This window comes from Hippopotamus amphibius, chromosome 8, assembly GCF_030028045.1.
Source record: "Hippopotamus amphibius kiboko isolate mHipAmp2 chromosome 8, mHipAmp2.hap2, whole genome shotgun sequence".
NCBI classification, from domain to species: Eukaryota; Metazoa; Chordata; class Mammalia; order Artiodactyla; family Hippopotamidae; genus Hippopotamus; species Hippopotamus amphibius.
The window spans coordinates 47,925,339-48,069,517 of record NC_080193.1 but is presented as its reverse complement, the minus strand read 5'-3'; the positions used below and the strand labels follow the sequence as shown (position 1 = coordinate 48,069,517).

The 144,179-nt window shown below is 37.4% G+C and overlaps 1 non-coding gene across 1 annotated transcript; it reads left to right on the top strand.

Moving 5' to 3' along the window:
- The first annotated feature begins 106,731 nt into the window (after window positions 1-106,731).
- LOC130859726 (small nucleolar RNA SNORA42/SNORA80 family) lies at window positions 106,732-106,863 on the top strand. The gene has a single exon (XR_009055282.1). It is a non-coding gene; the product is annotated as a small nucleolar RNA SNORA42/SNORA80 family (small nucleolar RNA).
- The last annotated feature ends 37,316 nt before the right edge of the window (window positions 106,864-144,179 follow it).

Below are 144,179 nucleotides of genomic sequence, written 5' to 3'. Positions count from 1 at the left end.
CAAGAGACCCACTTCAGACCTAGGGACACATACAGACGGAAAGTGAGGGGATGGAAAAAGATATTCCATGCAAATGGAAATCAAAAGAAAGCTGGAGTAGCAATAGTCATATCAGATAAAATAGACTTTAAAATCAAAAATGTTACAAGAGACAAGAAAGGACATTATATAAAGATCAAGGGATCCATCCAAGAAGAGGAGATAACAATTATAAATATATATGCACCCAATATAGGAGCACCTCAATACATAAGGCAAATGCTAACAACTATGAAAGAGGAAATCGACAGTAACACAATCATAGTGGGGGACTTTAACACCCCACTTACACCGATGGACAGATCGTCCACACAGAAAATTAATAAGGAAACACAAGCTTTAAATGACACCATAAATCAGCTTGATTTAATAGATATCTATAGGACATTACATCCAAAAACAGCAGATTACACGCTCTTCTCAAGTGCATATGGAACATTCTCCAGGATAGATCACATTTTGGGTCATAAATCAAGCCTTGGTAAATTCAAGAAAATTGAAATTGTATCAAACATCTTTTCAGACCACAATGCTATGAGATTGGAAATCAATTACTGGACAAAAAACTGTAAAAAATGCAAACACATGGAGGCTAAACAATATGCTACTAAATAACCAAGAGATCACTGGAAAAATCAAAGAGGAAATCAAAAAATACCTAGAGACAAATGACAATGAAAACGCAGTGATCCAAAACCTATGGGATGCAGCAAAGGCAGTTCTAAGAGGGAAATTTATAGCAATACAATCCTACATCAAGAAACAAGAAAAATCCCAAATAAACAATCTAAACTTACACCTAAAGAAATCAGAGAAAGACCAAACAAAACCCAAAGTTAGTAGATAAACTGGGACATTTGTAGAGACATGGATGGACCTAGAGACTGTCATACAGAGTGAAATGAGCCAGAAAGAGAAAAATAAATGTTGTATATTAGCACAAATATGTGGACTATAGAAAAATGGTACAAATCAACTGGTTTGCAAGGCAGAAATAGAGACACAGATGTAGAGAACAAACATATGGACACCAAGTGGGGAAAGAGGGGAGGGTTGGGGGGGAATGAATTGGGAGATTGTGATACCAAATTGTACACTGTAAATATATGCTGTTTATTTTCTGTTAACTGCATCTCAATAAAATTTCTTAAAAATCAAAATAAATAAATAAATAAATAAATAAAAGTGAATGACAAAATACTACACAATGTAAACCTTGGGATACAGCTGAAGAAGTGTTTAAAGAAAAATTTAGTGTTAAATTAACTTATGAAACAAATAATATTAAAAATTATACTTTCACACAAGAATATTAAAACTAATATTTTCACACAAGAAAGATGAAAAAGAAAGAGCCAAATGAGTACAAAGTAAAAGAAAAACATGATGAAATATTTAAAAACAAAATAAATATTTAAAAACTACCAAAAAAAAAACTGCTGACATAACTAAAAGCTGGTTACCTGAAAGACCTACTTAATAAAAAGATAATTATAATTTCAAAAATTTTATTTCTGCTGAATAATAAAATAATGAAATAACAACAAATTAAAAAATGAAGAGAAGTCATGTTTCTGGATATGTAACAGATCAAATAATTAAAAGAGAACACTATGTACAAATTAACACCCTTCATTTGAAAACAAACTAAATGTATGTGTCCCTGGTGAAATGTCAATTAACATTATTGGCTCAAGAAAATAGAAAACAAAGAAAAACAAAATTGAATATAGTCAAATACCCTTGTGTTAGGCAAAATAATGGCGTCCCAACGATGTTTACCTCCTAATCCCTGGGAGCCTGTGAATATGTTGTATTATACAAGGCAAAGATAAATGAAGATACCAGATGAAAATAAGGTTTCTATTTAAGTGACTTTTAAAATAGAAAGATTATCCTGGGTTACATAGGTAGGTGCAAAGTAATCACAAGTCCTAAATGTGAAAGAGGAAGGCAGAAAAGTCCATGTTAGAGTGACAGTGCATGAGAAAATAAAGCCAAACATTATTGGCTTTGAAAATAGAAGGGGGCCATGAGCCAAGAGGTGCAGTTATCCTTGAGAAGTTGGGAAACGCAAAGAATCAGATGTTCCCATAAAGCCTCCAGAAGAAACACACCCTTGATTTTAGAAACGTATTTTTTAAACCATCAAGTTTATAGTAATTTGTTATAGCAGCAATAGGAAATTAATGTAACCCATAAAAATAGCACCAGGTTCCTCAGGTTAGGTTGTAAATCCTAACATACTCAGGGGATAGCTAAATAACATGTTATATAATTTATACCAAAGCCTGACAAAGGCTGGTTAGTACCCGGTATTATTCTAAAAGGGCACTTTCCAGAGTGATTGTGATATTAAAACCTGACAAAATTGATATAATAAGAGATGAAGACAAAGGGAAGAGAAGGGGAAGGAGAAGCAAAAGTGGAGAAGAATAAAGGAAAAATAATGGCCAAACCCATTAATAAACATAGTTGAAAAATTAACACATCAAACATGGTCTATAAAAAAAGTGGGAGGAAACTTTGACATTAAGACTTTATTAAATTCATGGCACGAAGAAATTAAAGGAATAATATATTTTCAAATCTACATAAAAATACTCACTACGATATGCATTTCTGAGATTGGATTTAAAAAAAGAATTAGACTCACAAGAGAATATCTACAGCAAGAAACGCATGGAAATGAAAGGAAACTAAAAGGACCATTAATTATATTGATGATATAATGGAAATTTTCCACTGATGTCTGGAACTGGAGAAAGTCAACTTCTATCATTGCAGGAATGAATTATTTTACTGGAAATTCTTGTAAATGAAATGGTACAAATTAGTAGACCTTATAAATTTGGAAGAAAGGCAGAAAACATTAATTATTTGAAAATCATATGGCTACTTACATAAAAAATACCAAAGAAAAATTCTATATTAAAAGTAATGTGGTGTGGTTTCTGAACTAACCTATTTATAAATATATACAAACATAAGTGTTTCAAACAATATAACTGAAAAACAAACCAAAAATCTGAACTGGAAACATATAATAAAAATAAACAACCAATGAGCATCTGAAAAGATTTTTTGATTTTCTAGTATATAGAGAATGTAATTAAAATGGGTTCTGGTGGTCAAAAGGTAAAAAGAAAAAAATATTATAAGTGGATAATTGTTACAAATGCTGTTGCTATCCACTGGGAGAAAATAAATTCTGAGTTTATTTGACATTGAAGTAATTAATGACAAAAGACTTCCAGAATAATTTCACTAATGATTTGCTATTTCAATATGTCTTTTGTATACAAAGTAACTATCAATGGTGATTAAACAATAAATGGCATTTGTGTGCAGTATTTGTCTACCATGATATGTTTTCAAAACAGATAATTTATAAATTTTAGCACAATAGAACCACAAATATAACATTGTTCTAAAAAATGACAAAACGAGACACATTCCATTTTGTAAACATTGAAAACTTGATAGACTCACTCGTTTATAAGGAAGTGATATAATGCATACCAATTTTTGATGGGAATTTGTGTCCTAAGCATCTATTTGTAAGATAACGCATCCATTGTGGTACACTCATAAGTCACAATTTAGTCACTTACAAAATTAAGGCAGATTTATAAGGACTTGATAGAGAGACTTTTTTTAAGTAAATAAAAACAAGTTATATGTGTGTAAATATATGTATGAATCTATAGAAATGACATATATAGAAGTACATAGAAAACTATAAATGACTCTAAATATATAGAAAACTGACGTCAAGAATACACAAAAGTGTAAATAGTCCCTGTTAATAAGGAAAGAAATTGTAGAGAGAGAATGAGTAAAGGGGATTATATTTTTTTGCTTAATGTAACTCTCTACTGTTTGCATTTTCTGCAAAAAGGTTAATTTCATATATTGTGGTAAAAAGGCAATCACATTTTAAATTTTAAATATAGTTAACACTGTACTGGGGTTCACTGTTCAACTAAGAAAGCACGAAGAGAATTTAATACAGAGATTTGGTTACACAGTTGATGGAAAAGCCTGGGAGCCAGTTAGATACCTTGAAGTGACTCAGAGATTTGCAACCATAGAAGGCCACGGGTCATTAGAATCCCCAGAGAAAAAGAGTTGCATTACTGGATGCCAGGGGATGGAGTCACTGCAAAAGCCGGAGTTACTGCGGATGGTTTTCATAGCGTAGAGAAGATACCACACCGCCATAGGTACTGCCTGAAGCAGAGCGATTAGAAGATACATGCCCCAGCTTTGCCCTCCTCTGTGTCCGTCTCTGAAAACACCTGCCATTGGCAGAAACAGGTGACAGCAGCTGATGAAGTAACCTGAGAAACAGCTACCAGGGGTCATCCCACCTGGCACACCTAGCAAACCACGGGAAGAATAAGGAACAGGTCTCAGGGTAAATAAGCCCTGGACAGACTCAAAGACTTATGATGCCCCTAATTACTTTGATGACAAAAATGTCTTTTATAATCTCACAAAGCAGTGTTTATATTCAGCATCTAGTAGTAGATGTGCAGAATTTCCAATTGGAAGAAATCTAGTGCTTAGGTTATCTGAGACCATAGTCTTCATTGAGGCCTCTAACATACCATAAAACTAAACTATAGATTCATATGTGTGCCTACTGTTATGATATTTGCTTTTCTGTTTTTCTAATATGGTGTGAGGCTTGGAAGTCTACATCACAAAGGAGCTTTTGAATATTTAACACCAACTCAAGTTAGGAAATCTAATTGTATAAGAGCTAGCAATGATTGCAGTCAAGTAGATAGTTTATGTATTCTCACTTGATTCACACTACTGAAATTCCTAATTTCCCTCATTCCTGGGTTACGTTACAATGTATATTTTTCTGTGAGGAAACCTCACACAAAGCCCATCAAGTGGTTGGAGAGGAAACAGCAGGCTCCTGAAAACCCAGGAAAAGCTAATTGAATCTAAGGAGTGCTCTCTTGACTAAGATCTTTTACTAGACTGTGAAGAAGTTGTAAGGACTGTAGCTTCATTCATTCAAAATGAATAGAGAAAAGAAAGGCAAAAGCCATTTTAAAGATACAACTATAATAATTTGCCATTAATTCTCAAGAAAAGATAATCAGGGCACTGAATGTTTTAGGTTAATAACAGACTGCTTGCACCATGCTTTGTGGTGTGATAAGTAAAATCTTTACATAAGATGGTCCAATCAAAGGATGCCTTGGGCAATTTTTATGACCATAACCAGGAGATATTGTCAAGAGTGGTCCTCATTAATCTCTGCTTCCAGCCTCACCTTGTAAAATTCAACCTCCATGGGGCTGTAGAACTAATTTTAAAAGATCATTATTTTCATAATTATATTTCCTTATGGAAGGATCAGCATGAAAGTCATCAGCCTTGTGTTCAAGATCCATTATGGCCTGAAGAACTCTATTTATTGCCACTCACCCATAAGTCATAGTAGAAAAACAACAACAACAACAACAAAACAAACAAAAAACATCATTCCCTGGATATATGAGAACATATTCTTAGACTTTGTTCAGCTTATTTCCCCATTTTTCACCCATTTAAAAATTTATTGTTGAACATTCCAAGTGGAAGATACTGTGCTAGACATAAATCAGTCCACTTATATCCTAAACTTTGTTCAGAACCCATCTACATAGACCTCAAAAAAAGTTCCAGATTCATCCTGACTTAGATGAACATCCTTGATTTTATTCCCACATAACTTAGGTGTACCTAAGTATGTTCTGAACTAGTCCAAGATGTTCTAGAACGTGTTTCCTTAAAGCTGTACTCAAACTATTTAAATTTACGTTAACGGCCTGAAATAAAGTTTCTCCCATAAGAGCAAGAAACTATTTCTCTTTGTCTTTCCCATTTTTCGTAATAGAGTGTAGTATAATACTACAGTACTTGGCAATGTATTCCATATTTGAATACATCCTTTTCTATAAATATGCTCTAGAAACCAAATTTTATTTTGTGTTCTCCTCTATTGGTTTATGTTACAATTATGGCATCTATCTTCATACTGATCATTCAACTTCGATTGGCAGTACTGCCCACTCTAATTCCTTTCTCTCTCTTACTTAACTGTTTGCAGCCACAAAGGCTGTTAGTTAACTCAGGTAGTTACTTTAAACAGTGCTGGAAGGCACTAGGGAAGCTGGCTACCTTAGAAACTCTGCAAAGACTGCATCAGTATTGCTTATTTACTTAAAAATGTAATTATCAGCAGAAATTCCTAATGTTTCCAAACCACCCGTGTTCCAGACATATCCAAATTATCTTTACCACCTGTCACTTGACACCCGGTTTTTTGTTGTTGTTTTTTTTAATTTTATTTTTGGATGTGTCAGGTCCTAGTTGCTTCACATGGGCTTCTGTGGTTGTGGTGCACGGGCTCCTAAGTGCATGGTCTCTGTAGTTGCGGCATGCAGGCTCTCTAGTTGTGGCTCGCATGTTTAGTAGTTGCTGCACACGGGCTTAGTTGCCCAGTGGCATGTGGGATCTTAGTTCCCTGACCAGGGATCGAAACCACATCCCCTGCATTGGAAGGCAGATTCTTAGGCACTGGACCACCAAGGAAGTCCAGATACCCCGGATTTTCATAACCTAGTAATTTCCATAGTTTCATGGGTTATTCTCTTTCAGTATGGGTATGTTGTGCTCTCTCACTCTGTCTCCCCATCTGTCTCCCTTTCCATCATTGTTCTGCAGCTGATGGATACTTAGGAAACCTCCTAGAAGCCAAAACAGTATGACATTATGTATTACACAACTGGATGATGAGAAAGTCCCCTTTCTAGCATAGAAACCAGATGGAAAAGAAGATAGAACAGTCAGCTCCTTTATATACCAGGAGTAAGAGGAATTATACAGTTGCATAAAATGAGCAGTTAGATTTAAAAATATAAAGTGTATTCTATTGTGCCACTTCATATGAATTCTGTCACATCAAATCATAACAACCCTTTGAAGGCATAATATTCATAGCAGCAGCCAGCATTTATCTAATTGGAAAATAACTGAATAATTACTCTATGACCTTAGGACACACTTCTGTAGGAAGCTTTCTATATGTTAATTTACTACCTACAGAAAATGTGATTGGTAAATCAACTTTTTGTTTGTTTAAATGAGGCTTAGGGCTTCCCTAGTTAAGAATTTGCCTGCTAATGCAGGGAACACGGGTTCCATCCCTGGTCTGGGAGAATCCCACATGCCGGGGAGCAACTAAGCCTGTGTGCCTAGAGCCTGTGCTCTGCAACAAGGGAGGCCACCGCAATGAGAAGCCCGAGCACCGCAGTGTAAGAGTAGTCCCTGCTCTCTGCAACTACAGAAAACCCGTGAACAGCAATGAAAACCCAATGCAGCCATAAATAAAAAATAAAATAAATAAATAAATTTATAAAAAATAAATAAATAAGGCTTGGAGAAGCAAGAAAGTTCCCCAAGTTATTCAGCTAGAGTGACATTTTATGGATTAAAATTCAAGTTCTTATCATCCCAAACCTAGGCCTTTTCACCAATATTTGTGAAATAGGAGAAATTGTTTTAACTCTTCCCTCTTAAACCCTCTCTGTCCATCTGGACTTTCATAGTTTTCAATAATATCATTGGTTCTTAAGACACCTACATCTCTCCTCTCTCTTATAACCTCCTCAAAAGCCATGTTTTTAATAATAAAATATTTAAAAGATCTAATTCACACTGTAATGAGAATATTAAGAATAGCTTAATGTGCTACTTTTTTCAGATATGTTACTTTTTTTTCCAAATGATCTTCTTTTTTGATGCTTATACTCATAAAATTTGATTTTTCACATTTTGTTTATCCTCACCTTAAAAATGTAAATTCAATTGCAACAGGGCCATTGCCTGTCGTATTTAATACATCATCACCAGTGTAATGGTACAGAGTGAGCATGTGATAAATACTAACTAATGAATTGTTTGACGTTGGTTATTTGTTAGAATGAATCCAATATTTTTATTTCATTTCTAATTATACTTTTCAGTTTATATTTCCATGGTCCTTCCATTATTTGCTTTTATCTAATCACTAATCCTAGATTGAGAGACTGTATCAAACTTCTGAGAGCAGTGAGTAAAAAATCACCTGTGTCCATATTACTGCGGTGACAAATTCACCTGAAACTCATAACACAAGTGATTTATCTCCACAGCCTAGTATTCTTTCTTCCCAATTTCCCCCATTTTATTTCTTATGTTCAACTCTTATATACATCTAAAATTACTTTTATGTGCAATGTAAGATAAAGATCTGTGTTTTTTAATATTAGCTCATAATTTTTGTAAAATAATTTACTGAGGAAAATGTTGGAGTTTGAAAAGACTAGTCTAGGCTGGATATAAAGATTTGAGAGTTATGAGCATAGCAATTTATTTTTTAAAGCTGACAGGTTGGATGTGATCTACAAGAAAAGTGTTCTGAGTATGAAAGCATATACCCTTTAAATATTTTCTACTCAAATTTCTCCTTAAACTTGGGTGTATTTCAATAGCTTTTTCTGGATTTTCTATTTTATTCCATTTATTTGTGTATTTATTCTTATGCATACATATAGTGTACAAGATTATAGATTATGTAGTGTTTCAATTTCCAAATTATTTATTCATCCTTATAAACTCAAAAATCAAGTGTTTATATATCTACTTTGCCCCACAAAATTTCTTAGTAGCTCCTACATATGAGCCTGTTCTTCATACTAAGCCAGGGTTTATAATGAAGAATCAATGAATTTGAACTGTATTACTTCTTAAGAGAGCAAACATATGAGAAATGTGGAGAGAGTTCTATAGACAGGATTGAGTGTTCTCTATTCCTGGTGCAGCCACTGAACTGATTGTTCCATACAAAGAAGTCATACTGGACAGAGAGAAACCTCTGAAAGCATTTGCTTTAAAATCAGTTGAACCATGAATTTGAAGATAAATCTGTGATGTAGTTCCTATGGACCCCGTATTAGTTTGCTAAAACTGCTATAAGAAAGTACCATAGACAGGTTGGTTTAAATAACAGAAATTTATTTTCTCACAGTTTTGGAAGCTGGAAGTTCAAGATCAAGGTACCAGTAGGATTGATTTCTATTGAAGCTTCTCCCTTGGCTTATAGACAGCCACCTTCTTGCTGTGTCCTCACATGGCCTTTTCTCTGTGCCCATATATCCCTGGTGTCTTTTCATCTTTTTATAAGAATACACGTCTTATCAGATTAGGGTCCCACTCATATGACCTCATTTAATGTTAATAACCCCTTAAAGGCCCCATCTAGAAACATTGGGGGTGAAGGCTTCAACATATGGACTTCAAGGGGATACAGTTCAGTCAATAACAGATCCTATTGACTTCCCGTGCTTTCTTTACCTCTCTGGATTTGGGGGTTTTGGTGGGATTATGCAATAAGTATTTCTATATTAACACAAAATGTTGTTTGCTTCCTCTGGAGCAAAATAAATTTTTTATGTCATTTTCAGTCGGTCCCTTTAAGCACTAAATTTTATATTTTAAATAAATTACTGGTTGTTGTTTATTCCCCAAATAGTGACAACCTTCTATATTTTTGTAATGTTTTTGTAAGAATATTTTTTGCTTTAAAAAACCCATCAACAGTATTCAGATATTACAACCACATATGCAAAAATCAATCATTTAACTCAATCTTTGTAGTTTATGAAGCATTTTCATATGCATATTTTCACTTGTTCTTCCAAACCCACAGGTAAGTTGAGTGTGGGTGAATATAAGCTATCCAGAGCAGATTTGACTATAAGCTATCCAGAGGTAACTACTGAAGAATTAATCTGAGGATGAGCCTTTGACAAAAGACATCATTGTTAGTTCCTTTTCCTCTCTACTAGGAAAAAGAAAAAAGAAAAAGAAATAAAAAGCAATACTAGCAATCTCTAATCTTCTTGATGCTTAGAAGGATTAATTTCCAAGAGAAAACTAAAATGAAAGAAGAATTTAAGCCAAGTATTTTATAAGAAGGGGCCACTTCCTAACTGGTAGGAAGAAAATGGCTACAAAGCCCAAAGAAATTCCCAGACATACAGAGAAAAGAGTGTACTCTGTTTATTCAGAGCACTAAAACAAGGTTAGAAAGAGAGACATGTGGTAACCTCCTTGAGTAATACACTGCTACAAAGGGTAGAAAAGAAGTATATGTTCTATGTAAAAGAAAAAGCAAGTAAAATCTCTTTTTACCTGAAGAATGTACTGCCCCATAACTTCTCATCTCTTCTTAACCTTGGCTTTCAGCTGAGAAATGAAATACAATATACTAAATTTTACCTCCTTTTGTATGAAAGCAAACATAAAAATCACTTTTTCTCTGTGATGACTTCTTATACAACCCAGAAATATGTTTCTTATTTCTAAGTCTCTCTTCACAGATCTACTTCTTTTGCCAAATTCTCTATAAGAATATCTGCATTAGTGTATGCTCAGATGTATAGTTTAAAAATAAGATAGCAATATTCTGAATATTTCTGAGATGAAGGGTTTTCTTTATTAATTTTAGGTTTCTGGAGTCTGTGATCCAAGTAGAAAACAAGAAATGCCAAGAAGTCAAGGAAAATGAGGGAGCTACTCCGTATGAGCACAAAACTGCTAAAGAACAAAGCTTTCTCCAGGTGCAGGAAGCTTAGCCCTATGATCAAACAGGCCCTCAGTAGTGCATGTATATGTAGCAATCAACATGAAGTAAGCATAAAGGCAACATCTTTAAACTCTGTTTGTTTTTGTTTTTTTTTTTATTTTGGCTGGTTGGGTCTTCATTGCTGTGCTTGGGCTTTCTTCATTTGCGGAGAGTGGGAGCTACTCTTCACTGTGGTGTGCAGGCTTCTTATTGTGGTGGCTTCTCTTGTTGCGGAACATGGGCTCTAAGTGTGTGGGCTCAGCAGTTGTGGCTCATGGGCTCTAGATCACAGGTTCAGTAGTTGTGGTGCATGGGCTTAGTTGCTCCATAGCATGTAGGATCTTCCCCGACCAGGAATCGAACCCATGTCCTCTGCATTGGCAGGTGGATTTTTAACCACCGTGCCACCAAGGAAGTCCAAAGGCAACATTTTAAAATGGTGGTGATGTAATGCTTAGGCTAGAAGATATTTCTTCTTCATTTTCTTAAAAAGATAGCCTAGTTCCAGAAAAAGAAGATATTCAAATATTTGATCCCACTGGAAGGGAAGCAAATAGGAAAGCCCTAACTTGTTATTCAGTAAAATATTTATTAATCCATTAGGCACATATTAAGTGGAGCACTATTCTAGGCATCAGAGGTATAGAAATGAGCAGATTTGTGCAATAGAGTTTTGGATACAAATAAAAATACACAGACATGAAAACAGAAACAAAAATAGAAATAAATGATTCCATGCATATAAGGTATAATGCCTATAGTAAAAGGAGTAAACTTGAATTAATTGCCTAACTGTAGATTAAGAAATTGACAGTAACATTACCTGAAGTAATTAAGAGGACTCAGAAAAGTATGAACCTGGTTTCCTCCAGACTTCACTTATCTTTTTGCTAATTTTGCTTTCTATCCTTTTGCTGTAATAAATCATAGTCATGAATAAGACTATACTGATTCCTGTGAGTCCTCTCCTGACATAGTTGGTGTCAGAAGTGGGATGTGCTAGCATGAACTTGATCCATTAAATATGGCAAAAACATTTGGGAAAAGGAAGGATAAAAGAGCAGAGAAGGATAAACCACCACTTGCTGGGTGTCTGTACGTTAGCCATGGTATGAAAGAGCAGCAGAACTGCTGTCTATTGTGAAAGTTAAAAGTTACTTATGGAATTTAAAAATTCTTTATCTACTGGAGAATCAGCTTGTTGGATTCTCTGGCTATTTTTGGTAATCCAACTAAAGTGAGGAGAAAAGAATGAAGTCTGGGTAATGTCTTTGGTTGTTTTGTCTCTCCTCCCAGTGGAAGGAGAAACAAAGAGACCAAATATTTCCAAATGTGAGCTTTAGATAGCCAGAAATGTTAAAAGTTTGTATTTTCTCTCCTCCAAGTGGGAGAAAAAGGTTAAATCAGCTACTATAATTGGAGCAAAGCTTTTGATAAACCAGAGTGGGAATAAAAGGAAAATTACTCTTGCCATTTCTTCATCCTAACTGCTTCTACTACCGCAGCAGACCTCCTGCCCCCACTGTGCATTCCAGCTGGATCTCCCCCAGCAACTGTAAACTTAAACCTGTAAATGTAGAATTTACTGGTGGAAGTTAGAATAAATTTACAATAGCATAAAAAGAGGTCTTTAATTGGCTTTGTACTCTGTGATTATTGCATCTGCATATATAATAAATTTTTTTGCAAATGTTTGCAATTTCTGAAGTTCTAAAGGGAGCATCACAATCAGGGAAAGCTGCACAGAAATGTGCTCGTCGGATACAGATTTCTTGCTTTTTATCATGGGTGGGTTGGTTGAAATTGAAATTCTTGAAGTATTTTAAAATATTCTTTGTAATTGATGTTTCTGATTCTGATTTTTGCCTATTATTAGAGCCTCTAAATAACAGGCGATACATGAACAGAGAGTCAGTCTCCAGATGGAGATATAATTTTGATGCTGTAAAAACAGTTTTTAATTGCTAATGAGCTCTTACAAAATCAGATATCTGACCCTTAGAGGCAGATACTTTTCTAGTCTAATGTGCATATTTTCGAGTGGATCAGTTTAGACCCTCAGACAAAAAAAGCTCAGGAAATCTTTGCTTGTCACTTGGAGTTGGGATACAGCCTTCTGGTTCTTTTTAATCTTGGCTGTGCTGCTGCTAAGGAAAAGCCACTGACATTTTTAGAATCTGAATTCAGATACTCATTGCCTGGATCTAACTCCAGGCTAAAACCTAATATTGTCTGTTATAGGCTGTTTTGGCCTCAGCATGTGCTATACTAAAATGAGGCAGGCATAGACTTAATAAACAGAACTCAGATTCCAAGAGTGCTGCAGGTTTAGGATCTCCCTCTCTGGGGTCATAAACTATGAAAATATCCTTGATGCTCACTGGACCATCTGTGTCACATACAAATGCCCACAGAAAAGGGCTTATTCCCTGATGGAACTATCTGAGCTCCAGACCAATTTTATATTTCTGAGACTGATTGCATTCCTAACTTTGATCCCTGACAAAGACTGAAAGTTAGGAAGAGGATGCATCATGGGGACAGTGAACCCTTCACCCATGTTTGACAGATGAGACTTGACCCACTGGGGAATGTTCACAGCTGTTGACTTTTTTTGGCTTTCCTGATTAGTTATAGCTTGCAGTCATAAACTGATAGTTTGAGTCTACTTTCCTCAACTTTCCCCTGGTACCGCAACTCAGTAAGGCAATTTTATTATTAAACACAGCTATTTCCAGAAAGAGCAATTGTGTTTGGTAGGTTGCTCACTAGGTAAATGATCAGAATGAAAGGGATGGTGGGTATATAAACTTTTTTCAAAAATTTTTGAAAATTCAGGATTTTGTTCTAATTTCTAAATGTGAAGTGTCTCTGATTAAGTTGAATACAAGACTTGCTTTTTTTGTTTGTTTTTGTTTTATTTTGTCTTTTTTAACTTCAGAAAATGCTTGGACCTTCTTGTATGCATCTTCTAGATGAACGATTTAGGTGGAGAGTAGGGATAATCGAAAAAGTATAAAGTTATGATCGCTGAATGAGACAGACTTACTTGTTAATAATAGAGTAAAAACAAAACCCTGGCACCTGGGCAGGCATGGGGAATGCAGAGGGGATTAATGATCTTTATTTTTCAAAACTGTTCCTGGAAGATTTTTCCTCCTACCAAAGAAAAGAGAAAAATCCGCAGTGTTGACTTTCCAAGCTGCTGTGAGCATTTTGAATCAATCTTACTGCTGGACCTATGATCACACCTGTCTCTGAGACAACAGGGGGTCGCCTCAGCACTTTCTACACAGAACAGCTCCAAATGCCATTCACATTTGCAATGAGGATGAACTGGTGTCAGGGACAAGCAAAATTATTTGGAACTGACTGCCTCAGGCTGTTCCTCTGAAACCAAGAACTGAACTGAGTTAAGTGGACTGGACTGAGGATCCTAGGGCAATAGGCCCCAGGGTGGGAACCCACATCAGGGGCGATATTAACTTATACTGCCTAATTAATATAGGTTCTGCTGGGGGAGCCCTAACAATGATAAATTCTTTATTGTATTATAATGTATGGCATGTGTCTGGGATTATACTTTTGTGTGTCAAGACACTGCCTTACCCCTGGAAGGCATTCAGGTCAACTTAAACTTACTGACCAAAATTCAGCTATGCCTAAGTTGATGCCATGGGCCAGGTGAAACAGGGCAAGCTGGAAGGCACTTGTTTTTTAAGATAGACTTTTATGGTAAATGGGATTTGTTTTCACTGAATAAATTCATGACCTCTAAAAGTTATCACTGATATAACACTGCAGTTTAATGGGTTCTCCTGATAATAATTTTGTTGTAAATATGCCTTGACCAGAGGGAAAGACATGGATGGTGCAGAAAAAAAGTTGAAATAACAGGGTTGAAACTGCTATCCTTAGTAAAGCCTGTTTGCAAGGCTGGCCCTGGGCTGAGGTCTATTAACTTTGGATTCAGGGGGGTTCCAGTCATCCCCACAATGGATAAGATTGGCTCACTGTGGATAAATTGTTTGTACAAACAATATGTTTTATGCTGAACACCTGCTTTCCTTCTTGGAGTCTGGAATTTTGATATGTGATAGCCAGAGGGTGACTACATGACCAACTCCCAATAAAACCTTTGGCTGCTGAGTCTCTAATGAGACTAGTGACAGTATTTTACACATGTTGTCATCAGTAAGTGCTAAAGAAATTATTTGTCTACTGGGAGAGGACTTTTGGAAGCTTATACCTAATTTCCTTGATATTTTACTACGTGGCTTTTCCCTTTGCTGATTTTCTTGTTTATCTGTATTTGTTTACCAGAGCTGTATAACAAAATACCAGACAGGGTGGCTTAACAACAGAAATTTATTTTCTCAAAGTTCTGGATTCTAGAAGTTCAGGATTGACATACTGAAAGGCTGGGCTCCTTCTGGGGCCTCTCTCCCTGGGAGGCAGATGACTGCCCATTTCCTGCCTCTTCATGTGGTTAGTTCTCATGTGCCCCTGGTGTCTCCCAGTGTGCCCAAATCTCCACTTTTTATAAAAACACCAGTCATTGGATTAAGACTTATTCTAATGGCCTCATTTCAACTTAATCAACTTTTAAAGGCCCTGTCTCCTCACATACTGAGGTTCTGGGGGTTAGGTCTTAAATATATGAATTTGGGAAAGGATTGGGGGGCATGATTAAGCCCATAACAGTATCCATTGCTGTAATAAATCATAACCATGGGTACAACCATGTGCTGAGTTCCGTGAGTCCTCCTTGTAAATTATCAAACCTGGAGGTGGTGTTGGGGGCTTCCACAAAGTCAATATATAGTCATTTTTTGTAAAGGTTCTGTGTGTGCTTGGTATGAAAAAAGATTATTCACCAATTTTGGGGTATGTCATTTTATATGTGTAAATTTTGTCAACTTTGTTAATCATGTTGTCTTCGTGGTAAATTTTTTTTTTCTGGAATGTTTTTTGGTGACTTTGTTATTTTTTTTAATTCTATTTTAGTCTATTTTATTTTATTTTATTTTATTTTTCAGCTTGTTTTCTTTCATATTTTCTTTCCTCTCTGTGTACCTTGATACTTTTGCATTGTGTATCAGGCATTTAGTCGAACAACTATTTGTAGCAATTCTTTTGTAGAAAAGAGGATTTACTTCTCCTCTTGCAAGGTGCCTGGAGAAAATGACAATCTAAATCAATTCATTCAACTTAAGGTTTTGAAATTATTTGAAATTGCTTCACAGCCACTAAGCCTGAACTACTTCCAATTAATCTTTAATTCAGGGATGTAGCTTTTAAGAACCCAATGTACATTTTTTCATCCAAGCCCTACAAGTCTGTCGATAGCTCTGATATACTTCTCAGGCATTTACTTTCCTTTACTCAATTAAAAACTCCCCTAGAGAAAATGCTTCTCAGTTTTATTTCTCTGAATTTCCATTTTCTCTTGGATCTTGTTCTAAGAATGTTTCACAATCTTATAAGCTCTCTGGATATTTTTTACATTTTATCAAGCACTTCTGATCATCCTCAGTAGGTAGATAATTCCAAACTAACTAGTATAAAAGTAGAGGTCCTCTTAGCCTTCATTTCTCATTTAGCAAATATTATATCTGTACTTACTTTGAAGATTTATAATGATGGTCAAATTAGATGCTTGAGACAGCCCTTTCAGAAGTTTCTTGACTACGATCTACATATTTCAAACTCCTCCTTTTCTTCATTTGATCTAGCCAGATCAAAGAAGTAAATCTTCTGGAATAAGCCCTTTTTTTAAGGCTTTTTTGGAGTAAATGATACATTTATGTATCACATGAACATTGTGCTGTTAGAAAAGCCATTTTATGTTTATTTACTAAAAAAAGAAACTTCTCATTTGATCTGAGATCTATGGTTTTTTAGAAGATTAATTCAAGCTCTTTGTCTTTCTGGAAGATGACTATAATCTACTTTTCTCTTAAAAAATATCACTCTAAACCTTCTAATATATTTTATATTAAATATTGCCTGTAATTGTACTACAATCATCTAATGAGAAACCATAGCATTTATAGATAGAAAACTATTGAAGCTGCTATGGGAATAGATATAATAGATATATTCATACAGTGAACTTTTTTTTTTTTTTGGCCTCACCACAGGGCATGTGGGATCTTAGTTCCCCAACCAGGGATTGAACCTGAGCCCCCTGCACTGGAAACCTGGAGTCTTGACCACTGGACCAACAGGGTAGTACCCATACAGTTAACTTTTGTATCCAATTATTTCAAAATATCCTCAGTTGTCTTATAAGTAAAAAAAAAAAAATTACAAAGTATACACAGCAGTGCTAGAAAAGTATTTTGAAGGAAATGTAGAGGAAACAGGCTATACAATTTTGAAAAAAATGCATTTCCAAAGGAACTTCTATTACCAGTAGTAAACATTAGGGAGAAGAGAGCTCTAGACCTCTCCTTAGTGAGGATTAAGTTTCTTTTATGCTTTATCAACTTTTCTAGAATAGCAGAGACTCACTGGCAACTTAAATTTCCACTGAAATGTATTTTAAAAAGTAACGTAATACTACTGAAAATAAAAGAGATGCTGGGCTTCCCTGGTGGTGCAGTGGTTAAGAATCCACCTGCCAGTGCAGGGGACACGGGTTCAAACCCTGGTCTGGGAAGATCCCACATGCTGGAGCAACAAAGCCCATGCGACACGACTACTGAGCCAGTGCTCTAGAGCCTACGAGCCACAACTACTGAGCCCACAAGCCTCAACTACAGAAAGTCTGCGCCCGCCCAGCAGTGAAGACCCAATGCAGCCAACAAATAAAATAATTTTTAAAAATTTTAAAAAAAGAGATGCTGAAAGTTCCAAGAACAGTAGAGTTATACATTGTTTTCTACAGAACTAATGGACAACTACAGCATGTTTATGAAGTTATATTTATTAATAGAATTATATTTGTAATGCAATTCAGTGGATTTTTCATTAAAGGAATTGTGCAATAAAGCCTTTGTTAATGAATATAGTTGTTGTCTGATGATATTTAAGTTTGAACTTTTATATACTGGATATTTTTAAAACAGTATTGATCCTAGTAATATGGGGATGAATATAAGGAACTGGAATTTTGATTTGATATCTATTGCTTTTGACTATTCATTATCTATCTCCTCTTCATGGGTAATGGAATGGTGGGTTCCCTTTGGAAAACTACACTTTGTCACGCTCTCTTGATTATACCCTCTCCCTGTTAAGAATTTGAATCTTGAGCAGCATGAGGAAAATAACAAAATGTTTGAAGCTCATTTATCCCAATAATAGTGGTCTGAAAAGTCAGATCAGTTCTGCTACCTTAGTCCCAGAAGATGCCTTGGGTCCTGTCCTCTGTATTGCCTAATTACACCACTTTCCTTTATTCGTGCCAAACCAAATACTTCCAGTGACCTTGCGATCTTTTTTAAGTTAATCAGAATTGTTTTCTGCACAGAAGTGCCTAACCCACTGGTGATTTTTATACAGAAAGCACATGGAATAATAGGTAAATCTCTAGTTCATAGTGTGTCTGCTTGTGCTAAACTTATGTACTGCAGTGTTTCCAAAAACCCGCTTCAAATGAGAATCCCTGACCTTTAAAACCATGTTAATTACCAATTAATTCAGACTCTTGGTCATGAAATCCAGGCAAAAGTGTATTTTGTTTGTTTTACTGTTGTTGTTGTCCGTGCTTTTCATTTTAGCTTGTCTTTTTTAAATATAGTTTTCTTCTCTTATTTCAAAGAATACATCTTTTGAGTTCTAAAACAATATTCCATATTTTCCTCCCTTTTCCTAGAGTTATACAGTCTTAAAGTGTGGTTTATCTCAATTTTTACAAAATCCTTTATCTTGGGCCGGTAATATTTTTATTCGTTTTATTTTTATAGAAATATTTGTAAACAGTGTAAAATACCAAATAATTTATAAAGATTTATACTGAAAAATGTAGTCCCCTAACTCATTAATTTCCTATTCCTATTTTCACTTCTCTGTCTTTGAATTATCTTAGCTTTTCCTTCTGGTATTTATTTCATATTACTAAATAAGCTATTAGTAACTTTTTTCTTAATGTTTTAATTTTACATTGTAAGTATTGTAATTTATATCAGCATTCTTCAGAGAACCAGTACCAATGAGATATATATCATTATTTATATTAGTATTGTATAAGTATTGTATATTATTATGTTTTATATTATCTTGCTATATATGTACATTTATTTATTATATATTTATTATTTATTTGTATATATATATTATAAGAAATTGGATCAGGTGATTATGGAGGCTGAGAAGTCCCAAGATCTGCAGCTGGCAAGCTGGAGACTCAGAAGAGCTGATGGTGCAGGTTCTAGTCCAAGTTTGAAGACATAAGACCAATACATTATCTCAGAATCAGTCAGACAGAGAAAGCAAATTCTTCCTTACTCAGCCTTTTTATTCTAGTCAGGCTTTCAATGCTTTGGACGAGGCCCACCTACGTTGAGGAAGGCAATTTGTTTTACTTAGTCTACTGATTTGAATGTTAATCACATCTACTTATGCTAAGAAGAGAACAAATAATGTGTGATCTATCATCTATCTGTCTATCATCTATCATCTATCTATCTATGTCTATCTATCTATCATTTATCTATCTATCATCTGTCTATCTATCATCTATCTATCATCTATCTATCATCTACCATCTTTGGAGCTGGAGCCCCAACCCTCATTCAATGTTGTCACTAATATTCAGTTCATGTCACTCTAATTCAGTTATATTATCCTAATGTTTCCCCTGTCTCCTTCACAGAGGCAAAGTTCAGTGAGCAAATGTTCATCTTTCTTTTGGTTATGATTAATGATTCTTGGCTTTGAAGTATATTTACCCAGTAAACAATGCAAAGCCAGATAAAGAAGAATTTCAGTCTTAAAATCAGTGTCATGGAAAATATTAGTGATTAATAAAATTCCATCTGACAACAAGCTAGATTTGCAATATGTTAACTTGGAAATAATGATGAAAATAAATAAAAAGGAATATCTTTTCTCATGTTCTCAGTGAAAGAAATCTGATAAAAATTCAGCAAACTTCCTTAACACCAGTACACATTTCCTGATTATTTTGGTTTTTGATGTGTTCTCTGATAAAAAAAACAAAATAGCTATGCCCCTTGGAACATGATTGATTCTATGTTTTGGGGAAGAAAAAATTTAATTTGGACTTCGAATATATTATTATTGCTAGAAAGGATTCTTCCAAGGATGCCCAGTGGGGGACAGCTAATATTAAAAGGACGAAAGGAATCATATTAAAGAGGTTTATAATGGCTGATTGTGATGATTTTAAATTAATGATGACAGGAAAAAACTCTCAGAATTAATGGAAACAAACTCAATTCTTAAAAGGCCATGATTTCACAGTAATGTATGAAAGTGAGAAATTAACAGAGTGTATTAATTGCAATATAAAGTAGGAGAGTATTATTGTATATGCATTAACTGTTTTTTCTATTAAGTACATGTTTTTTATGAACTGCAAAGATGTGGATGTCCTTATTTCTCTCAAAGTAATAGAGAAGAATAAATTCTGAGGTGGGGGGGAGGAGTGTTAATTATGCAAATAATTCTAGAGAGGTTAGTGGCTTTACCATGAATGAGGAAAAAAAATCAGTCCCAATACCATGTAACATAGACAAGTAGAAGAGGGTCCTGTAATGTGTTTCAGTTTGGTGAATTGGTTGAATGTTCCATAGAGGAGAACTTAACGTATAGACTTGATCCTTCATCTAGCATGAAAGAAATCTTTTGAAGGACCTACTAAATGGAATTAGATACAGGTAAAATATCCTTTGCTTGTTTGTTTCTGTTTTTCCATAATACTTTTATTGTAGTAAAATACACATGACATAAAATTTACTACTGTAACCATTTTTAAGTGTACAGTTCAGTGACATTAAAATACATTCATAATGATGTCCTACCATCACCACCATCCATCTCCACAACTTTTCATCTTGTGTAACTAAAACTCTATACACAGTAAACAAGAACTCCTCATTCCCCCATTTTCCCCCAGCCTCTGGCAACCACTATTACTTTTTGTCTCTATGATTTTGACTACTCTAAATACCTTATTTAAGTGGAATCATACTGCATGTGTCGTTTTGAGACTGACATATCATTTAGCATAATGTCCTCAAGGTTCATCCATGTCATAGCATATGTCAGGATTTTCTCACATTTTAAGGCTGGATAATATTCCATTATATGTATATACCACACTTTCCTTATCCATTCATCCATCAATGGCTGTTTCCACATATTAGCTATTGTGAATAGTGCTGCTGTGAACATGGGTGTATAGATATTTGTATATTTTTAATAATTATCTAAGAACAGATAAGACATTAGCTTATATAATACTCACCAAAAATAAGAGTGTGCATAATTTTTCTCAAAAACTAGGTTAAAAAATTCTTACAGGCATACTTCAGAGGTATTGTGGGTTTGGCTCCAGGCCACCACAATAAGGCAAATTTCACAATAAAGCAAGTCATACCAATTTTTTGTTTTCCCAGTAGATATAAAAGCTGTGTTTACACTATACTGTGATCTATTAAGTGTTCAGTAGTAGTATTGTCTAAAAAAATAAGGTACATATTTTAATTAAAAATTCTTTATTGCTAAAAAATGAAAACCATCATCTGAGCCTTCAGCAAGTCATAATCTTTTTGCAAGTGGTGGGTCTTGCCTCGATGTAGATGACTGCTAACTGAAAAGGGTGGTGGTTGCTGAAGGCTGGGGATGCTGTGGCAATTTCTTAAGACAAGAATGAAATTTGTCACACTGACTGCCTCTACCTTTCACAAATGGTTTCTCTGTAGCATGCAATGCTGGGTGATGGCATTTTACCCACAGTAGAACTTCTTTCAAAATTGAAGTTAGTCTTCTCAAACCTGGCTGCTACTTTATGAACTAAGTTTATATAATATTCTAAATCTTTTGTTGTCATTTGAACGATTTTCGCAGTATTTTCACCAGGAGTAGATTCCATCTCAAGAAATCACTTTCTTTGCTCCTCCATAAGAAGCAAGTCAACATCTATTAAAGTTTTATTATGGGGTTGCAGCAACTCAGTCTCATCTTCAGGCTCCACTTCTAATTCTAGTTTTCTTGCTATTTCCACCACATCTGTAGTTACTTCCTCCACTGGAATCTTGAAGCCTTCAAAGTTATCCACCAGGGTTTGAATCAACTTCTTCCAAACTCCTGTTAATATTGATATTTTGACCTCTTCCTATGAATCACAAATACTTTTGGTGGCATCTAGAATGGCAAATCTTTTCCAGAAGATTTTTAATTGACTTTGTCCAGATCCATCACAGGAATTACTATCTATGAAAGCTATTGCCTTAGGGAATGTACTTATTAAATAATAAGATTTGAAAGTCAAACTTACTCCTTGATCTATGGGCTACTGAATGGATGTTGTCTTACCAGGCCTGGAAACAACACTAATCTCATTGTACATCTCCAACAGGGCTCTTGGATGACCAGGTACATTACATTGTCAATAAGCAGTAATATTTTGAAAGAAATATGTTTTTTTCCCTGAATAGTAGGTCTCAACAGTGGGCTTAAAATAGTCAGTAAAGCATGTTGTAAACAGATAAGCTGTCATCCAGGCTTTGTTGTTTCATTTATAGAGCACAGGCAGGTAATACTGCTGCTTGGATTTTAAACAATCTTTACATCTTTATATTGTCTCCTTACTTTTGTCTTTCAATGTATGTGCTCAATTATCCACTGAAAACTGAAGCCCTCCTATTTTAGTCAAAACTATCCAAAAACTTTAGGAATTATCAAGTCACTAACAACAAAATATCAGGAAGAAAAATTAAGGAAACAGTCCCCTTTACCATCACATGAAAGACATTGAAGACGACACAAATAGATGGAAAGATATACCATGTTCTTGAATTGGAAGAATCAGTATTGTCAAAATGACTACACAAGAGACTTCCCTGGTGGCAAGTGGTTAAGAATCCATTTGCCAATGCAGATGATACGGGTTTGAGCCCTGGTCTGAGAAGATCCCACATGCCGTGGAGCAGCTAAGCCTGTGCACCACGACTACTGAGCCTGTGCTCTGGAGCCTGTGAGCCACAACTACTGAGCCCACATGCTGCAACTACTGAAGCCTGCGTGCCTAGAGCCCATGCTCTGCAACAAGAGAAGCCACTGCACTGAGAAACCCATGCACCGCAGAGAAGAGTAGCCCCTGCTCACTGCAACTAGAGAAAACCTGTGTGCAGCAATGAAGACCCAACACAGCCAATAAATAAATAAATAAATAAATAAATAAATAAATAAATAAATGTATTAAAAAAAAAAAAAGACCATACTACTCAAGGCAATCTGCAGATTCAATGCAATCCCTATCAAATTACTATGGTATTTTTCACAGAACTAGAAAAAAAAATAAAAATTTGTATGGAAACATAAAAACTCTGAATAACCAAAATCTTAAGAAAGAAGAATGCAGCTAAAGTAATCAGGGTCCCTGACTTCAGACTATATTGCAGAGCTACAGTAATCAAAACAGTATGGTACTAGCACAAAAACAGACATTGAATTATGTACATTGTTTTTTAGACATAATACTATTGCACACTTAATAGATTGTAGTATAGTGTAAACATAACTTTTATATGCTCTGGCAAACCAAAAAAATTGTGATTCACTTTATTGCAGTATTCACTTTACTGCAATGGTCTAGAACCAAACCCACAATATCTCCCAGGTATGCTTGTAAGTTGATGAAGAAATTAGGTTAGGACCAGTGAGGAAGTGATTTACTGAGACTTGCCAGAGCTGGAAGTCATAGTCACATTTTACAGATTTCACACTGAGAGCTTCTGATAACACTTTGTAATTTTGTCTTTTTGTTTGCTTAGCCTATGGTACATGCTTGAGTCTTGCAACTATCTGTTGCCCAAATATGTGTCCTCCTGTCTGTCTTACTGTCACATATGCATTGATGACAGATATCTCAACAGCTTCAATGAAAGGGACTCATTTATTGAAATAGCACAGTTCGGAAAAATTTGTTTTGCTGTGGAGATTTTAGGGTTCCCTATTATTCTCTCAGTTCTTTCTTTAACTGAGACACTCAGATTTAATAGTAAAGATAATACTTTTAAACACCCAGGAATGGTGGCTACAGATGTTAAAAATCTAAATGTCTAACATTTTCTTCATGTCACTACTGCAGGATGTCTTGTAGGCCATTTAAATTTCATTATTTGATTTTTCAGGAGGTTGAAGAGGGAAATGTCACTTTTAAAAATGGTTACTATTTGCCTCCACACAAAACAGCCATTTTTTTTTTTTTTTTTAAATGTTTCAGTTTTCTCTTTAGGAGAATCCTCTGTGGTGAGTATTTCACCTAAGTGAAATGTTGGAGTTATGGAAGAAGCAGGTCATCCACAAACCACCACTGGAAGTAAAGATCACTCCTCCCTGCCCTGTTCCCACTCTGTTCCAGGTGCTTATTCTGAGAATCCCTTGTTTTATAGTTTAATTTCCAAGCCTGTGTCTCTACCTTAGTTGTGTGCTCCCTGAAACCCCCTCCACTAAGTAGCTGGAGTAACCTACCTCAAATATTCTATAAATACCCCAATTCTCTGCTGAAAACTCTGCACAAATATTATATCATCTATGGAGAAAAAATTACATTTCTTGACTCATAAGATGAGTTCCTCTTTTAACTGTTCCGGTGTCATCAGTAGCTTCACTTGCATAGCATTGTATGCTGCACACTTAACATTTTACCAAATACTGAGCTGTTTTAATTTCTCACACATAATACAGAGAGAAATTGTATCTGTTTCTCAGGATTGTTTCAAAATGATGTATCTAAAGAACTTAACATTTGCCTCAAGGAAAGCCCTCAGTAAAGTTACCTTTTGAAAATTAATATTAGTGTTAATTTCATATATAACTTCCCTCATTCTGTTTCCTCCCTGTGGGACCCAATCAACTACCTTGTCCCCTTCCCCTTTCCTGATCTTGTTAACTCTGACTTCCTTCCCTCCCCACCCCCAACACACCTCACAGCTCATCTCCTTCGAGAATAGATACATACCCTCGTTTTGCTGCCCCAGGCTCCTTTCTATCATTGAGATATAAAGATATCCTTCTGAAATTTTATCTTTCCCACTGCTCTGGATTTGTTTTGAGAACTATAATGAAGAATTACTCATTTTTGCATTCTCAACATTTAGGATAATAAATGGCATCCAATAAGAACTCAATATTTTTAACATAAGATTAATAAAGAAGTGATACCTGAAACACTCAAAGTACACAAGAAAAACTAAAAATTATTGCAAAAATATTAACTTATTTCATACATGTTGATCATTGCTGAGTTTTGGCAGTCACTCTTTGTTTTAACAATTGTCTACTCTGAAGCAGCGCACAACTAAATATGACATGCAAATATTGTAGTAGTTCTTACATGGGCATACTTCAGGTTTGGGTCTTTTGACCTATTTCTTTCTGTTAATTAAATCAGAATATCAGGAAGAAATAAATTCAAAATCCCACAGAAAACTTTTTGCTGCTTGAAACTGGAAATTAAGAAAGTCAAAGAAATACAGACTAAATTTAAAAAAAGCCACACATAAAAATAATACAGAAAGGAATGAAAATTTTTTTTGTTTTTAATTTCGAGTAATAGGAAGACTCTGGTTTAATCTCTGAAATATATTTGAAACCCATAAGTAGAAAACTATTGAGTATTTCTGACCCAGTCTCATCTGATTGCCTGACTTGCTACTCTAGTAAATTGGATATTGGTTAATTGCATAGTTTATCAATCTGCAAGCTGAACTGAAGTCCAGATGCTCTTTAAAATGTAATCATTCTAGATAAATACTGTTGTGGTTTTCATTTCAATTTTTGATCACATCACTGTAATACAATATTTTCTTATTACATTTCACTATAGATCATGTCCTGACATTTTTTTTTTCTAAACTTGCTTACCAAATGTTTCTTTTTGCAGTATTCCTTGCAAAATGTACATTTTATTAAAGTGGGAATGCTGAGTGCTTTAGAGTAGGTGGCATCCTTCCTAATCAGAAGCTATTGTTAGTCATCAAAATTAACCTAACTCAATGGAAGAAAAAAAATGCAGAAAAATATTCCATGAAGTTGACCTTTGAAATGTTTTCATTTGCATAAGCAAATTTAGTAACCAAGGTGTTTAAATACCCACTATTATTTTTTCCTCCTTTAAGGATAATACAGATGACTTTTTTCAGCCACACAAGAAAATAGGGTGTATCTTGGAAAATATGGGGTGCCATCTTGTAAATATAGGTAACCATATGAAAAATGTTAATTCCATTGTGTTTAAAGAAATAGCAGTGTGATGAGTAATATATACATAAGCTTGAAATGCTGTTTCAACTAAATTCCAACTTTTTATTCATTATAAAAAACTGAATAATACTCATATTAAGAAAAATATATATTTTTAAGAAGTAAAAAAAAAAGTAATTCATCAAGACTAACTTTCATTCATTTCTTCTTGTGTACATATATATTTTTACATACCAAGTTTTTCTTTTTATTAATCATAAGCCACTAGTAAACATTATGCAGCAAATCATAACAATCCCTTTAATTCTTGGTAATATCAAAAATAAATTATAAATAATTTACAGAAAATTAACAGCTTCAAGAAATATGTGTTTTCTTTCTGAAGAAAACATAAATCAGAAATTACAAAGGATAAAGGTGATAAGTTAAAAACTGATATAAAAACTTCAGATATCGTGAAGGCAAAGGCAATGACAAACTATGTATCTCTAGTCAAAAGATGTAAATACTTTCTATTCACTTGCCTTCCACTCCCTCACTCTCACTTTTCCATGATAGTTTTTTCAAGGATATGTCCCTTCCCTACACAGCTCATTTGCTTTAAGGGAATTTGATCTTAACTGTCAGTCTAAGAGTACATCCTGATTAGTTAGTCCACTCAATACTTCTAATTATTAAGCCACCACAGTTAGGAGTGACAGAAGCCAGTCCAAATTAAAGTCACATCTTTTGTTTAGAACCCTGGGACAAAGATGTTCTCCCTTTCTCTGTGAGGGATGGAGTTTGACGGAATGCCTAGAACTCCTGAAACCATTTCATTACCATGAGATAAGCCAGGCAGAGCACAAAGTTGATCCATAAAGGAGAGGACACCTGAGAGAATTAAGGCAGAGATCTGATAAAACCGTAGCTAAAATCTGGACTTGCCGTTTGAACCAGTAAACTTCCAATATTTGCTTGCTAGGGATGCTGTAACAAAGGACCACAAACTGGGGGTTTAAATGACACACATTTAATGTCTCACAGTTCTGGACACTAGATGTCTGAATCAAATAAGCTCACAATCTGAGTATCCAGACCTTTTGAATTTTGGGGGGATAATATCAAGCCAGTACATTCTACCCTCTGACCAATTAAAAAATTCACATCCTTCCCATGTGCAGAATACATTCACCCCAACATCCCCAAAAGTTTTAACCCAATCCAGCATCAATCCTAAATCAAAAATCTCATCTAAGTATCATTGACTCATAAAGTCCTAATCTTATCATCTAAATCATCTAAATCAGGTTTGGGTGAGACTCTGCACATATGCCATCTGGGTCAAAATTTCTCTCCATCTACGGACCTGTCAAACCAGAAAACATGCTATCAGCTTGCAAAATACGATGGCGAGACAGGCATAGGATAGTCATTCCTATCAGGAGAAATTAGAAGGAGGCCAGAGGTCCCTAGTTAGTCTAAAACTCAGCCGAAAAAATCCCATTAGGAGAATACCTGAAAAAAATCTTCTGTGGCTTGTGTTTTGTTCTCTGGGTCCATAGTGTCAATAAACCTGCCCCCCTGTGCCCTCTGCCTCTGCCACTATTTTCTCAGAGTCATTTTTCCCTTTTCTTGAAGTTAGCACATATTCGTGGCCTAGGAGCTCCATTAGCTTATTTCCTGCCTGTGGAATCCCAGAGGTCTGACAGCATCCCTACATTTCAGTCTTTTGGCGCCTTTCATTCCTATCTGGAAGTTTTTCTGCTGGTATAATATTCTCAAAACCCATACTTGTCTTCTATGCATGTCAAAGACATCCACATCATTAAAAAGATGATTCTCCACAGCTCTTTGCTGGATAACCCCATTTCTACTCTGAGCTGCTGCTGAGAGAGTTGACAGGAATCATGAACCCCAGCCTAATCTTCTTAGCAGAAAGTCGTTCAGTCATACTCTTGTCTTCCCCTCTAGAATATGCTTTCTCAATAGTAAATTTCTTAATTTTAGCATCCTTCACAACATGGATAGGATGAGTATATCCCAATCATCAGGTGCTGGTTTTTTTTTACTAAAGAGATCCTTCCTCAATTTATCTCTTTCCTTTTGCATTTTACCATAAGCAGTAAAGGAAGCCAGGATGACTTTCAATACTTCGCTTAGAAACATCCTCAGCTAAATACCCAAGTTTATCACATACAAGTTCTACTTCCCACCAAACTTCCAGCTAAATTTTCTGCCATTTCTATAACAAGAATTGCATTTTCTCCAGTGTCCAATAACGTGTTCCTCATTTTCTTCTAAGGCCTCACCAGAGTCATCTTCGATGTTCTTATTTCTACCAACATTCTGTTTATGTTGAGATATATATATATATATATATATATAAAATCCAAGATGATAGAAGCTTCCTCGACAATGTTCCTCACTTCTTTCTGAATCCTCATTGTAATCACCTTTAACTTCCAGATTTCCAAAATTCTTCTCTTGAAAGAAGTCTAAGCTTTTTCTATCATGAACCTAAAAATTCTTCCAGCTTCTATCTATTGCTCAGTTACAAAGCCACTTCCACATTTTTAGATGTTGTTATAGCAGCACTCTACTTCCCAGTACCAAAATCTGTGTTAATTTCTTAGGGCTGCTGTAACAAATTGCCACAAATTTGGTGACTTAAAATAACAGAAATGTATGGTATCAGAGTTCCAAATGACAGAAGTCTGAAATCAGGTGTTAGCAGGGTCATAGTATTTTGAAGGTTCTAGAGGAGAATCCTTCCATGCCTCTCCCTCATTTCTGGTGGCTCCTTGTAATCTTGGTGCTTCCTGGCTTGTAAGTGCATCACTCCAGTCTCTGCCTTCATCATCATGTGGCTTCCTTCTCTATATCCTTCTGTGTCTTCTATTTTATTAGAGACACCAGTGATTGGATTTCCGGCCTGCTCTAAATCCACGGTGATACAATTTAAAGATCCTTAACTAATTACATCTGCAAAAACCCAGTTTCCAAATAAGATCACACTGTGAGATGCCAGGAGGATATGAATTTGGGGGAAGGGGACACTGTTCAACATATTACAGTTTGCTTGTTATAAATGTTTTGCTTTCATTTTATTTTACAGGACACGCAACATTGTTTTCTTGCATCTTTTTCTTTGCCACAATCTCCGAAGGATGACTGTTTCTATTCACTCTTTTCTCTCCCCAGATGCTTTTTTTTTTAAACTGTCTTTTTAAGTTGTGAACACATTTTAGATTTGCCCTGCTTCTTGTGTTAGAAAATATCAAAGCACATTTTCAGTATTTTTTTTAATATATAGAGAAAACTTTTTCCTTCTGGGAATGATTTTACATATTTCTTAACTTTTCCAGAAGTTGTTTTCATCTCTGCTTGGCTCTCTGACTTATTTGTGTTGATGGAGTTTGAGGAATTTTTCTACCAAAGATTTATCATTATTTTTCTACTTACAGTAATTTGATGTTTAATAAACTGCCATTTCCTCAACTACTTTCTCCAAAGTCTGAATTTTAATAAAAAGTATTAACCATAGACTATAGTTTATTATAAAGGTATATTTGAAAGCTTTCTGAAGTGGACAACTAGAAATAACATTATTATTTTAGATTAGATAATTTGTTAAATTATGTCCTGGTGAAATAATATAATTGACAAATACTAGTTCTTGTACGATTAAAGAACATATGCATAGGAGAGGTGACAAACAGGTGTTTATGGAGTTAGAAATATAAAACAACAAATTCTTGAGGTAAAAGTTGTTAGAAAGATATACAGGGACTTCTAAAATAAGAAGATTTCTCTATTAGCTAAATCATAGATTTCTGACTGCAGTTTACTGTGTTCATTAGTACTTTTTTATTACAATTTACAATATTCTAAGGTAGTTTAAGCAAATGATAGCAATTATATGAAAAATAATAAACTATTAGCTCACTTAATTGAAAGAAAAATTAGAGTTAAACATAACTCAAACATATCTGAATCTAGGTGGCCAACTGGTGATGTTAGATTTTCCTTCCTTGCCTTAAATTCAGGATTCTCTCAGTATATGGTCACACCAGAGGAAGAAGGTATCTCTTCAACCAATGGACTTGGAAAGATATATACAAATGATCCAGATTGGCTTCTCTGGGTTCATCTGGCCATTTTCCATCAACATCTGAGTGCGGAAAGGGAAAGAGTACCATGACTGACCAAGCCTAGGTAATGCCCCTACTCCCTCAGCCAGATAGATAATATTGTCTCCACCGAAACACACTGACTCAGCAAGATTACCATGGGACTGTGGAGACAGCAGTTCTCAAAGAAAGAAATGTCAAGCTATGCTACCTCCCTCAACCCTTTAACTCCAGAATAAAATATGAACATTGATTTCCCATTTGAAATTGTCACAAAAGAGCAGGCATTCTTTTGGAATAATAATAACAAAAATGTTATCACCATTTTGAAAATGTTGTTTGTTGGATTAAATTAAAAATTATAACTTAGTGATCATATTCTTATTTCCTCCTTGATCACATTCCAAAGCTGTTCACTGGAATAATGTACTTCAAAATTACTTTGTTCTCATCCTCTCAGTTTCTGGGAGTGTGGCTCAGAGAAAGACTGGTCTCTATTAGTCACTTGGCACATGGGCTGATATATCCAGTCTGAAGAACTCAAAATAGAATCTCTTCACGAAGACATTTATATAACCCCACTGATTTTGGCTCTGTCATTCTCACCTTGTTTGTTAATACAGGTGCTACTGTCTTCTCTGTATATGCAGACAACTGGGGAGAAAGTACTGAAATCCTTTGTTTGATTACATCTCTGTGCAGCCTCAGAAATTGAAAACTCCATTATTTTCCCTTTGGATAATCACAGATGGTTTCAGAAGCAAATAAGCTCGAAGAGTTAGAAGGAAGGAAATTGCAATCTCAAATTTCCAAATTTCAATTGACTGAGATATAAAGGCAAGAGGAAACAGAAGCTAATTATGAGTATAATTGCTGGGAGAAAATATCACGGTATGGAATATAGTTATCAAATATCCGCCTTTTCCTTCATATTTATTTCTGGGAGTGAAGCAAACTAATTTTTCTCATGCAGAGGCTGTATTTAGGAGAGCAAAATGAGTAAGATATGTATACAATTACAAACACTTAAAACAATGACAGGGTTATTGATTCATTACTTAACCATTGTAATTGAGGTAATGCACCTCAATTTTTATTCTACTTTTTTCATTTATAACTTTACCTTGAGCATTTTCCAATGTTATTAATGCCTTGTCAAAATATTTTTAATTGCTGCATACTATTTCTTTAAAAATATTTACCATTATTTAATTAACCAGCTTATTTTGTGAATGTTTCCAATTGTCACAAACTGAAAAAGAACCAAATCCTTTTCTGTGCTTTGAAATACTTTCAAAAGTTTTATTTCAAGAATTGTAAGGTTTTAATATTTTTAATTTCTTGATACATAATCCCAAATTGCTTAAAAAAAGATACCAGATTATACTATGCTAAATATAAAATTGTCTACTAACACAATTAATCATAATTATTTGACTTTTTTAGCTTTTGATTTGCATTCTCTCAACTTAATAGTGTTCTTTATATAATTTTTTAAAGTTCTTCCTTGAACATAAAATAGTAAGGCTTATTATGTACGTATACAGGGTAATTACTAAAACATAAAACAAAGAAAACACTAAAAACCTCAAAAATTAATCTTCTCTCAGAATAAAAAGAAAGCATAATATGACATCTTAAAAGGTTTATTACCTACAACAGCTGCTAGAAGTCCTCTTTCATATCAACAAGTATTTATTTGAAATATATGTCATTGTTTTATTTTTACTTTTATTTTCCGTAAAATTTTGAGTGTCCTATGGAGGATACTAATTTTTCTAATATGTTTTAACATGAAAATAACCACTAATATCCATTGGAAATTAAATGATTTAAAAGAATAAAGATCCTGCAACACTGTAATTCCAAACTTATAGTTAACAAGATATATGTGAATAAAGGAGGAGAAGGAAGAGGAGAGGAAAATAAGAATCATTCCTGCTACAACCTTGGGGGAAAAATATAGTTTGAGATTGTAAAATGGCTCAAAAACACAAAGCCTTATATCAGCATAGGATAAAGAAGTCCAGGTTTAGGGTATTAGAAAATATCACATGAGTAGTCATCGTGTCCTTACCAAAATGAAAGAAGGAGAGAAAGAAGAAAAGGAAAAGAAGACATTAATTAAAACAAAACATGAATTGAATAAAGATTTATTTTCAGTAATTTCAATAAATCATCTGGTATTTTACAGTAACTGACTTTTACCAAAAAAAAAAAAAATTACACTTCTCTTGATTGTAGGTAGCAAAACTAAGCTGCTTTTTTTTTTTAAATTTTATTTATTTATTATTTTTGGGGGGGTACACCAAGTTCAATCATCTGTTTTTATACACATATGCCCGTATTCCCTCCCTCCCTTGAGTCCCCCCCACCCTCCCTCGAGTCCCCCCCACCCTCCCATCCCAATCTTCTAAGGCATCTTCCATCCTCGAGTTGAACTCCCTTTGTTATACAACAACTTCCCACTGGCTATCTATTTTACAGTTGGTAGTATATATATGTCTGTGCTACTCTCTCGCTTTGTCTCAAAACTAAGTTTTGAAACATACTATAGTCCTGAAATTGTTTTCTTTTTTTACTGTGACTCAATTCATCCATAGTCCTGAAATTTAAAAAAAAAAAAAAATAGAAAAAGAAACAAAGTAAAGAAAAAAAATTATCCTTGGTGAAAACATCAAGCTTCAAGAATCGACTCATATTCACTTAAATATCTGTTTTACTACTCTACTATCAGTATAAGCTCTTACACTATTCTAGGCCAGATGTTTACAAGGCAGCAAAAGTGTTAACATTGTATCTCATTTGGAAAGTAGAATAAAATTGTCAGCCCCAAAGGTGGAAATTAACACTTAGTTTCCATAAGATTTAAGGACTAATAAGCAGTTTCACTTTTCTAACCCATGAAAATGCAGGTTGAACAAGAAGACTAGCGAATTTATGAAGACTAGCGAATTTATTACGACTAGAGGAAATTAACATCACTTAAAGATTGTATGCTATATTGGTTTGCGAGGGCTGCCATAACAAATTACCACAGATCCTTTCCTTAAACTACAGAAATGAATTTTCTTAAGTTTTGGAGGCTTGAAGTCCAAGACCAAAATGTCAGCAGTTTAGTTTCCTTATTGAAAGCATAAATTTTAAACATAAAAACTCAAGTTGCCCTTGCTTATTATTTAACTTTTGAAAATATGATAAATTATAAATAAAGCACTCATGTAATCCAAAATTCTATGGCCCAGAAATGTGTCATAAAAATGTTGCTACTTTCCTTTCAGAAATTTTATGTACTATATCCAACTGCACTTTTGAAAACCAAAACTAGGGCCATACTAAATGTAGTGCTTTATTTTTTTTTTAAATCCTGCTTTTTCTGTGTAACATTACATTGGGTACAATTTCCAGGAAAGAAAATATACTTTAAAAACATAACTTATAAATATATATATTCTACTTATATTTCATAATTTATTTTATCTTTTCTCCCTTTTATTAAAGACAGGAATTTTTAGTTTCTCATACTATCAGTAACACTGTGCTGAACAAATTCCTATACAAAATTCTTATGTATCTTTGATAATTTCTAGGTTATACATTCCCAGGAGTGGAACAGCTGCCTAGAATGTGAATTACACTACCAGGTTTAAAAAAATCTAAGTAACACTCCTTGTCAAAATAATCCTTGTCAGGTAATTCCAAAATCTGATTCATCTCAATGTTGGCATTAGTTCATTGTCTTTTCTTATTCAAGTTGTGATTTTCCCTGCTCTTGGGTATGGAGACTGATTTTTTTATAGCATCCTGGGCATTTTCGCTATTATGTTGGAAAACTGTGAGTCCTATTTAAACCTTTTATTTTAGCCGACAGTCACCTGAAAAGGTAGAAGCAGCTTAGTGAGGCTAGGTTGGTGGGTGCTTCTAGACAGTGGAAAGGAGTCTCCATCCTGCAGGCCTTGTGACAAGGTCCTACCTGCTGTGTTGCCCAGGTATGTGGAGTCTCTAAGTAGGGCTGGCAGGGACAGAAAGCACTTCCTGGACAGTGCAATTCCTCTTACCAGTGCTGCCAGGCCACTCAGAGTCTCAGGGCCTAAGGGAAGGAGAGAGCTTCCCTGGGTTTCCAATTGACCCTCCTCTTCGGGGCCACCAGCAGGATTCCATTGGATCAGGAGGAGGAATAATCCTCCCTGGGTTACCTTCTGTTGCTAGGTTGGTAGAAAACTGTGGGCTAGGGTTACTTTTTCTCTGAGTATAAGTCATTCTGCTACCTATGCTGTTACCCCACTCCTGGGTCACTATCCAGACTGATTTTCACTGTCCATCTTTAAGGGTTCTTGGTTGCCTCATGAATTTTTTCTAGGGTTTATAGTCATATTTAGTGAGAAAAAACAGGGGAAATGAGTCTACATCACCTTGTAACAGACCAGAAGTCTCTCCAGGATATCTTTTAATTAATTATTCCTGAGTTTATATGTATGCTATATTTTTTCTTGTGTCCATATTAAATACTAGCACATTATCACACACAGACATGACAATATATGTCATATCAACAGTGGCTTCTTTTAAAGATGCAGTCAACTTCACAAGCACAAAATCATGTTTCTCTGAAATTACGTTTAAGAAAAAAAGGGACAAATTATCTTTAAGAAATATAGACATAAATAAAGGCTTTTGCTCCAGGACACAGTGTAATACTATGATGATTTAAGTAATCTGACTTAGCAGTACTTCGATGCTGTTCTTCAGAGAAGACTTTTTCTATTAAAAGGCATAAATGGAATAAAATCCTTTCTGCTTTTTTCAGTTTATCTTGCCTCCTGTGGCTACTGCAGCTCTCTCAAATTTCAAATTTGACATATGTCTGCAGCATGAGTAAAAGAATACAACATTCTGAACTTGGTTCTTCCATGTTCCTTCTCTGGCTTTCTGCTGAAGCCTCCAGCAAACTCCAGTCCTTCTCTGAATTTTCCTTGACCAGAGTCAGTGAGTGACCAGCTGTGCATATTATGAAGATTCTGGAAACAGCATTTATGATGCTCTATGCCCAAAGTTGGAGGTGTCCAGCACATTCTTTTTAGAGGAAGAATGGTATAATGGAAAAAAACATGAATTTTTCAGGTAAAGAAAACTTGGTTGTCTAAACTCTACTTCTTACTAGCTGCGTGACATTTTGCAAGAATCTTGAGGCTCAGTTTCCCCTTCTGCAAAATGAGGAATAACCCCCTCATGTTTTGGAGGAAGATTAGGATTAATGTAAGAAAAAGATTATATAAACAGTACAGATTTAATAAACACAGGTATTAGGGTCATGTACAAAACCTCAAAAAAGATATACACTCAGAACAGCCTCCTAGAGTTGCAAGTACACCTTTCTCACTCCCTTCTGCCTAGAACTGCTTCTCAGCACATTAAAGCATGGACAAGAATGCTGCCCTTATCCAGCTGATGGTCCATGAACTAGTACTTGTTTACTCATGCCAACCATATTTTTTTCTCCTCCTTGGTATGCTGTCATGTGAAATTCCCAGGGAGAACTATAGAACTGACATTTCCTGCTCTGTATTTCTAAAACATACATATGTCTCATTATTCTTCTTCCCACCCAACTTATTCACACAGTCCCCTTTATGTGTAGTTTTTGTGTCTTAGTTGACTTTGAAGTTGGAAGGACATATTCTTCTTTGTAGTTGGTCCCTGAACTGAGCCTCACTCCTTTTTAACCAGTCCTCTTTCCCCACGTTATTATTGATTCCAGGAAATTCTCCTTTCCTTTCCCTACTTGGTTGTCTCCTTTTTGATATCCAAAATGCTGTGCATTCAATGGTGATTCTGGGAACAGACACTGAGAACAGCAGGGCCAGTAAATGGCCCCACCAGCAACATGTACAATAGCCATAGAAATAGCCCTTAAAGACAGGAGAAACATCTCAAAACAAACTTCACTTTCTAAGTTTGCCTCAGGGTGGTCTGATCATCATGAGAGTTTGGAGACCAATGACTTTTACATAATTTCAGAGCAAAGTAAATATGAACCATCGATGCATTTTTAAAACGGTAACATGAATAAGATGGGTCTCATTTGTCTACTCTCCACTTCTGGGTTGGAGATAGCCAAAAGATACATTTGCAGGAGTTTTGGAAAGTAGAAGTGAAGTGGCAGACATTGCTTTCTGAAGGTTAAGTTCAGTGAGAGACTGCAAAGGTGCTGGGGAAGTCCAGCTTGTCCTGGCCCACTCCACTTCATGGCCAGCTCTTCTTCCTGGCTTCTGGCTCTGTTGACCAACAATAATCACAAGAGCACCACTGGAGAAAGAGGCAACAGTCTTCTACAGGCCTCTCCATCAGCTCCCCTCCATCATGGCAGGTGGGCATCCCTGGCTTACCAGACTTCCCTGCAAGCTCTGACTTTTCTACCTGCATCAGTGTTTAGGAGGGCTTGTTAGGGATATTCCTCTGATCCTCCTGCTCCCCTCGTGGCCCCAGTTCCCAAACTCCTCTCTCAATTATGTTATGTCAAGTTCCTATCATAGGTGTTTATTCTGTAATAGTCATAACAGTTCAACTTCCCTGAGCTAATCCTGACCGACATAGATATGTTCTATTTTTAATTTCCTGTTTATAATTAGAGCTATTAGCAGTTATTTATTTTATTTCTGATTCCAAGGACTATGGATTTAAGTAGTATTTTATGGACATATATACAGGGCATTTTATTGCTATTGATGCATGGAATGTTCAGCATCAGGTTTTTATCCAGAGTATCCTAAATATTTTGTATTAAAACAATAAGTTGAGTAGAGGGGTCAAGAGTATGATTTGGGAATCAAATAGACCTGGTTTAAATCCCATCTTCCTGAATTACTGTTTGGGTGATTTTTTTTTAATAATCATTTTCATCTCAAAATGTCAGTTTCTTCACATGTAAATTGAGATAATATTTATTTCCTGCGGTTGCTAGAATTATTTAGTTCATTTAACGAAACCTCTGGCACATAATAGGTACTATTACTATGAGGTGACTACCATTTATTAACTCTGTACTAAGCATGCACTTTAATTAACAGTACTCAGTGTGATTGTTCTTGTAATTCTTATTTTCTGGACAGGAGGATTGAGGCTTAGGCTCTCTTCCTTCCTTATAGACTGAATGTCTATTAACCTATATATATGTGTCATAAAAAAGCTTCATTTAACTTTATGGAATAATAATCAGGAAATGTAGTAATTTTGATTCACCAGACTAACTGAAGAGGGAAGAGACATGAATAAGCCAAGGAGGTAGGTGACCCAAGATGGTATTTACCTCATGTTTCAGCACGAATCACATGCATCTCTCCAGGAGATGTGTTTCCTAATTCAAAATAGTGAACTTGTATTGCACCTTCTCAGTAAATATGACAGTGCAAAAAACAGAGTTAGTTCGGAAGGGTAATTGAAAAACAGAAGTCAATTGACCTCATATTCCAAACCTTCCACTGACAATTCTCCATGCATATAGTTCACTAAAGCCGACTAAAAATTAATAGACTTTTAAATCTTAGAAGAGCACATTGGCTTCTGTGGAACTGTTACAGCAGGAGTGGCTATTGTGAGTTTTGTAATCAGGCTAGCCTGTCTTTCCCTCCAGCTCTGACACCTAATATCTGTGCATCTTTGAACACGTTTTTAAGTCACTCTGAGATTCAGTTCTGTCATCTGTAGTAGGAGAATAACATATACTACTATTGGAGTAATGTGAACATAAAAATGAAATTATATAAAAAAGACAGTTTCATGATATATGGACAAAAGACTTGAAAAGACATTTCACCAAAAAAGGTAGATAGATGGCAAAGAGGCCATGAACATGTGCTTAACATCATTATTCATTAAGGAAATCAAAATTAAAATCACAACAAACCATCACTGCATACCTGTTGTAATGGCCAAAAACCAAACCAAAACACACCATCAAATCTAACAATAACAAGGGCTGGGGAGCACACAGAGCACCTAAAACTCGCATGCATTGGTGACTGGAATGAAATATTATGCAGCCACTTTGGAAAAGAGTTTGCATTAAGTAAGATATACGCTTGCCCTCTGCCCCAGTAATCCCACTCTCAAGTGTTTACCCAAGAGAATTTAAAAACTATATCCACACAATACATTTTATGCTTATGTTTATAGCAGATTTATTTATAATCACCAAAAGGAGAAAAGATCCAAATGTTCTTCAGCTGGTAAATGTATAAACAAACTGTCATAACTCCATACAGGAAATGCTCCCTGGCAGTAAAGGGAGTAGACTACTGATGCCACAGTGTGGATGATCTAAGCTGTGTCAAGATAAGTTGGACTGGAGAACTCGAGGTATGGGAGGGGGCGGGGGGTGAAGGGGAAACTGAGAAGAAGCGGGAGAGTAGTACAGACATATATATACTACCAACTGTAAAATAGTCAGTGGGAAGTTGTTGTATAACAAAGGGAGTCCAACTCGAGGATGGAAGATGCCTTAGAGGACTGGGGCAGGGAGGGTGGGGGGGAATCGAGGGGGGGGCGTCAAGGAAGGGAGGGAATATGGGGATATGTGTATAAAAACAGTTGATTGAACCTGGTGTACCCCCAAAAAAAATAAAATAAAATAATAATAAAAAAAAAAAAAAAAAAAAAAAAAGATAAGTAACAGAGGATAGACTCAAGGCAAATCTATGGGGATGACAGAATTGTTCTAGATCTTGATTTTGGTTGTAGTTACATTAAAGTGTGATGGTGTCAACACTCAAAGAACTGCACACTGGAAAGAGTGAACTCACTCCATGTAAATTACACCCCAATAAAAAGACAGCCTTAAGGGGAGGGGGTTGGGGGAAGGATGGGGTGGAAGGTTAGGGTTAGCAGATGTAAACTTTTCTATATAGAATAAGCGATAAGGTCCTACTGTATATCATAGAGAATTACATTCAATATCCTATGATAAACCATAGTGGAAAAGAATGTAAAGAAAAAAGAATGTATGTATGTGAATAGCTGAACCACTTTGCTGTACAGCAGTAATTAACATTGTAAATCAACTGTACTTCAATAAAAAATAAATACAAAAGACAAGCTTGCATTTGCTCAGCTTTTTATAATTTACAATGCACATTTCATACATCATCGATCCTATCTTCAGACAGTTTAGGTGGTAGATATGATTCTCCTCTTCATTTCATAAGTAAAGAATGAAACACTGAATACAAACAAAACAGGATCAATTCCTAACAGGATCAGGTTTCCTAACCAGATGTTCTCCCTGGCAGACATTAAGATGCTGAGGCACATTTCTCTGAACCTAAATTGTTTAATATTTTAAAAACACCGTATGGTATTTTTCCTACTTAATAGTTTTGCGACAAAAAACATCCCAAGGTGTCACACTTTTGATGCTATTTTTTCTCATCCTAAGAAAAGAGTGCAAACTTCCCAGGGATAATGGACTATCCATTGGAGTTTCATATTTTGAATCTTTATTCTATTGCTATTCTTTTCCTGAAAAAAAAAATGTTTAAATCATACATCAACACATCTCCTGCAAAACTACCCCAAGGGAGCTGCTTGTGGAGAACCTAAGAATAGGTTAGTTTTGTTTCTTCCTGTAAACTTCCTCTCCAGGGATGGTAAATGAGACAAGCTAGCTGGTCAGCTTTGAAGACACTCAAAGCAAACACATGGCACCATACAGGTTACTATTCTTTAGTGAGACAGATATTTGTCCTGCTTCTTTTCTCCTGTAAAGAAAGGCAGCCACACAAAGAAATTTAAACCTCATGCAACAAGCAGAATAAACACTCACCCTGACATAAAGGTACTCCCTGAGGAGCAATAGCAGACCTCTTCTCCCCCAAGATTTAGCCATCAGATGAATTGAGAGGCCAAACCAGGGCACTAACACTTTTCTAGCTATTCAGACTGGTGCCCACCAACCCCCAGTGTAATTCGGGAACAACCTCAATCCTCTATCTTGCTAAAGAAATTTAGGCTGATTTTAAGTGGGAACCACATGGGTACCTTCATAGGAACTGAGATAGAATTTACTTTGATTCCTTGTAACTGATGAACCACATTCACTAAAAGGGATGGATTAGTGGAGAACTGGTTAAAGACTCCTAGAACATGTGGTTATTTGGCATCAAATTAAGATATGTGGGAAGGGTCAATAAGGGAGAGAAACACTGCATTTAGAGACACTTCTGTGTCTGCTACTTATTATTGGTAAATTTAGCAAGGCCTGGGGCTTTTGTTTGGTGGTTAGTCAGGACTCTTGGACCATGAGACAGAAAATCAACTAAAATAGCTGAGAGAAATGATGGATTTGACATAATAGTACCGGATGTCTTTTGGAGTCTAAAACAGAACAAAAGCTGGGTTGGTAAAAGATGTGAAATAAGGCTCCATCGAAACACTCTGCTCCCAGGTGAACTTCTTTATCAAATTTGTGTCAGATGCCCTGCTCTAGACCACAAACATGTAATCAGAGGGATGAACAACTAGACTGAAAATATTGAAAGGTTGTCACCTTTGGGTAGGTACTGTGTGGGGGTGGAAATAATTTCTACTATCTCTTCTCTGTCTGCCACTCTCTATGCAGGGCTAGGGGAAATTTCTAGTCAAGCACTCTAGTGATGCATTCTGGTTATTCTCTAGTCTCCTGTTTCTGCATGCGTGGTACCCAAATACTTTGCAATGGAGTTGGCAGAGATGCTGCTTTGTAAAATGTGGATTCCTGGGTGCTACCAAAGGTTCCTCAGGTTGGAATGCAGGAATTGGCATTGTCATAATATTCCTTAAAACATTCTTAGGTGCATTAAAAATTGAGAGGCAGTGCTCTATGCCTTTCATTTGTAATTGAAAATAATGAATTTGATGCTTGCTAAAGTCCTTTTAATTCTAGAAATGGACTCTTCGTAGAAAATGTAAGATCTAGAAACTATAATCTGCTATATAGAACTTTTTGAGTAAAGCCCAAAGGTGGAATTTGCTGGGATACAATCTTTGTCAAATTCGTTCACTAGTGTGTCACTGGCACTTAGAGCAGTGACCAGAACATAGTAGGCACTCGATAAATATTAGCTGTCTTTGCTAAATCATTTAATGCTCTTGCGCGTACTATTATTTGGTCACAAAATAATGCAAAAGTAGATGGTACAAAAGAAGAACAATTACTTCGTTGTCTAAGAATAGACTCACAGTGATGCTAGATCACATGTTGGAGGAGTACGTTGTTAATCCACATTCATCTCTATGTCCTCTTTACATTGTCTTCTTAACTGTAATCGCTTACAGTGACCAAGCCACCAGCTTCACCCCAAATTCATATTCTTTTCATTGCAAGACATTCTTTCCTCATGGGCTTGTTTTGTTTCTAGTTCGTAAGTCTCAGCAATTTGAATGAATTTGCTCAGTAAAATGCAATCCATCTGAGTTTACCTTTTCTAGTCAGGCGAAGTATAATTGCAAATCTCTGTAGGTATGAGACAGAACGTTGGAAAGACAGCTACTATCTTGATGACATATGTGGAGTACTGATGATCTTGTTTTTCTTAACTAACCCCCACCAATGTTTTCTTTCTTTAATGTTAAATATATGTTTTACTATTTTGCTGTACATGATCAGCAAACCCAGTGAAATGATCAGTAAAACCAGTGAAATCACACAGAAAAATATAATAAATTCCACCCATCACTTCTCTATCTCCTAAAAAAAAAAAAAAAGAAAGCTTACAGCCTGACATATAATATGTATTCACACATAGAAGTTTTTGGTGTTGTTTGTTTTTGTTGTTGTGCTTTTAAAGGGAATGTATTATACACATTTTGTTGCAACTTGCTTTTCTCAATTAATAGCATATATGGATATCACTCCAGTTATCAGATTATCTAAATCAGTTTTATCTTATTCTTTTTAATATTTTAGAATTTGGATTTAATACAATGCTTTTTACGACAAATAGATATTCAGATGGGCTCCTATGCTTTGCCAATATAAACCATACTACAGTGAAATTTTTTCACATATATATATTTAAAGACGTTTAATTTTCTACAGATTAATTTTTCAAAAAATGTGGGTCAAAGGGCATACAAGTTTTCAACTTAAATGGACTCTTCCAAATTAGTTTTTTAATAAAAGTTAATATTTTCTCTAGCAATGTATCCATTTCATAATATCTTTACTGATATTAGGTGTTGCTCTATTATTTTTTCTTAACTTTATAAGACAACATTGTGTCTCACTGTAGCTTCACCTTTTATTTCCTAAATTACTGATGAGGCTGGGTGACTTTTCATATGTTCATGAGTCATTTTGCTGCAATTAAATTTCAAAGAACTTGGAATAGTTATTTACATTACCCCTTCAGGAGCCTCCTTAGCAACATTCCTTGTAACTTGAAAAATGCAAATAGGTTACTTGGTGTCAAGTATATAGATACTAACATTGTGAGAGAGTGGGACCCTGGATGGGAATGAGTCTCAGTCTTGATCAGGAAAAAGTGTGAGAAAAGCCATGTGTGGGAGATTGAGCTGCTGGCAAAAGCTGAGGACATCTCGCAGCAAAGGCAGACTGGACCCTGTGTCCTGGAAGGACGCTGGGTGTGTGGAGGAGCAGGGCTGTGCCGTAATATCTGGATAGAGCAGAACCTAATTAAGGAGGAAGAACAGCCATAGTGAAGTTTTGTTTTCTCAACCAAGTGCCAGGACAGACTTGAAGAAGAAACAAATCTGCCAGCAGATCACAAATGAAATGTGCTAAGTAGTGACCTAGAGCCAAGTTTTCACATGTAAATCAAATGTAGAAACACTAGCCAACAAGTCCTGTAGTTTTATGTAAATTCTGGCCCTATTAGAAGGCTATGTTTTCTTCTGAGAGAAACAGAATAGTCAACTAAAGCTCCTGAGTGGCAACCAGATGGCCAGGGGTATAGGTGGCCCACACAAGCTCTGGTGACTTACTCAGGGAACTCTTTCATTACCCTCTTGTTATCACCACCCTTTGGAATGTCAGGACCCTGCATGTTTACAACAGAGGAAATGTAGATCTAACTGGAGAAAATGACCTCTGGAAGCCTCTCCCATTCCTTAAAGCCATTCCTCACTCCAGACCCTGGACACCCACCTATTCCTTTGTAAGACTGATGCATCTGGAATTCTCAAACCTGTTGATATGGTCACTGCCGTGCACCTCAACTTGAGCAGTGAGCTCTTTCTAAGCCTCTAAGCACGCAGCCACCTTTACTCTCCAGGGCCCCTCTCCACAGAGCTGTCATTCTTCTGGCTGCCTGGGGACAGTGGGCTTACTAATGCAGTTCCCTCTGCCTGGAGACAGGTCAGCTGAGACATGCCCGGGGTCTTTCTGAACGACCTGCTTCAAGGCAGGTTAACCTTTCAGCAGAGAGTGCCACATTCCCACAGAGAATTGCTGATTCTCTGTAGGAAAATCACACAAAAAGAATGTTTTGGCTGCCCTTTGTAGAAATTAAAGTCTGCCTGAGATACCTGTTGTTTTTTTTCTTTCCAAAAATGTGCATTGACAGAGTGGGCACACTCCAATCAATGGGGCTAATTTGACTACCTTAATTCAAGGAGGGTAAGCAAAGAAACAAAAGACTTTTGGAATATAATGTCACTTCTGACTTTTCCCTTTCAAAATGGATAGTCTGTCATCCAGATGAGTTACTTTTTCACAGCGAAATTCCTAATGAAATAGACCAATGCCTTTAATTCAGAAATTTCCGTCTCTTCTTTAAAACCAATTGTGGCATAAACTCACTTACCATATAAGTAAGTGTCTGCCAGTTCCCAAAGTATTTATCCACAAATATAGTAGGATACAGCAAAATGGCACAAGATGCAGGTCAAGAGAGTTGCCAGATATCAAGAGGGAGGGTCTCTTTTTGAAGATGTTGCCAATGGGGCAAGTTATTGCTAAAACAGTTTCTTGGAAGCAAAGTATTTATTATAGCAGCCTCCCTGATAGAGCTGCAGCTTCTGAAATAATGGAGATGCTATATGATATGGTATTAATCCTTTGGTACCTTCATCTGATTCTCTTTAATGATATTTCATGCTTAACAATGCCATAATGATGCTTTGTATTGACTGTTCCAGAAACAGAATGCCATGTGGACATATGTCGTGTGCGTGCATGCATAGCAAATGGGGAAAGGGAAGACTTAATTGTAGGTGAGGGAGATAATGTCAAAATACTTTTACGAGTTAGGCTACACTTTATTACACATGTGGTAGGTGATGATGTTCTGATCAAGTTGATAGCTTAAGGTCAAACTTGGAAGATCAGCATTACTTTAATAGGTCTTTTTATGGGATGAAATTCAAGTAACCACTTTGGAAAATTTGAAGAATTAGATAATTCATACAGTTGACTCTTACTAATGTTCCATTTTGGAAATTAATTGACAAGCAGCATTTACTCAATTGGACCACCAGCTGTTGGGCTGTTCTATAAATCTGCTAGGTTTTGACTGTCTCCTGACTTTCAAAGTTCACATCTGTCTCCCACTCAGAAAACTGTCATCTTATCCAAAGGTCCCCAAAAGTCTCACCACATTAAGCAGCAACTATAAATCCAAAATTTCATTTATATCTTAGGTCAGAAGTCCCAAATATTATATAAAATAAGTATCCTTGAGAATCTAAGAATAATTCATTCTGGGGCACAATTTCCCTCCATCTGTGAACCTGTAAAACTTAAGAAACAAGTTATTGCATTATATAATGGTGAGACAGTCATGGGGAAAAAAAAAATTCTGGCTCCAAAATTGAGAAAAATAAAATGGGAAAAAAAGGAGACACCTTTACCAAGTAATTTGGAAATCCAGCCAGTTGAACTCCATTTGCTTTCAAGTCCTGGAAATAATCCTCTTTACTCACGGCTCCAAGCTCTGGGCTTACTGCTCTGTCCCCTGGATTTGCAGCTCTGCTCTCAGAGTCATCCTACCCTTTTTAGGGAATGTAGTGTGTGTGTGTTGACAGCTGCATAGTTTTATCAGTCTTTTCCTCCCAGGAGAATTCTGGAGGCCTTTGATTTTGTACACTTGTAAGCTGGCAGAGGTTCTACTATATAACATTCTCAAGAACCATGTGGGTTTCCTATGTATGTTAGTGGGGATTCACTCCACTAAGCAAGAGGCTCATCTATAGACCTTTCCTAGATGATCCTGTCTCTAATTTTTGTTTTTTACTGATAAGGCTGAGGGAACATACCCTTATGTTTCTGAGATGCTCTCTGGTATCATTGGTCAGATCTGTGAGTTTCACCCTTAATCTCTTCAAAGAGTCTGTGTGACCCATACTCTGATCTTGTCATCTTTCTAAGATGTTAGCAAAAGTTGCACAGCCACATCCTCAGTCTTTTTTCTAGAGTATGCTTTTCTGACAGGATATCTCTTAATTTTAGTAGTTTTGCCATCTGGATAGGCTAAACATTTCCAAAACTATTTAATTCTAGTTCCTTTTTGTTTAACAGTTTTTTCCTTAATTCATTTACCTCTATCTTCTCTCATTTTACTATAAGCAGTAAAAAAATAAACCAGAACACATCTCTCACACTTTACTTGTAAATCACCTCAGATAAATGTCCAATTTCATCATTTACAAGTTCTGCTTTCCATGTAACTTTAGGACACAGTTGCGCTAGGCTTATTGCCACTATGTAACAAGAATGCCCTTTCTTGAACTTTCCAATAACATTTTCCTCATTTCCTTCTGGGCTCTCAACAGCAGGGACTTAAAGACTCATATTTCTATTAACAGTCTGTACACAATAATTTGGGAACTCTCTGAGACAACCTGTGTTTTCTCTACTATGCTCTTACTTCCTCTGAGCCCTCACTAGCAGGATCTTTAGACTCCATATTTCTGTTGACAGTATGTTCAAGGCAATGTAGACATTTTCTAATATGCTTCTCAAAATTCTTCCAGCTTCTGTCCAATGCCCAATTCCCAAGCCACATCTTCATTTTTAGGTATTTACTACAGAAGCACTCCACTTTTAGGTACCAAAACATTTAGAAAATCTCTATTGATGCTGTAACATGTTTTCACAAAAGTAATGTTTTAAAATAACACAATAAGTCAGATGTTTAACACAGGTCTCACCAGGATAAAATTCAAGGTGTCAAGAAGGCTGTGTTCCTTTCTGGAGGATCTAGAGGAGAAGCCATCTCCTTGCCTTTTCAGTTTCTAGATGCCAGTGACATTCCTTGGCTCATGGCTCCCTTTCCCCTCCATCTTCAAAATCAACAACACTGCAAACTCTAATCCTTTTGTAGTCCTCATATCTTTGACTCCCTATGGCTCGTAAAGTTTCTCTACTTTTAAGAATTCATATAATTAGGTTGGTCCCACCCAGATAATTCACAATAATTTCCTCATCTCAAGGTCCTTAATCTTAATCACATCTGCAAAGTCCTTTTTGCCAAGTAAGGTAACATATTTATAGTGTATAGGTATTGGGCCATAGATAAATTTTTCTTTTGGGTGTGTGGGAGGGGGGAGTGAGACATTATTGTGACAAGCACACTATGGAACTCATTGTACCACAGTAAAGTTAATGGTTAACCAGACAGGTGGAGAAAATACTCTGTTCATGATGAGTTAGGTAAAAAAGAAAGCTGAGAATACACCATTTCATTATTTAGTAGGTTAAAAAATAAGACAAGTCTAAAAAGATCTCAGTTTAAGGAGAGATTAGCTCATTTATAATAAACAGATATGCACAAATTCTCTACGGTGGCATATCCTGGCTAGTTAACAATTTCAGATGCCATAGAGGATTAAATAAAGCTTTAAGGCCAACTTTGAAAAGCTATTTCTAAAGGAAAAGTAAATCAGAAACTCATCTTCTATCCAATCTATCCTCCATGTGTAGAATGTTCCAAGAGAGTGTTAGAATTGAGGTTAATTACAAAAGACATAGTGTAACTTTACATAAACTCAGGCTAACAAAATTAAGACTAATAATTTAGGAAATTGGAGACAGAAAATGAGATTTGTTCAAAGGCTGTAAGATAAGTATGAAAAGTAAAAATCAAAGCTGTTTCATCAAAATCTCTGGACACTGGAATGAGTTCTTAAGTATTGGAATAAACAATTTTAATATAAACAAAAAGTCATACTCCAGGCAGCTACTATGAGTGGCTTCCCAAAATTCATTTCCAACCATTTATTCCCCTGCTGCCTGTAACTACAGAGGTTTGAAATCAAAAACTCTGTATTTACTAATTTACCTGTTACAGCTCTGCATAGCCAGGACATCCAGTTCAGGTGTATTTAGGTCATCTGTAAGAGTCAAATGGATAACGCATTGCTTTCTTAAAAAGAGCCCTTCCATCTCCCGCTTCTTCCTGCCTTAGATGGGAATGAGGAAGTGATGTTGTTACCATAATGTCGTGGTAAGGAGAATTGCAGAGGTGCTGGCTGTGACACCATGAAGGCGACAGAAACTGCCTATCATCTTCAAGTCGTATTTTAACACATTGCTAGCTAATAAAGTCAGTGAAAGATTTATAGTAATATTTGTTTGATAAAAATATTTAGGGAAATGAGTGAATGCTGAAGATCTGATTTGGGGGCAGGGAAGGACAACTGATTCCTAATCACTGAATACATTGAATCACTGAATATTATTCTTATACTGATGCAGGATCTCTGTCACAGAGAACTGGATTGAACGAAGGATCAGGGGGCAGGTCTAACTCATGCTATTGGGAGAAGATATAATTACCAACATCAAGTGAATAGAAAAAATAAAAATAAAAATAAAAATAAAAAAACCCAATGTAATCAGAGAGTAGAAGGCATAGTCTTTGGGAATAGTGATCCTCAATAAAAATAATCATTTTCCTCTAAGTTTCATCAAACATGCTTGAATTGTATTCTGTCAATTTTACAGATTTATTTTTTTCAAAACTCTCATATCTTTTACAACTGTCTTTTCATTGAGGATGTCAGATTCATGGAAATAATTTTGAAAGCCATCTTATTTTCCTGGGAACCTGGCCTGTACTCTGAAAGTGTCAGCACCCGGCCTGACTTTAACAGGGTCTTATTCATGTCAAATAGACTACAAGTGAAATAGCAGAGACACGGACAAATGCCAGGTTGCGCATTCTTGATTTGGGAAAGGCATGAACAATAAAACTGTATATTCCCCAAAATAAGATGTTTCCCACTTGTGGCATCTGATAAGTCTTAAAATATCTCTGCAATGATCCAGATTTTACACTCAGATGTCCTCCAACTGCTTTGCACGCAACTGAGGGAATAATTGACACTATTCTAGTTTATAGGGAAGGAATAGATTCTGATTCTATTGGACCATTAATTTGTTAAATGGTTGTGAAGTCCTTCCACCCCTCCTTAAAGACCATAACCACTAAAACTCTACTGCCTCCATTTGGGTGTTTGATTTGGGCAATTCCTCACGCTTCATAGGAAATAATTTAGTGTGCCTGTGAGATAGATGACGGGGTTTGGATCTTGTCTCCTGGGAGATTTAACCTGGAGATTCTTTTTAATGCTAATGGCAGTTATTCACGTCAGGACTGGCATATTGATGGAGGAATACACTCCTAAATCTGTTTTTACAGTTTGTGTCTACTTTGAAGGATTTTACCACCATATGGTCCTTAAAGATTTGTTGTTAGTCGACCCACAGTGGTCTCAAAGTAACATGTATATCCTTCTTACAGGCACTCTACACCTCTATTCTGGGAAAAAAATCTACAATAGATATGTAAATGGCTAGAGGGAAGGGAAGAGATATAACCTATGTGTTAAGAAGGAATCTCACTTATACAACAGCAACCTGGAGAGACATAGATGATTATCGGATGAGTGATGTATACATATTTCCTTATTATGTGTCTACAAAAGGGTGACAGAAATAAAGGACGGGTGATGCCAGAAACTCTTGCTCTCTGGGATGAAAGTGTGGGAATTGCATACAGCTTACTGGTTCAGGGCCAGGACTGACGAGTTTTGAATTCTAGCCATGCCTCCTTCTACCTGCATCATCTTAGCAAAATTATTTAGTATCTTTTTGGATCAAGTCCTTCATATGTAAAGTTAGTAAATAATAATATACCAACTTTGAATTAAAATTAGCTCATCTTTCACATGTTTTAAGAAGACAGTTGTTTTTGCCTAACATATATCTCCGTTTTTGGGAGGTGTGAGGAGAAGAAACTTAATATATGTGACCTGGTTTTGAAGAATAAATAAGTGTAAGTGAAAATCACTATCCCTGTAGGCCCTCATCTATGCAGTAACATATTTAAAGTCAAAGACACCATAACTGAAAGAGCTCACTCATTTCTTCTGTTAAGCCCAACTTCTGCATATACCAAAAAACCCACTTACTGTGTATGATTTTGAATTATCTAAATATCACCCATTCTGTAAATCATGATTATTCAGTTTTCATCCAGAAATCTGGTGTGTTATCAAATATATCCCCAAAGAGTCCATCTCAATTTTCTTCTATTTTAGCTACTAAAAGTAGTCTTACCATTTTGTCTTTCAAAATTTACTTATCAATGTTTCAAACAACAACAATAATGATAAATTACAAAGTGTCTAATAAATTATCATGGAGGAAGGCTTCAAAGTATCTTTACAATTTGGATTGGACTTTGTAATAGTTGGTATGGTAGACAGAATGATGTCTCCACAAAAATGTCACACACTAATCCCCCAAATCTTTGAGTGCTTTATATAGCAAAATGGACTTTGAAGATGCAATTAAGGCTGTAGACCTGAGTTGGGAAGATTATCATGGATTTTCCAGCTGGGCCCAATGTAATCACACAAGACCTTAAAATCAGAGATGATTTCCCAGTTTTTGTGAGAGAGACGTGACAGTGGAAGGAAAGTCAGGAGAGACTCAAGTGAGACAGGGATTCAATCTGCCATTGCTGGCTTTACATTGGAGGTGGGGTCATGCACCAACGAATGTGGGCATCTTCTAGAAAGCAGGAATGTTCCTTAGCTGGCAGTCAACAAGGAATAAGAGACTTCATGCCTACAACCACAAGGAAGTGAACTCTCTCAATAATGAGAATGAGTAAGGAAACGGATTCTCTCTAAACCTTCCACATGGGAGCACAGTCTTACTGACCCATGTTGGACATATGACCACCAGAACTATAATATAATAAATTTATATTTTTTGGCCTCTAAATATGTAGTAATTTATTATAGCAACAATAGGAAAAATGGTTGACATACAGTATACCTTATGTTTATTATTTTTATTCTTTTGCTAACACATTATTACTAATTCTTTTAGTAGAATCGTGTGATATCTAGGGCAATGCTTGGTTCTCAATTTACATATGTAACTATCCCTGTGGATTGATATCTGAGCTATCCTCTATATGCTTGTTTTTGGATATTCACAGGAGCAGTGATGGGCTTAAAGATGTAATTCTTTAAGATAAGCAGAAGGAGATGGTAACTGGCCTTTGAACAAGTGAGTATTCTGGGGATGGGGATAACTTCAGTGCCTAACCAAATACAACTGTGAGCTAACTTAGAGAAGGCCATTAAGACTGTTTTCTTACACAACTCTAGAGGGTTCTCAAAAATTGGATTTCTGGAGAAATCTGGTGCCTTGAAAAAGTTGACCAATTCCAAAATTGGAGTTGAGAGCTCAACAAGAACAGTGATTCCCAACTGCTTTTAGGTCCACAACAGCATTTAAGTTGGTCCCTGAAATACCACTTCATTAATGTTTGATGGCTTCATGTTGAGAACTTGGGGATGAGACATGCCCAGGAAACTAGAAAATTGCATGTGTGAGGCACTAGTAAGAACTTCCCTGGAAATCCTCTCTAAATTGCAACCTTGTCAAAACTCCTGATTCCCTGACTCACTACATTTTTCTCCTAAGCACATCTAATACAAGTGTAATGAGGAGTCTGACCCCATTTTTTGATGTTTGATTGCTGACGGCTTTAAACCCTCACTCCCTCTCTTTTTCTCTTGTGCCCCACATCTGGGCAATGATAAGAAAACTTGGGTGATGCCTGTTAGCACCAGCCAGAGATTCAAAGTATGTAAGCCCCTGCACACATATGGAAACTCTCCTCCAGCCCCGACACCTAACCGCAATAAAAGCCCAGGCCACCTCCTTTCTATGCTCTCTCAAGCCATTACAGACCTGCTTGAGGGTCCTGTTCTACCCTCTTTAGAGACCCTGATCATGTAATATAGGGGTCCCCAAACCCCTGTCCACAAACTGGTACTGGTCAGTGGCCCATTAGGAACCACGCCGTACAGCAGGAGGTGAGCAGCAGGCGAGCAAGCAAAGCTCCCCATAGCTCCCCATCGCTCACATTACTGCCTCAACCAACCCCCATGCTCCGTCCATGGAAAAATTGTCTTCCACGAAACCAGTCCCTGGTGCCAAAAAGGTTGGGGATCACTGATGTAATAGACCTTTTATCTGCCTCTTCATGTGTGTGTAGCATCATCAGTCTCAACATTGCAACAACATTTTGAGTGGGGATTCCTCCAGATTTTGCAGGGTCATCACATAATAAAATTCATTTACTAATTTATTTTTCTGTATTTACATTAGAATATAAATCCCTCGAGAAAAAATATATTCTCTGTGTTGTCCATTGAACCAGAACAGTGTGGAACATATACAAGGCACTCAATCTGTTGGGATTACCTATGTGACCGTGTATGTGTGAATTATTTCTTTCTTAGTAAGGTAGAATTCAAGCAGCAAAAACAACTACTTTAACCACTGACTTCTTTTTTTTGCAATGAAAAAAGAAAAATTAAAATGACTTCATAAAATCCCACCCTGCTCCCTCCAAAAAACTCAATATTGAAAGTCAGCTGTACTCTAAGAACGAGAGTATAATGCCAAATAAGAGAAACTTAGTATCTATCATATACTGGGTTGGTCAAAGAGTTCATTTAGGTTTTTCCATAAGATGGTACAGAAAGAACCCAAATGAATTTTTGGCCAACCCGATATCTTCATCCATTTAGGAAATATTTATTAAGCATCATGTTACAACCAGTATTATAAACACTAGGGTACCTGTGATGAATAAGACAGATAAGTGCCTTGATCTCATGTGGTAGGCAACTATCTTTCTAATATACTTTTCTTTTTGGGAATGTCAAGGTATTGGATTCTGAACTCTACTGACCTAAGAGCCCACGTTTAAATGTTAAAAATTAATATCCTTCCTCAAAAATATTGTTTTTTGTTCAATCATCCAATATCTTGTTGATTAATGAGGCAGAGACAAATTTACCCCAATTTTTCTTCTTCTTGAGTATGCAGGAAGACTACATTCCCAGCACCTAGATGGGGAGATGTATGACAATTCAAGCCAATAATAGGTGGAAGAAGTAAATTGTAAGCTATTTCCACTTCCAGCCTCAAAAAGTATCCATGAAATACTCTTCCCCTTCATCATGATCCTAGAAGCCATGAGTTTCAGATGATCTCATGATAAAGTACAAATTATCTGGGCCAGCAAATCACCCTTTGGAGAAGAACCATTAAGTATAGTTCCCTCATGAATGACTGTCACATGAGCAAGAAAAAAAAAATTGTTGTGCTAAGGCTTTGAGGTGTAGGGATTGATTCTTATTGCAGTAAAGCCTGGACTAGGCTGACAGGTAAGGTAAGATGAGGTAAGTGAGACATTTATGTTCCTGCTATTCCAATACCTAATACAAGTGTTGGTCATGTTATCTCCAATGATAATGTCTCTTGATGTCAGCAAACATATTGACCACTTACCATTTTTAAGAGTATTGTTAAGAACAACTAGTGCAGATATAAATGGAATTGTTCAATCTTTGCTCATTTTTCAGACTGTGATATTAACACATCCACTCATTATTGATTGGATTGGCTGTTAAATTTGAATGAGTCAAATGCTGGATATTTCAAAGAACAAAAATCTGTCACTTGGTATTTCACTACTGTGACAGAGAGGTAAAAATAAAGACACTGCCTTAAATATTTCTATTTCTCAGTTGGCTCCCTTCTCATTTTTCATTAGCTGCAGGGAATTGCCCTCTAAATGACTAATTAAGACCGGTGTCCTGAGGTACCCAGCACTCCTAAGTGATAGTTACTTAAGATTAAAAGCCAAAGACCAACAGGCTTTAAAGTGTTTAATGGGGTAAAGTAACAAGGCTGATGTATGTGCTTCCTTGGGCTTGTCACAGAGATGGTCTAGAAAACATAGATGATTCTAAGAAGAGTATCACTTTCAACCCATGCTGTTCAAATATCACAAAGCTCACGGAGCCAGTGAATCAACATTTCGATTACAGAAGCAGCACTTGAACAAAAGTCAGAAGCTCTTGAAGTGGCAGCTCTTAAAAAATGTGTCAGTGGAAGTTTTTCCTATTATTTTTTACTTTAAATCCATAATATTTCCATGAGTTCATGGGGTTATCTTCATAGGTACATATTTTGAATTACTATTACCCACCTTTGGAATAAGACCTGGCAGCTATGTTGAGGCTCCAATATTTTGATGTTCTATGACAGGTTGATTGGACCATTTGACTTCTGGAAAACAGTTTGGTCTTAAGTATTAGGATTTGGGATTCAGAGAGCCTATTGAGTCTGTCTTCATCATTTAAGCTAAGATAAAGGTCAACTTTTGGTGGGCATCTTCTACCTTGTGTCTGGAGAAGAAAGACCACAGATTTACAGGGAAAGAACATTGAAGAGACATCAGGAGACAAATGGAAACGATGGACTACACAATCCCAGAGAAAGGGACACTAAAGTGTAGCTTTTTGATTTTGGTTTATAATAATAACTAGTCTCTGAACCTGAATGTGGTGCAGTGTCCATATGGTTTATAATATGATATTCATAATTTTTTTTTTGTCTAAGTGTTGAAGTAGGCTTTTGTTACCACTACCACCATCAATAACAACAACAAAACACTAAGAAATAAGCAAATTTTAAGTTAACTTAAACACAACATCTAAGATTGACTTATAATCATCTTTCTAATATTAAAATGACCATTTAGTTTCACTCACTGTCTGCCATAGAGAAAGTAGGTACTGAGTATAAAATGAATGATTGATACTTGATCCTAGACACCAAAGGAACACCTAGTTAGTAGTAAATCCATGGAAAAAAATTATAATTATTCATGATAGAGTCAACTGGGTATTTGTGTGATTTGGTTGGATTAGTCACCAGAGACTGAAAACTAAGAGATGCATGAGTTTTTAATTTTTTTTTTTCCCCCAGTTCTTACTCTCCTGTTTAGTTATTTGCAGTGAATTCCCCTGGCAAAGGGAAAAGCAGCAAAGAATGTTACGATCTGGGAAGCTGCTTTCTAATTTCAATGCTCAGCAACCACAGCACTAGCTGAGATATATTTGCAGCAAGGAAATTGTTTGGGGAACATACTTTTTACAGGACGTAACAGCACTATATGCTTTTCACAGCTTCCACTGATAACATTTGTGATACTTCAGGGGAAAGTGCAAACTTTTATAAAGCTACACAACAGGCCTCTAAGGGGACTCATTTTAGTTTAGTTAATAAAAGGTCTCAGAGTATTTCAAGTTTTAAAAAAGGGCAAAGCATGGAGACCAAGATATCAGGACAGTCCTTCTTTCAAAATAAATTGCCCTGGATCTGGAAGAGAGACGAGTTGAAAACTGGCATCAATACATGAAGAGCTTGGATGGGTCTTGCGGCATATTTTCTCTAAACTACTTCCTATTTAATTTTATATTGGAGTGATATAGAGAAAAGTGGAGGGACTTTTTTAGCCTTATTGTTCCTTTTTTTTTTAAAAGAAATTTTATTGAGATATAATTGACATACAGTAAACTGCATATATTTAAAGTATATAATTTGATTTTTTTTCTGATTAGTAATATATATATATGGCAATCCCCATCTCCCAATTCATCCCACCCCAACCCCCTACCCTCAGACTTATTGTTCCTTAATTTCAGGTTTGAGAGATATACTAAAAGAAGGAAAGTAAACTAAAAGGAGACATTTTGGGAACAGGTATTGGAAATTCCGCTTAAGCATTTCTCAAAAGATTGGTGTTACAATGAAAAGTCATAAAGGGAAAATAAAGTGCTATACATTTTCACTTTTGCTATGTGGGACATTATAGTTCATAAATGTAATTTTGTGGTTGATTAGGAAGGACATTAAACGGGAGATCAGATAAGTAGCTGTGAAAAATTTGGCAAGTTAAATAACTTGCCTATGCTTTAGTTTTCACATTTGTCAAATGGAAAACAGGAAATTCAAACTAACACTTTTAGCTGAATTTGATCTTAATTATATTTAACAAAAATTTTGCATGCCTTATTTACTATTATAGGTGCTTTTGAAATAGTTTATACAAACTTCAAAAAATATTCTAGCCTTGGTAATACCAGCTTTAGAGTATTTTTGAGGATTAAGTGAGTATTCGGAAGCATGTAATTTAGTCAGGGTTAGAAACAGAATTGCAAAATATTGGATCTATTCTAAATATGACTCAAGTGAAGAGTTAAGTTGTACTATTTCTTTCTAATATAAAATTTAAAGTGAATAGTATTAAAATATATCCTTGAAACAGAGAAGTTTATAGGTATGTTCAAGGCTTCATAGACGGAGAGTGAAAATTCAAACCTAATGTCTGTAACTGTGAGTTCAGTACTGTCTCACTTTATCAATTTCTCATAATATATGGAATGGTGTATGTTAAAATGTTTTCTGAAGTGAAAAATAGTATAAAATGTACATATATTCACTCAAGAATGGTTCAATGATTCATTCTTTTGACCAATTACTATTCTACATATACTCATGTGACAAGCACTGTAGTAGGATATGGGACACAAATTGAAAAGACAAAATGCCTTCCATTTTCCAGCGTAACACATGAGCAAGTAAAGGGACAAAATAAATCCAAAATAATATGACATGAACTGGAATGAAGACATATTCTAGTTTCTATAGGAATAAAAAGGCATGGGACTGCCTAGGCCTCTGGGTTGAAAAAAAGGTGGAAAACGATGTACTGAAAGGTTCCCAAAGATGATGATTATTGGCTTTCCTCCCTATTTTACTGAAGTATAATTGACAAATAAAATTGTATGTATTTAATGTATAGAATGTGATCATTTGATATATGTATACTTTGTGAAATGATTATTGCAGTCGACAGTTAACACATCCATTGCTTCATATAATTAGTGTGTGTGCATACGTGTGTGTGTGGTGAGATCTACGCTCTTAACAAATTTCAAGTGTATAATGCATAATATTAACTATAGTCATCATGCTGCCCATCAGATTCTCAGAACTTATTTATCTTATAACTGAAAATCTATACCAATTTGTTACCAACGGGAGCCAGAACCAAACCAGGTTTGGCTGTTCTTTGCTCAAAAGTCAATATTCAAGAGACAAGGGTTGGTGGAGAATGAAAGATGCTTTGTTCAGGAAGCCAGCAACCTGGGGATACGGCAGACGAGCATCCCCTAAACCATCTTGCAGTCGCCAGCCAGGAGACAAGAGCTTTTTAAAGGAAAGTTTCAAGGGTGCACAGATGGGGACTTCATGAAGAACAGCATAGTTGGCTCCGACAAGCATCTTGAAACTGGTCATGTGGTGGTCTGGTCAGTGTCATCTTGATTGCTTTAAGCACAGTCTTCAGCTCCAGGGTCAGTCTATTCCCATTTCCTTGAGGCTAGTTTTTAGAATTGTGCAAGGCATAGACTCAAGATGGAGCAGCTTGTTATGGCTACAGTCTGGTTCTCAGGCAGTTAGCTTTTTCCCTCTGGTGGTTGTTTTAGTATCTGCAAAACAACTCAGGAATATGCTTTGGATACTGTTATCTATGTCTTTCACAGAGGAACTAAAAATTATGTGACTCTATTATCCTAATCATTAACTGCTTGAGCCTGCTCTTTTGTGACTCTGGAGGCTTGGGAGACTACAGATCTTCTACAAACAAGAGACAGGGGACACAGAAGGGCTTTGGTGCCTGAGAGGGCCCCACAGTGTCCTGCTGGGTTTCACTTTGACCAACATCTTCACATTTTCCCTACTTCCCACCTCCTAGCAACCTGAATTATGCTAAATGGAATAAGCCAGACAAAGAAAGACAAACACTAAATGACCATCACGTAAAAGATCATGTAAATGGCCAAAGAGTAAGGTCAAGTTCCAGGTATGGTGAATTCCCTTCTATCTCTTGTTTTCTCTTAGCTAAGCATACCTGGGCATACCCAGGCTTATTATTCCTCTCATAATTCTTGACCCACTAGTAAGGAGACTAAGTTACTCATCCCCTAGTACTAGAGTCTAAGTGTTGTTTTGTTCTGTTTGATGTGTTCACTTTCCTCTGGGTGAATAATTCAAATCAGAGATATCACCATAGATCCACCCATCTTACATTAAGGACAGAAGAAGTTAGATGTAAGAGGCTACCCCAGATCTTGTAGACTAAGCTGCTTTCTGTAACCGATTTGTTATAAGAGTTCTACATTTGGTGTAGACACTTACCTATCTATTATTAAAGTTACACTTTGTTTCTTAGATCAATTAAGGTAGCATTCAACTGCAAATATAAATACAGCAAACAGTGGATCAAGCAGGATTTCTTGGTTGGTGGTATTATTTTCAAATTTTTATTCTTTTCTTACATAACAAGAAGACTAGTACTAGGGGTAGACAGCCCAAGGACAATAAAGATGATAAACAATAATACAAAGAGTTTGAGAGTAACTAATTAGTGATGCAGCAGTCCAAAGAAAGAGCTCACTTTAGCGGTCATAACATGGATTGTATTTTAGAAGCATCAGCAGTAGTAAAAAACATGTATGCTTTTTAATAGAAAATTATTGAATGCTTTACATACAATAAATCTATTAATCTTAACAACAACAAAACTCTAAGAAGAAAAGCATTATTATTATGATCCTTGTTTAGAAGTGAGAAAATATTCTTAAGCAGAAGCTTTGAAGTCTGGAGTAGATACAAGTATATCAGATGGATGTGAGACAAGCAGCACATACAGTGTCAGGTATAATTTTTGTAGTGTCAAGACACATAAACAATGTATAATCAGAGTCCAAAGCAGAAATCACAGAAAAGTTGCAGTCGAGGCAAATTGACAAAGGAGACACTGAAAGCAGAGTCACTACAGAGTAACTGCTAACAAACTAATAAGGGTGTTAGCCTTTAGTTTCCTCTGACAGGCTGTCCTTAACTGTTATCTAGGATGAGTCTTGAAGTATGATTCAATCAGTAGGATTTTCCTCCAGTCAGTAGGATCTTCCTCCCACAGTGTAAACTGTGCTAGGTAGGATGTGAGGGAGGTGATGACAATGGCTCATTTCCCCTGAGGTATGGCCTGGAGTGAGTATTGAAGTTAAGGGGAAGTGCCCAAACTCCTTGATGGATGTTGGTGGACAATAGTTATCATGAAATGAAACTGTTTATCCAAATTATTCGGACAATCAAAAAATAATTTGATTTCTGCATCAAAGGATATAGTCAAGAAAATGAAAAGGTGACCAACAGAATGGGAGAAAATGTTTCCAAATCATATACCTGATAAAGGGTTAATAGCCAGAATATACAAAAAAAACTCTCATGACTCAACAAAAAATCAAATTGAAAATAAAAAATGGACAGAGTAATTGAATAGACATTTCTCCAAAGAAGATATACAGATGGCCAATAAGCACATAAAAAGTGTTCAAAATAAATAAAAGCAGATTCAAATCACAATGAGATACTATGTCACATTCATTAGGATGGCTACCAGAAAATTAAATAAATAAAATAAGTGTTGGTGAGGATGTGAAAAAATTGGAACTCTTGTGCATTATTGGTGGGAGTGTAAAATTGTGCAACCAATGTAGAAACCAGTATGACTGATCCTGAAAAAATTAAAAATAGAATTACTATATGATCCAACAATTCTGATTTTAAGTACTGTTGGAGAGGAAATACTTTTCCTCTACCCTCTTAGGTTTAGGGTCTAGGGACCTGCGAATTAAACTAAAAGAAGACAAATTAACAGGAGAAAAGGCATACAATTTGTATGAATATTTTATATGCATGGGCATTCATAGAAAAGAAGTGAAGCTCAAAGACATAGTTAGATTAGCGGGTTTATAAACCATTTTAACAAAGGAAAGAGGGTCTGGCCTTTGATGCAGAATAAATCATAGCCCAGTTAATTAGGAAACATACGGAAAAACTAATGGACGATATGAGGTTTTTTAGTAAGGTTTATTTACGCAGACTCATCTTGGCGGTGACTCTGTCTTTTGCTGATATAGGAAAGAGGCTGAGCACCTTCATAATGGAACTTTATGCCTTATTCATAAAGAAAAACTTGTCCTACTTTAGGCAAATAAAGGGAGGACAGACAACTCTTTCTGCATCTGCTGATTTTCAGCCGTCTTAATCTCAAAATAATCCTTATGTCAGAGTGGCATATCCTGATCCCCTTCAGTATATACCCCAAATAATTTAAAGCATGAGTTTCCTACAGATATTTGTACCAATGTTCATAGCAACATTATTCACCATAGCCAAAAGGTAGAAGCAACCTAAATGTCTATTGACAGATAAATGGATAAGCAAAATGTGATATATACATTCACTGGAATATTAATAAGCCTTAAAAAGGAAGGAGACTGTGACACATGCTACAACACCTATGGACCTTGAGGACATTATGCTAAATTGAAAAAGAACAGTCATAAAAAGTCAAATACTGTATGATTCCACTTATATGAGGTCCCTAGAGGAGTCAAATTAATAGAGATAAAAAGAGGAATGGTGATTGCCAGAGGCTGGAAAGGAGCGGAAATGAAGAGCTATTTTTTAATGGGCATAGAATTTTAGTTTTGCAAGATGAAAAATGTTCTGAAAATTTGTTGTACAACTTTGTAAATGCACTTAGCACCACTTTAACTGTATATTTAAAAAAAATGGCTAATATGATTTAAAAAATGAACATGCTCTGCCATGTAAAGAAAATTGAACTTCTTTCTGTGGGCAGTGGGCAGCTAGCCATGAAACGTGTATAAAGAGAGAAATGGTGTAAACAGATTTGTAAATTGGAATTATAGTCTTATCGACACGTGGAAGGTGAATGGGGATTGGGAGGGGTAAGGAGATTGAAAAGAACTAAGACTCTATCCAACACACATGAATTTTGAAATATTATGCAACGTGAAAGTAGTCAGTCACAAAAGACCACGTATTACATGAGTCCACCTATATGAAGTGTCCAGATTAGACAAATCTAGATTGATAGAAAGTCCATTAGTGTTTGCCTAGGGCAAGGGAGATGGAGGGGCTGAGAAGAGACAGAGTTTCTTTTTGGAGTGATAAAAATGGTCTAATATTGATTCATTCTGGTCATATGTTGTATACGTCTGTGAACACAGAAAGAATGATTGAATTAGACACCACAAATGGCTGAATTTTACCTTAATAAATAAATAAATACATATTGTATTCAATTTCTCTCTTTCTTTCTCTTTCATATATATATATAGTTCTTAAAATTATATATATACACACACCTATATATATATATATATATTTCTTAAAATTCTTTCACAGCATCCAATGTACTTAATATCATAGAATTCTGATCAGAAAGGCCTTATTGCAAAGCTCTCACCAGTGGGTCTTCCTCGACCCCATGAACCTGTAATCAAGGCAATAGAAGGCTGAGTTGCTATCTTCATTTTCATCCTACTAATAGTAAACTATGTCTCACATTTGCAAATGCTCACTAGTGGGCCTTTCTCAGGTAGAACAGAGTTCAACCAACCACAGGATGGTTGGAAGACTGGGTTCTGTAGGAAACATATTATGGGCAGGACACAATAAAAGTGGTGATATTTGCTCCTAGAAAGTCATGTTACTACTGAGAATGAAGGTGAAATCTACAAGATAGAGAGATTACCTGAATCTCCCCCCTTACTTACTACCTCCCACCTTGTGAGGGCGTGGAGCTGGGGAACACAGAGGAAAAGAGGAGCGAATGAAGAAGGAAAAAGAAGAGAGTAGAGAATTATTACAATTGCATTCAATCAAAGTTTATGGAGAGGAATGAACTTTAAGAAGATATCACTGCTTCCTCCTACCACAGGAGCCAAGGAAGAGAAACGACCATTATTGATCCTGTAGAACCAGGCTAGAGAAAACATCAACATTCCCCCGGTGGGAATTTGACTAGAATCGCTTTCATAGAGGAACTGTATTTCAGGGAAACACCGGAGAGAGATCAGGATTTAGAAGTTGGAAGCTACCTTGATGCTTTAACCTATCATTTACATCATGACCTCATAGCTCATCACATGTTCTTTTGTAAAAATGTGCATCTTCTAAGTGCCTGATATTTTGTGAAGCTAGTAAAAAGAATAAACACTGACATTACTAGGTTAATGCAGGAAAAAAAAGTCATGACCTACAGGCCTGTGGAATATTGCTTTCTATACATTGGTGAAGAAAACAATTCTGTGGGCTTCTCTAAGCTAATAATTCATTTGGCAAGAGCAAGCCTGGAGTTTGGCAATAGAATTTCCCTCTCAGCATTCATTACCATCCCTTCAAATTGAGGTCCCAGGGGAAAACGGTGAGAAAAATATGAAGTGTTTAGGCTTTTGGTAGGCGTTTGCTTTTGCAGGAAAAATATATAACTACTATTACAGGGAGAAAATTTGATCTCTATCACAACAAAACTGTGGTTTAAAGACAGATGCTTCTAGAAAGTCCTCCATTCCTCTCTTCACTCATGTAAATTCTTTATCTGTGAAAAAACCAAGCTCAAGATATTTCCCATGGAGCCCTAACTGATCTTCACTTTCTCCCGGCAACTTAATATTTGCACTGAATTACTCAGCATTTGGCATATTTCCTTTTCTAATCATGCCTTCTCCATGAGCCTCTTTCTGCTTTTCCACTGTAAGAGAATTTCCCTTTGGTTTTTTTAAGTCAGCGATGTGCAAATCAGAGAACTAGATTCCTACGAGAGGAAAAGGTGTGCATTCATTAATGTTTAGAAAAAAAAAAGTATGGTGTTCTATTGTTCATTATTTCTGTTGTATTTCAACTCTATCTCAATGTCTTTATTAACCAGCTAGTGACCTTTCAGCTTAATCACATGTTCTAGGTTCTGGGAATCAACTCTTAGACTCAGTAACATATTTGGCTTTTCAGTTTTATTTTTACACTGACCACGTCCATGAAGTTTTTCCCTGAAGTCTTTCTCTATTCTGATTTTTCTTGGCTACTGTCTAACTTATGGGGCCCTGGTCTCTAGGCCAGTGTCAAGATTGGATTAATTGACCACTCTTTCTGCCCAAAACATTTTGATCTGTGGCAGGAAGACTTTTATTACATGTGTAATCTTCACGCTGCCAGCCATAACTCTGAGCACATAACGGCATTTAAAAATATTTTCATTTAGTTAAGTGATTAAAATTCAATGAAGCAAACAGGAAAGCCAAACAGTTTTGTTTACTAGGCTTCAAAGTAGTTTTAATGAATTCTCATTCTTCTGATGAGTTGACTGAATTGATTGGTGGCCTTGGTTGTGTGTAGACACAACCTAAATGAACCCAGTACTTAGTGGATCATCATCATGGAAAATCCTTTGTTGTCTCTTGATTATACACAAACAACAAGGAAAGAACAATAGAACAATTGCCAATTGCGTATAATATTGCATCTACTAGTGTAATTACATGTTGTCATGACTGATGCTGGTTTTTCCAAGCCTCTGAGAGACTAGGTAAAAAGAATAGCATTTCTTCAAACTTAATGTATGGCAAGAAACAAGGTCTCCCTTCTCTGGAGACCAGATATTTTTTCTTTCTGTCACTTTCCAGCAAGCATTTTGTATTTCTTTGAGGTAGCAATTGTCAATGTTTGTTTTATACTTACTGACTTGATAATAAAACAAGTGCCCAGCCAGGTATCCTAGCAACACAATGCCTTTCTTATTTCTCCCTGGTGCTTATTTATTAGATGCTCTGGAGCCTTTTCTCAAGCTATTAAGGGACACATATGGCTAATCTAGAGCAACACACTTCATCTTGGTCTAACTTACTGGAAATCAATATTCATTATCATGGATTATTCACCTCTAAAAGGGACACTCTTGGCCTTGAATGATATCAGGAGACTGGGAATAACTCCAAAATGGTGTGAACATAGACACCTTGAAGAAACCAAGGCCACAGATTAGAAAGGAGTGATGTCTCATTCTCCCCCAGGGCTCTGCCTCTCATCACCTTGGCACAGGCTGCAATCCCAGGTCTAAGGATGTAGGAGTCAGCCAAATTAAACATAGCCCCAGCTCTGTCACTAATAAGTCCTATGATTTTCAACATGTGACTTAAGCTTAAGCTTATTCATGATTTAATCCAAGAGAAGGGGGTGTCAGTCATCTGAGGAGACAGACTGGACTGTCTGGCACTCTGTGTATCCTCTGAGGTATTGACCAAAATCCCAAGAAAAAAACAGTCAATGGCAGAGGACAAATGAAAGTGTGAATTGAAAATGAAAATGTGAAGACAATAGCATCATTTGGGGAAATGGACTTGGGAAAGGAGCTTCTAGAAAGCCAGGGATCTCAGAATCCAGACAGAATGGTTCTTTCCCCAGTACGGGAGAAAAGCAGAGGTATCCTAGTCTTTGGAAGAGGGTGGGGATGGGACTGCTACTATTGGTGTGTCAGAGTCACTTGTGAAATTTTCAGGAATTTTGCTAGCTACTTGTTAAATCTGCCATTGTTAAAATTAGATTGCATAAACTTATAATAAAAAATACATTAGAACACAACACCAAACACTAATGAGGATGTGGAACAACAAAAACTCTTTCATTGCTCCTAAGAATGCAAAATGGTGCAGCCAAACTGGAAGACAGTTTGGTGGTTTCTTAGAAAACCATACATACTCTTACCATAAAATCTAACAATCACACCCCTTGGTATTTACCCAATGGAGTTGAAAACAGGTCCACATGCAAATCTGCACATGGATGTTTATAGCAACTTTGTTCATAATTGCCAAAATTTGGAGGTAATTAATATGTCCTTCAGTAGGTAAAGAAATAAACTGTGGTGCATCTGGTGCTCAAAAGAAATGAGGTATCAAGCCATGAGAAGCCATGGAGGAATCTTAAATGCATATTACTCAATGAGCAATGAGGCCAATCTGAAAAGGCTACATACTGTATGATTCCAACTACCCGATGATCTGGAAAAGACAAAACTATGGGGACAGTAAAAAGACCAATGTTTCCCAAGTGCTGGAGGGGAGAGAGAGATAATTAAGCAGAGCACAGAGCATTGAGGGCAGTGAATATACTCTGTACAATGCCATAATGATGGATACGTGTCACTAGGCATTTGTCTAGACCCATAGAATAGACAACACCAAGAGTGAACCCTGAGATACCATGGACTTTGGGTGATTATGATGTGTCAATGTAAGTTAATCCTTGGCAAAAAAAATGTACCACACTGGTGGGGAATTTTGATAATAGGGATGGTTGCACCTCTGTGTGAGGGCAGGGAGCATATGGGAAATTTTTGTACTTTGCTCTCAATTTTGTTGTAAACCTAAAAATGCTCTTAAAAGAGTTAAAAAGTACATTTAAATAAAGGTCATGAATTCTCAAAACTCATCAGTCCCTTATTATTTTATTGTATTTTAATAATATCTATATATTGGTGTGATTTACACTGTAGGAATTAGCAAATGCTGTAAATTAAGCCTCTGTACTGGCTTTCAGAGCACTTTTCACATATCCTGTGAGGCAGTCAATGTGATGACCATCATATCTTATCACTGACATAGAAATTAAACATTTAAATGACTTGTTTGAGTCAGATTATAAACAACTGCATAGAGATGGAACCCTAAGTCTCCTGATTCCTAATCCCCAAATATAACTTTTTCTTCTTAACTCCATTTATTTTTCTTTTCATAAGAGGCCAGAAAGCAGATCTTCGGTGATTTCATGTCACCCATTGAGCTTGTTTAACACAGCAATGTGTTATATCCGAGACACATCTAATCCCCTGTTACTCTCTGGGCCATATATTCCACTTTCCTGAAGGGTAATAATACCTCCCCTGTCTACCTTACAGGTTTATTGTGAGAAAAAAGTGAGAAATGGACAGGAAAGCATTTTGAAATAAATATAATGCTGCTAAAGTTTTATGGAGTATTTTTTATTAAATGCTCTTAACTTGTATTATGGTCTCCCAGTTATAATAACTAAATTACTAGTAAAAAGACACAAACAGTGTTTACTGCTGGGAGTTAAAAAGAGAAATAAATTGGACACATGAATTATCTGCCACATTCTCTCTTCACTCAACTCATTAGATTCATTTTACAGGTAGAGTGGGTTTGCAGGTCAGGTTGAAGGAAGTGGTAAATGTAAAGAGAAAAAGTGGGTGATTTGGCAGTTTTATTAAATTTAAATAAGTAATTTAACTGATGGTTATAACAATAAGAGACAGAATACATGAAAAGGAAATTAAGCTATACCAATACAGTAGGCAAATATTTCTTAGCAATATAAATTGTTCTTTGGGGGCAGGTGTTGGGGAGGAGTCCCGAAGAATTACGGTGTGTGGTTAAGTTGTCTGGGGCTTGTAAAACTCAAAATTGACTTCCATTAATCTGGAATTCTGTAAGAGGAAGGAGCCAACTGTACTTAGAAGACAAAATTACACTGTGTCTGCATTATCAGATAAGGGTATTAAAGATACAGGAGAGGAAAATTTTCCTTGACCCTCTGAGCAATCCTGGCTGGATCTGAAAATCAAAGTGACAAAAACAGATAAACAGGAGAAAAACATACACATTTATTTATGCTTTGCATGGACACAGGAGCTTCCAGAATAAAATAAAGACCCAAAGATACAATTAGAACTGAATAATTTTGCTGGTTTGATGATGAGTGGACAGCTGTGGAGGAATATCATAGCAAAAAGGGCAATGAGTAAATATTTGGTAAATTTCGGCAGTAAACTGGAAGAAATTTACCAAATCCTGTTTGGGTTCTTCTTAGCATACCTTTATTTTTGGAAATAAGGAAGCTCCTTTCCTCTGAGTAGAGGGAGGGCACCTCTCATATAAAGTTTTATGATCTGTTTCAAGGGAGGAGGGTAGGGAGGATGTTCAGAGTGACCTCCTGCTTCTGCTGTTTCCTCAAACTCTTTTGGCTTAAATTCAATATGGCAACGTGCCATATTTTGTGGTACTCTGTCCTGAGCCCCATACCAGACAAAAGTTGAAAAATATAAATTTAGACAGAAAAATAATAAGCCTTAGGTCTGACATCCCTCACAAAATTATGGATTTAGAATTAAGGAGGAAAAAAAATCTCTGTTGAATATTTTCAGCAGCAAAGGAGCATTTTTACATTTCCTTATTGAGTTTTAATTTTTCTTTCTCCCCCTACTTTTATGTACATTGCATGTGTATTCTTATTAATACCTGTAGCTCCATGTAACATTAGATACTAACAAAGTTTTGGACTTATGAATTAATTTTTAACCTTACATATAGGCAGTAGATAAAGTTGAAGATATAATGGCCAAAAAATTTCCAAAACTAATAGAAGTCAACAAAATATATGCCCAAGAAGCTCAAACTGTGCATCAGGATGAATACTAAAGCAGACTCAAATATACACACACACCCTTAAAAATGTCATAGCCAAGGGGCAAAAACCAAAGATAAAGAGAAAATCTTCATTGTAACATGGGTGGGAAAAAAGAAAGAAACATTACATATAAAAATAAAGTTAAGAACTGCAGAAAATTCCTGTCAGAAAGAAATGGAGGGACTTACTTAATTCTGAAAAGAAGGGGGAAAAAAAAAACCTATTAACTCAGTACTCTAAACTGAGAAAAAATATCTTTTATACATAAAAATGAAATAATGACTTTTTTCAGGCAAACAAAAGCTGAGAGAATTCAGTCTTATCAGAACATTCTTCATGCAGAATGAATATGATACTAGATGGAAATTTGGCTATACACATAGAAATGAAAAGCAAGAGGTATGGTAAAAACTAAGGGTTAATACACAAATTTTTATTTTTCTATTGTTATGTGTAATGAATTTAAAGATTTTCCAAAGCCAATATACTATTGATATATTGAGGATTTTTAATGCATTTAGAAGTAAAATGTATGACAAAAATAGCAAAGATAAAAGAATAAGTTAAATCCTATATGTATAAAAATATATAAAAGCATAGAGCAACTGCTAAAAATAATTACAAAGCAGGTAAAATTCATAAGCCAATAATGGAGTTAATAATAAATTCTCAATACAGGAGATGGCCAGAAAATAGAGGAAAAAAGAAAACAGAAAAGATGAGACAAATAGAAAGCACTATCATGATGATAGATTCGAATCTAAGTGCATCAATAATTACAATAGGTATACATGACCTAAATATTTCAAACAAAATCAGAGGTTGTCAGATCTGACAAAAAAAATTGAGACCTTAGTATATCCTCAAAGATTTTAAAGGGATTCTGAAACAAAAAAAAGCAAAAAAACCCCACAAAAACAACCAAAAACAAACCAAAAATACACCTCTTTGAGAACAGCTCAATATTTTTATTCTAAAAATATATACTTATATATATATTAATTAGGTTGGGGAGGAAATGCAGACATTTTTGTATTGGACTTTTGTAATTTTAAAATAATGCCCATACCAGAATCAAAATGAAAGACTATAATTCCAAGATCTACAATATATCTTGGGATTGAACAGCAGAAAATATTAATGGTTCATGATATTAAGTACCTGTAAGCCATCCGTATTGGAAGAGCACATGTTCAGCTTTTAATAATCTAGCCAAAGGGAAGGTAAAGCCAATTCTTTTATACACATAGACCCACATGTGTTTTTGGACAACATACTGATGAACATTGTTCTAACAGAGAATACATAGACACCCAAGTCAACACACGGGCACTGACATAAAAATAGCTACAGGAATCCTTTTAATTATGACTATATGCTGATAACTGGATGGTAGAGGACTTTGTTAAAATCAAACATCCTTGCCCAGAGAACATTCAATCAGGCAAACTGCTTCCACTATAAAATTTCTATGTTAAGTTTTGTTTGAGCAGAGTGTCCTGTTTTATACAAATGTTCTCCATGAATAAGCAGATTGGGAAAAGTCACAAAACTAAGACCAGATAGGGAGCCCTGAGTAGAACTGAGAGGGTTCCGGTTAGAAAGTAGGGGAAAGTAAAGTTGTATGGGCAAAGTGCTTTGGATTGGAACAGATACACTTAAAATTCACTTCAAATATCAGGTGATGAAGAAAAGTGAGGAAGAGTGACCATTAGAGATAAAATCAGAGGGACTATTCTATTAATAAGGATACTATGAGAGGAAAATGTTTGATTCATTTTTTAATTAATTAATTCACTGAGTCTAGAGAATGGGCTAGATACTCCTCTAAATTCCAGAAATACAGAATTAACACAACGCAGTACTTTTCCTTGAGATTTAGGAATGAGACTACTATGCTTGACTATTCATCAGAATTGATTAAAATGGAATATATCATTGAATCTAAAGTGATTAAACTCTAAGTAAGGTTGTCCACAAAAGGGTATTTTCATCAAGAGTCAAGCTTTATGTCATTCTTTTTTTTTTTCCTATAAATTCTGTAATAGATTCAGTTTTTGACACCTGACCCTTTCTTTCCCCAGCAGACCTTGGAAGAAACCTCTTTGGCTTCAAATAAGACTAATATAAATGGCATGCAGAATAATTGTTGCCTCAAGGTTGGTTTTGTCACAAAGATGAAAAACGGTGACCCTATTCTTGTTCTCTATTAGTAAGAACAGTCCTGATATGACCACTCCCCCATTCCCCATCCCACCATGAGAGTCAGTATAAAATATCTGGTTAGAAGTTAAATTATATTTTACTGATGTCCTGCAAAATCTAAAACATTTCTCCATAAATATGGTAATAAAAATCTATTTTTTAAACAGATGAGAAAAGACTTTTCCAACTGGATTGAGTTATCTGCCAGAAATTTCCAATTAAAAAGTCATGTTCAATACTTAGGATGAAAAATGAGGACTAGCACTAGGAAAATAATGTCAGGAAATGGAGACCATGTAAAACATGCTTTGGTTTCCATTGTGGGATAATCATATCCTCACGAACTAGGGTTGTCTAACTATTGACTTTCATCCTAATCCTGATTAAACATTTCCCCCAAGCCTTCGTGAGAACCAGGCTAACAAAGCTTTCAAAACTGTTTTAAAAATTATTTAAACACACACACACACACACACACACACCCCAGGGGGAAAAGCCTGAAAATAAATCTTGCAGATAGATTGCCAAGAAAACTTATTACCAAGGTAAGCTCCTGTATAAATGAAGACTCTCATTTACCCACAGGAGCAGAAGCTCACTAAATTTATGGAGAAGTTTGAATTCAGTCCTAGTCTCTTTATTTTTGTCAATAACTTCGTATATTCTTCACTCCATTCATGTTACTCCAAGGCTCCCTGTGCTGATGTGATATGCAGATGATCAATAATTTCTTCAATGATTCCTTCCTTAACATGTTTCACACTAAAAAATGACAGGTCCCCTGTCCCTCCAGGGGGACTCTCCCATAACATAGTGAAACACATTTTATCTGGTAAAAAAGAAGAGCAGTGGAGTCAATGGGCTAATCTCTGTAATTGCCTGACATTTCACACTGTGTTTGCCAGCTTTTCATATTTAAATGAGAGATCTTAAATCCAAAGCAATCAATTTATTTTTATCGAGGTGAAATTCATATGCCACAAAATTATCCACTTTACCATTGTTAAAGTCATGCTATCGAAGGCAGAAGCATTTAGTGCATTCACAGTGTTGTGTATCCACCACTTCTATCTAGTTCCAAACACTTTCTTCACTGCAAAAGGCAACTCTATTAAGCAGTTGCTCTCAATTTCCCCCTATTCCCAGCTCCTGGAAACCACCAGTTTGCACTCTGTCTCTATTGGATTCACCTACTCAGAAAATTTTATATAAATGAAATCATACAATATGTTATCCGTGGCTGACTTCGTTCACTTAGCATAATGTTTTTGAAGTTCATCCATGTTGTAGCATGGGTCAATTCTTCATTCCTTTCTATGGCTGAATAGTATTCATCATTTGTGTATACCACAATGTGTTTATCCATTCATCCACTGATGGGCATTTGTGCTGTTTCTTCATTGTACCTCTTGTGAATATTGCTTCTATGAACCTGTGTGCACATGTATTCTTTTTGAGTACCAGTTTTCAGTTCTTTGGGGTATATACAAAGGAGTATAGTTGCTGGGTCATGTGGAAATTTTATGTTTATCTTTTGAGAAACTGCCAAGCTGTTTTCCACAGTGACTGAACCATTTTACATTCCCGCAGTTAATATACCAGAGTTCTAATCCATTTCTCCATATCTTTGCCAAACATTTATCATAGCCATCTCACTGGTTAATTTCTGCCTCATTATGGTTTTAATTTGCTTCCCTAATGACTAATGATGTTGAGATTGTTTTTACATGTTTGTCATTGTATTAATATGTAGTTTTCTGGGAAAAGACTACTCAAATCCTTTGCCCAGTTTTTAATTGAGAACAGTTTTTAATAGCAGAAATGCAGTGGAACATTTAGAAGCAAGGCAGAAGCAAGGAAGAAGGGAATAGAATCCAGGCTGCCTTTCTTCACCTAATACCCCCACATGAAGCCCCTTTTTTTTTTTTTTTTTTTAAATTCCAGGTAGCGTGAAAGAGATGGGGCTTATGTCTAACTTCATACCCAGTAATTCTCCTAATCTTTTGAGATAATTACCATCAACCCATTTCCCATAAACAAACAAAAAACAAACTTGATCTTCAAAGTTGGTCATGGGAAAGTATGCTGGTGCCTTTGCCATGCTTCCTTGTTGTAAGAATGGTTACACTGCAATCAGTCTGCCCAGATTCAAACTCTGGCTCCTACACTTTCTAGCTTGTGTGGTTTAACGGAAGTCATCACAGTTTCCTGTCTCTACAATGGAGATATTTTAAATTTATAAAAATATTGTGAATAGAAGAAAGAGGCCAAATAAAGTGTCCAACATAGTACATTCACATAAAAACACTTTATGTCACCATCCTAGTTTTTGGCTCTACTCCACCACATCTCCTACTCCTTCTCTCTTACTGTATCATCTCTCCTACTGTCATACAAGCTCCCAAATGCTCTCCTCATTAACCGAATGGAGTGATACTGGAGTCACACACCCCTCTCAATTTTAAGTCCAGCTGGTGTTTAATGCTGTGTTTCTTTCCTGTCTCCCTTTATCATTTCTTAATCAAACATTTTTAAATTAACCAAATTTAAATACTGTCCATTAGCATTGTAAACATATCCTCAACTGACATTCACGCTTTAAAATACTCCAATATAGGATTTTTCTCCACCCAGATTGCTCCTTTTCCAGGGATATATATGCATAAAATATTTCAACCATCATCTGATTCCACCATCCCTCAGCACATTCAACATCACCGTCCACACTCTTTCTGTAATAGTCCCTTTACTTGCTACCATAAGAAGCACTCTCCTGGTTTTTTGTCCTGCTTAAGGGATGCTCCTTCTCAGTTTACTTTGGAGATCGATGCCTTCTACCTAATACCAAATTTTGGCATTACTTAAATCTTGTTTCTAGATCCACTTCACTCTATTCTCTCTTTCTAGGCAACAATACCTTTTTTGTTGGATGAATTAATGTATGAATGAGACTGTAAATGCCAGTTAGTTCCAAATCTTCCAGGGAATTAACCAATGTGATTTTTCTTGGGAGCTTTCTTTTTTTAAAATTTTTGTAACATGTTTTACCTAACCCAATGTGCCCCAAATCTTCTTTTGAAAAAATTTATTTTATTGAAGTATAGTTGATTTATAATGTTGTATTAACTTCTACCATACAGCAAAGTGATTCAGTTATATGACTATATACGTTCTTTTTTATATTCTTTTCCACTATGGTTTATTACAGGATATGGAACATAGTTCCTTGTACCATGCAGTAGGACCTTGCTGTGGGAGCTTTCAATTTATAACTATGCTTGTTCCTTTCCTTGGCAAGATTTTTATTGCTTTATCTTACTTCATACTAAGGGCTGATATCAAATCTATTGCTTACAGACACATCCATGAAACTGTATAATAGTTTAATAGCTTTCATTTATTTTTCCATGAGTTGTGCTAGACATCTTATATGTTTCTCACTTAATTCTCACCACAATTCTGTTAGCTATGTATTACAACTCCAAATTAAAGATGAAGATGTACATTTCAGGGGTTAAGTCAGCTGCACAAAGTGAACCCATTTAGTTAATTTTGGAGCCAGCCTTAATAGAGGGTTGGTGATACTCTAAATCTACTACTATTTCCAATGTTTCACCTTTTCCCTTCATAAAATTAGATGTCACATTTGTGTCTTCATAGAAAAACTGATTTTGAGGAAAAAGATGATTAAATCAAGCCCCCTGTTCTTTTGAAAATAAGAAAAAAAAAATCACTATATGTTGTCAAAGCATGTTTATGTGTGTCTGTAGAGCTGACAACTTGCCTAAAAATGACAGACTTAGTCTAGGACACCCTGAGAAGTTGATAAATGGTAAAAGGGCAAAGGCAGAAACTTAAAATCCCCTTTGATATCTAAATAATATTATTGAGAAAGTACCACATATACTAAACCACTTTACACTAAATTGAATCAGAACAATAGAAGGTATGAGGAAATCTGTCTTTTTAAAATATCTGCAAGTGATTTTGGACTCAAAGAATACTGAGGACTCTTTTCAGATTCACTCTTACAATTTGTGACAATAAATTTATCAATGCTAAACTATTGAACAGAAGTCCTATTGCTCAATAAAAGAGCTACTAACATAAAGGAGCAAAATGCTTATTTTTATTAGTCTGCATATACTTGGGGAACACTTAGAAATGTACTGTAAAAGTGGTAAATTTGTTTGAATTGTCTTACATTCTTTCTATTTGCATACACAACTGTTCGTGGACAAAAATTGAATTTGCATTATTTTCAGACTTGATAGTACTTGGAGAGCTTTGCAGACAAGAAGTTTAGATTATAATTGCTGCCCCTGTTCTGCGTAAAATAAATGTTCTACCTTTTGTTCTACATATATATCAATAAATATTCAAGGAAATGTACATTAAAAAAGGATCTTCAAAATGAGTTCAATTGAGTTTGGTTGATTGGATTAGAAAGTAGTGCTTTCATGAAATATTTGGATGAAGTTTGGCAGGGTGACATGTAATAATTTACCTTTGTTTTAGTTTATATTCCACCTAGGTTTCTTAAATAATCAAAGAACGTATTTTCAATAGTTTGTATATGTTTCATATAATAGAATGGTAGTTCCTCATAGTTAGCTGTTTATGGCCAGGCTGGGCTGTCAGAGCAACAGGAACAGTGGGCAGTAGCCTGAGATACGAAAATGTATTAGTTCCAATTTCCTGGTAAGAAGATACTTACATCCTTGCCTAAAATAGAATGAAATAATGCCATTTGCAGCAACATGGATGGACCTAGAGATTGCCATACTGTGTGAAGTAAGTCAGACTGTGTGAAGTAAGTCAGAGAGAGAAAGACAAATATCATATGATATCACTTATATGTGGAATCTTAAAAAATGGTATAAACTTATTTACAAAACAGAAATAGAGTCAAAGACTTAGAAAACATACCTATAGTTACCAGAGGGGAAGAGAGGAGATGGGTAAATTGGGAGATTGGGATTGACATATACACACTACTGCATATAAAATAGACAACAAATAAGGACATGCTGTATAGCACAGGGGACTCTACTCAATACTCTGTAATGATCTATATGGGAAAAGAATCTAAAAAAGTGTGGATATGTGTATAACTGATTCACTTTGCTGTACAGCAGACCCTAATACAAAATTGTAAATCAACTAGACTCCAATAAAAATAATAAAAAAAAAGAATGTTTCCATAGAGGAGAGAGACAAAGCATGCGATAATATAGACTGGGAGATTGACAGCAGGTAAAAATTGTAGACTTTAGTGTACACATTAGGTAGCTCTTTTAACGGGGTTGGTTTGAGTTTGGGAAAATATCTAGTAACATAGCAATGAAACATGTGCTCCTGTGGGTCTCCCCTTTACTCACACTACACTCATGCTTTGTTTCACTTCACTTCCAACACCAAACATGTGGGTTTTCTATACATCAAGCGATTCTTCCCAACACCAGCTGGGTGTCCCATAGTTCCATTTAATTGTGACACTATCTACCTGGAGTTAGCACCTGATTCTACAAAACCACCCCCTACACACACACTTCAGATGCCAATTACATGTCCCAGGTTGTCACCTGTGCTTCCAACCGACCAGCTATAAGTTGGGGGTTCCCTCAGCCTGTTTCTTGAGTTTAATAATTTGCTAGAATGGCTCAGAACTCAGGAAAACACTTACTTAACATTTACCAGTTTAGGGCTTCCCTGATGGCATAGTGGTTAAGAATCCACCTGCCAATGCAGGGGACACGGGTTCGAGCCCTGATCCAGGAAGATCCCACATGCCACGGAGCAACTAACCTGTGCGCCACAACTACCGAAGCCCACACACCTAGAGCCTGCTCTCCGCAAAAAGAGAAACCACCATGAGACACCCGCACATGGCAATGAAGAGTAGACCCTGCTCACTGAGACTAGAGAAAGCTCGCGCAGCAACGAAGACCCAACACAGCCAATAAATACATAAATAAATTTATAAAAAACAAAACAAAAGAAAAAACAAACAAAAAAAATTTACCAGTTTATTATAAAAGGTTATGATACAGGATACAGGCGATTATCCAGAGGGAAGCGATACACAGTGCAAGGTATACAAAAGAGGTGCAGAGCTGCCACACCCTTTCCAGGCAGTACCGCTTTTCCAGGTGAGGCTGGGCTGTCAGAGCAGCAGGAGCAGTGGGCAGTAGCCCGAGATACATTTCTGTATTAGCTCTCGTTTCCTGGTAAGAAAACACTGCCATTTTTGCTTAAAGAATGTTCCCGTAGGGGAAAGAGCAAAGCAAGCAGTGATATAAAGTGAGAAATTGACAGCAAACCCACTTCACGTGATCAGAAACCTGGAAGCTCTCTAAATCTTTATGATGCTGGAGGCTTCATCACTTAGGCATGATTGAGTATTAACTCCGTTCCCAGCCCCTCTCCTCTTCTTAGAAGATGGAGGTGGAGTGGTTTAAAGTTTGGAGCTTCTAATCAGGAATCGGTCTTTCTGGTGAGCAGGGCCCATCCAGGAGCCCACCAAGAGTCATCTCATTAGAACAAAAGATGCTACGATCACCCAGGAATTTTAAAAGGATTTAAGATCTCATTGTTTGTTACTTTTATCACTCAGGAAATTAAAAAGGTTTTAGGAGCTCTGTGTTAGGAACCAGAATCAAAGACTAAATGTTAGAACACAAGTTCTTTGGCTCTATGTCAGAAATTGGGAGCAACTAGTACATACATTTCTTTTTGTGTTAGAGGCAATACTGAGATATAAAACAATGTTTAACATTACCACCATTTGCAAGTAAGATAACAGAGGGTGGGTAGATTTGCACCTAGAAATAGCAGAATAGTAGAGTGAGAAACAAACTTGAGTACTAGGTTGAATCCACTCACTAAATACACAGTTCACATGGAAAATGGCAGAGATCAAACACTGACCTGTTCCATTAAGGCAGTAGTAACCAAACATGGTAAATCACTTGGTAAGATTTTTTTAGGTAAAACCTTCTAGATACCTCCCCAGACATACTGTGTTAGAATTTCTATAGAAAGAATTAAAAAACCTGTATCTTAAAGAACCCTCCAGTTAACGCAGACGTACTACTACCTGGGAATGTGAGTAATGCTCCTTATAAACTGATTGGCTCTCTGCTCTGGCTAAGTTAGTACTTCTGTTAGAACAGAAAGGAATTTCTTCCTCTGTCTTTTAACTCTTCTAACCAGTGACTTACAAAGTCCCTTTAATTATTTAATAATCATAGCCACGGCAACAGTCTAAGCCATATTAAGCACCTAGCAACACAAGCCTATGAAAAGTATTTCATGTGTGTTCATTTTATTTCCACAACCAAAAAGCTGTGTATTCTTATTAACTTTTTTATTTTACAGATGAGAAAATAAAATTGAAGGGATTGAGTATCTGCCCAAGGTCAAAACAAATAAATTTTAGAGCCTTAATTCACTGTCTGACGAGGCAGACCTAGAGATGCCCTCCCTAAGCCCTCCTTCAAGGAAGATTTGTTGCCCCAAGTGCTGGGAGGGCTGACAGCAGACAGCATCCAGTTGACAGCTTCTTTAGGGCTTATCTCAGCGGCCACACTGCCTTGCCCAAGGGCACACTCCTCCTGGAGTTGCCCAGATCCAATAATTGAAGAAAGCATATGAAAGACTGACCATTCCAGCAAAAGTTAGACAATACTCCAGACATTCCAGTGGGACTGGCCAAGGTGTTGAGCCCTAATGAGTAACATGCATGTCAAATTCTGTCTCAGCAACTGTTCTGGAAGTAACAATTGGCAACACCAGGCAAGTCTGACTTTTACTCTCTTTTTTGACCCCTCTCTTATTTTCCACTGGGTTGTTTGTAGGTGGTTCAAAAATAAACTCTGAGATATAGATTGGTGCCTAGGAGATGTACTAGAAAGTACTCTCAAGATGAACACCTGTGTTCTCCAGGGGGAATAGAATTGGATAGAGAGAGTAGTGATTTGCAGTGCAGTTACAACAAAGACTTCAACTGATCCCACAAGAGCTGTGCAGTCAAAATAAGGGATCAGAATCATCTGCATTGAGGCAAAGGGGCCACGCCATTGAGTCCCTACATTATCATCAGTTTCAGGCTGGTTCATTACCTCCTGCCTAGGAAGAGCATAAGCAACTCAATTCAGAGAGTGTAGGCTGAGAATTATCAAAACACCAACAATGCCACCTGTGGGTAGAATGCAAGCTTCAGTTCTGTAATGGGGGAAGATCTGGGTGGTCTACCAAAAGAATCCTTTATAATCCACCCAACAGCCTACTTGAATTCACTAGCCTTGCCTAGGGTATTTTAAGAACAACTTTTTTCAGGAGTCCGGTAGCCTCTTTCATAAGCAAACTTAGAAAAGAAAGTTTAGTGGATCAGCAGTAGTCCCTTCTTACTGCAATATATATAAAAGATTACATATATATATAATATATATATATGTATATATTTTGCTATTTTGTCTGAAAAGGAAGAGTTCAGTTTCAGAGCTTTTTAATCCTTAGCTGATTCTCAACATACTTTCTTTTCTACCAATTTTTCATTCCCATGACCATTAGCTAGAAAACTAATGAAGAGATCCAGGCCCTTATCCATTAGGTCTGCATAGCTTTCTCAGGCCATAGCTGCTAAATTTATCTGTTACCATCATAATTAGGTTAGGGAATAAGAAGACACACTAAAATGTATCATCTGGAGGTCAAAGATGTTCTTCCCTGCACCTATCAGGTAATGACCTCCTCTTGATGATCAGGGTTAATTACACCTGTCAGAGTGGTGATTTCTTTCCTTGCCAGATAGGCTCTTGGCACAAGGAGCCCAAAGTGACAGAGTGGAAGCTATGGCTTAAAGTATAATGGGATTCTCCTGTTGCAAAACATTCCTTTCTGGAAATTAGAATCTCTATATTCACAAAGCCCAGAGTTGTGGGGAAAATGCAGATTCCCCAAGGGGGTCATTGTAATTGATGCTAAACAGAGACACTCTTATTTTCACTCTTTGGTCCCCTGACCCATCTGTTTTGTCTGTTGAGAACACAGCATCATTTGTTTAGGGTACATGCTGAGACCTGGGGTATGGCAACACATCTACACAAGACAGGATCTCCAAGTGGGTTCTCAGCCATAAGACGGGTTGGACCATATATCTGTCTAGCTAGTAGCTGACAATGCAATATGTTATCAGACCAGTAGATTCCATAGTCTAGAGCCTACTGCCACACTGTGCTGCCTACTGTAGTTTACTTATGACCTTCTACCCTGCTCTTGTTTGATCTAAGTTGCAATATTTTCATCTTAGGTCACGTTAATCTACTCTAACAAAGGTGTCATATTTGTCACAAAAGCTACAAGGGATTACTGGTAGGCTGAATTTTCAGCAATCCACTGTCAACCTCCATGATCATTTAACTTTTTTGCAGACAGATTGGTGATGTGAATGGAAACAGAGGAATCACTGTTTGTGCATCTTTTACAACTTCAAGGCTAACACCAATTTCAGCCATTCTACCTGGAATGTCGTATATTTTTAAAAATTTACTATTTAGACTGAAAGGTAGTCAGTTTCATAGGAAAACTTCTACTTAGCCTTGTTTACTACAATTGCACTCAGTCACTCTTACTACAACTTACATCATCAGGATTCAAAAGGCACAGGACTAAGAGTTTTTATACACACACATACATACACACACACACACACGGTGTTTATATTACATATAGCGCTGAAAATTCTAAATTACTGAGTGTCAAGTACATTTTCATTTCCATGTTACCTAGAATACCAGAGGAAAATTGAATGGTTTTAAATAAATAAATAAGTGTATTTTTAATACCAAGTTCCATCATGTCTGCATATTGACTCATTTAATTTTGATATTTCTCATTTGATCCCCAGGTCCCTTATCCTGGCATTTAAAACACCCACTATTATTTACAGTAAGAGGTAATTGTGCCACTGGACTTTGAAATGCTCAGGATTCAGCTGATCTTTTAAATTATTTAAGACTTTTTCTTTGAAAGGAGCACTAAAAATCTAGAGTTAAAATGAGGGTGTGGGTAGGCAAGAATGTTGAAGCATCAAATATTATAATCAGAGAAAAAAATTAGGGGCTCCTTAGCCTGAAAATATTACCTGTTATTGGGCAAGGGAGGACACCAAAGAAAGATAGGTTGACATCTTTAAAGAGTTCCTTCATGTGTTTCTGAGAGAGTAAAACTAGCCTCAAGGGGAAGATGGAGAGAGAAAGCTTGAAGTTTAGTAGGGGAAAACTATCCTAAGAAATAGCCTAAAATAGAATGGCTGGCTCAAATCTAATTTTCTCATTCATTCATTCTTTAAACATCTGTATTGATTGCATACTCTATACTAAGCCTTTGCTAGAGAGGTAGGATACAAAAATGAATCAGATTTGGCTGATTTCTACTTTTATGGACTTCATTGTCTTTAGGAGTGAAACGTGTAGATAGATGATTGCAATTGAGTGCTGTGCATTTAATGATAAGAAATATTGGAATCCAGAATTGGGCAAGGCCCATGATACATGGGCTGAGGATGTGAGGTAGGAGTGATCAGCTCACCAAGGAAAAGTTTCAGGGAGTAGAATGTTTGCAAATAAAAACAGAATGATCACCTTTCAGGAGTTATTGAATCAGAGTTGGAATTAGCCTCTCAAGCCCACTAATTTTTTTCATTTTCTTCCTAGAATTGATTACTAAATGAAATGATCTCATCCATCTATAATACACTTATTGCCATGCCCTCACCCTGCTGGGAGGCAGGCTTAGTGAGGGCTCCCAGCTCTGGTTCACAGTTCACTGCCTTTTGCTTAGATCACTGCCTGGCACAGTACCGGTGCTCAATAACTGTCTGTTGAATTAAAGAATTAAAATTATATCAGATTTCCCTATGACTCTAATAGCCTATAATTCTATGGCCCTTTGAATAAGCTGTATCTATGACTTTTCTTATACCCCATGTAGCAGCAGTCAAAAATGCAAATATAAAATTCCATTCTGAAGAGTTGTCACATCAGGATGTCATTTTACATTAAAATGTGTCGTGTATTTTAATTCAATGGCAATTAGACTTAAAGCTTGGCTAAATTGATTAAAGAGCAACAAACTGCAGCTCTATGATCATAGTTATTATGCATTCAAGCCACGTAGTGGTGATTAATTGGGAAACAGCATGTGGGCCTATGTGTCCCCAGGCTCAGCTACACAGACAGGAACGCAGGTTTTCATAGGGAGACAAGTGTTGCTCCTCTTTTCAACTCTCAATGCCTAACTTCTTTTATTTTCATACCAAGAAGATATGCCACCAAATTAGGATTTTTCAAAGTCACAAATAACAGATCTTTCAGCCTAAACCACCTCCCATAAAGGTATCAAATTATGTAGTCAACCAATAAGCAACTTGTGGGCCGGGAAAAACTGGTGAATGGCACAAAAACTGAGTACCGTCCATGGCTCTCTGAATTCTCTGGCAGATCCAGAAGCAGTCCTGAAAGATGGTTCATTCACTTTCTTTTTAAAAAATTGTATTTATTTATTTTTAAGTGATTTGTGGGTGGGGAGGTGGGAGCTTCTGTTATACTTGTGTTCTGTGTCTGCCATATGTCTTAATTTACAATTGTTCAACTACAGGACCTTAGAAGTCAGTATTTCCACGCATACAACACAGCCTGAATGACCTCCTCTGGCTTGGTTCCATGGTGCTAATTATTTAGCTCCCAGAAACAGCATGTAGCAGCCCCCGAATGAGACTGATGCCAGGAGAGGGGGTATTTGAAGATGGTACCCACACAGCAGGAACCACCATCTAATAGTTATTCTCTCACTGGTCTGGGAAGGAAAAAACTACCTGCCAATGATTAAAACTTGAAGATTTTCTTCTTTCTAAAAGAAAGGACCAGAAATGTCTCTGAACACAGTAGCTGATTCAGTGAAGCAGACATGTTTCGCAGATCTATGATTTCTGTGTTGGTCCTTTCCTTCTGCAACTCACAGTGAGTCATGCACTATCCTCTCCTACTTCTATCATTCTTTGTGGTCATTCTGTTTTTCAAGGAGACAAAATACTTCTGTATACCTCTTCTCTATCTACTCATGTACTGCTTGATTCAGTCTTTCAATGGTTTTCTACTAAGGCAGTAATTCAGGTCATTAATCTCTTTGATGCATTCCCAGATGAGTATATTAGATCTATAAGTAAGAGGCCTAGGCAAGAGAATTTTAATTATCTGTATATTTTTAGTATATGTTTTTGGCAGCAGCATATTTTAGTGAAAATATCATGGGCTTTAGTGTCCAAAATGATTTGCATTTAAGTTCTAGTTCTGCCTTTTACTAACAGCAAACTGGTGGTGATTTATTTAACCACTTGAGATTCATTTAATTTTTCGTAAAAATTACCATATTCCATGGAAAGCACTAGGTATACAACATGAATCAGTCATCTCCCTTGTTTTCAAAAAGTCCATGATTCAGTGAAAATGAAAGACATAAATAGGTTATTTTAATATAATAAAATTCTAAGATATGTGTAGGTATTAGGATATCTTAGAGGCACAGAGTATGGGAAGAATTTTCTCTTAAGCAAGATACTTTTATATAAGTGTAGTTCTTTTTTTTTTTTTTTTTTTTTTTTTTTTTTTTTTTTTTAAATTATCTTTTTTTTTTTTTTTTTTTTAATTTTAATTTTTTTTTTTTGGGGGGTACACCAGGTTCAATCAACTGTTTTTATACACACATCCCCATATTCCCTCCCCTCCCCGACGCCCCCCCCTCGATTCCCCCCCACCCTCCCCGCCCCAGTCCTCTAAGGCATCTTCCATCCTCGAGTTGGACTCCCTTTGTTATACAACAACTTCCCACTGACTATTTTACAGTTGGTAGTATATATATGTCTGTACTACTCTCCCGCTTCTTCTCAGTTTCCCCTTCACCCCCCGCCCCCTCCCATACCTCGAGTTCTCCAGTCCATTCCCTGTATCTGCTTCCCTGTTCTTGTCACTGAGTTCATCAGTACCATTTTTAGATTCCGTATATGTGAGTTAGCATACAATATTTGTCTTTCTCTTTCTGACTTACTTCACTCTGTATGACAGATTGTAGTTCTATCCACCTCATTACATATAGCTCCATCTCATCCCTTTTTATAGCTGAGTAATATTCCATTGTATATATATGCCACATCTTCTGTAGCCATTCATTTGTTGATGGGCATTTAGGTTGCTTCCATGTCCTGGCTATTGTAAATAGTGCTGCAATAAACATGATGGTACAAGTTTCTTTTGGGATTATGGTTTTCTTTGGGTATATGCCCAGGAGTGGGATTACTGGATCATATGGTAGTTCTATTTGTAGTTTTTTAAGGAACCTCCAAATTGTTTTCCATAGTGGCTGTACCAACTTACAGTCCCACCAACAGTGCAGGAGAGTTCCCTTTTCTCCACACCCTCTCCAACATTTGTTGTTTCCAGACTTTGTGATGATGGCCATTCTGATTGGTGTGAGGTGATACCTCATTGTGGCTTTGACTTGCATTTCTCTGATGATGAGTGATGTTGAGCATCTTTTCATGTGTGTGTTGGCCATCTGTATGTCTTCTTTGGAGAAATGTCTATTTAGGTCTTCTGCCCATTTGTGGATTGGGTTATTTGCTTTTTTGGTATGAAGCTGCATGAGCTGCTTGTATATTTTGGAGGTTAATCCTTTGTCCGTTGTTTCATAGGCAATTATTTTTTCCCATTCTGAGGGTTGCCTTTTAGTCTTGTTTATGGTTTCTTTTGCTGTGCAAAAGCTTTTAAGTTTCATGAGGTCCCATTCGTTTATTCTTGATTTTATTTCCATGATTCTAGGAGGTGGGTCAAAAAGGATGTTGCTTTGATGTATGTCAAAGAGTGTTCTGCCTATGTTTTCCTCTAGGAGTTTGATAGTGTCTGGCCTTATATGTAGGTCTTTAATCCATTTGGAGTTTATTTTTGTGTATGGTGTTAGGAAGTGTTCTAATTTCATTCTTTTACATGTTGCTGTCCAATTTTCCCAGCACCACTTATTGAAGAGGCTGTCTTTTTTCCATTGTATACTCGTGCCTCCTTTGTCAAAGATAAGGTGCCCATATGTGTTTGGGCTTACTTCTGAGTTCTCTATTCTGTTCCATTGATCTTCCTTTCTATTTTTGTGCCAGTACCATACTGTCTTGATCACTATGGCCTTGTAGTATAGTTTGAAGTCAGGAAGCCTGATTCCACCAACTCCATTTTTCCTTCTCAAGATTGCTTTGGCTATTCGGGGTCTTTTGCGTTTCCATACAAATCGTAAGATTTCTTGCTCTAGTTCTGTGAAAAATGCCATTGGTAATCTGATCGGGATTGCATTAAATCTGTAAATTGCTTTGGGTAGTACAGTCATTTTCACGATGTTGATTCTTCCAATCCAGGAACATGGTATATCCCTCCATCTGTTTATGTCATCTTTGATTTCTTTCATCAATGTCTTAAAGTTTTCTGCATACAGATCTTTTGCCTCCTTAGGCAGGTTTATTCCTAGGTATTTTATTCTTTTGGTTGCAATGGTGAATGGGAGAGTTTCCTTAATTTCTCTTTCTGCTCTTCCGTTGTTAGTGTATAGGAATGCAAGAGATTTCTGTGCATTAATTTTGTATCCTGCTACTTTACTAAACTCATCAATGAGTGCTAGCAGTTTTCTGGTAGAGTCTTTAGGGTTTTCTATATATAGTATCATGTCATCTGCAAAGAGTGATAATTTTACTTCTTCTTTTCCAATTTGGATTCCTTTAATTTCTTTTTCTTCTCTGATTGCTGTGGCTAACACTTCCAAAACTATGTTGAATAACAGTGGTGAGAGTGGACACCCTTGTCTTGTTCCTGTTCTTAGAGGGAATTCTTCCAGTTTTTCTCCATTGAGAACAATGTTGGCTTTTGGTTTGTCATATATGGCTTTTATGATGTTCAGGTAATTTCCTTCTATGCCCATTTTCTGGAGAGCTTTTATCATAAATGGATGTTGAACTTTGTCAAAAGCTTTTTCTGCATCTATTGAAATGATCATATGGTTTTTATCCTTCAATTTGTTGATATGATGTATCACGTTGATTGATTTGCGTATATTGAAGAATCCTTGCATCCCAGGGATAAACCCCACTTGATCGTGGTGTATGATTTTTTTAATGTGCTGTTGCAGTCTGTTAGCTAGTATTTTGTTGAGGATTTTTGCATCTATATTCATCAGTGATATTGGTCTGTAGTTTTCTTTTTTTGTGGCATCTTTGCCTGGTTTTGGTATCAGGGTGATGGTAGCCTCATAGAATGAGTTTGGGAGTGCTCCGCCTTCTGCAATATTTTGGAAGAGTTTGAGAAGGATAGGTGTTAACTCTTCTCGAAATGTTTGATAGAATTCGCCTGTGAATCCATCTGGTCCTGGGCTTTTGTGTGTTGGGAGATTTTTAATCACTGCCTCAATTTCTGTACTTGTGATTGGTCTGTTCATGGTTTCTATTTCTTCCTGGTTCAGTCTTGGAAGATTGTATTTTTCTAAGAATGTATCCATTTCTTCCAGGTTATCCAACTGATTGGCATATAGTTGCTTGTAGTAGTCTCTCATGATGTTTTGTATTTCTGAGGTGTCCGTTGTGACTTCTCCTTTTTCATTACTAATTCTGTTGATTTGCATCTTCTCCCTTTTTTTCTTGATGAGTCTGGCTAATGGTTTATCAATTTTGTTAATCTTCTCAAAGAACCAGCTTTTAGTTTTATTTATTTTTCTTATGGTTTCTTTCCTTTCTTTTTCATTTATTTCTGCTCTGATCTTTACGATTTCTTTCCTTCTGCTCACTTTGGGGTTTCTTTGTTCTTCTTTCTCTAGTTGTTTGAGGTGTAAGGTTAGGTTGTTTATTCGATCATTTTCTTGTTTCTTAAGGTAGGACTGTATTGCTATAAACTTCCCTCTTAGAACTGCTTTTGCTGCGTCCCATAGGTTTTGGGTTGTTGTGTTTTCGTTGTCATTTGTTTCTAGATACTTTTTGATTTCCTCTTTGATTTCTGTAGTGATTCCTTGGTTGTTTAATAGTGAATTGTTTAGCCTCCATGTGTTTGTATTTTTTGCAGTTTTTTTCCTGTAATTGATATCTAGTCTCATGGCGTTGTGGTCTGAGAAGATGCTTGATATGATTTCAATTTTCTTGAATTTGCTGAGGTTTGATTTGTGACCCAAGATGTGATCTATCCTGGAAAATGTTCCGTGTGCACTTGAGAAGAAAGTGTAGTCTGTCGTTTTTGGATGGAATGTCCTATAAATATCAATTAAGTCGAGATGGTCTAATGTGTCATTTAAAGCTTGTGTGTCTTTATTTATTTTCTGTTTGGATGATCTGTCCATTGATGTAAGTGGGGTGTTCAAGTCTCCCACTATAATTGTGTTCCTGTCGATGTCCCCTTTTATAGCTGTTAGCATTTGCCTTATGTATTGAGGTGCTCCTATATTGGGGGCATAGATATTTACCATTGTGATATGTTCTTCTTGGATGGATCCCTTGATCATTATGTAGTGCCCTTCCTTGTCTCTTTTAATAGTCTTTACTTTCAAGTCTAATTTGTCTGATATGAGTATTGCTACTCCAGCTTTCTTTTGACTTCCATTTGCATGGAATATCTTTTTCCATCCCTTCACTTTCAGTCTATATGTATCCCTTGGTCTGAAGTGGGTTTCTTGTAGGCAGCATATAGAAGGGTCTTGTTTTTGTATCCATTCAGCCAGTCTGTGTCTTTTGGTTGGAGCATTTAATCCATTTACATTTAAAGTGATTATTGACATGTGTGTTCCAATTACCATTTTCTGAATTGTTTTGGGTTTGTATTTGTAGGTGTTTTCCTTTTCTTGTGTTTCCTACTTAGAGAAGTTCCTTTAGCACTTGTTGTAAGGCTGGTTTGGTGGTGCTGAATTCTCTTAACTTTTGCTTGTCTGGAAAGCTTTTGATTTCTCCCTCAAATCTGAAGGAGATTCTTGCTGGGTAGAGTATTCTTGGCTGTAGGTTTCTCTCTTTCAGGACTTTCAGTATATCCTGCCATTCCCTTCTGGCCTGCAGAGTTTCTGTAGAAAGGTCAGCTGTTATCCTGATGGGTTTTCCCTTATATGTTGTTTGTTGCTTTTCTCTTGCTGCTTTTAATATTTTTTCTTTGTGTTTAATTGTCGTTAGTTTGATTAATATGTGTCTTGGTGTATTTCTCCTTGGGTTTATTCTGTATGGGACTCTCTGTGCTTCTTGGACTTGGTTCATTATTTCCTTTCCCATGTTGGGGAAGTTTTCCACTAGAACCTCTTCAAATATTTTCACAGACCCTTTCTTGTTTTCTTCTTCTTCTGGGATGCCTATAATTCGAATGTTGGTACGTTTAAGGTTATCACTGAGGTCTCTGAGGCTGTCTTCTAGTCTTTTTATTTTTTTATCTTTTTCCTGCTCTGTGGCGTTTATTTCTTCCATTCTATCTTCCAACTCACTTATTCGTTCTTCTGCCTCAGTCATTCTGCTGGTTAGAGCATCTAGAGTATTTTTAATTTCAGTTATTTTGTTATCCATTGCTGTTTGTTTTTCTGAGTTCTTATGAACTGTTTCTTGTACTTTCTCTAATTTGTTATCGAGATTTTGTATCATTTTTACTATCATTACTCTAAATTCTTTTTCAGGCATTTTTCCTATTTCCTCCTCATTTGTTTGGTCTTGTGGGTTTTTTTCCTGCTCCTTTGCCTGCATGGGGTTTCTTTGTTTCCTCATGGTTGTCCAAGCTTTTGGGGTTGCTTGTCCTGGTGATAGAGGTGTTTATAGAAGACTGTCCAAGCCTCAGACTAATGTCCAAGTATTGGATTAGACGAATATTCAGTCTAGGAAACACATACATGTATAAGACACACAATTATTGAATCCGTTAGGACATAAGGCTCTAGAAAGACCTGACAGAACCCCAGTGTGCTATCAGATATTCAGAGAGAAACCCAGCAGAAATTGACAACTGAAACAGAACAAATCAGAGACAAAAGCAAAAGCAAACAAACAACAAATAACACCCTACACATACAAACATCAATCCAGGGAGATTTTGTAAGCTAGGATCAAATATAGAAATGAGCTGGAGTACCACCAGAGAGAATGGAGATTCTCAGAATGTAATTAGACAACTGTACTAAGAACTAAGATAAAGACAAAAGCCTAATATTAATACCAAGGCAGTGCATCATCTGGAGAATAGAGCAAGGAGTCTGAGCAGACCGATAGTGTTGCTTATAAGTATGTTAAGATAAAATACACTTAAAATGGCTGGAAGAAAGGGGAACAGAAGAGCGTAATGTGGTTGGAAATATGCAAAGAAAAAGAAAGGAATAGAAGTGTATAAAAGAAAGGGATGAAAGGAAAGTATGAAAGATATTTTGTCCGTACTACCAAAAACTTAGCTAGATATAGAAGTATTTTAAAAGCCAAAAAAAAAAAAAAAAAAAAAAAAAAAAAAAAAAAAAAAAGAGTAAAAAATATCCTTATAAAATTATGTTGTAAAACTTGTAGATCCCTTAGGGCTAAGATCGTATTTAATAAATCAAAAAAAAAAAAAAAAAAAAAAAAAGAGAGAAAGAAAAAAAAAAAAAAAAAAAAAAATCCAGAACTGATCCCCGAATGGACCAGTTCAATAGGTATTGATACTACTATTTCTGTTTCCTTAGCGTCTCAGCTGTAAGTGTCCTTTTCCTTGCCTTGGGTTTTTTTTTTTGCGTTATTCTGTGACCAGCAGAGGTTCCTTTATTGTTCGTCTGTAAGCCTCGGTGTGTGGGGAGGGAGAGGGTGCAATAGTGGCTCCTTCTCCTGGGAGGGAGTGAGCAGTGGCGCACTGTTGCTTCAGTCAGGCTTGGAGGTGCCTGTTGCAGAGGGCGCTGGTGGCTCAGGCGTACACAGAAAGTCTTAGAGTTGGGCCTCTCTCGGGGTTTTTTCTTTTTGATGCTGGTTTTTTTTTTTTTTTTCTCTCGGCAGCCTCCCTGCTGCTGGCGTTGCAAGGAGTTTTAATCTAGCCCCGCCCGAGCGCCTGAGGGTGCTTGTTATCCCTGAGCACCTTATGTGGCCCCGCAGGGCGTCTCTCCGCTGCCTGTTGCAGAGGCGCAGAAGGAGAGAGAGAGGCTATGCGCGCGGCTCCTCCTCCCCGCCCGGGAGCCTGCAGCCTCCAGCCGCCATCATGGCCGGGCAGCTCTCAGGGATCGGCACTCCTCTCCGCGGACCTCCTCCCTCCTGTCCTCTCGGTCCGTCACCCTACCGGCAACAATGTTTCTCCCCCTGAACCAGCTCTCCGGTTCCCACGCTCCCGCTCCTGGACCCTCCGTTCAGCCGCGGATCGATGTCTCGGTCCGGGAACGCTGAGCTGCGCTGCGGACCCTCTGTATGTTTCTCACTCCCTCCCGTCTGCCACAGCTCCGCCGCTTCACCCTCTTTGAGCCCTCGTAGATGCCTCCCTACCGGCTATGTCAGGTTCTCCGCAGCCCTTTCCGGTGTCCGAGGCCGTCTGCTGGTGTTCAGCTGGTTCTCTGTGGGAATGACTGTGTCCTTCCGTGCATTCCCAATGCATCTGTGGAGAGGGATGCACTCCACGTCTCTCTTTCGGCGGGCTGCTTGGGAGTCCGCGGCGCGCCGCCCGCTGGCCGTGCCCCAAGTGTAGTTCTTAATTCACAGAATAACCATGTTCTCTACATATATTTTCTTTCAACAATATCTGGCATTCGACTTTTCAAGATTACAATATAAGTGTGTTTCATCCTTCAAAATGCAGATACAGTTCAATGTTCATCATGAAATCCATGTGGTTTCTTCTTTCTGTGTTTCTAACTCCTTTTTTCCAACGTTAACACTACACCAGCAGTACCTTGTGTGAATTTTACCTCTTATCCCTATGCTGCATTTGAATTTATGTTAACTGCTCCATCCGTCTTTTCTCCACAATGAGATTAAAAGTTTCTACAAAGCATAAACACACATGAAATTCATTTCATTTCCTTCCACTGTATGACATGTAATGGGCCCAGGAAATGTTCATAATAATTAGACAGAAGGTTGATAAGAAAACAGAGAACTCGAAAAACACTATACACCAACTAGATCTAGCAGCTCTAGTGAACACTCTACCAAACAACAGCAGAATACACATTCCTTTCAATGTACATAAAATATCCTCCGGGATATTTGGGCACACCTCTCAAATTTAAAACAATAAAAAAGTGACCTTTCAGATGACCATTAAATGAAGCTAGAAATCAATAATAAGTAAAATTGGAACATTTAGATATATAGAAATTAGCCAACACATTTTAAAACTACCAATGGATCAAATAAGAAATTACAAGAAAAATTAGAAAATACTTAGAGAAGAATAAAAATAAAAAACCCAATATACCCAAAGTTATGGGGCGCAGTGAAATCAATGCTAAGGGAATTTATAGCTGTAAAACATAAATTAATGAATAATATCCCAGATCAATAATCTAACTATACACCTAAAGGAATAAAAAAGAAGAGCAAACTAGACCCAAAATGGTTACAAGAAAGAAAATAATAAAAATTAGGGCAGAAGTAAAAAAGAAAAAAAGGACATCATAAAAGCAATAGAAAGAATTTAAAAGTAAAAACCTCATTCTTTGAAAAAATAATCAAATTGACATTTAGCTACATTGACTAAGAAAAATGAAAGAAGACAGCAAATAACTTTTCAAAAAGGAAAGCGGGGGCATTATTACCAACCTTACAGAAATAAAAAAGATTGTAAGAGAATTCTGTGAACAGTTATACACCAACAAATTAGATAAACTAGATCAAATAAATAAATTCTTATAAATGTATACTTGTCAAAACTGATTCAAGAAGAAATAGAAAATCTGAAGATATCTATAACAAATAAAGAGATTGAAACTGTGATTAACAACCTCTCAACAAAGAAAAGTCCAGAACCAGTTGGCTCTGCTGGTGAATTCTACCAAATATTTAAAGAAGAATTAACATTAATCCTTTTCAAAACTCACAAAACAAACAAACAAAAAGGATAGAAGAGAACCCGTCCTAACCCATTCTATGAGGCCAATATCACCTTGATACAAAAGCAGAAAATGAAGCTCAAGAAAACAACTGATTAGTATTACTAATAAATATGGATGGGAAAATCCTCAATAAAATATTAACAAAATGAATCCAACAACATACTAAAAGCATTATACACCATGACTGAATCAGACTTATATCAGGAAAATGGTGTTTCAGTGTAAAAAAATCAATCCATGAAATGAAGAGGGGAAAGGCACATGGCCCACTCAGTTGATGTACAAAAAGTGTTTAACAAACTAAAACACCATTTCGTGATAAAATACACACACACACACACACACACACACACCCGTTGAAAACTGGAAATAGAAGGAAACTTCCTCAGCATTATAGAGAACATTTATGAAGAACTCATATCTAAAATCATACTCAATGATGGAAGACAGTGCTTTCCCTCTAAGATCAGAGAGAAGACAAAGATGGCTGTTTTCATCGCTGCTGTTAGCATCACTATTTAACATTGTATAGAAGTAGTGGTAGGAATGGAGATTATGCATGGGCTAATGTGGCCCTGTTGAGGGCTCAATCTGACACCAACAGAAACTAGTGCTGAGCACTCAATATGACACCATCCCTGGGGTGATTAGTCAGGTGCCTGGTGGCAGACTGATTACAGTGACCACTTTCATTGTGGAAGGGACAGCACTTTGTTCTTATTGGAATAGACACTTACTCTAGATATGGACTTGCTTTCCTAACACTCCATGCTTGCATCAAAACTACCACCCACAGACTTAAAACATGTCATATGCATCACCATGGTATTCCTTACAGTGTTGCTTTGAATCAAAGAACTCACTTCACATCAAAGGAAGTACAACAATGAGCCAATGGGCCCATGCTCATGGAATTCACTGATTTTGCCATGTGCCCCATCATCCTGAGGTAGCGGGCTTGTTAGAATAATGAAATGACATTTTGGAGACAGTTAAAATGTCAGATAGGTAATAATATCTTTCAGGGATGGTGCAAGGTTCTCCAGAAAGCTGTATATGCTCTGAATCACAATTACAGTAGATGTCAGTTAAAGAAATGAAGACTGTATTTGTCATGAGGATTTCCTCATTTTATTGTGACTGTATGTGTGTGTGTGTGTGTGTATATATATATATATATATATATATATCACATACCTATTGTGTCTGTATATATATATATATATATACACATTTTATATTGGAACATTTAAGGTATGGAATGTCAAGAATAATAAACATCACTCAAGGACTTTACTTCCTCTTCCAGGGAATGGGTTAGTACATTTTTGGTTGAATGCAAGATAGTTGTATCATATTAGGTAGCATTATGACCTTGTTACTGTCTTTATTTGGAGAGTTAGTATGGTTTAAGGAGATGCATATGTGTATCAAGTTGACAAGGGGTGGACTTATAATTATTAATTGTATGTGTCAACTTGACTGGCCACGAGGTACCCAGATTAAACATTATTTCTAGGTGTGTCTGTGAAGGTGTTTCCATATGAAATTACCATTTGAATCAATGGACTCAGTAAAGCAGAATATCCTCCTCAATGTGGATGAGCATCACTGAGTCCATTGAGGAACTTAGTAGAACAAAAGGTGGAGGAAGGAGGACTTTGCGCCTCCCCGCTTCTTTTTTTTGAGCTGAAACATCTCATCTCATCTTCTCCTGCCCTTGGGTTTGGGCTAAATTACACCACCTGCTTTCCTGGGTGTATAGCTTACAGACAATTAAGTGTGAGACTTCTCAGCCTCCATAAATGTGCGAGCCAATTTCTCTTACTCTCTCTCTCTCTCTCATATATATATATGTGTATACACATATACATACATCCTATGGCTTCCACTTCTTTGGAGAACACTAATACTTTTGATCACTTTTAGTCTGAAATAATTATCACATTCTCTCCAATCTAATTCAGACAATATTCATTTATTTTTATTTTTGGCTGTGCTGGGTCTTCATTGCTGCACATGGGCTTTATCTAGTTGTGGCGAGCAGGGGCTACTCTTTGTTGCAGCGCATGGTCTTCTCATTGTAGTGGCTTCTCTTGTTGTGGAGCCCAGGCTCTAGATGTGCAGGCTTCAGAGTTGCAGCACTCGGGGTCAGTAGTTGTGGCTTGAGGGCTCTAGAGCGCAGGCTCACTAGTTGTGGCGCATGGGCTTAGTTGCTTCTCAGCATGTGGGATCTTCCTGGAACAGGGATTGAACTGTGTCCCCTGAATTGGCAGGCAGATGCTTAACCACTGTGCCCTGAGGGAAGTCCCATAATGTAGATGATATTTAAACTATGTGATCATGGTTTACAATTATACAACTTATTGTGAGACATTTGAACCAAGATAGATCCTTAGATTATGAATATAATTGATTTTCTCTCTGAAGTGCTGTTATCTGTAGATATTTTAAGCCTAAAGATGTCACACACACACATAAAAACCTTTAGAAAGCCATTGAAATTATGGTATATAGTAGTGGTATCTCCTCCAATGGTAGAAAAAATAAATAAAATTTAACCTACAGAAGACATTATTCTAGTATAAAGAAATGTGAAGGGCGTTATCGTCTAACGATATGAGGTGAAAATATTTTCACACTCAGCTGAGGAGCTGAAGGGCAAATAACTCCATTTGTGGAATTTGATGAGCCCTAAAATGTGAGTAATTTCCCTTTCTCTGTAAAGAGAGCTGTGAAAGTCTCAACATAAGTCTAGTTTCCATTTGGTCTCCCTGTCAATATGATTAACTGAAGTCTTTAGGTGGTTATTATGAGTTCTAATAAGGAGTCTGTGAGTGAATTTTTACAGTCTTCTAGAGTAGCACTTCTGCTTACTGAACTCTGAAGCAAACATTACAAGGCAACAGACATAAGACTGCTAGTGAAAGACAGTACAGTTTTCCAAAGATATCACAATCCACTCCTTGGACATACAGTGTGTTATTGAGAGGAGACTGTGATGCCTTTCATCTGTGGGAGCTTTCTTCTAGGTCAGGAGATACACATAAGCAGGTGAAATCTCAAGGACTCCTACATCCACTTGGACTATCATGATTCTCCAAGTACATGGTGCCTTAAAAAACTAATTCCCAAAGCTTGCATTGTATCTTGCTGAGTCTTCATATACCACATATTATTGAAAATAAGTGAAAAATAGCAAGCAACTAATGAAAAATCCAAACTTTAATTTGGTCAGCCACTGGAAGGCTTCTGTGTATCTCACTTTCTAAATCGAAATTCCTATTTTAAAATAATTAAATATCAATTCAATTTAAGTTTTTCAAACTACTTTAACTAAAACCAATGGTTTATTTGTTTGTTTCAAAGAGATATATGAGTATTCATATTCTTACAAATTATAAAATTGCATTTTTATCTTCTTTTCTTGCATTGATCTTTTTTATCAAATGAATGAGTTTAAGTAGATAAAATATCACCATTAAAATATATGTACACAGATATACACATATACACATGTGCACACTGACCCACTACAGATCAACCTGAGAACAGCCCTCGTGTTGATCTTCAGCTTAACTCCACTCTTAGATCTGTACTTGAAGCAACTGATTAACATAAGTTGCAATATATTGCAATTAAACTTTGAAGTAATTTTAGGAAACTGATGGTATCAAAAGAAAAGGGTAAAACCAAGATTTGCATATCATACCATTTTAGCTTCTTCTTTTCTACATTCTTATGTAAGAAATGCCTTTTTTCTCCTGATGCCTCTCTCTTTTTTTAAATATAAATTTGTTTATTTATTTATTTACTTATTTATTGGCTGTGTTGGGTCTTTGTTGCTGCACGCGGGTGAGCTTTCTCTAGTTGCAGCTAGCAGGGGCTACTCTTTGCTGTGGTGCGCAGGCTCCTCATTGCTGCATCTGGGTGGCTTCTCTTGTTGCGGAGCACAGGCTCTAGATTCATGGGCTTCAGTAGTTGCAGCACATGGGCTCAACAGTTCTAGCTCACGGGCTCTAAAACACAGGCTCAATAGTTGTGGCACACGGGCTTAGTTGCTCCATGGCATGTGGGATCTTCCTGGAGCAGGGATTGAACCCTTGTCCCCTGCATTGGCAGGTGGATCCTTAACCACTGCACCATCTAAGAAGCCCCTGATGTCTCTTTTTAAACATCCTTTTATTATCCTTCTCAGTGGGTAAACTGATTTACTGTGTTGTTGCCTAAGCACTGCTTCTGGTGAATGGACCTTATCTCTGGCCTAATATTGAACAGATTTTTGTTGTTTGCTTTTTGTTTTTTGTTTTTTTGTTTGTTTTTGTTTTTAAATTTCATTTTGATTTTGGACACTTGGATGTCCTTGTATATATTATTGGGAAATTTGAGTGACTGGAAAATATCTAACACATTGTTTAGTGCTTGCCTATTTTAAGAACACTTCCATAGAGATAGTGAAAAAAGGTGAAATATTTTTTGAAGGAAAGCTTATGATTTGTTTGTTTTTCCTATTCAATACAGAGCAAAGGAAGATATGACCAATATTTATCTCACCTGATACCATCAGTCTTATCTGATTCCATTATGTCATGTATTTCCAATTGCACACATTAATTTGCAGCATCCTATGATTTCCGAAAGTAGAAGTCATATTATGAAATTAAAAGGCTTTCATGAAGTTATTATGCCTGTTTATCAATGAACATGCTGAAATAAAATCATTGCTTTCTAAGTGAGATTAAAGCTCACCCTGGCAGGCAAATCAGCCTGCCAGAGAAGCACCACATCACACAGATTTCTCAGACTCTGCCACAGTGCAGAGATGGCATAGGGTCTGATCTGCTTAGGTAATGAATTTACCCAACCCATGAGTGTATTTACACTATACACCAGTCTGAGAGATTGTGGATTATAAATGAGAAAAAATAATGAATTGAATTAAGAAAATTCAGTTATGATCTCCAAGGGTCCTTCAATACCTGGATTATAAGATTCTAAGACTCTTACCTAGAAAACATCTGACTTAATTGACCAAATAACTTAATTGACCAAATATACTTGTCTATTCAAATTAATAGACACTGCAGATGTGAATTCTGGACTGGAGAATTGATAAACGTAATTGTGTGTATGTTTTTTTTCCAGACAGACAATGAAGAGAGTTAATCATTAAAAGCTTTTTTGAGAATGGAGATTATGGGATAATACAGTCTAATTATTCTACCTAAACCACAGTATTCTTGGATATTATTAACATTAGCCTTTTTTCCACTTCCCCTCTTATATGATTTTATTAGCCCAAACCTGATGATGATAGAATCCTTCTAGTATTTTCAATCATTATAAGTTTTAAAAGGAACATCAACAGTATATAAATAAAGCTTCATATACATCCAATATTTAATGGTAAAACAACATTAATAATATCTATTTTATATCTAACACCTCTCATTAGCTTTGCCTGATGTTCTCAATATCTTTTAAAATGTCTTTTTTTTTTTTGGTACATCTTTACTGGAGTACAATTGCTTTACAATGTTGTGTTGGTTTCTGCTGTACAACAAAGTGAATCAGCTATATGCATACATATATCCCCATATCCCCCCTCTTGAGTCTCCCTCCCACCATCCCTATCCCACCCCTCTAGGTTGTCATAAAGCACCGGGCTGATCTCCTTGTGTTATGCATCAGCTTCCCACTAGCCATCTATTTTATATTTGGTAGTATATACATGTCTATACTACTCTCTCACTAAGTTCCAGCTTCCCCTCCCACCCCTGGGTCCTCAAGTCTGCTCTCTACATCTGTGTCTTTATTCTTGCCCTGCCACTAGATTCATCAGTACCATTTTTCTAGATTCCATAAATGTGTGTTAGCATATGGTATTTGTTTTTCTCTTTCTGATTTCATTCTGTATGAAAGACTCTAGGTCAATTCACCTCACTACAAATTACTCAATTTCATTCCTTTTTATGGCTGAGTAACATTCCATTGTATATATGTGCCACATCTTCTTTATCTATTCATCTGTGGATGGACATTTAGGTTGCTTCCATGTCATGGCTATTGTAAATAGTACTGCAATGAACACTGTGGTGCACTTGTCTTTTTGAATTATGGTTTTCTCAGGGTATATGCCCAGTAGTAGGATTGCTGGGTCATATGGTACTTCTATTGTTATTTTTTTAAAATAATCATTCTCTTTTTCTTAATATTATACTGTCTTTTAAAAAATATTTATTTATTCTTATTTGGTTGCACCAGGTCTTAGTTGTGGCAGGTGGGCTTCTCAGTTGTGGCACACAGGATCCTTAGTTGTGGCATGCATGTGGGATCTAGTTCCCTGACCAGGGATCAAAAATGTGCCCCCTGAATTGGGAATGTGGAATTTTAGCCACTGTGCCACCAGGGAAGTCCCTATTTTTAGTTTTTTAAGGAATCTCCATACAGTTTTCCACAGTTGCTATGAAGAGAAAATTAGAAACTTGCACTCAGCTAAAAATAACCCCATGCTCTATCTGCTTTTGTAAAATATACTTGCTGCACCAAAAAATAAAATAAATAAATAAAAAAAAAAAAGGATGACCTAGCAATGAATTGTAACCATAAGATGTTTTGCTAAATATGAAATGTTCTGCACCTGCTCCTGTAAGTTTCTGTTTGGAAACTTCCTTGCTCTGTAAACCAAGTAACCAATCTACCAATGCTAACTGTAACCATGTGCACTGACCCCTATAAAAGTAAAGCTCACCCTGAGCTCAGCGCCCAGAACTTTGGAGAGTTAGCTTGTCTGGGGCTGCCGGCTTAATAAACCTGAGCTCTCCAACCCTCCAAGTGTGGTGCTTGGTTTCTCCACAGACAGATTTCTGCAACATTTCTGGTAGCCCCAGTGAGATTCCAACCACACTGGCCTCTTGAGCCACTGGACTGGTGGCTTGGTCGAGTCGGAACAAAGGAGCCCTGAGACGAATGAGGAGGCACACCACCTGATGGTATTCAGGGTTCTCTTTTGGACCTGTACTCTGACTCTCCAGATGGCTGGGCCCTGACTGGATTCATTGGAGGGATGGACCAAGTCAGCAGGAATGGCCATAGGATCAGGTAAGGCCCTGGGGCACTGGACCCAGTCAGGTCCCATCTCTGGATGGAAGAGGAGCTTGATCACCTCCTGCAGTCTTCAGTAAAGAAGACCATCAGTTAGTGACCTTCCCAGAGGAGGGAGGCACTGTGATAAACCCTGGTCTGAATTGTGTGTGAGTGAGCGCCCTGGTTCATCCTCATTCCAGGGCAACTGTGTGGCTCCACAGCCTTTGTGGCTATGGAGTCTGAGTGGGCCCTAACCTGTGGTTCTGTGGTGACCTCATATGGCTCAGGGCAGCATCTGTCTCTGGGGGACCCAGTCCCTCCCTGCGAGTCAGATCCAGGCCAGGAGTTTACACTGGCCCGCCAAAGATAAGAGGCAGCTAAATTCCCTATGGGGATGCGGCTAGGTGGGTACCTGAATGGTCTCCTCTTTTGAGGGGGCACCCACGCTTGTTTGTTTTAGTGACACCGACACAGGGTGGGATAGACAGAGAGGTGGGAGACAATTGATTAGTGATTTGATTTAGACATTGTGTATGTCCAAATGGGCCTTTTGCCGTAGGGCCCTCTACCAAGATTATTTTCCTAAAATTTTAAGCCTCACTCTCCCCCTCCATCAGCTGACTCTTTGAGCCAACTTATTGAGGAATTGGGTTTTCCCTGAAAGACTTGCCCCATTTGCCAGACAGATCTGTACCTCCCTCCCTCTTGGTCCCCTGGACTGGTCTGTGTAGGGCGGCACACTCTGGCATGTTCTTGTATACTTTCAGATTCTCATTATGAGGCTGCCTTCCTCCATCACCTTTCCTTCATAATCCCCTGACTCCCCAAGGATTTCAGGCTCTTCACTTAGGTGAGGAATACGCATACTTGCTCCCTCTGCCTGCTCAGTGCCCTCGAGAGGGTCAATCACCCCAGACCCCCTCCGGAGCCCCACCTGAAGCTATTCCTCCACAAGTCCCATTACAAGAAACTGCCTCCTTTTAGCCCTGTCTCCCTGAGACATTTAACCATCAGGGCCATCTTCAAGGAGGCACGTACTCATGCTGTCTGGGAATACTGGGCTTTCCAGGAGTAGTGACATCAGCACTACCTGGGTTATGAGGCCCTAAGACAAGGCCCTTCCTGTGTGCGCCCCTCTTCTCCCGGGTCAAAGAGGGAGATTACATTTGTCGACATGGGGGGAAGTTCCTCTAAGCTGACTGTTTTGGATTGTATGATGAAAAACTTTAAGAAAGATTTTTCCAGAGACTATGGGGTTAAGATGACCTCGGGAAAGCTCCACACACTGTGCGAGTTAGAATGGCCCACCTTCGGGGTGGGATGGCCTGCAGAGGATAATATAGACCTTCCTATGGTTAGAGCTGTGTACCAGGTGGTGACAGGGACCCCTGGGCACCCAGACCAGTTTTCATACATAGATTCCTAGTTGCAAATCACCATTCAGATGCCTCCTTGGGTTCAGTTTTGTGCAAACAGGCAGGGACAGTGTAAGATCTTCGTGGCCCAACTGGCTCCAAGGACAAGCAAAGAAAAGCCGGCAAAGGTTATCTACTAAGAAGACCCCGAAGAAGAGCCCTCTGTGCCTCTGCCCTATATGCCAGCTGCTCCACCAGTTACCATTCAGCCTCCTCACCCTTTACCAGACAGCCCTCCGCCATCTGTGTCTCCACTGCCTCCAAATCCAGAGCACCCTCCAAGCCCACAGTGACTTCACTCGGCCAACCAACCAGCTCAACAGCCTGCAGCCCTGCAGATGCCCTTGCGAGAGGACGGAGGCCCTCCCCAGGTCAATGAGGACAGCTCCATCCAGCCAGGATGCCCAGTCCTTTATTATCAGCCCTTCAGCACCACACCGACCTCCTCAACTGGAAACACCACACCCTGTCCTATTCGGAGAAGCCACAAGCAATGATTGATCTCCTCGAGTACATTTTTCACACCCAACAACCTACCTGGGACGACTGTCGCCATCTCCTCCTGACTCTCTTCAACACTGAGGAATGCTGCTGGATCCTGTCAGAGGCACGGAAATGGCTCCAAGGACAGGCACCAGCTGGTACAGTAGATCCTGCAGCCTGGGCTCTGGGGGCTGCACTGGATGATTGTCCCAACTGGGACTTCAATGCCCCAGACAGGAAGGACTCCCTTGATAAATACTGACAAGCCCTGCTGCAGGGACTGAGAGCAGGAGCCAGAAAACCAACCATGTCCAAGACAGCAGAAGTGCACCAGAAGCCAGATGAATCACCCATGGAGTTCTATGAGAGACTGTGTGAGGCGTTCCAGGTTTATACCCCTTTTGACACTGAAGCATGGGAAAACCAATGCATGGTCAATGCGGCGTTCGTGGTCCAGTCTCATGCTGACATCTGCCGTAAGCTTCAGAACCTTGAGGGCTTCACTGGAATGAATGACACTCAGCTGCTGGAAGTCGCAAACAAGGTGTTTGTGAACTGCCACCAAGAAGCCCAAAAGGTGGCTGACAAGTGCATGAAGCAGAAGGTGTCCCTGCTGGCTGTCACACTGGGGAACCCAGGTCCGGTAAAGCAGACTGCTCCCCACAGAAAGGGGAAGCCAAGAGGAGACCGCCATTATGTCACGACCAGTGCACCTATTGCAAAGAGACCGGACACTGGAAGAATGAATGTCCCCATCATAGCGGGACAGCTGAAGGGTCAAAGTTCAATCAACCCAGCAGAGAAAGGTACCAGCCTGAGCCATCCATCCAAGACCTTATCAGCCTGGCCGGAGTAGAATCAGGATAGGGAGGACCGGGCTCCCTTATCCTGGGCCCATGGGAGCCTATAGTTGCAATGAAAGTAGGGGCCCAATCAATGATTTCTATGGTGGACACTGGAGCTGAACACTCTGTGGTAATCACACCTGTGGCTCCCCTTGCAGATCGAACAGCAACTATCACTGGGGCCACAGGGAACAGGACTGCCAGCTCGTTCTGCAAGGCCCACTCATGTCAGCTAGGGGGCCACCTAGTGACTCATGAATTCCTGAACTTACCAGAGTGCCCCATTCGCTTGCTGGGCAGAGACTTGCTGACAAAGCTTGGGGCACAGATCACCTTTGTCCCTGGGAAGCCCGCAAGGCTCACCCTGGGGAGCAAACCAGCTCTGATAATGGCTGTGACTGTGCCCAGGGAAGATGAATGGCGTCTCTATTCTTCAGAAAGAGAACAGACAAATCCAACTAGTCTGCTAGAAGAGTTCCCTGCTATCTGGGCAGAAAAGCGGCCCCCAGGTTTGGCCAAAACCCATACACCTATGGTGGTGGACCTGAGGCCAGGGGCCACTCCTGTCAGGCAGAGGCAATATCCAGTACTGTGAGAGGCATGTCTGGGAATTCAGGACCACATTCAATGCCTGCGTGATGCTGGAACTCTGATTGAGTGTCAGTCTCCCTGGAACACTCCGCTCCTACCATCAAGAAGCCTGGAGGGAACGACTGTTGCCCCATGCAGGACCTCCTTGCCGTCAACAACGCAGTGATCACCATCCATCCAGTGGTCCCAAACCCTTACACCCTCCTGAGCCTCTTACCCACCCAAGCGAGCTGGTTCACCTGCCTCGATCTCAAGGATGCCTTCTTTTGCCTCTGGCTATCACCAGCCAGCCAGCCCTTGTTTGCCTTTGAATGGGAAGAGACACACACTGGGAGAAAGATACAGCTGACTTGGACCCAACTGCCACAAGGCTTCAAAAACTCGCCTACCTTGTTTGGTGAAGCACTGGCTGCGGATCTTGCTGCCTTCCCTGGAGAGGCTTTGAACTGCACCCTACTTCAATATGTAGATGACCTGTTGCTAGCCAGTCCCACCCAAGAAGAAGACTGCTGAAAAGGCACCAAAGCCCTATTGGCCCAAATCTCTGCCACGGGGTACAAGATGTCATGGAAAAAGGCTCAGATCTGCAGACAGGAAGACAAGTACCTTGGGTTTGTCTTCTTGAGAGGGCATCGGGTGCTCGGACATGAGAAGAAGCAAACCATCTGTTCAATACCTCGGCCAAGCACCAAGAAAGAGGTCCGTGAGTTCCTCAGGGCTGCCGGATTCTGCTGGATCTGGATACCGGGTTTCTCTGAAACTGCCAAGCCGTTGTACGAGGCCACGACAGGGTCTGGTAAGGAGCCCTTAGAGTGGGGGCCTAAACAAGAAAAAGCCTTCAAGGAGATAAAGAGACTCTTAACCAGTGCTCCAGCATTAGGGCTGCCAGATGTGACACGGGACTTTAATCTCTTCGTGCATGAGAAAAATCATACTGCACTAAGGGTCCTCACACAAACAGTTGGGCCATGGCAGTGCCCGGTCACATATCTGTCCAAATGACTGGTCCTGTGGCCGCAGGATGGCCACCATGTCTCCGGGCATTAGCTGCTACAGTGGTCCTGGTCAGAGAAGCAGACAAGCTTACACCGGGACAGAATATAAATGTAAAAGTCCCCCATGCTGTTACCACGCTGATGAACAGCCAGGGACATAAATGGCTGACCAGCACCAGAATGACTCACTCTCAAGGACTGCTCTGCGAAAACCCATGGGTCCACCTCAAGACTGGGCAGACACTGAATCCTGCCACCTTCTTACCTACGGAGGCAGGAACCCCTGATCACAACTGTGAAGAGGTCCTGGATGAAATCTACTCGAGCAAGCCAGACCTGACGGACACTCCCCTCCAGAACCCAGAACTGGACTTGTTCACTGACGGAAGAAGTTTCATCCAGAAAAGACACACAAAGCAGGCTATGCAATAGCAACAACAGATGAGATAATAAAGGCTGAGGCCTTGCCACGGGGGTGGTCGGCACAACGAGCTGAGCTGTGGGCACTCACCCAGGCGCTGAGGCACGCCGAGGGGAAGCGAGTCAACATCTATACAGACTCAAGGTATACCTTTGCTACTCTGCATGTTCACGGAGCCAGCTGTAAAGAAAGGGGACTACTAACAGCAAGGGGAAAGGGATCAAAAACAAAGAAGAAATCCTTCAGCTGTTAGAGGCAGTTTGGAAGCCTTCCCAGGTGGCAGTCATCTATTGCAAAGGCCACCAAAGAGGAACTGATCCAATCAGCAAAGGAAATCTGTCAGCTGACCAGGCAGCCAAGGAGGCAGCAACACAACCAAGTCCCACACTGGGCCCAGAGCCGATCTCTAAGGTCCTCTTGGCACCAGAATTGCCCCTGTCCCCAAGATATACCAAAGAAGAAAACCAATATGCTTAAGATGAGGGAGAAACTAAAGTAAAGACGGCTGGTGGAAGCTTCCAGACCAAAGACTCTTCGTCCCCAGTGCTATAGCAGTCCAGCTGGTGAAGCAACACCATGAGACAACTCACTTAGGGAAAACTGTACTAGAAAGTCTACTGAGCCACTACTACTTCATTCCTAAGCTCCCAACCCTGTGTGCCCAGATCAGTGCTAGGTGCGTGACTTGTGCACGAAACAATGCCAGCCAAGGACCAAGACCCAGCCCAGGGGTGCAGACAGTTGGGACATTGCCCTTTGAAGATTTAGAAGTGGACTTTACTGAAGTCAAGTTACTGAGGCTATCAGTATTTGCTTGTGATAGGCTGCACCTGCTGGGGATGGGCTGAGGCCTACCCCAGGCACACTGACCGGGCACGAGAGGTGGCCAAGGCCCTACTAAGAGACATAATCCCCAGATAGGGGCTATCTCTCTCCATAGGGTCTGACAATGGGCCAGCCTTTGTGTCTGAAATAGTCCAGATTTTGTCCAAGACACTGGGAGTCAAATGGAAGCTCCACGCCATTTACAGACCACAAAGCTCAGGGAAAGTTGAGCTCATGAATCGGACCCTCAAGACTATGTTTGCTAAGCTCTGTCAGGAGACCCAATTACCTTGGGTTAACATGCTACTCCTAGCCTTGCTCTGAGCCCAATGCACCACGAGGTCCTCTGGCTATTCCCGCTTTGAGATCTTACACGGGAGACCTCCTCCAGTGATAGGGAAGCTCAAGGGAGACCCCAGCAACTAGCAGACCTGGAGATGTCTCGACACTTCCAGGCCCTGGGAAAGGTCTTCCACTGTATTACTCGAGAAACCTTAGAAAGGACTCCCATCCCCTTGGGCAATTGGGTTCATCCCTATCAGCCAGGAGATGAGGTATGGGTCAAAGATTGGAGGAAGGAAACACTTCAGCCAGTTTGGACGGGCCCTCACACAGTCGTCCTGGCGACCCCTACGGCTGTTAAAGTTACAGGAGTCACCCGTGGATCCACCACACCTGGGTGAAGAGAGCAGCGCCTCTAGAAGGGCGAGGGACCTGGACTGCCAAGGCTCATCCGCACCAGCTGCTTTGGGTCTTCCTACGGAGACAACCGAGTCCCGTCTGAGATCTTCAGCCCTGCTCCAGTCACTCCAGGGCTGACTGGTCTACGCATGGTGGAAGCTTGAATAATTTGATGAGGGATATCTGAGAGTCAGGGTTAGGATGACACCGTGCCTCGTAGGGACTGGTTGCACCACGGGCCTTGATATTTTCTTTAGGCCAAACATAAGGGGTCATTTTGGCTACAATGTACCCAAAAGAAATGGAATTATGAAATGGGATCAAATGTTTTGTGTAGTAGCAATTCATATCCTACTGAGCTGTAGTACATTGGAAAGTAAAATAGACCTCTCCATGCATCCACATGACTCGATCAGGTCAGCGGGTCACTTGGATCTTGCTTTACCATACTCACTTCTCCTGCCAAAGGGAGGTCCGAGGAACCTGTGAACATAACAAAACAACCTATTCTATTTGTCAACAAGCAGGCCAACATATCTCTTTTGACTCCTGACCCCCCACCCCGGTGAAAACTGGTTAGAGGTCCAGCAACAACAAGGGGGGCTTCTGATCAACTGGACACAAATTACAAATCTAGAATGTCTGGTGTTGCTACAATTTGATGTGTGTGCTGCTGTTAGCAGGAACCCTTGGATAACTATAGGATATGGGGGCTTGTCGTGGGAATGGGAGTACAGGCTCAATGACAAATATATGTGTGAACAGGCCCCAGAGCACTCCTCCTGCTATGGTAACCGCTGGGCTTATTGCCCTTACTGGAGCTGTGTCACATGGGCAACATGGGAGAATCAAAGCAAAATAGCTCTTCTTCAAAAGCGAACTGTTGGCCCCAATTGTAAATTAGGGATGTGTTCTCCTGTCAATTTCACTGTCTTCAACCTGGAGACTCAAAATGGAGAAATGGTCTCAAACTTGGTATTTATATCAATGGGAAAGGTGTTGACCCAGGAACTGTGTTAAATTTCCAGAGTATTTCTGTTCCACTCCGGGCTTCTACATACAAGCTCTTCCATTCTTTTTATGAAGAGATAGAAAGTAGTCCTCCTCCTATTGCAGTCAAAACTATAAACCTGTTCTTAGCCCTAGCAGAAACCATAGCCCAGACATTCATGATTACTTCTTGCTATGTGTGTGGAGGACCTAATGTGGGAGACCAATGGCCCTGGGAAGCTAAAGAATCAGATCCCCAGAGACCCTTCAACAACTCAGGGGAATTCAAGAAAACCAGGGTCAGGGTTTGGCATTTAAAGACTTCCATCACTGGCAGAAACTGTCTGGTGCGGTGGGGCCCATTATTCAATGTTCCAGTAGGAAACCTCACTTGCCTATGACAAAAACACTATAATACAACTACTCACACTTCTGACTGGTGGGGAAGCACAAACTATACAGAGCCTAATTCTCACCCTCTAGCAAGCTTCCCAATTTAAATACCAGATGGAATGACTTGTCCACAAAAGGCCAGTGGCCTGCTCCAGAAGGATTATATTGGATTTGTGGGGTCAACGCATATTCAGTTTTGCCAGCCAATTGGTCAGGGGCATGCATATTGGGGACTATCCGCCCTTCCTTTTTCCTATGTCCCTTAGCCCAAGGTGAATTATTAGGGGTCTCAACTTATGAAAGCAGAGGCCTCCCTAGGAAGCACAGGTCTCTGCAGATTAGAAACTGGAAAGATGATGAGTGGCCTCCTGAGTGCATAATCCAATATTATGGGCCAGCCCCTTGGGCAGAAGATGGGTCCTAGGGCTACCGAACCCCAATTTATGTGCTTAACAGAATTATCCGGCTCCAGGCAGTGGTTGAAATCATTACTAATGAAACGGCCAAGTCTCTTAATTTGTTGGCAGGACAACAAACTAAGATGCGTAATGCTATTTATCAGAATCACCTAGCCCTAGATTACTTACTGGCTATAGAAGGGGGCCTCTGTGGGAAGTTCAATCTCAGTAATTGTTACCTACAGATAGATGATAAGGGCAAGGTTATAGAAGAAATAACCAAGAAGATGACCAAAATAGCTTATGTCCCAGTCTGGACTTGGAAGGGATGGAATATCAGAGAGCTATTTGGGGGTTGGTTTTCTTACCTAGGGGGATTCAAAACTCTTGTGGGAATAGTCCTAATCCTCCTTGGGACCTGCCTTCTTTTACCTTTCCTCTTACCATTATTCATGAGGATAGTTTCCTGCCTAGCTGAGGCCACCGCAGATAGGAGGGACACTGTACACCTCCTAGCCCTGAGAGGTTGTCAGCCCCTGGGCTTAGAAAATCAAGATGCTGATGCCTTATAAGATTTAAGGGGCATCAAAAGTGGGGATTGAAGAGGAAAATCAGAAATTTGCACTCAGCTAAATAACTCCATGCTTGTTCTGCTTTTGTAAAATATACTTGCTGTGCCAAAAAATAAAAACAAAAACAGGATGACCTAGCAATCAATCGTAACCATAAAATGTTTTGCTAAATGTGGAATGTTCTGCACCTGCTCTTGTAAGTTTCTGTTTTGAAACTTCTGTGCTCTGTAAACCAAGTAACCAATCTACCTATGCTAACTGTAACCATGTGTACTGACCCTTTAAAAGTAAATCTTGCCCTGAGCTCAGGGCCCAGAATTTTGGAGCATTAGCTCATCTGGGGCTGCTGGCTTAATGAATCTGAATTCTCCAACCTTCCAAGTGTGGTGCTTGGTCTCTCAACAGACCAATTTCTGCAACAGCTATATCAACTTACATTCCCACCAACAGTGAAGGAGGGTTTTAAAATATCTTTTAATCCTTAAATTCTGCTTTCATCCTCCTTCTTCCAAGCAGCATGTTTGTAGAAGAAACCAGATAATTTATCCTATATACAATCTGGAGATATTAATTTTTGCTAAGAATTCAACCAAAATGCTATTAATGCAATGCTATACATTTAACATTATATTTCACGTGTTATTTTTCCAATGTTCTCTTATGGGATCTGATTTGATTCGTTTGGTCCTTGCATCACAAGTTAAATTCTTAATGAGAATAGCACCCCCAGGGAACTGTAATGAGATACAAGGTTAGAGAAACCAGGTCAATGCATGGGTTTGGATTCATGGCAAGCCCGTCCCACTGGGCCTCTCATAGTGCCCCATGTCAGAGCAAACTGGCCCTGAATCATTGCCTGGCCTCTGTCCATAGGTTACAGGCACTAAAGTGGTCTGCACAGTGGAAAAGAAAAGAAAAAAAAAGAAGCCAGATCAGGCTAGTTTTATGTTTACCCTGAGTTGCTTGGGGTCGAGTGTTAGAGGCTGAATTGCCATCAAGATGAGATCCCAGAAATGCTTATCAAATTTCAGTGGCAATAAGCAAGGCAAAATTATTTTAAAGGAAAATTAATATTGAATTTTAAAGCTATGGGAGATGCAAAGACAACAAGGTGTGCATCAAGGGAAAATTTGAACAAGCAATTTAAGAGAGGCCATAGCCATAGCCAGTACCAGTATGTGGAAACAACTTTATGGAATATTTCTTCAAGGCCAAGTCTGAAGGTTTATATAAATCACGATGGACTGGGCACATATTAGGTTACATTGAAAATCCATATATTACTTTCTTAATTTTATGGCGAAAGTATTAAGCTCATATTGATTTCTTATTTGAATAATTCCTTAATTTCAGCATAGTGCTTTCAAATGATCTTAGGGTTTTTAATTCTAACATTCTATGTTGCCTAGACCAAGAAAAATACTAGTTTCAAGAAATATATTTAGCATGCCCCAATAAACAATTTGATACCTACATAATCAATCCAAAGGAAATTTTTTTTTTTAATTCTAGGTTTATTCATTGACCAAGTTTGGAATCCACTGCTTAGATCACACCAAGCCTCACAGTTCTATCTCTTTTTATTTTATCATTTGTTTGTTGACATTTTTAAATGATAGAGACCAGAAGTAACAAGATGTACAGAAAATTTTTCTTATTTTGGAGTCAACCTTCTTTTTCAACCTTGGGCAACTCAGCTTATAAGAGCCTCCTTTCCTCTTCTTTAAAATAGAAATTAAAATACCCACCTTAAAGGTGAATATTAAGTCAAATAATTTAAGACACCAGATGGTAGTAAGTACTCAATAAACACTAGTTCTTATTATTCTTTTAATCAATGATGCATTGACTTCAAAAAAAAATGTGCACTAATGGCTGTATTAAATACAGGCCTAATTTTGCCGTAAATTATTTGTAAAAATAAAAGAAGCAATGAGTAGACTTGTTTTAGTTCATTTTTTAAAATATTTATTTATTTATTTATTTAGGCTGCATTGGGTCTTCATTGCTGCGTATGGGCTTTCTCTAGTTGCGGTGAGTGGGGGCTCATCTTCATTGTGGTGTGTGGGCTTCTCATTGCAGTGGCTTCTCTGTTGCAGAGTCCAGGCTCTAGGCACACAGGCCTCAGTAGTTGCAGCATGTGGGCTCAATAGTTGTGGCTCACGGGCTCTAGAGCACAGACTCAGTAGCTGTGGTACACGGGCTTAGTTGCTCTGCAGCATGTGGGATCTTCCTGGACCAGGGCTCGAACCTGTGTCCCCTGCATTAGCAGGCAGATTCTTAACCACTGTACCACCAGGGAAGTCCTATTTTAGTTCATTTTTAAACATATAGATCTTGCTGTTAAGTTTATTAATTCATTTATTTATGTTCAGGGTAAATAAATGTCCTCTAGAGAATCAAGGGATATTTCTTTTCTTCAATAACAAATCATTTCTAAAAGGGAAACTTAAAAAGCATCCGCCAACTTTGAAGATTATAGCATTTACTATGTAAACATGGGCGAATACATGTAATATATATTACTAGTGGCCTGTTGGGCAAAGAAATTAGAAGTGCTCCCAGTGGTAAAATAACTGTGAGAAGTACATTTAACAACAAAGAAAGAAAGAATTTTCCATGACCTTCTTTTCTTGTCTCTTTCAGTCTCAACTGGTGCATTAATCACTCAGACAACAAGACACACACTGAACAGCTGGCCTGAATATCCTGTGAAGTCCTGGAATTTTTATAATTGGTGTTGGCTCGTGGCACTAGCCCAGGAATATTCAGGAGGGCTACAATGAACGTGGAGATGCAAGAGATTTCTTCATTTGTCTGCCCCTCTGGTGAAACATTTGTTTGAAACCTGAAACCAACTGAGCTCTTCTGTTATCCAAGTATCACTTGGGTTATCCAACCACCCTCAGCATGGGTTTGACTTGCCAAGGAAAACCTCCCTGCTTCAAATTCTAAGATTCTCCTTTCTACTCAAATTTCACATCTGGTAGCAGATTGGAAGCTTTTCAACCCCTACACAATTTTTACTTTTTCTGGAAAAGGGGATTACTAACCATGTAATTCAAACTAATATTATCCCTTTTTACAGAATTAATGAGAAGCTCTAATTGCCAACACTATTTACCTGCTACTCTGGGAGTATATTTCCAAGGCACATGAATTACCATCGCCAGCTTTATAGTTAGTGTGTGACAACTTTAATTCCAAAGGCATGTTTAATCAACAGCAACAGATGGAAACGCGCCTGGTGGTAAGTCATCCCTTTCACAGCTCTGGAGAGTGAGTTTGTCCCACTGACTCTGAATTATAAGTGATTTAGCACAGTAAGTGCTGAATAACTGGTAATAGTCTCCATCTCTTTTGGGCTATCAGAGTTACAATACATGAAAGTAATTATAATCACTGTCATGTGTGAGTACTCACTGTATACTAAACACTATTATTGTTTTAACTTAATGAAAACTCCAAACAACCCCTCATATTAGGTAATTTTAGTATTCCCATGTTATAGGTGAATGAATTGAACCTGAGAAAAATCAAAGCTCCTAGCAGTAGGGTCGAAATTTGGATGAACTGTGATCACGCTATAATAAAATCCTTTTGTGGTTCTTTGTTGTATATGGCTGTTTATTGTAGTGGTTCTGGATTCTGCTAACAAAATTGTGTTATTTTGTGGATCTTATGATTATAGGATCCAGTTTTTCTAACTTTTTTCCCCACAAGAATCAGTCATATACATAGAGGACAGAAACCGCCTGCTTGGTCCTTTAATTAATTCTACAAACATGTATGAACTGAGAGTCAGTCATTGTGCAAAGTTTGGACTCACCATTATCTATCAATATCTTAAATAGCATTTCCAGAAACTTTCAGGGAAACCTCTCAGTGATGTTCTTTCTACCTCCCAGAGATTCACTGGATGTATTGATACCTTCCTCAAGGCTACCATAAATACAGCACCTTGTGACTTTATCCCCAGCCCTCATAAGCCAGCCACTTTGGGGGTTTTGCCACTTGCAGGAGAAAGATGCTCCAGCAGGCTCAGATCTCTATCTGTAAAGTTCCTGGACTTAAGATATCAAACCATATGCAGGGAAGAGATGCCAACATTTAGAAGTTTGGAGTGCTTTGACCTCTCCTATCAAAACATAATTTTTCCTTCTCTCTACCTCAATGGACAGTATAGATTAAACATATCTAGACCTGATACCAGTGATTTGCAAGACTATCCTAAACATTGAGATTATTTGAGGAATTTAAACAATAACTTCAGCAAGTGTGTCCAAATCCATACAAGTTATTCAAAATTTCTGGGAGTGGGTCCTGCACATCTGTCCCTGTGAACCCCCTCCCCCTCCCCAATGTCATGTCTAGCTGGGGTTGGGATATATAGCTTTAGACATTCAAACACAGAGGGTTCTTTAACATTTTTCTGAAGAAAAAAAGTTGTGTGTTTATAGTAAATCTTAAAAGTCGTGGGTAAATTGCCTGTAACAGTCATTTCTTAGGCACAGAAAGTGGAATCTGAAAAGGTTCTGGACCCTACAATAATTCTGAGGTGTTTTGTCCCCTTTGATTTGGAATGTGTTGCTGTTAGAGAAATGACAACTGTGATGTAATCAGACAGATACCACTTTCATTTCTTTGTAATTAACCCTAGGGACGACCTTTATTCATTTTGGAAATGTAGAAATATCTAGCTGCCAAACATGGTTTAATAGTCTTAGAATTAAAAAAGGAATAAATTAGATTTTTTTTTCTGTTTTTGTTCCTCAAAGATCATTGGCTTTTTCCCTTTTGCTCAGTTAACAAATAGTAACTGTAAGAGGTTCAGATCCACTGCTTGATCTTTCCACCCTTGGTGAAATGCTTTAAAACATAGGCATACACGCACGCACACACACACACGCACACACACACATCATATCATGTTAGTAACAAAAGGCCATTAGAGACCTTTGAATTACAAGTGGGGAAACATGCATTATCTTTCACATAGTTTGATTCACTTACAGCCACATACATAATATGAATTTTACAGTTTAGACTTAACTGAATTGATTCACTGACAGTCAGGTATATGTAAGTAATACAACCCAAATGTAATTTTGAATGTACCAGGGAATGTCCCTGAATTTGAATAATGAAACTACCCTTTATATTACTAATTGGCCTATGGACTAAATTACACTATTAGCGAAGATTATAAAACAATGAATTCATCTTAGAAAAGAAAAATGTATCATGAAATCTACTCTTTTGTGCTATGCACTCAATAATTAAGTAAAAACAATAAAACATACTAACTAATTCTACTTGATCACATGAGATAATTCACAGGTGTGCATTTCCTTGCCACAAAACACTAAAACTTTTATAAAGCTAAAGGGGGAAATAATCACTTAAATATACAATAATACAAATACTATTATTTCTACGGTGTGTTGTCAGTTTTTTAGAGGATGAAAGGATACCTTGATGTAGATCCTTTGACACTGTCCCCTCCTCTCCAAGGCCACCTTTATGTGTGTTTACTGCACAGGGTTCTACACCAAACGGTCCATTCTTGGTTTAACACTCTTCTGTCACCATTTTGAAATGCTTACTATAAATGAGGACCTTGTATTGTTATTTTGCATAGTGCCTACAAATTATGGGGCCATCCACCTCCACCCCTTCTCCTTACTCTTGTAACTACCAAGTTTATGCCCCTAAGGTCTCTCATATTTCTTGGCTTAAGCTCAAAGCTTGATGGCAGAACTTGACCCTTGACTCTCTCAGGCAGGGCCAACACGTATTTCCTCTTGCTCCATGCTCCTGGCCACTCCTGGTGTTCTCAACACCTCATCAACATCAGGAAATCTGAGGACACAATCTAGTGTCAGGGCTCTAACCTGTGATGCCTGCTGGGTTTGCTCACACTCCCCTTATCACCCACACAAGCAACTGATAAGAATCAAGCCACCAATTAATAATCGGAAATTATTCCTTACAAAGTGCAGTACACAAAGTGACATATACACATTTTCCATGCTTTTCTTTTACATTGCACCTCACTTTTAATCTTTACAGTTAGTATTCTTGTTTCTTTGACAACACACTAAGAAGCCATCTCAGAATGACCCATTCTGCTCCTTTTAATCTTAGTTCTATCAGCTTCAGTGTCAGAAAATGACATGTTCTTGATTCTTCCTCAAATTCTAGTCAGATACTTCATTTCCAATCTTACTATATACAGATGGCACACATATGCAGAATCATTCGAATGGTTAAAATGCTTTTTATTTCTATGAAAAGAGGCATATTTTCTCTTTTAAAAAAGTAATTTCTTAAAAGGCAACCAGCTCATTGCATTGGGATGATTGAAATATCTTCATCCTAACAAAATTACTTAATCAACACACACACACACACACACACACACACACACACACACACACTCCCCGACTGGGAAATTAATGGAGCCTATATTCGAGGTGTTTAGTATTTTCAGATATGCTAGCAAATTGAGCTATCCATGTCAAAGCTGCAAACAAGAAAATCATTCCACAACCATTTTGTTAATATAAAGGAACACTTCAATATATGAATAGTCCCAGATTCAGAAACAGTTTGTAAATATTTTCTCAAGAAAATCATTTGAATCCCATGAAAATATGTGTAAGAAATAAGAGCAAATGGGAGAGGATACAGAGGTTCTGTGAATAATATCCAGGCTGCAAGAATGTTTCTGTATCATTGATGCTACATTCAAAAGAAAATTCACTATCCCCAAAATTATTATTTATTTTTTCTTGGACTACACACAGTCATTTTCTTACTCACCAAACTGCTAATATTATAAGATATTATTTAAAACTTCTTTTCTGGTTTTATTAAACCTTTGAAAAGCTAATCTGTATGCAAATAATTGTATCTTAGATTGTAAAACTGTTATCTGTTCTATGATCTAAAACTCTGAAATTCTGTTCATTTGTGTGTGTGTGTGTATTTCCTAAGTGCTCATCTATGCCAACACTCTGCTATATTATGAAAGTATTTATTGCTAAGATGGTCTTATTACATGATTCAAATAAGTCAAAGTCAATTTAAAGACAGCCCTTGAGCACCTCACATTGGTGTGATAGGGAACACAGGACAATTCTCTAGGAAAAGACACTCACTTATTCCCATGTTATAGTCATTGCCTGTGTCTCCCAAGTTCACAGTTACTGGCCAGACTCTGATTACAGGGGCAGCGAATAATATGACTCCAAGTACTGTTTGAATGGCAAGCTTTGGTTAATTTTTAATCGATATGTGGGCATACAATCAAAGATGTGGCCACTCTGGTTAACTTGCTTAATTACCATCTAGAAAACTGGTCCAAAGCTACATTTGACTATTGAAACTTCAGAAGCAGGGTAGTTTAATAAGCCATGTAAGGTTAAGGTATAGAAGAGAGGACCAGAAATGACAACAAATATTTATTTTTTACAGGCCATTATGTGGAGAGGTAAATATGTGTTCGTTTATGTTTTAAGACCTCTGAAAACAAGGTCAACTTAAGTGTGTGACTGACGTTTCCTCTGGATGAATGTGAGAAAGCAAAACAATTAACTGATGGCCAAGAATGAAACAGAATCACCAGCTGCATCTCACTGAGCACCGGCTTTATCAGTGTACCCTTATCTTATAAAAATGTCATCTGCCAAAAGATACCATTTTTACCCACTCAGGATTATTTTCATTCATGGAAATAAATAGGGCTACTATTAGGATGAAGTGAGTTTCTAAGTGTCATTATCTGTGACATTAGTACACCCTCTTTCCAAGCACAATGCCACCATTACCAGCAGTCCACTAATAAGGTGTAACTTTTTGTAGCCTGAAGACTTAGGATTTTCAAAAAGTAATTAATTGAAATTAAATTTCCCAGAGAAAAGGGTTGTACTTCTGCTACCTTACTTAGTGTGTGACATATTTTTTATATTATCCTCAGTGGTAGCACATTGTCATTCATTGAGGAAGATTTGCATTGGAGGAATAGTTTTAATTTGCATAAAATGTGATGAATATGAAAATGATCAAACAACGAAATTTCATTCTCATCTTTAAAATATATACACTTACACAGCATGTGCTGTGCATTTATTATTTTCATTTAAGTTTCTAACTTCTGTAGGTTTGACACACACACACACAGGATAGCAGAATGCACTAGGCAGGTTTTACTTATTCTGTATGCTCACCTACTGCATGTGTTCGCAAAGAAGATAGGAAGAATCACCCTGGAGTAATTTCTGGCCTCATTTTTTCCTATGCATCTTGCTCAGTTTTACTGTTATCCTCGTAACATGTAATAAAATAAGCCAACATGTGTCACACAATGTTAGTGAATAATTATAAGGCAGCATGACACCTCTATAATTTCTTGGTGACAAAGAATAAAAACAATGAAAACAGCAGGAAAACAGAGCAGAGAGGAATTTGAAAATATTCCCTTCCTGATCAAACATGGGCCCTTCACAATTTTACACACATTTAAATTCACAAATTGTTTTCCTATTAGTTCTGGAAACTGCTGGATATTCAGAGTTCAAAATACTTGTTGAGGTTACAATCAGTTAAATACTATTAAATAATTTAAAATTGGCTAAAAAGTTGGCATTATAAGTACAGTGTAAACCACCAGGCTATGAGGACTTTGGAAAAGGGCCAGGCAAATTTCCTTGGATGAAGGTGATGTTTTACTTTCTCTTACAGGGTAAGTGGAATACAAGAGCTTAAGGATGCATGGACATCAGTGAATCACAATGTAATAATTTAATATTGGGCTTCTCAGCTAGACTCTAAGACCTCTGATCTCAGGACAAGACGAATATCACTTCCATCCCCTCCTACTTTCTTAATGCCTGGCAAAGAGGAGATGTTTAATAGCATTTTGAATTCGTAAATAAAATGCAACATCCTGCATTTTTATGTCAAAAGAAAGGGAGAGATTCAGTAAAAAATTATTCTGGGAATACAAAATTTGACCAAAGCCCTTTTATTTGTGGAATAAACAGTTTAGAGACTTTGGTTTCTGGAGATTAAGTATAATGCTAAGATGGGGGTGGGGGGCGGTGTTGTGCTACCATTAGCATCAAGGAGTCAGGAGAAAAGTTTGTCTTGAGTCCATAGGAGAAAAATTTAAGTTCAGGACATGTTGAATTTAGAGATGCAGAATATCATATATGACAAACTGTCAGGTCAGTAGATCAAAATGCAGCGCAGAATACCTAAAGAGCTATCTAAGTCTTAACCTACAGATTCTCGAAACTCCACTTACATACGCCCATGATAGACAGATACATAGACAGATAAGGATACAGATGTAGATATTATAAATTCAGATTTAGAGATTGGTATAGGTGTAAATATAGATTTACACATATTTAGATATCTACATACATTTTAAAGATTTAAACATTTTAAAATCATATAAGAGGTAATAATTAGAACTGATGAAATGAATAAAATTTCTAAATAAAATAACATTTAGAATACAATTATAAAGTAGAATAAATTAAAATTAGAACAACACGTAATTTATTGAATTATGCATTAAAATAATAATCAGTATTTTAATATGTGTCAGTGAAAACTAGTATAAAGAATATATAAATATGTTGCAATCTTGGCTATTTTCTTTAATAAATTTATTTATTTATTTATTTTATTGGCTGCATTAGGTCTCCATTGCTGCGAGCAGGCTTTCTCTAGTTGCGGAGAGAGGGGCTACTCTTCATTGCGGGGGCTACTCTTCGTTGCGGTGTGCGGGCCTCTCAATGTGGTGGCTTCTCTTGTTGCGAAGCATGGGCTCTGGGCACACAACCTTCAGTAGTTGTGGTGTGTGGGCTCAATAGTTGTGGTTCGTAGGCTCTAGAGTGCAGAGTCAGTAGTTGTGGCACATGGGCTTAGTTGCTCCATGGCATGTGGGATCTTCCCAGACCAGGGATCGATCGAACCCATGTCCCTTGCATTGGCAGGTGGATTCTTAGTCACTGTGCCACCAGGGAAGTCCCAATCTTGGCTATTTTTTGAAGCGATTTTTTTTTTTTGCTTATGTCTAGACCAAAAAGTTAATATGAGGGAGAAAAGCAGAAACTAATTTTCTCCTAACAGTAACAGCTGATATTTTAAATCACCAGTCTTTGATCTATTAATTGAGCTTCTTTCAAATTGTTTTGCGCCTGTCATATTGGCAAAGCATATGATGTTATAATTTCTTTTTTTCTCTTTGTTTAGGAAGTGTCCTTATCAAATGATCCTGTCTTATATAGATTTATGTACTTACTAAATTGTTGTTGAATGAGTAAATGAATGAATCAATTAATGAAAAGAAAAGCTGGAAGAGTTTCAAGAGGCTTAGAAGACCCTTTTGATACAGAGTGCAAAAGGAAGGCCTAGAAATCATGGTGGAACAAACATTGAGAAAAATCTTCTGGTGATATAGCTTGCACCCCAAGCACGAAGTATCTTTAGATAAATGTAAAGGTGGAGGACCTGGGAGGGCAACCACAGCAACATTAAATCTCAAACCCAACCCAATTGCTAAATAACCTAAACTAAGCCCCCATTACAAAGGCAAAGCAGATAGAAAGGCGTGCCGCCTATTATCAGGTATAAAATCTATTTACCTTAGTCACTACTGTCCCACCCAAGATGTCTTGATTTAAAGAACAAAGATTATAAGGCACACGGAAAGACAAAGCAAAAGACAAAACAAATCGGAAAACCCAATAGCATACTGCCAAGAGACAAAGGAACCAACTAAACAGGACTCACATATTACACAAATGTTAAGACTACCTGACAAGAAATTTAAAATTAGAGATTAATAGTTTATGGACACAAATGGAAAGGGACATGAGACAAGATCAGACGGGAAATTTCAGCAGAAATATCAAAGCTACTTGAAAAAACTGAATGGAAATGAGATGAAAGGAAAGCACGGTAATGGAGATACAGAATGCCTTCAATGGGCTCATCCGTGAACGCAATTCAGATGAGAAAAGCATATGTCAACTAGGAGAGACAGCAACAGAAACTAACCAAACAGAAACATAAAGAAAATAAGAGCGAATCCAAGAACTGTGGTACGACCTCAGATAGTCTAATTATGTTCGTAATTGGAATACTAGAAATAAGAAGATGCGTAAATTGAGAGAGGAAATATTTGAAACAATGAAGAGGAAGACAGATCCAAGAACTTTTAAATCTGCAAGCAAACAAGTTATATGATTTTTGTAATTTTGATCACTTTGCCAGAAGATACCCAGTGAAAATTTTTTTTTTCTTTCCTGGCCTCACATACAACTTCTTTGCCCTTTAATGCTGTGACTAAGAGTATTCAGATTTCACTTCCCAGGCTCCATTGACAGTTGGCTTCTTGTTAGTTTCCACCAATAAGAGGCAATGATGGAAGATCAGATGGCACAAGCATGAGAGAAGGCACTTTCTTCCTCTCTATTTTGTTTGGCAGCATTTCTAGATATGCACATCTGTTAAGAATTTCTAGCTTCAACCACAAAACTCAACTTTCTTTGTTCCCCCAAAATGGTAGCCTCACCCCTGTAACTCCAGTACTGGCCATGTGCCCTCTCCTCACTGAAATTCACCCAGCTGGGCTGTAGGGGCCAGTGGCTGTTTTGTTTTATTTTAATTAATTAATTAATTTACTTTTGGCTGCGTTGGTTCTTTGCTGCTTGCGGGCTCCTTCTAGTTGCCCCTAGCAGGGGCTACTTTTCGTTGTGGTGCTCAGGCTTCTATTGCAGTGGCTTGTCCTGTTCCTGAGCACGGGCTTTAGGTGCATGGGCTTCAGTAGCTGTGGCTTGCAGGCTCTAGAGCGCAGGCTCAGTAGTTGTGGTGCACGGGCTTAGTTGCTCCACAGCATGTGGGATCTTCCTGGAACAGGGATGGAACCCATGTCCCCTGCATTGGCAGGCAGATTCTTAACCACTGCGCCACCATGGAAGTCCCACAGTGACTGTTGTTTATCATAGATACTAACGTCTGAGTCAATCGGCTACTCCCTTCTCTCTCTCTGAACCTCCTGTACATGCAAATAGTTTTCTTTATACTTGTTTCAGTTTTTCTGAAAGAGTGCTGACTAATAAAGAAAAAAGATCCACAAGGGTACAAGGTAGCTCCCTGCTCTCGCTTGTTCAATTATGTGTTATTAAAACCAAATTCAAGTATATATATTTTCTAAGCAAGAGGCAAATGCTAAAATTAATCATAAATTGAATACGAATGTGTGCTTCTGTTACCAGGGAAATATGAATCAAGGCACTTAACATGCTACTAAAAAATATATTATCATTGTGTGTTTACAAAAAAGCATGTAAGTATCCACATCCCTCTTTGAGAAGAACTCCCAAACTGACCAGTGGGAAGTTAAGTTCCCTGTGATGTCTAGATACTCACACTAGGGGAAATTTAAGAAAACTAATTCTGATTGAGTCCTTTATTTTTTGCTAGAGTTTCACGCATATTTGATTTGATTTAATTCCACCCCTCCACATGTTTATAAAGAAATGTACTCTAATCCTCTTTCATAGAATTTTATATAGATTAAGTGGCTTTCTTCATTGTAAACTGGGTTCTGTATGACTTCAAATGTGATGTTGCTTCCAGTATAACATTGATTTTTGATTAGTTTTCTGAAACTCTTCTTGCTTTGCATGAACCATCCTGCAGACCAGTAATGTCAAAGATTGTATAAAGCACACGGAATGAGATATAAGGCCTATAACTGCTCTTTAAACATAGTAAACCCTAGCCCCATGTAGCTATAGAGATTTAAAGTTAATTAGATTTAGGTAAAATGAGAAATGTAGTTCCTGATTAGCACTAGCCGCATTGCAAATGTTCGATAGCCACATGTGGTTCGTGACTACCCTATTAACTAGCAACAGAGTTATACAATTTTTTCTATCATCAGAAAACGCTATTGAACAACATTGACTTAGAAATAACGTGTTCACAAAGGGAAAGTAAACACAGCCTGTGTGCTCTCTTATGAATTCTACGTCATTCCCAATGTTGCTCTTTAATACATTTCAAGGGCATGTCACAGAATTTCTAAAATTAGTTTTCAAGTGCCAAAGCAAAAACAATATGCTCTTCAGGCCAGATGCCCACAAAACTTAAAATACAATATTACATGAAGATTTTTTTGAGCATATTGACAAACAGATGGAGTAGTTAGGATTCAGGTACCATTTCTCACATTGGAAACAATGAATAAAATTCCAAAAAAGATGAACACATATAAGAAATGATTGTCTAGAATCTGTGAAATATGGAATAGCAATCATTGCCTTAAAGAAATGGGAATAAATCATCCAAATCACTTTGATGAAGAAGGAGTAGGGAAACTGTTTTCAAGAATGTTAAAACTCACCTTCAAAAAGAGGACATTGACATCACGCCTAAGATGGAAAATCACGTTGAATGATACTTTAGAAAGATCAACTCTTAACATGAACAACCACCAAAAAAAAAAGCTGCCACATTTCTCTAGCAATGAATATCAATATGTGGCTTGACAACAATATGCGAGACGGGAAAGGTATTAATCACACCCAAGTTAATAATGGTGGCACCAAGGGCTGCAGGATGACCATTGCCACTCACACAGTATGAAGCCAGTGACACTTGTTCCCACCTCTAAAGGAGGAGTTCCACCTTGTGGTGTATTGCAAAGAGCATAGGAACTCTTAGCAGCAGGGCAAGTAACAGTCCCAGGATGTTGACCCCATCCCTTTGCTTGCAGATTCAGCGGCTGCCAAGTAAGACACAAGTCACACAGGCACTGGATGGAACAACGCTTTACTCAGAGAAAAGAGAGAGCAAGATCAGCATCTATAGTGAGCATTTGTCCCTTATGACCAGAGGGTTCCACCCTCCCGCCAGTGCAGGGAGATGATCTCAATACTCTCTTCTTGTGCTGCAGGCAAAAGACCACTGCCAACAACAGATACAGCAGTGAGGTTAGCTACATGCCGCAACAACAGAGGCAGACAAAGACGTACACATCAAATCCAGAACAGGAAACGATAATCCCAAGCAAGGCACTATGCCCAGCACTGATTCTGAGGACTCTTTATGTCCCCATAAGGAAATGTTCTAGAACCACGGCCGCACACTCTTATGTAACTGTGCAAGGGTGCCAGGCCCTGCATGACTGCCTTTGCCACACAGTCTCAAGCTGACTGCTCTTCTTCTCTTCCTTAGTCTCTCTGTATGTGTTATAAGAAGATAATACTTGAATTTTTCAAATCAGGTGATGACATTTTAATACAAGCTGTTGTTATATGAGTCCAAAATTTGAATTTGGCAATTTCTTGTTAAGAACATGAATGTATCAAAAGTATGATGGTAGAATTGGACCTAGTCATCACTGACTAATATGTTTGCTTCCCTGAGTCTTGTCAGCCCACTGGGGACTTACTTCTTAGACTAATCCCTCAAGACGGATATTACTATCTCCATTGTACAATAAGGAACGCTTGGCTTTATAATAAAGTGATTTTCTTCAGAGTCATATCATGAATAAATAATAGACTATAAGAAATCTTATATATCCCATTCCTAATTTCAAGCTCTTTCCAAAAAAAAGTACTGAAGGCAATTAAATAAAGTGGATTTGACTACTTATAACTATCTCCAAATTTTACCACATTGGACCCTGATTATAATTTCCTACTGGAAAAAAAATGTAAAAAGAAAGTTAATTAGTAGGTTTATTTGAGAGAAGCCAAAATCAAAACCAAAATGAAACCAAAATGAAAAGAAAATATACAAAGCAAACATTACTGATATCAGTAGTAGACAGAAGAGAAAGAAAAATACAACAAATCTAGATCAATAAAGAGTTCTATTTGATAGGAGAAGAAAAAATTTAAATGACATAAAAGCTTACTTTTTGCAATCAAAGCTATTTGTAAACTGTAATATATGCACGGTAAGTCAGCACATAAATAACTGGGCAACAGCACTATTTGGAATAACAATGAAAGTGGCCACTTGCAAGTTGTATTTTAAGAATCTATAAAATGAAATCGAAAAGGGGGTTTCAATCTGCAAACAATACCATCTTACTTTTATAATGTTCATTACAATTTATGTTGGAGGAAAAACATTCCAGATTCTCTTACCTGAACAAGATGGAGCTACAGTCACAGTACCTATTGGTTCCAGAGGGGAAAAAAAAGAATATAAAACTACATTGCTTTTCCTGGTTACAGGGTGAGATGCCTTCCTATTAAACGGTGTGGCATTTCAACATGAATTACCTCTTTATGACTTGTTACCACGGAAATCCACAGGAGTTCAGTCTTATGCATTAAAGGATGAAACTGATTTATAGAGAAAATTAAAACCTCAGTAATTTTGTCAGGAAAATACAGGTTTATCCTCTAAGAAAGGTGAGTGTTATTTTGTTACTTGAAAAATTGGAACAAAATGATTATTCCTCAGAACAAACTCAAAATGAAAAGCAATATTTTGTAATCTGGTTACTTGGGTTCAACTTTGGAAACCACCTCAACAAGCCCTGTAACTTTGGTCATATATCCTTTTTAACTCTTTACAGCCTGCACTCTAATAGCAATACTTCAGTGGGCTTTTGAGAAGATCGCATGATGCAAGGTCAAAAGAAAACAACAACAACAAAATCTTTGCAAATTGTAAATCATGTTGAATATACACTGTTATTATTCTCAGTTGAGGGACCGGTAATTGAGAATTACCTCAACTGAGGTTTGAAGAACAGGTAAAATCCACCAGCCAAAGACATAAAGGAACACGTCTGGAGTCAGGTAAGTCTCTTCAGCTTGCTGCAACAAAGGATAGAGGAGACGTGTGGAGAGCACACACAGGGGAAATTTGGGGCATTTTGATAAGAGAGAGCTGGGAGAGACTGACTGATCTCTGACAATGACAGTTTGAGACATAATTCACATACCACAAAATTCACCCTTTTAAAGCATATAATACAGTGGTTTTTAGTACATTCAGCAAGTCATTCAACCATCACCACGCTGTAATTTCAGATCACCTTCATTACTCCAAAATGTAACTCAAAAACCATTAGCGGTCAGTCCCCACTTCCCACTACCCCTAACCCCTGGCAACCACAAATTTGTTTCTGTCTTTCTGGATAGCCTAGGCTGTTCATTTCATATAAATAGAGTTAAAGAATAGGTGAATTTTTTGTAACTAGTATCTTTCATTTAATGACAGTTTCAAGGTTCATACACGTTGTAGCATATTTCATTCCATTTTATTGTGAATAATATTGTGTGGATAAAAGGCATTTTGTTTATCCACTTAGCTGATGAAAATTTGGCTTGTTTTCACTTCTAAGCTTTTTACAAATAATGTTGCTGTGAACATTCATGTACAGATTTTTGTGCAGACAGAATTTTGTGTGGACAAAAATGTTTTCAATTTTTCTTGAATGAATACCTAGCAGTAGAATTGTTAGGTCACGTGATAACTCTATGCTTACCATTTTGAGGATTCATCAAACAGTGAGTTACCAGGTTTGGAAGAACACAATCTATAACTAAATGAACATTGAGAGAAATTGTCTCCCAGATTCAATGAATTGAGTGGTGTTCGGTTATCATGCATATTTCTATTTCAAAAGTATCTTGCCTTTTTGAAGAGCTAAAGGGAGAACAATATCATAGATTCTTTTTGAAAAGTGGCCATACTTTCTGAACTAAGAAAATTTCTCCCTCTCTTTCTCTCTCTCTCCCTCAGTAATTTAAGAAAATAAGATTTATTAATTGAATTTTTTTTACTTATGAAATAATTTCCTGAAATGAGTAACTACAATACCTGAAATTGAGAAGGTCCCTTGAAAAATGTGTGACATGCAGCCTTTCAAAATAACAAACAATCAAAATATCCCTGAAATAGGGCCCCTTGATAAGTAATATGACTCAACAATCCACCCTGATGTTAGTATAAGGCTTGTACTGATGGATTTCAAAAGTTCGCTGGAACTTTTAACCAGTGAAAAATATTAAAACATGGAGTGCTTTTCAGCATTTATCAGAGTAAGCCCCTGTAACCTGAAGGATTTATAAATTTGGGAAGACTGAGATGACTAGAACAGACATTTAGCAACTCACCCAATGCATCCTAAGTCATCACTTCTGTTTGGAAGTTAACAACTTATCTTTCCAAGTGCCCAGGTTAACATCCAGCCATCTTCACATTAAGAGGAATTGGGAGGTTGACATGACAACTGAGTGAAATGTATACGAAGCAAAATTGACTCAGAAGAACACAGGTTGGAGGTTATTCTGATCAGCAAAGGTTATTGAAAATTGTTTTCCATGGCAATTTATTTCCAAACTAAACTATTTCTTAAACCTGTAGGGCAATGTGCCTCAGTATAGGTATGGCGAATCTGTAGCATAATTAAGCCACTGATTAAGCCTTACCAACTCCAATTATTATATTCTGTAAATATGTGGCAACAACAAAGAAGTTATTTGCTAAAGTGAGATCTGTTACACTCATTTCCCACCCCACCCCCCGTCTCTCAAATGGCCAGTATTACTAACACCATTCTCTACTCTTTGTTGCCATTTCTTTTGTTACTATTTAATTTGATTTAAGGATATTCTATTTATACATCAAGGTCGAATTGAAGTTCATCCTGGTAATTTATTAGGAATTCTATTAGGCGTTCCAGCTCTCTCAAGCACTCTCTTTCTTCTGAGCATCTATGTATGTTTGATGATGTCTCTCATTTGCTGTTATATTTACCAAACATTGCCAGATGGCATGTTTTGAACTGTCATCTGACAGTTAAATTTTGTTTAACTGAGCTTATAAATTGGCATCAGCTTCACAATAAAATTATAAAATGCAAGGAGAGTCTGTGTTTATTTCTTCTTTGTGGCCAAATGCTAAATATGAGAAAACTAAGGTCAGAGATGTGAAATTACTCTGGTTGTAACGTTGAGAATGCATTGAAAGGAGCAAAAGTGGATGTAGGGAAGACCAAGCAGAGTTTAATTTATACAGTTGTCAATATATTTTATATCAACAGATGATGCATCTAACACAGATCAATATAAATTCTGGACTAAGGAATTAAATGCAAATGAAACCATAAGGAACACATATAAAACTGTACTCAAGCTAGGGAAGTCTTGCTAAGTGTAAATGCACAAGGATACGACATAAAGGAAATTCCCAGAAAATCTGAGCACAATTTAAAAAAAAAAGCTAATAAAATGCTCTAAATATTACCATAAAAACTTAAGCAAGATCAATTTTTGACACATTCAGAATAAAAATGGTAATATCCCTGATGTGCAGAAAGCCTTAAAAATCTACTGTAAAAACACTAAACATCGTCAGAGAAAAAGTGTCAAAGAATATGAACAAAAATCATACAATAAAAATATAAATGGCTAATTAACATGTGAAAACACTCAGTCTCACATTTATTTTTTAAAAAATCACATTAATATAGCAATACCTTATGGGCTTCCCTGGTGGTGCAGTGGTTAAGAATCTGCCTGCCAATGCAGAGGACATGGGTTCGAGCCCTGGTCTGGGAAGATCCCACATGCTGCAGAGCAACTAAGCCCATGCACCACAGCTACAGAGCCCACGTTCTAGAGCCTGCGAGTCACAACTGTTGAGCCATGTGCCACAACTACTGAAGCTCGTGCACCTAGAGCCTGTGCTCCACAACAAGAGAAGCCACCGCAATGAGAAGCCCATGCGCTGCAAAGAAGAGTAGCCCCCGCTCACAGCTACTAGAGAAAGCCGGCAGAGCAATGAAAACCCAACACAGCCAATAAATAAATAAATAAATAAATTTATAAAATAAAAAATATATACCGATACCTTACTGATGGGAATAAATTAGTACTAATTCCATGGAAGTCGATTGGTTGGAATCTATCAAAAACTGTCAAAATATTTATACCTTTCCATCCAGTAAATCTACTATGAATTTCTTTTAAGGAAATAATCAGAGACATGCACAAAGAATTTAGGACAGTGATATTCCTGTCAGTATTCTTAATCACATACAAAAATATGAAACTTCATTGACACAAGGTCCATAAAGGAAATCAGTATGTCCATTTGATGAATGTTATGTGTCACTATAATCATGGTTTTGTTTTGAGAGAAACGTTTAATGATACAGAAAAAAATAGGATAATATAAATTTGAGTAAAGAATATTGATATACAATATTATAGAGAATATTATCATATGTATTTATACTGCCAGTAACTGTATTTTTACAGCAGTCTCTATACATCTTCATGTTTCCTAAGCCCATTAAACTTAACATGTTTCTTTAATTATGAGGAATAGTGATCACAAAAATGTTGAACTGAGAAATGAACATTTATAATTCTACTGTGAAAATATTTGTATCTTAAGTTAAGTATTGTTAGTTCTAACCTAAATAAATTTTGTGGCTCGAGAGTATATTAGAAAAAAAAAACACAATTGGATGTGCTTCTTTTTTAAGTTGGCAAATATATTTTTTAATTTTTAAAATTTTTTATTTATTAAGATGTGGTTGATGTACAGCATTATATGTTACAAGTATATAACAATGATACACAATTTTAAAGATTATATTCCATTTATAGTTGCTATAAAATATAGACTATATTTCCTGTGTCGTGCAATACATCCTTGTAGATTATTTATTTTATACATGATTGTTTGTACTTCTTAATCCCCTACCCCTATCTTGCCCCTCCTCTATCCCTCTCCCCACTGCTAACCACTACTTTGTTCTCTATATCTGTGAGTCTGTTTCCTTTTTGTTATAGTCACCGGTTTGTTTTAATTTTTAGATTCCACATATGAGATATCATATACTATTGTCTTTCTCCATCTGACTTCTTTCACTTACCATAATACCCTACAAGACCATCCATGTTGGTTTTAAGAGATCAATTCCTTCATCCTCTCTTAACTTCCAAATTTCTAGACTCCATAAAGACCACTCTGGTTTGAATGAGTTCTTCATTTAGGCAATAACACAATTTATTTTGTCACAACTGTCTTTAGCTACATGTCATGTGCCTACTGACCTGAATTAGAATTTATATTTACCATATTCTCATCACTAATTCATTTGCAAGCCATTTCTTCAGTCAAATTACTTTCCCAGTGGTTATAACTCCATATGTTGTTGAATTTTTGCTAGATTGTGGCTAAGAGAGCAATTTTGCATCAAATATTAGGAGCAGTTTACTAATTAGATACTAACTCCTACTCCTCTCCCTAACCCACTAACTTATCCTCCATCTCGAGCAAGGATAGGTCTGAGACTCAAGCAAGGCTGAGTCTCTTGGATATTGTCCAATGGGTTAAGTCCTATGAAAAAGATCCTTTATGATGATAAAACTGAGCCTCCCTTGTGAAAGGCAATATATATTAGAGGCTTCAAGTTAAGGGACTCAAGTTAAATATTTCCTTTACCTGCCATTTAGTAGCTATATAAACTTAAATAACTCAATTAAACTGTGAGTCTCAGTTGACTCATCCATGAAGTAGGGATAATAATACCTCCCTCAACAGACTATAATGAAGATTAAATCATATAAAAGCTGTAAGTTTCTAACACAGATATCTGCTGCATTGCACTTTCATCATTCTGAATTCTTAAACTAGTTATACCTGTATAATTAGATTTAAGTGGCCAAAACTGATGTGAATAACTGACAAAAATTTGTTTTTGGAATATTTGAGAATTTGATATTTAGATGAATATCAATACCGTTTTACACTATATATTGTGTAGAAATTCCCTATTGGTTATAAAAAATTCTCATCAATTGTTTTCTTGGAGAAAAAAAAAAAAATCATTCAAAAATGTGTGCAGAAAGAAGCCAGATATTAGATAAACAGGTCTCTAGAGCAACTTTCACAAAGTGGTGTCACATTGTGACAGGGAAAATCATGCTTCCCTGCAGTCTCAATACATATGTCAGACAAGCTTAGGTGCTTGCCTTGGTATACTTTCAGATCTCTCCATGCCATTTTTAATCATGTGAAATCCGCTACAATACTGAGTTATATTTTAGATCACAATGTACAAAATAGAACATATAAAATACAGACAACCTAGAAAAAGCAGAACCAAAGGCTTACATAGTGAGATCTGTCTATTTTATAGGTTTCTACAAAGCATGCTGTAAATTTTCCCAGTAACTGGGCACTGGGAGTCATATTTCCAAGCAGCATTTACAGAGTAAAAGGTAATGCGTGGCAGTTAGAGTACACATGAAGGATAACTATTCTATCTCCACACAATACACTGTTTGCACTATGAGGGTAATCAAATTGCGACAACATTTGGGGGTAATGGTGAGCGAGAGCATTAGAACATCAGACAGATGATCAGTGGTGCTATAATATGTCTTACAGGGGAGGAAATGTGATAAGATCATAGAGGAAGATAGCTAATTTGCCATGGCAATGGGGACTGTCAGTTGATGAGGGAAGGAGTTGGAAGGAGGATGATTTAGTGTCAAATTAACAATGGTTGTATTGCGTTCCCCTGTGATTTGTTCATACCAAAGAAAATTTGTTCCTTTCAAGTTCCCAATGCAAAAGTTACATTTCAGAGCCAGACACAAAATAAATATCTGGCCTGAATACAATTTTCACTTTTTAGAAAAATGCCAAGGTACATCTTACTATAAGGGGAAGTTAGGAGACATTTCACATTTCTAAATATATGTAGTTCACAGATCTACCAAAAAATAAAATAGTATCTGTGGGCTCTCTAATCTAGTATTAAGTAACTGACATGTTGCATTGTAATCAGGACCACATTAATGAGGCCATTTGATAAAATAATTTAATTCTTACAGTGTCCTCTCTGGCATGTATTCTGCCTACAGAGACAGTAGTATAAATTTATTATATAACTTTGTATCCTTTTACCTTTTTCCTACACTGCTCTACTGACTGGCAAATGTTAATCATTCTTTAAGACTCAGTCCATGTGTCATCTCCTTCATGAAGTCCTCCTTTGATACCTGCAGGATGAATGAATCACCTCCCTTGTGTGTTTGTAACACCCATCCACACAAGTCTCTGTCTATATCTCCCATGATGCTGTAACTCTTCAAGGACAAAAGGACTACCTGTATCAATGCCAATCCAATGCTGCCATGCTCTTTGACAAACACTGTGCTAATAATTAAAATCTATTTGTTATATGTTTCAAATATTGTATCAAATAATTAAGTGGTTGAACTTTATAAATCTGAGTCAGAATGATATAGTTTCTCCAAGACCTATTGAGGTTCTGGGCATCACTTTGACCTCCACACTTTCTGCCCAGCCACCCAGGGAGGGAGTTCTGATTGCAGGCTCTCGGCAGTCCCAAGTCATCTGAGGCAGCAGAAAATGGAAAGGAAGGGATGGACTGGAAAAGAGAAACAAGACAAATGGATGGGGAGAAGGAAGGTGATGAGGACAGACTTTTGAATAATAAGTCCAAGAGAGTTTGTAAGTGAATTTAAATCAAACACAGTCAATCCTACTAAAGTGTTAGACTACATGTAGGAGGTTAGCAAAGGCAATGGAAATAAATTGCTATTTTTAAATAAGATAACGTCGTGTGTATCCACTTTTCCTTGTTTTTTAGGAAAAGCTTCCTGGCCTCAAATGTAGTACAAACATAATGAATGATGACTTGTAACATTTCTTCTCATATGGAAGGACCAGTGAGTGGTGGAATGTTTGTGAGATTTGGAATGGAATGACAATTTGATTTCTAGCTCTTGTAGCAAAATGACTTTAGGAAGTTCACATATTTTTTCTCATCCTCAATTGAAAATTCTTCAAATTGAAAAGTCAGTAATATCTAGCTCCAGGAGCTATGTGAGGCTTCAAAGAGATGTTATGTGAAAGGATCCCAAGACATGCGGGTATGTGTCCCAGACTTAACATTTTCTGCCTTCCTCATTCCTTAATTCTTCCTCAACACTCCTGCTTTTTCTTTCCTTCTTTCTTCATTTCATCTATTGAAATGTGCATGTGTTTGCTTACTTTACTGACTTGATATCTGAACATGGTTCAGGAAAATGAATTATTAAATTTGTTGCTACCAAAATAGATGTGTTAGATCTTAAAGCATTCCAAAATAAACTTGTTTGTATTATATTATAAGACAAAATTCAGAGGCTCACAAAGGGAAGTTAGGCCTATAGAAGGATTTCAGTAATTATGCCTTGACTGTTGATGTGGTTTTGTTTAAACAAAACATCAGACATTTGAGACATGTAGAATATGTGATTGTTATTATTCATATAACTTCTATGTCGTTGACTCGAAGTAATCCTTTAATAGCCACTTTGTTTTGTCTTTCAGACATTTCACTTGGAAGCATCAGATTTGAAGAAAGTCCTTTAAACATTTCCAAGATTAAACCTATAATCTCCACAAGAGTGCCATTTCCAAGTTTTCTACCAAAGCATTACAAATGGGTTCCTTCCCCCATGTTTGACATTGTGGCATCATCTTTATCTCTTTTCCCTCTTTTTCCCAGTTCTAATTTAATTTTTCTCATTAGTCACTTTCTGTAATTCACATTTTCTTCTCCAGTAAATGACCACTATTAGCCTCAGTCCTCAACATTCTTTTTTTCTTAATATTTTCAAACATTTCTTCATCACACCGCTTGTCAAATATTGATTTATTGTTTCTTGTATGGCAGATACACTTCTGATTGTTGAGCAAACAACAAAGAATAAGATAGACATGATTCCTACATTTTTGAAATTGACTAGAAGGTAAGATTGTAGTGGGAGAAGAAGGATATAAAATAATGCCAAATGCTGTTACAGGCTGTAAATCTATAGGCTAGAGAGTACTTGAGGAGAGGGAGACAGTGGAGCTATGTTATAGAGACAGGCAAGGAAAAATCTTTGAGAAGGTGGGGTTTGAGCTGAAACTTGAAGAAAATGGGGCATGAGGAAATTATTAGGCTGGATGGGACTGGAGTGAGGAATTGGTCCTGAGGTTCTCTCTAATTGATGTAACCTCAGGTTGGCTGGAGAGCCTTGTCTCCCTTTATCTCCTCATGGCTAATGGTGACAGCTCTGCTTCTACTCTCTTCTCCAGATTCTTTCACTATCTCTTGTGGTTTCCCCACTCCTCACCCGTACCTTTATAATTAGTCACTTTGTAAATAAAATCTCGGCAAATTATCCTAATTTGAGCAATTTGAGCATAGCATCTGTTTCCTGCTGGCTCCCTGACTGATACAGTAATTTGTAGGGAAATGGCCTCAGGAAAGAGGCCTTCAGAATTGGATTCTGGTGTTGTGCTAGTCATATATTTGAGTAATGCAGGATGACAGTCTTGCTGGGTGAGGGAGGAAATAAATGGGACATAGGTGGAACACAGGTGATCTGTGGTATGTTCTGGCTTTGCAGACACTGAAATTATCACTGCTGGTGGCATGAGATGAAGTGCAGATGGAGGGTAAGGCCTGGAGAAATCAAAGCTCTGAGTCACTTCGTTGCTACCACACATAGTGATTATGGAATCACTTGGATTCTCTTATTATACCTCAAGAATGTACATAAGGACAAAAGAATATGAGCTATGAATGCAAATTAAGAACACAAATAGAGAAATACAAAGCCACCACAGCAGCTTCAAATGATTTTTTGTACTTGTAGGGCAGGCCCTGGATTAGTACTCTCAACTATGTGAAATCTTTCTCTTCCTACATTCTCAAATGCAATCCTGGGAATTTTGCCTATAAACAAAGCATTTCTGGGCCAGGAGTACTTTCTCTCTTTATAGCAAGACTTCAGATTATACTGAGTGCTTCCTGTTCCATCATTTTTAAAGGACAGAGACATAAATGATAAATAATGGTATATATATAAAATAGTACAATAAAAACTATTTTTTATGGAGTTTAGAGCTTGGAGATTCAAATATTGATTGCAGGTCCAGGCCCTGGGTCTGTTTGGAACATGTGCAGAATTGCAGGGCTGTTTCAACACTCAACCACACCATGTTTCTCACATGAGAAGACGAGTCAGTAAGGAATGGAAAATGACCCATCAAATAAGACAATTTAAGCATACAGGAACAGGTTGAAACCTTAAGTCTCAAAGTATTCTCTTCCTGAGTATGCAGTCCTCCTCTGCTTAAAAGCCTTTAAACAACACACAAGTTATTACTGATTCTCCTCAGGACTTAGCACCACGCATTGCCTCCAGACCCAAAATAAAACTTGGACAGAAGCAAGCCTATTTGGAGTAAATAGTTTATAATCCAAAGCATTTAAAAAAAATCTTGCTAATTAGTATTGGCAAGGACCCGGGGAATAAGTGGGAAGAGGACTCTATGGGTGTCATACCAAGAGAGAAAAATAGAAACCTCAATGGGGCAAAATCCATTCATATTGATATGGGTATCTTTGTCCAATTCTTGAGAAGTAATGGTTGGCTTTCGGGCCTGAGAATGACACTATGTTGGTGTTATGAACAGACTGCTTGTGCCCCCCACTCCCAAATACATGTTGAAACCTTCCCCTCACTGTGATGGTATTAGGAGATGGAGCCTTTAGGAGATAATTAGGAGTGGGTGACTAAGCCATGAAGGTGGAGCCCTCATAAATGGGGTTAGTGCCCTTATCAAAGAGACTCCAGAGAGTTCCCTATCTGACAATGCTGGCACCCCGATTTGACTTCCAAATCTCCAGAATTGTGAGAAATAAATGTTTGTTGTTTAAGCCATCCGTTTTATGACATTTTTGTTATAGCAGCCTGAAAAGACTAAAACAGTTGAACAGTAGTAGTCTGTGCTCAATGGCCTACAGTTAATGGAGTCAATATACTGGAACTTAACTGCCATACTATATGGGATAGATTTCTAAGTGTCTGTAAATGGGGATGTTTGGACTGGACTTATCATGTGAAAGGCTCAGAAAAACAATCCTTGCACCAAAACATTAAGACATGAAGAAATCACTGAGGGGGCCATCATTGTCCTTGAAGATCCAGTGGTGGGCTGCAACTATACAATCAGGTTTCCTGATTTCAATGTGAATCATGGGATTCCAGAGCAGTGTAGTTTGCAGCTCAGAGACAAGGTAGATGATGACTACAATGAGCCAGAGGAATGGAATAGTATAGAGAATATAGTAAGTCCCCTACATACAAACAAGTTCCATTCCAAGAGCATGTCCAATTTGTTCCTAAGTCCAACAAAGTTAGCCTAGAAACCCAACTAACACAATGGGCTGCATAGTACTGTACTATAATAGGTTTATAATACTTTCCCCAAAAATAATGCATAGAAAACAATCACAAAAAATAAAGAAAACATTTTTAATCTTACAGTACAGTACCTTGAAGAGTACAGTAGTACAGTACAACAGCTGGCATGCAGGGGCTGGGATCAAGTGAACAGGCAAGAGTTACTGACTGGAGGAGGGAGAGGAGGTGGGAGATGGTAGAGCTGAAGGATTGTCAGCATAGGAGACGGGGGGCGAGCTGCAATTTCATTCACACCTGATGTTGATGGCACAGGTTGTTGGATTCAATTCTATCTACCCTCTTGAAAAAACAGTCCAGTGATGTCTTGGTAGTAGCTCTTTTTTTCTTGCCATAGGTGACACGGTAGCACTGGATTGCTGCAACTTTTGTGTACATTCGGGTCCTGTGCCTCAAAAACTAACAGTGCCACCTCAAATAAAGTAAATCCCCTTGCCATTTCCTGCATTGTGAATCTCTTTGGTTCATCAGCTGCTTCTTCTTCCTCTTGTCTCTTTTTGTCCTTTCTATGGGCCTCCAGTTCCATCAGGTCTTCATCAGCAAGCTCCTCATGTTGCACAGCAAGGAGTTCAATGAAGTCATCCTCTTGCAGATCTAGCTCCAGCTTCTCACTGAGGCTCACTACGTTGCTGAAGACCTTTGGATTTCTCATCCACCTTCTCAAATCCATGAAAATTGTGAAAAAACTGTGGGCAAATGTTCTTCCAAACCCCATTCATGGTGATGGCTGCAACTTCACGCCAAAGTCAATGATTTTTATGGCCTTGTAGATGCTATAGTCCTTCCAAAATTGTCACAAGGTTTTTCCTGATTTGTCACTCGCCTTTACTGCCTGACAAAAAGTGTGACATAAATAATATTTCTTGAAAGTCGCTATAACTCCCTGGTCCATAGGTTGGATGAGCAACATAGTATTTGGTGGCAGATGCACTACTTGGATGTTGGGATGAAAGTCATCCCTGAATGGGGGGTGGCCCGGAGCATTGTCGATCAGCAAAAGAATGTTGAATGGGACATCTTTCTCCAACCAGTATTTCTCTACCTCGAGGATAAGGTGGTGGAAAAACCAGTTCTGGAAAATGGCCTGTGTAACCTAGGCTTTAGGGTTACTCTTCCACACAACAGGAAGAATGCCCTTGTCTATGTTTTTAAGGGCTCTTGGGTTCTTTGAATGGTAAACTAAGAGGGGCTTCAGCTTCATATCTCCGGAAGCATGGCCACCAAACAAAAGAGTTAGCCTATCCTTTGCTGTTTTATGGCCTGGGATCAACATTTCCTCCTTACTGATGTAACTTTGGTCTGGCATCCTCTTCCAGTACAGTCCTGTTTCACCCAAAAGCTGCTCGGGTGAATACTTGCTGTCATCAATAATTTCTCAAAGCATTTCAGGAAATTCCTGGGTAGTGACAGTATCTGCACTTACTGCCTTGCCACTTATTTTTATGTCATGAAGTTTGGCTCTGGCCTTGAACCGATGAAACCAGCCATGGCTGGCATTAAAAGTGCGCCCTTTGATTCTTTGCTATGTTTCTTCTTCAAGTCTGCATAAAGGCCTTAACTTTCTCTTCAATCAGCATTAAGTTGAGGACTTGACGCTGATGCTGAACCTATATCCACGCACTGAGAAGTTTCTACATCCCGTCCATCACTTTTCCACACTTCTCTAATAGTATTGTCATCATTGGCATAGTAGACTTCACATGTTCCATGATCTTGCCCTTGTTCTTTAAAATCATGCTGATGGTTGAATGATTCATGTTATAAGAATGAGCGACATCTACCAACTTTTCACCTAGCTCCACTCTCTCAATTATTTTCACTTCTGTTTCCATTGTTATCGCTTTGGCATTTCTCAGCAGTACCTAATATATCACCACTGCTTTTATGCCTTCTTTCAGACATCCTGGGCTTGAAATAAAGATAGTGTACTACTGTACTCTATACAGTATTGTACAGTCAAGTATACAAAAGTACAACCACTTGTAGAGGATGCACACACATGACACTGTACACCAGACATGTGAACTAACTTACGTGATTGGAAACGCAAATGCGTGTTTGCATCTTTGAAAGTTTGCAACTGGAAGGTTCATATGTAGGGGACTTACTGTATTTTTAATTCATAAGGATTTGTTGTGATGACATTTATTGTGAGGTCCCTAGAAATGACACAGATGGGCAACCTTATATGGTATTGCTTGCAATACATGGAGGGTGGGTGGGGAAAAAAAATCAACATCATCTAAGGAGATGCGTAAAAAATTCCATCAGCTGAGGAATTTCCCAAGCAAAGACTTATGGCTTTTACCTATTCTCAAAGCTAAGTTAGTTCTCTGTTTTGAGGAGATGATCAGGGCCCTGAGGAAGAGCAATGCAATGTGGTTGCAGGATGCACTGTGAATTTCTCCCAAACTATCACTGTCTTGCCCCAGGGCTTTGTCATCTCTTTTTCATCTTGTTATAATATAAGAAGAGAAATCTTGATTATTTAGGTATCCCATAGAACATCACATGGATTCATTACACTAATCATATTATACCAACTGAACCTGATACACAAGATGTAGAAAGCACTTTTGATCCCTTCATAAGACATTACACGCTAAGATGCTGGGAAAAAACCCTGTGAAGGCTCAGGGAAATATCACATCAGTGAAATGACTGGGAATTCAGACACTTTAAATATCCAACCTAAAGAGAGGTATATGTCACTGTACCTTGTGCTACCTGTTCCAAACAAAGGCACAAAGCTTGATGGATCTTTGTATGTAGAAATTTCAAGTGGGACATAGACCCATGACTCAGCAGCCCAATGATACTGGAAGTGACTGTTGCCAAGGGGAATGGTGTATAGAACCTATGCTTAGGCCTCAATAGGAAAATCATGGCACTGATCCCACATATTTTGGTCCCAGAAACAATCATTTGAAATGAAGATCCTGGTTTACTCTTGGTCCTATTAGAAACTGAATAGCACACCATAGGTGACCATAAGTTAAGTGAGTATACTGCTCAAACTTAACATCATGACCTGGGTAATATCAAAGCTACCAAATCTTATATGTGTGTAATAACATTTCATTATAAAATAGAAACAACATATATAAGATAGGTCCAAGCGTGTCCGAAAGTCATAGGATATCTGTAGAATTAATTTTTCTGGCCCTGAGGGAGAAGCCATATCATGCTTCTCTCCTAGCCTCTGGTGGTTGCCAGCAGTCCCTGGCTTACAGAGGCATCATTTCATTGTCTGTCCCCATCTTCACACCAGCTCAGTGTGCCTCTGTGTACCCTTTTCTGCCTCTTATGATGAAACCTCTCATTGGCTTGAGGGCCTACTCTAATCTAGTATAATCCCATTTTAATCCTTGACTAATTACATCTGTAAAACTTCTATTTCCAAATAAGTTCACAATCTGAGGTTTTGGGTAGATATGAATTTGAGGAGACACTATTCATCCTACTCCATCACGTAAAGAGGGGACAGATTTTATGGCAAAGAAATTGCATCAAAAGTCTATCATGTGCCTCACCATTCAGGAACGTGTAGCTTTATAGAATGGAAGAACGGTGTCACAGTGATGACTAATACACAACACTCCATCCATTGAAGGAATTATCTACAGGATTTGCTGTTTGCTCTCTCTCACATACCCAGAATGCATAGGCCTGGGAAATAAGAATTCTTTTAATATTATACCTAGTAACGCAATGAATGGATACTTGACTCATATCTCTGTGACTTTAGGCTAAGTGCATTTTTATAATTTTGAGACTAAGGAAAGAATGATTTTACCAGAGGCCAGAGAAATGGTTCCAACAGATTGAAAATTAAGACTGTTACCTGACCTTTTGGGGCTTTTCATCCTCCCTCACCAATAGGTACAGAAAGAGACTATTGTCCTGGTGACTGAGTCCAATTTCTAGGAGGAAATGGGTTTCTACTGCCCAAAGAGCAGGCAGGTCTATGCGCAGATCCCAGGTGATTCTCTGAGACACATCCGGTACTCCTTATGATGGTTAATTTTATGTGTCTGCTTTACTAGGCAATTGGGCCTGGATATTTGGTTACACATTCTGAGTGTGTTTATAAGGGTGTTTGCGGATGAGATTAACGTTTGAACTGGTAGCCTGAGTAAAGCAGATTGCTCTCCCCATTGGGAGTGGCCCCATTCAATTCATTGAAGGCTAAATAAAAAGCTGATTAAAAAATATATTTTTTTCTCTCTGCATGCCTTTCTCTGACCTAGGATGTCAGCTTTCTCCCACCTTCAGACGCAAACGGAAACTTACACCATTAGCTCTCCTCGTTCTCAGGCCTTTGCACTCAGACTAGATTGTTTGCTCTCTTGGGTCTCTAGCTTGCTTAATTCAGATGATGGACTTCTCTGTCTCCATAATTGTCTAAGCTAATTCCTGGGAAAAGAAGAAAGAAAGAAAGAAAGAAAGAAAGAAAGAACGAAAGAAAGAAAGAAAGAAGAAAAGAAAGAAAGAAGAAAGAAAGAAAGAAAAAATACATATGATTCACCAATAGAAAACAGGTAATATTAGAGACATAGATATATAGATATTTCCTATATATTCTGTTTTTTATGGAGAATCTACATTAATACTCTTTCAATATCCTATAATCTGTATATAATAGAAAAGCTTAATAATCCATTAAAGATAAAGCCAAAACCACCAAGGAAACATATCTTTCAGGAATGAAGATTTTGTTCAGATGAGGAGCTCACAGAAGGCTTGGAAACTGTGATATTGGTGGTGGAAAAAGACCACTATTATTTTCAGTTTAGGCTGTGTAATCAAGTAAAGAGAGAAAAAAGATAGCAGCTGTATTTCATGACTGAATTGTGTCCTTTCTCAATTTTTTCCTTTATATGAAGAACATAAGTTGTATCAAATGTTTTAGGTTTTGTGTGAGCGTGTGACTGTGAACTGCCGTTATCTCATGCTTTGGGGACTTTAGGCATCCCCTTGTGATATAGGACAAAAGTGGGAGCTGAGGGACAAAATGCATTCACTGTGCCAGATATCTTTCATTTGTCCCCCCAGATCCTCTCCCTACTCATCTCTGTTTTCCTTGTTGCCTTACAAGGCTGACCTACATGGACTGCATGGTTGCCTGTGCAGCCTGACTTCCAGTTGTGTTTGTCCAGTGGGGATTCCAGGCAGAAGAGTAGAGAAAGGAGATTAAGGTCAGGGCGCTTGTTCTCTCCCTGTGAGGGTACCTTACATTGGCTGTGTTTATTGACATTGACTGCTCGTTCTTGAGGTAGATACTGTATATGGCTCTCTCTTCTTTGTCTCCAGCAAATTCTCCCTCCGCTCATCCTTTTGGGTCTAAGAACAGGGACAGTTCTGCTGCTGCTCATAGGTTCCTCTAGTTCTGCTGCACTGTCCCTTGTGGTCCACCCTCACATTTACAATTAATCTCTTTTAAATATACCTCCACAATAATGTTAATTCTAGTGTGCCCTCTGTTTCCTGTTAAGACCCTGACTGTTAAAACTATGTTATATCTCAGATGATGTTGGACTTATACTAATGATAAGACAGGCCGGGAGTTCTGTTTTTTCCAAGGTAATTATTTCTGGCTTCTAATTAACTTCACCTTCACACTTAATAGTGCACCACTGACAACAAACAGGGTCTTGGCAATCTTTGCAGTTCTTTATCTCCTAGGAGATAAATGGGTCCCTCCAATTAGAAAGAGATGGAAGTTTAAAAAAGGCAGAGGAGGGAATTCTTTGGTGGTCCAGTGGTTGGGACTCGGTGCTTCCATTGCCTGGGCCAGGTTTGATCAGTGGTCAGGGAACTAAGATCCTACAAGCCATGTGGTACAGCCAAAACAAACAAACAAACAAAAGCAAAAAAGGCAGAGGATAATAAAGTTAACAGGTAATGGCAGAGATATAGGAGCTGGACTCACAAAAGTAATACAATGGACAGGGTAATAAAATGGCAGAATAAACTATTAGATATGAGTAGTGATTGTTGGGGCAAAAATTATGAAAGCTGAAGATTTACTACTGTGTTAGGTTGTTGCTTCCCAAGAAAGAGCTATGGGAATAAAATGATAGTCTATGTAATTATGGCTATGCCCTCCCTACTCCTATCTTGGGAGTTTTGGTTGGTTGACATATATTATTTACCATAATTCTTTAAATAGATGGAAATGTCAACTCTTTTTATAAGCATCATACAAATATTGTCCAACATTAAAAATTCAAAATGCAACAAAGTTTTGCTCCTAGCAGTGTTGTACTAGCTGTTTTTAGACCATTTTCCATCTGAAAATAAGTAGATAGGTAACATAAAATAATACTAAAATAATTTTGAAGCCACTGGAAATCTTTAAAGGCAGTGAGGCCTTCTGGTTCTGTGGGGCAAGAATGCTGAGAATTGAGCCAGACATCTGGAATCCATCATCCCTCAAGTCATTTACCAGTTTGAAAGGAGTGGCTAAGAGATTAGAAGGTCTGCAAAGCTCTCAGAAGAATTAAAGGGCTGGAAGAACAAAAGCTCGATTCAGATCTGGCAAAGGAAGAATGGCTCAATAGATACACCAGAATTTTAGTGAGGATCTCAAGACTGTTTGCTAAGAGCAGAGTAAATCAGAAATTGACAAGACCTCTAAAGGAACTGAGGCCCAGCTTTCAATTCTTGATTGGATTAATATTAACATAATCATAGAACAAAACAGAAAACATAATTACAGACTCAAACATGTATGAAGAAATGATTTATAAAAAGTTGGCACTGGGAAGAGTGGGCAAAGTATGGTATTTTTAATAAATGATGATGGGTTCATTGAGTATACATAGGAGAAAGAAAATTAATAGTGACACGAACTGAACCATACACTAAAATTAATTCCAGATAGAGTGTAGATCTTAATGTGAAAAATAAAACAAGAAAATTTCTAGCAGATAATTTAGGAAGATAATTTTATAATCTTGAGTTACAAAAGATTTCTTCAACAAGACCAAAAAAAAAAAAAAAGGGGGATAACTATAAATTAACAGATTGATAAGTTGGACTACATTTAAATAAAAAGTCTTCTTTATTTGTAAACACTATTAAGAGGGTGAAAATGTAAGGTATAGGGTTAAAGGTTTTTGCAACATGTGAGACAAAATTATTTGCATAATCAATCAAAGACTCCTACAAATTGGAAAAAAAATAAAACCTAACAGCCCAATAGGAAAAAGGCAAGAAGCACAAGCAGGCATATCTAAATGGCCAATAAACATATGATAAAGAGCTATACCTTAATAATAACAGATAAATGAAAATTAAAACCACAATGAGATACCACTACTTACCTACCAGAATGGCTAAAAAAAAGTGAAGAATTCCAAGTTTGGGGAAGGATATGAGAATTATAATCCTCATATGCTGTTGGTAACAATGTAAATTGGTACAAACACCTGGAAATATCTGCTAAAGCTGGATATATTTATATCCTGTGATCTAGTAACTCTACTCTTAGGCATATACACCACAGATATTCATTCATGTGTATACCGAAGGACATGCATGAGAATGTTCATAGTGGTTTTATTTATAGTAGCCCTAGTACAGGTTGATTTGTGTCACCCAAAAAGAGATGTTGAAGTCCTAACCCATAGCACCTCAGCATATTACCTCATTTGGAAATAAGGATGTTGAATATATAATTGGTTAAATTATGATGAGATCATACTGGAATAGAGTGGGTCCCTAATTCAACATGGCTGATGTTCTTATAAGAAGAGACATATAGGAAGAAGATGGCCATGAAATGATGGAGGCAGAGGTTGGACTGATGCACATACAATCCAAGGAAAGACAAAGATTGCTGGCAAACATTGGAAGCTACGAGAAGCAAAAAAGTCTTCTCTTCCATAGGTTTCAGAGGGAACATGGCCGTGCCAGCACCTTGATTTCAGACTTCTAGACTTCAGAACTGTGAGCAATAAATTCCTGTTGTTTTAAGCCACCCATTTTGTGGTTCTTTGTTACAGAAGCCCTAGGAATCTAATTTAAAGCCCACAATGAAAATAACCCAAGTATGCATCAAGAGTAAAATAGACAAATAGATCATGTCATATTCATAAAATGGAGTACTATCCGACAACAAAAATAATATTGCTACATGCAAAAAGCAACCATAAATTTGCATGAAAGAAGCCAAATACAGGAAAGTATATAGTATATGATTCCATTTATTTCAAGTTCAAAAACAGCCAAAATAAATCTGTAGTGTTAAATGTCCAGATGATGATTATATTAGGAGATGAAAGAGGATATAGTGATTAAGAGAGGGCACGAGGATGACTAACTTCTGATCTTTCATTTCTTCAACTGGATAATAATCATGTACATGTGTTCACTTTGTGATAACTCATTATATACATTTGTACATTTATATTATAATTCAATAACAGGTTAGTAAATGAACTTATGGTACATTTGAAATCCCTTGCACTAAAGAAAATAAATAAAAAGCTTGACAAGAAGAAAGATAAAAGGTTTTAATGATCTAATCCCCCCCAGACATAATATTGAAGTAATAGAGAAGGGCAAGTTTGGGATCAAGAATGAACTTTTTATTGGCTAGTCCATCCCCAGACAATACTACATACAATTCCTATTCCTCAGTCTAAATGAAGTATTCCAGTCCTCCACTTAGAGGTGATGGTTCTTTCAAAGTGTGGTTTATCAGGCTGAGCTGACATTCTGGCCCCATTATTCACCAAAGGAAAACAGAAGTTACAGCAGTTTAAACTTGAACTGTTGAAATCTTTCACAAGTTTGGTAAAAATTGTCTCTAAATAAAATAGTTGGTAGATACAACTTAAACTGCCCTGAAAGAATTAAGAGGTCTTATCACAGATTGTGAGGAGGAAATACTGAGGATGATGAGGGGGTCTGTTATTTTATTGTGGTTAAGAGCAGAATCTAGAGCCAATTTTCCTTAGGTTTAGATTGCTGTTCCACCACTCGATATCTGTGTGAATATAGGCAAGCTACTTAATTTTTGACAGTATCTTAATATGAAAAATCTTCCTTTTAAGGCAGCTTAAGTAAGGCTAATTAGTTCACATAGCACATTTTGTCGACACAGTTGAGATTTAATGCCAGAGCAATCTGAATCTGAAATGTGATCTTTCATATTGTCATACCAGATACAGCTCAGATATTACCTTCTATGATATACTTTGCCTTGATTATCCACATCTAACCCCCTTAAGTATTGTGCAAATTTATGTGATAGTATTTGTCATGCTCTTTTGTTATTTATGTGTGACTGATACCACAGATAGGTATCAACATCCCTCTGTGAACCCTAACAAGCTGGGAGATATTTCAAGGTAGACATCTACATCTACATCTACATCTACAAGTTTACATCTACATTCCCAGTCTACAGCAGTGTGCCTGCACAAAAAGATCAAAAAAGATGGAAAAGTTGAATAAACTTGGATGAGTTATCAGATGTTTAGAAATCAAAGCATACGCTCTATAAATCTGAAACATGTACAACACTTGTCATTATGCTTTGTTTCTAGGAGGTCTATAAACTGGCTCCTGATTTGTGAAAATAGTTTGTCTCTGGCAAGAATTTGATTATATGATACCTTCTGTTTTAAACTGATTACTCATTGGCAGAAATGATTGGCCAAAATTGTCACAAATTCCCAATAAATCACAAGAACCAAATAATCAGTGGAGAACTATGTGGTACACACATATATTAAAAAAAAAAAAATAGAAAATCTTCAAAGCATGAAGAGAAGATGAAGTGTATATTTTCCAGGGTGTTGTGAAGAGGTATATGGCTTTTAAACTATTCTGTTTATGAAATAATCAAAAATACCTTTCTGATATGAGCTGTGTTGAAATTGTTAAGTATTTTAAATATGAGGAAAAGTGTTCATATAAAGAATTAAATAGGATTGTTCTGAAATGCCATATAATTCTGCATTTTTACTGGTTCCTAATAAGTGCATTTACTTTGTTTTTAATATATATAATTTGATTTCTTTCTACCAAACTCCAGTTTCCAGAATGATGAGAATAACCTTGGTGATGCTTTCTACTTTTCAGCTCTCATCATAATAACGCAAAGTATTCCTCTAAATATTCTATAGTTGAACATTTATCTGGGTTGGTAATTCAGTAGTCACTAAAACTATCCTGAAAGTTGAAAGAATTCACTAATTCTAGTCTATTACATTTAAAGTTATACTGGAAAGATAAATAGTTTCATTTGGGCCCGGCACCAGAACTGTAGACTCTACAAAGGAGTAATGACAAGATCACTGATCTAAATGCTTCTAAATCCACTTCCCCTTAAACCGGTTTTAAATCACTTTAAACTAATCAGCCAGTAACTCAAATGAATTCCAAATTTTGTAAACATGAATAAGCCAACAAATTGTTAATGGATTTGTTTACCATTTACTAAATTTGCACTATAAAAATGATATATAATAAAATTTGTACAAAGGATAGTACTCCGATTTTATCACCTTTAGTTTCTTTGCTCTAAATTAATTGATAGTTGCAAACCCGCAGGTGAAACCAAGGAATCAAAGGTTTTTAATTAATTGGATGATTTGTCCTGAAATTTTTCTATTATTTCTGAATGTATATTTTTTTCTGTTTCTAAGAGGTTGGATCCACAAAGATTGGAACAAACAAACTGAATATGTTTATATAAGGTATTTTGAAAATACCTAAATATTTTAACCACTTAATTGACTATGTGTATGTATGCGTTTGGAATCAATTGTAATGCCAGTAATTGTGGGATATAATAATTATAAGGATTTAAAAATGACAGTAGGAGATAGTCATCTCTATTTAAGTTTGACTTAATTGAGAAAACTTCTAAGAAGATATTAATTAATCAACAAAAATCATTTCAAGAAAAATAAAATTAAATAACAAGATTTTAAGATCATCTTAGTTATACCATAAAAGTAAGTAAACTTCAAACCTCTTTTAGTATGGATGTCAGTCTTGGTTCAAGTTGAATGTGCTGTTAATACTTAACATCTAGTAATAATAAAAGACACAGCAAGCAGGAAATTCATAATTTCAGTTTAATTAAGTAAAAGTTGCTAGAATGACTACTTTAATTAAGAAATCCAGATGGCTCCAGATTTCAGGCACTAAAACATGCCGCCACCTTGAGAGGTGTTATCTTGGGTAAGTTTCCACTTTTAAAATTATCACAGATGTTCTCTAATAGAGAAAAATACCCATGGAACACAACCAATGACTTATGGGAAATTCAATTTCTGATAGGACATCCTATTAAGTTCCAGAGCACAGTCTTAATATTATGATCTAATATGTAATTTAATTATTCAGAAACAATGGTTTCTAATAATCAAGCATTGCAGCTTATTGACTTATTTTTTCAAGAGCATTTCAACACTACACAGTCTTGTCCTCTTGAAACAGTAACAATAGTCTACAAAGACAATGATTCATTTTCTCTTCACAATGTTTTGGGGAGAGGAAAGGGTGGAGGAAGGGCAGGGATATAGGATTAAGAAATACATATTCCTATGTATGAAATAGATAAGCAACAGGGATATCCAACTACTATGGGTGCACTGGTAGGTGGGGCTGGACCCTGGCCCAGCTGGCTGTGAGCCTGTGGTATGTGCCGTAGCTGTGGGCCCACTGGAGGGCAGAGTGGGCTTCCCTTGCAATTGGTTGTGCAGCCTGGGGGTTCTGCAGGCCTGCTGGTGGCCAGGGGTGGATGCACATGCAGCTATTTGTGCAGCTCAAGTGGGCATGTCTCTGGTGCTAGCCTATTAGAGGGTGGGGCTGGGTCCCTGCACACCTGTCTGCTCAGCTGTGGGAGGACTG